Source organism: Falco cherrug, chromosome 2 (genome assembly GCF_023634085.1).
Source record: "Falco cherrug isolate bFalChe1 chromosome 2, bFalChe1.pri, whole genome shotgun sequence".
NCBI lineage: Eukaryota > Metazoa > Chordata > Aves > Falconiformes > Falconidae > Falco > Falco cherrug.
In genome coordinates this window covers 102,214,342-102,358,520 of record NC_073698.1, presented here as the reverse complement: position 1 = coordinate 102,358,520, position 144,179 = coordinate 102,214,342, and positions in this window count along the sequence as shown.

Below are 144,179 nucleotides of genomic sequence, written 5' to 3'. Positions count from 1 at the left end.
AGGGGTTCTCTGAAGGAGGAAGAAGAAGGGAAAGTAAGAAAGAGGAGTGTACTTTGAAACTATCTTTTAACACCAAAAAAAGGTTGACCAAATATTTCAGTGATAATTTTTAACTGTACTGAACTTTTGCATTAAACATCTTTAAAGCTTTTTTTATTTGTGAAGTTGAGCAAATTGCCAGAGTGCATTGACTTGAAAGAGTTTTTTCCATTGTCTTCAGGTTTCACTCTGTAGGCTCTGTATGATCTCACATCTGTTTTCATACATTGAGTTGCCATGGAGCTTTCTCGTGATGGAAAGCTCAAACAAGCTAAGACAAAAAATGTGCATGTGCTTTGGAAAAAATGACTAGATACCTTTTGACTTTGACTGGATATAACAAAATTAGAATTAAATACAGTAAAAGAATTACATGTGTGCTTGTCGTGTGCTGAAACCAAAATGAGGAAAATGGGTATTTGCTGAATAAGAATATGGTACATGAAATTATACTCTTCATCTGAAGTTTATCTGATTTATGTCAGTGGAATGCCCTAGTCCAAAAAGTACACTTATTTGTTAAAGTGATTCAGTAATAAGTGGCAGAATCTAGCACTAAAGAGCAAGTATTACACAACACAGTATCTCCTTTCTCTCAGTGTCTAATCATAGGGTAAGAGTACTAACCACAGCCAGAAAAAGACAGCTCATAGTACAAGAACAATGAAAACGTTAATTCTCAAGAAGGCCAAAGATGTTGCCTAAAATCAAAAGTAGATGTTTACATATTCAAAAATACTGAATTTTATTGTTGTAACAACAAATCAAAAGGATAGGGAACAAGGAAGGAAAGTAATTAGAATGTATTCTTAATTTCCAGAATTTTATCTTAAATCATATTTTGATATCCGTTATGAAATTCCAAAAAGAACGCAAACAAGTTCATCTTTTTCTGTGTAAGACTAACCTTTCCTCCAAACAAAGCTGGCTAGGAACATTGTATAGATATCTGGGAGAAAATGCATTTACGTCTACCAGAGAGAATCAGACCAGCATAACTTCCTCCTTTGCGCCTCCCACTAATGGCTAGGGTGTAAAGTAACAGTAAGGCCTAATACCACCTCCTAGGGTTCTGCAAATCAATCACAACTGAATGCAAAATCTAGCTAAATCTGCCTCAATTCTGGTTTAATTACAGCCCCAAATTTTGGCCTTGCTTCAAACAAACTTCCAAAAGACCTGGGGTATATTCTGAGTGTACCACCTTGCAGAGCATAGGAGAGTACTCTAATACATGTGTACAAAGGATGAAGGATTTATAGTTTTGGATCTCACCCAAGCCAAATTTGGAAGGCATCACTGAAATTTTCTTTGAACCCTTCACTTAAGGAAAACCTGGTGAAATTCCAGGTGAATCAAAACCGGTGCAAAAACCTGTTTCTGTATCCTCTTGTGAACCCACACTATTTCAGCATTCTAAATCTATAAAATAAACCTATATAAAAAAGATACACACCATCCTAGAAGGGCAGGAATCTGGCTCTATAAAGGCAGAGGCCTAACTCGGTCATTTTTGAAAGTTAAAAGTACAATGCAAGATTGGATTAGAATGAATATTAGGATAATTTAAAATATACCAAGGCACCAACAGATATCAAAGTTTTATTTCATAGGGGATGTTTTGAGAAGGCTAAGAAAACCATTTTCTCACTGGACGGTATTCAATGTCTCCTCAGTGAGAACAATGCGGAAATAAGTCCCTCAGGTACTGCAGGTACACTAATCCTATTATTACACCTTCATAGGATATTAACTTCTACATTTAGCAGGATACATTGCCAGCTCTGCTGGACACTGAAGATCCTCTCTAACATTCTCTGTCTACCCTAGCAATGTCTGATAACAAGCACTGGCCTTGGTTAGAGTGGATGTATTTAACCTCTTCACATGTGTATGTAGGAAGAACAAGTCAATGAGTCATTCAAAGAAGCATCTTTTTGAATATTATTTCATTTACAAGTAACATCACACTGAATTTGCAAATGTTAAATCAAAGGGGAAATTTCTTATTAGCTCTCAGCAGAACAAAGCTGTTCCCTGCACTAAAAGATCTGAAACACTATATAGGCCACTATACTTTCTCCTGTATTTTAAATTTAGTTATTTCTTAAAGCTCGGCAACAATGCATGATGGTGCTGGGCTGTTCTGCTGCACTGGTTAAATGTCCATGCTCTCCTGAGGGATGAATATTCTTCATTGTATTTAGGATTTCAAGATCTTTCTATCTCCTGAAACACACAAACAACAAAAAAAGTTTCCCTGTCTGCTGTGGAAAACTGAGGCAGCATTGTGCCGAGACCATGTTTAGTAATTCATTAAATCATAAAACTGCAATGCAAATTACTTCATCATGTCAAACAGCAGAATGACGTTTAACCTCTATGTCTAAGGACAAGACTGCTGCCATTTTCTTCTTTCTCTGTCAGGCTTTGGCTTTGATACAGAGTTGAAAAATTGAACAAGAGCCAATTGAAAATGAGGTGTTATGACACATAAATAATGTTGTCTTTGATGAATAAAAACTTCATCAGTTCTAAGTTTTCTTCTGAACAGTGTCAGAGTGCTATAGATATTAAATAAATAGCAAAAAAAAAAAAAGGAAAAAAAAGGAAAAGAAAGACAAATTGATGGCTGTTACGACAAAAGGAATAGAAAATATTAAGATAACCAAGGTTATCCATTGGTCCACAAACACGGACTTTTTAATGGTGCAATATTGTGTTCTATAGCTCTACTTTTTAAACATGTGACAATTTTTGAAATATGGAAAATGAATAGTTGCACATACAGATACACTATTTGAATGTCAAGTGACTCAAATAATCTCAATGAAGTACTTTTATTGCTCAGAAATTATTAAAAGTGCCCAGGTTAAAAAAAAAAATAAATGTAAAGCTGCTCAAACCACTGAAATACTGGCTTTTTTTTTTTTTTTATATACTTTGGATACCATGACAGTGCTATAGGTGGACAGTAGACCCATGAAACTCTTTACAAGTGATTGGAAACTCTCCCCAAAATCTTGATTCTTCTTTGATTTGTACTGACTGTAGATACATTTTGTGGAGTTAGTAGTTACATGGGTCTAAAAAGTGTGGAAGATTTACAGAATTTGTTAAATGCGTTTTCCAGTAGTATGGCACAAGGTGAAAACTTAAAAAAAAATAAAATTGTTACCCACTTCTTCTTTTGATGGCTGGTATTTTAGAGATACTTTTTAAAAGCCCGGACTTTACAAATTTGTGCCTCCCTGTTGTATACTCTCCAGTACAAATCTCTTTTTTCCCTGCAGTATTTCTGGGCATCCCTTTCTCTATACAAATATTTAGTCTTTTTAAATGTCATGTTGTAGTCTTTTTCACTTCCTCTTGTTTCTCTGTCTTCTCTATGAGATGAAATATCGTCATGTAAATCTTTATACTGCATTAAAATTAATTTGCGTGAGCTTTAATGAAGAAGAAACAGTGCTGAACTCATTTTGGAATAACTTCCATTAGCACTTAAAATAGTTGTCATGTACTATAGCATGGTGCTATGCAAAATATAATAAGAAAGACTAAAGTACGAATATTTTTAAGCTCTATGTTTCTTAAACTACAGTCATGCTGGCTTTAGTAGTCATTGACTTATTACGTTTGTTACCTTTATTATTACTTCAACTGTCTAAAGCTGATTTAAATTCAGCATTTTGAATTGTAGTTATATTTATTAGCATTAGAAAATATGCTAAGGTCTTCTTCTTTCCATATAACACTCTGTCATTTATTGATTTATTTTCAACATGTCTGATATTGAAAAAATAGTACACAAGTTCTCAATCCAGAAAGTGTACTTTGTGCTGTTGTCCAAAGGAGAAAAATTTGGCCTAATGCTGTTATTTTCATTAATCATTTAAAAGTTCTATTTAAAATATTTTATTGGCAATTTTCTCTTGTGCTTGCAACTCTATCACATGTGTAATCTAATACAATCACCACAATCAAATTTGCAATCTCAGAAAGCATGTTAAATCACGAGTTACTTCTTTAAGCATAGGGTAGTCTTGCTGAAGTCAATGTAAAGCTTGGCTCATGCTTAGCAACATAGCTGGATCAGATCCCAGGAGACTGTTAAGAAAGAAATTGCAGTGGAAGATATTTTAAAATTGCTTCTCAGAATAAAGATATGTAAGTGTTCACCTGCACAGTGCACACAGCTTAACACCAGGAAATGGCATCCACAGGTGGTATGTTCAAAAGTGCCCCAAAAAGAGAGACACGGATTCCCTAGGGGCATTAAATATGAGTTGGAACTTCTTTCATAAGTATTTCTGAACATTCCAGCCTAACAGATGCTACATAAAAGTTCCTTTAAAAGATGGTTAGATAAGATCTATTATGATGTTAAATATGAATACAAAAACAGGTGCCTAAGGCTACAGGAGCCGCTAATAAAAGGCAGTGTGGGAGAGGCTGAAAAAAAGTTTGTTGACTTAAAAAATAATTAAAAAAAAAAAACCAAACAATTTATTTTTATAATAAAAGTAAAGATGTATAAAAAAGAAAGAAACCAACAACTCATTGCAAAAAAATATTGCCGTCTCTGAAAGTGGAGCAGGGAGTTATAGTTTTTATAGGTACAAAGTCATTCAAGACTTTGCTAAAAAAAAAAAAAAAAAAGTTGCCCTAAAGGATAATAACTTAAATGTTCAAGATTGTCAGTTCCACTTTGTTGGTGATGTTAGTGAATATTTCTTGTTTATGGTAAGGAAAATGAACTTAGTGTGTGAATGGCTTGACAATCAAAATCGAGGTTTCCTTGTGGAAAGATTCATGCAGATGCTTAGCGCTGGTATTGGCAGTACTACTCATATAGTGAAAGTCAATGCATGCATAGAATTTTGCATAAATGAGACAATATATGCAAAGTCTCAAATTTAATTTTGGAACTTTAGTGATCATGGAAAATCCTATTCTCTCAATATTAATTTTTAAACTCTCTCAGTGTCTCAGTGAGTGATATTGACAACCTTTACTGAAAGAATAAAGGAGTATATTGTTCCTTACTAATCAGTGTTTCTGAACTTGATACTCATTTGTACTACTAAGGCGTATGTCCAAACTATATTGGATTTCTGGTAAAGCTGCTCCTTCCTATTGCAGCTCATGTAACCCAACCATGAAACCGAGATACCCACAGTCTACAACAGGACTGTACATTACAAGTAATCTTGCTAGCCTGCAAATTTCAGTTTGTGTGCAGATGTTCTTTCAGGAAATATGTTGTCAGAGCACCAATTTTAGTAGAGGTGCTGTGAACATTTCTAATCCTAAACGTACTTTCCCGTGTATTAAATCAGATTAGTTATTCTGTATTGGGTTCCACTGAGTCCAAGAAAGATTGGTCAACTTAACAATACTGTTCAAACTTTATATTATGTTTATTACTAATCTAAAAGAGAGAAAATGGTAATAAAAGTATTATAGAAATGCCTGAAATTCTCAATGGGCTATACCTTTATAAATGGCAGTGAGCACACCAACCCCATCCCAGGTGGTTTATGATGCATACTGTTTCAAGAAGAGGACTTTAGGATAAAATTTTGGGCTTGTTCAAGTCATTAAACTTCTTTCCTCCTTCTAAGACTGCACATTCTTTATGTTCTGTTCTTTATTTACTTTGTGCTTGACCTTCTAAAGAGAGACCATATAAATCTAAGCCTCTGTGCTGTTCTGCTGAAATCAGCAGAACTTGCAGTTGCCTAAAATCAAGCACATGAATTTTTGTGGGATCAGTCTCACTTGAAGAGACCTGTACCCTATACAAGGAATGTTATCTTCATATGTGATGTTTAAAGTATGCATGAAGTTGAAAACAATATTGTGGGCAAACCATATTCCCAAAGCTATGTGAGCACCTTGACCTCATTAGGAAGATCTTAAAGGTCCATTTAATCAATTAGATTTTAATGACTTTGCTTTTGTCTTCCAAGCTTCATTTTGAAGGCTAGAGGACACGTGATAAAATTCTATATCGGATCAGAGAAGAATAATTAATAAACATTATACTCATGCTAAGAATGATGAAGTATAGGCACCCTTTTGGTATTTCAGTAATAAAACTTGATATTTCAATACCAAGTTTTAATTATTTGATTTCAGGACTATGCTAGCAGTATATCCTATCCAATTTTAAAACCAGTGGTGTTAGGTATTGAAAACCAAATAAATATAATATGCAGTTTCCACAAAAGGACAATTGAGATATATTGTAATATATATACACATATATATCTGTATATATATAATATGTAATAATATATATTTTTGTAAATAAAAATCCACATTCATATTCAACGATTGTAAAAAAACCTTAATGAATACGCCTTACACTGAACTTCTCATTACAGCTATTTCTCCCACCTTTTTCCTTTCTTTTATAAACTATTGTCGTATCTGTGCCTACTAGTATCTTAAAGGTACTTGAAATGTTTTGAGTATAATTGTGATATGTAATAATATTATATTACTATTCCAATAAACAAATAAAAGTATGTTTCCTGGTAGACAGTAATACATGTCAAGATGCTCTGTGTGTATATATGCATACATTCATACATTTATATAAAAACATGTACTTTCCCTTATAGATGATTGTTTATACATATGATTATACAAAACACAGAAGATGTGTACATTTATCTTTACTTTCAGGAGATTGTTTATAGGTATAAGTAAATAATATATAATACTCATACCAATACTAAAACTAATGAATAGATTAAAACCTATCTTCATTTTTTTCCTAGTTTTTTTTGTTTGTTGGGTTGTTTTTTTTCCCCCAGCTTAAGTACAGGCCCATTTAAGTGACACTCCTGTATCAGCCTGGTCGTGAGGGCTGTCTTCAATAAGAAATCACCTGTGTAAGCCTCCGGGCTCCAGAACCAAACTCCATGAGGTACTTCCCTGCTGCATCTGACTGAAGCAGCCTCTGGAGCACCATAAACCCTACAGGTCCACATGGTATTCCCTGGCAGTTTTTCTAGCACTTGCCACACACTGAACTTGTTTGTTTTACATAGCACTATTAAGGCATGACGAGAACATACATATAGACTTGTTACCAACATTGGTCTTGTTAGACAATTAGTGTATAATAGTTGCAGGGCTTAGGAAAAAAGATATATTGAAATTCCAGTCAGGGTTACCTATGGGGAGAAGCAGAACCAGCAAGAAACTGTTCTGTCTGCTTTCCTGGTCCTGTTTATGTATTAAATGTGAAGTGTAAATAATCTCATTCCCAGTTTAGAGTGGCCTGTTGAGCCAATTCACAATTAAAATTGAATCCCAAGTTTGACTTTCAGAAGTGTCTTCTTGAGGATGTCTGTAAGGACTCCTTATTCAAATCTTCCCAACACCGTAGCAGTCCTCATAAGTACTAATAAACTTCTGGATCTTCCATTGCCACAAGAAAACTGATGGATTGGAAATGCAATGTGAAGTCAAATCAATGTATTCTCCAATGAGTTCAAAATTTTTTGAGAACACAATCTGAGGTGGGTATTTAGCAATAAACAAATACAAAAGAAGTGTTAATGTACTCTAATAGCTTACATTAGCTGTGTAAACAGAGGTTACTGAATTTCCTTTTAATCTTTTTAGGAAGTCAGAACAAAATTGCTTATTGTACTTTGGTGTTAGAAATAACATAAACTTTAATTGCTGCAACAGAGTGGCTCTATATGTTCATATTTGTTACTTTTGCTTACTTCTTTTTGTATCTCATTTGCCTCTGAAAGTGAGCCCGCAGCTGGAGCATATCTTACACTATGCTACATGCCATTGTCCCTACAGGACCTGTTCTAAATAAGTCTGTGGGAAATCCAGACAACTAACCACGATGGAGCTACAGAAAGATGACCTCCTAAAAGCAAACAACTAGTTTTGCCAAAATCGGTTCTATTAGAATTGAATGTCTACAATATCCTAGACATGTGCTTACCTTGGCTGTAGTATATGCAGCCTTCCCTATAGTTAGCATCGGAAATAGTTGCAGAAGCAATTTTAGCTGCTGTGAATGACACTTTAAATGTCTTCTATAGTCTAACTGTAAATGTCTGACATTTTATGCCAGGAATTATGTGATGATGCTTTTGAATAAGGACAGATGCATGACCCACCTTAAAACTAAAGTCAGTCTTTCCCTGCAATTATTCAGGAAGAGCTAACCAGAAAAATACAACTGTTCCCACAGAAATCAGATGAATGAAACATCAGCTCTGACTCCTTCTGTATTTCAGATGTTCAATAATGTCACTAAATACATAAACTTGTTTTATGCTAATATATATAGAATATAGTGCCCCTAATTTCCATTTTCTCTGGGCAATCTAGATATAAATTGTTGCTCAATATGCATTTTCCTTTAAATAAATTCAAAACTATGGTGGACAGAACATATTTTTCAGTTTCTTATGAAATATTCTTGGACAATGGTATCACACGTCAATATTTTTCTTTATGCAGCTGAGTGGGAAAGAAAATGTAAAGTGCAAAGTGTAAATCAAATATTTTCTATAGTTATTGAAATGATTGTTAAAAAACAGAATATGAACTAAATAAATACAATCCATATTGCAACTTGTCAAATCACTGCATTCTCAGAAGAATTAAAAAAACAGAGAACAGCTGCTATGTTTGAAGTTTTGTGGGAAAAGAGCACTTTGTGTATTTTCAATAGCTTATGTCTTTCTGAAGCCTTTTGGATGATTTATGTTAAAGACAGACTGAAGTTAGGTGGGTTCAAGTTGCTGTATGAAAGCCTGCCAAGCAAAGCACAGAGAATTCCGTAATTCCTTAATGTGTTGCATTTGCACTGAAAGATAATAGAACAAGGTTACAAGCACAGACAAACCAACCTACTACATAAATGCATACAACAAAAAAGTCTCTACTCTATTTGCTCTTCTCAGCTCTCTTCCAATGCTCCAAGATTGCTACTTGCTGTATCAAATGTCAAGTTGTAATAAAATGCACCCCAAATCCATTAGCAAATAAAGACCTTATGAGCATTGCACACGTCAAATCTTTCTCACACCAGCAGAATGTATTTCTGTTACAAACTCACATGTCCATAAAACACTGTCCTGGGATGTGACGGCTTGCTTCAGCACGTTCCATAAAGGCTTCTTGTGGAGGAACAACTGGAGGTGGATACTTCATTAAAACTGTTCTGCCAAAATGAAGTCCACCACATAGCGTTAGCCACATGGGCTGAAGATCTCTTTCCATAGTGACAAATGCACACTCATTTCTGCAGATAAATGCCTGCTCCTCAGTGCCAAATCCATGTCATCTTATACATCACTGCCCATTTGCACAACGTGCTCTTTTGGACCTGGTGGCAGTTGCACTGTGCATCAGCAGGACCACAGGAGGAGGTGATATATATAGAGAAACTGCCATATTTGGAAATCTTCAGCCTTCTCAGAACTTAGGAATGGAGCCTTCTCAATTTCCTCCTACTGTCAGCACACCTTATGGTTCCAACAAGATGCCAATATCTGAATGCTCTTTAGAAGTCAGCAGAAGATCTTTTGGGGCCCTAACCTGAAAGTTTGGAGTACTTGTGCAGCCCTCTGATCTCCTCTGTGTCTTGGTTATCCTAACTGTCACAAAAAAACCCCAGAAAACCAGCTTGCTCATATGGGATGTTGCTTCGTCAGCACTTTTCAGTGTTCCCTCAGTGGGAGGCCACTTGTCAATCAAAATGAAATTCCAAGCCACATTCTCCCAGTGACTCAAAACTAAGCACGAGAGACTCAAATAAGGTCAAACAAGATATATTCCTTATGGCTTAAATGAAAGTGTCTTTTCATGGCAAATAATTTTCCCTAATATTTATATGGCCCATATGTCCATTATTAGTTGTTTATTTACAGATATCAGAAGTGTCATAGGCAATTATGTTTAAACATCATATTAAAATATTAAATAGAAAAAAAAGTCTGCATGTGTTTTTTCCACATTTAAGGTATTTCTTAAATGCTTTTAAAGGAATTTTGCTCAACCAGGATCCAAGGAAAAGATGAGATCACTTCCAATTTGAATAAGGCAGTTCTGCAGTCTATGTATGAAAGAAGTAAGGACTAATTGACTTTTGGGCAATGTAATCAATATCCTGTCCTTAAAATATTCCTTATTGTCCTCCAATAGGGTCCAGCTGAGAGAGTTTTGCCCCTTGATCGCATACTTTTGTAAAGAACACATTGCTGGATTTTTATCTGTGAGAATTTCTCACTTAGCAATGTGGTACCGATGTGACAATTTCTAAATGTGGTACTGACATGATGCTGGGTAGATATTGCAAAACATAATTTATTAACAGTCATTTAATTGCTTTTTATGCCTTCTTTGGTATTTTTCTTTAATTTCCCAACAGTAAAGTTTATTGACAGAAAAGTTTCAAGAAGATAACTTTGATACTGAAGAGTATTTACCAATTTAGAATTTATTTTCTATGATGATAGACACGTACACTAAAACATAATTCTGTCTGTCACAAACCTGAAGAAAAAGATTCATTCCTGGTGTTCTTCTAGTCTAACAATGAGTCAAGGTGTGTGTGCTGCGTTCTGGAGAGCAAACACAACGTGTGAAAATTCGCAGGCAATTCATTGACTGAAAAAGATCTGTGCTTTGTTAAATAAATGGCTATGGCTGATCACCAACACCTACAAATAGATAAGGGGTTATTTCACAGACTGCCAAAAAATAACTCTGTGACACTACTGAATTCCCTACATAGAGAATAGACTATTTTAACTTTTCTAGCAAACCACTTACCAGATTAAGAAATATTATCTCTAATTTCTCTGATTTACTGTTTGTGTCTTCTCATATCTCATGCATACAAGTATGTATATGGGAGGGAGAGACAGTAAAATAGGAAGAGGGAGGCAGGGAGAGAAGGAAAGGGACAGGAGCAAGGAGGTAGAGGGAGAGAATGATTTTCCTATTCAATTATATACTGGTATGATTTTTAATTTTTACCTATGCAGTAACTTTGGTTTTAAAGAACAAAATTAATAATGCCTTTGATAGGGCATTAGAAAGCTGATACAAATGACTTATCACATGCTTTATAAGGCATATGTTGAATTCATCATCAGAGCAGAGCACAATTTAGAAGCCTGGCTGAATCCTGAAGTACCATGTAAAGATCTTATCTATCATTTATCCAGAGGCTTCTCCAGCAATAGTGTTTCAGAAGATAATGCAACCAGACTATCATCCTTCTTCCTTCCTCCTTTAATTCCTGATGGGAAGGAGCAATACCAAGAATGGGACTAACCACTGGAGAGATAGGGCATCTAATGGCCTGGGAAAGATATGTAAATCAAACTGAAGAAGTCCCCTGTACATCATTTCTCTGTGAAGGTACAGTAATCCAGACTAAAAAAGCCTGGTAAGTTAGTATAAAACACTAAAAATTCCCCATATACATCCATTCTTTACCTGACTAGAAAGGTATGTAAGATGGCTACACCCCTGAAATAGTTTTCAGGCTCTCCAGTAACGATCACTCCTTTCTATGTTTTAGAAATGATCAGAGCAAAGATACACAGTTGTCTTTTCCATGCCTGTGTACTGTCGGTAAATACAAGCATTGGGTACCCCATTCTGCCTGTTTGCAGTCCTCATGTTTTTACTGTCATACAAAGGTTCGACAGGAAAGGACATTATAAAGTGTTTATCTGTTATTATTAGACTCAGTGAGATTTTTCCGTTACTGAAACCAGAGAAAAATAAACCTGGATGATTAGTGCAGTTAGCTAGCAAGCTTTTGGAGATTAGATTAAAATCTTGATGAGCTACTTGTATATTGAAGTTAGTTAACATTGAGCAATGGATATTGAGGCTTATATATTTCACATTTTATTTCAAAGGAAGTTGGGGAATCAATTCAAAGTTTGCAATTGCAAAGGGCCAGATACACTATCAATCATCTTTCAGAAATGAGGTAATCTATGGCACTGAGGAATTATTTTCTTCACTGAAGGACAAGCATTAAAAAAAAATAATCAATCTTCCCTTGATCTTTGAGAAATTTAGGAAACCTCCATTAATTCAACTTGATGCATTTAAACGTAAAGGGGAAAAAAACAGGCAGCAAAATAAATAATAAAAGCCATACATATCCTGCAGACCAATTATACCAAATCATTGAGTCTGATCACACCAGCAGAATGAATATGAGAAGGAAAGATACATTCTGTGTCTTTCGGTTTATATAAATTGTTTAACACATTGTTCAGTAAATAGTTGCAAATCTATTTGGCACTTTCCTCACTGACCTTAGAATGCCTCGAGTAAGCTCTTTTACCAGTTTCATGAAACCCTATCAGAATGTTTTTCCCCAGAGACCAACTGTCATGGTGCCTTCTACCAAGATCTACTTGGACAGGCAAGACAAAATAAACTAATGAGTTGCTAGAACTATGTACCACAGACTAGAATCCTTCCCCTCTGTTCCACAAGTCCATATAATTAAATCAGAGAATATGAGACATTAAGTTAAAATATGGGAAATCCCACCCAGATTTTTTTTACCTTTTGTTTTCTCCCAGAAGTAGAAATCAGCCTCTTCTATGAATATATTACCTGCTCCAAATTTAAAGTTAATAAGTTTGTGTGTTTTCATAACTGTTTGAAAATAATGTAGGTGACAAAACAACTGGTATTTTGATGAAATATATTTCCCTCCAGACAAACCATTTTTGGGGGAGTTTAGTGATGTAGCATTAAACTATAAATGATCAGAGAATTGTTTTTCCCTGAATTCTCATGCTGTAGAACAATAAGCAAGCAAAGACTTTTGGGTTAGCATAAAAGCCTCCAGATGTGTTTGGTTAAATCTTTCTCCCAGTGTATGAACACCAATGAGTAGGTTCCACAGGTTTGTTGATGAAAACATTTCCAGACTTACAGTCCTCCACCTCACCCTGCCCTCCCCCTGCAACCCTGCCCCCTCCTCCCTCTCCTTCCACTTGCCCCATTTACCCTGTTCCCATTACTGCCTCAATGCTGGTCATCACTGGAAAGAAAAGAACTGAAAAAGTACCCTCACTACAAGATTTGTCTCTGTGTGCTGGATGTCTGAAGAAAGTTATCACGAAACATTCTATGCAACTCATTCAGTGTTGGAAAACTGTCAATAAAAAAACTCCCATAGAATATGAAGCATGTTAGGGGCTCCAATTTCCAGCTAAGACCAGTTTCTGAGATACTTTCTGAGGTCTTTCAAATCTGCTATGCTATGTTCTGTTTGATCTTTTTTAAACTGAGACACAAAGAAAGTGGATTTTCCAAACCTATTACCACTTTAAAAGATAATTAATTTACTGTAATTGGGAAAAAGCACCATTGCACTTCTGCACTATTTGTTTTGTCTTATAATCCATAGAAAAAACCTTGATGCTTAAAGGGAGTTAGAACAGAAGATGACTGCAAAACTATTAATGAAACTGCTGCAGAGGTTTTTATCTCAAAGACTTTACCCAGTGTTTGCTCATTACCATTTTGCTACATTGATGCACATCTTAAAATGAATTGCTCTCTCTTATATATACACTTGATAAAGCAAAGACTTAGTTAAGTATTTTCTTAGTATGGAACTTTGTTTGAATGGGTAACTATTTGTTTTGAAAGTTATTTAAACAGGAGGTCACTGAACATGGAAATACTACAGCAAATTAGTTAATGATGCTGGCTACTTGCCATTAAATACTACAGTAAAAAGAACAGGAAGAGGGCTGGATACTGTACAACTAGACTTCCTAGAATATTGTTTCTGAAGAATGCTAAAAGGGGCTTTTAAATAAATCTGAGGAATGGCAAGAGGTCAGCCTTCATGCTTGCAACTTGCACAACTGAAAAAGTTGGTTAGATTGTTTCAATTCAGATCCTTTTCTTAATAAAATTTTATTTTAAACAGTGAATTACTTCTCTTTTTTTTTACATTTATTTTAGTTTTCTGTTCTTAAAGAAAATATAGAAAATAAAGAAAATGAAGGGAGGAAGATATCTGTAGAACTCATTTCTGGGTACACACTTTATTATTACTTGGATCTGATGTTTTCTTCCTAGAAGAAAAAAATGCTTAAGTGAATCAGTATCTTTAGCTCTCAGCCATAGTATTATGACTAACAATTTCCCACTTAGTACAAAAACAAAACTCCCAGTTTCCTGTCCACTGCCATACCTTCTTGAGCTCTTCCTTCAAGGTAAATCTCTTCCTGCAATTCTGGCAGACCACCATCACCTGCTACATCTTCCAACCAACTTATGCTTTTACCCATGCTGCCTTTCATGGCAAGCAGGTGCTTCCAATAGAGGTCATCAGAGATGTTTCATCGGTTGTTGATATTCCTGCTTCTTGCTTTGCTCTGTATCCAAGTAGAATGTGGATAATCAAGGTTATGTTTATCATAGAATAGAATGAGCTAAGACATCTTTAGATTTCCCATTAGATCTCACTTATCATCTCCTGGAGCAGGAAGGAGAACAGTCCTGATGATACAGAAGAACAGCAAAATAGGGCACATAAAGCCTCTCTCTATGCCTATGTGGCGATGTCAAGCCAATACAGTCAACATATCTCTACAAGGAGGCTCTCACATTCCGCAGCTGAAGGTGAGATGCTCTGGGGGCTCTGTTCACAATCCAGGCTCCAAGCAGGGGAGGCCTCATGACTTTTGAGCCCAGATTTTCCTATCACGTACCTGTAAATCTAGTAAAATGTGGGAAAGTTGTGCATGAATATTGCATATGAGTAGTAGAAACTTCATGTTAAATGCTACAGAAATAATAATCTGTCTACAAGAAAATGGAAGTTATGAGCTTCTTTTGCAGAAATTGTTGGAACTTCCCCTTGGTCCTCATCTGAAAGAAGGAATGCATGGTTCTCAATTGAATCACAACTTTGTTTATGTTTAAATAAATTCTAATATGAAAAAGCAACAACAAAAATTCAGATTTACTTTTTAGAACATTTAATTCTATGTGTCTAAGAAGAATGCTTTCTTAAACTGCAGTCTTTAAAGGGGACTTTAGAGATTTAAAAAATTCTTTTGGGGAGTTTCTCCATTTGTAGAAATATTCCATGAAGTTAACAGGTCAACAAGCTCTCTTCTGTATGTACATGACCATATTCCTGCCAATTTCCAACACTTAATTTACTGTGTTCTTATATTCAAGTAACTTTTGTCCTTTTACTTTTGGGAACGCTTGAATACTTTTTTCCTTTTTTTTCCCCCTTTTAATGAGATTGCTTTGATTACAAAGGTTTGGAATGTTCCCTTTCATGGTGCCTTTGCTTTTGTTTGGACTATGAACTTCTGCAACATGTAACTCAAAAAAGATTCAGTTTCTAAGAGTAAAAAAAGAATTGATGATCTGTAGTGACAATTTCTTTATGAAGCAAAGTACATTCCAAACATTTTTCTCATGACAAAAATGTTCTATTTTTTATAAATAAGCTATGAATACACAGTGTATATATATATATATATATGTATATATATATATATATATATATACAGAATAATCTTGAATAGGTCTTTAAGGATGTAAATTTCTCTAATGACCTGATTTCTCAGGACTTTGGAGGCATCATATCATATTATTTCTGATAAGAAGTAATTATAAATATGAAATGGTCAATCATCAAGACTTAGTGAGCTCTTTACTGTTGCAATATACAAAATACATTGTGTTCTTCTGTTGCTAAAGAGTTATTTCTGAAGTAAGAGATGGGAGTAAATATTTTTTGGTTTAATCTTTTTTGATCAGTGTTTTTCTTTATTTTATTTTCTACTTCTTTTGAAACATAACATCATGATTTTATTAAATTTGGAATGAACATGGGACAGTTGAAAGCATGCCTTCAGATTGCAAAAATGGTACCCAATGCTTGCCACTTTCAGTCTTCTCCATGCAAGCTTTCTAAAACATTTGCTTTTGATTAAGCGGAAAATGAAGATTAATCCACACAGTAGGGGTGTACTATGTCTTCAACTTGAACTCTGTTTACATGTCAACTGTGTTAGATATGTAACTGGTTTTAGCAGACATTGCTGCCTGCTTGATACTGAATGAAAAGATCTGTTTTGTGTTCAACTACAGATTGAGAATATAATGCATCAATTTATTTTATAATAATGACAATTATCTTCTTCTCAGTAACCTAGAACTATAAAACAGCTTCCTCCTTTTAGTTTGTCATAAAGTCTACGTACCAGGATGGATTTCTAAAATATGCTTCATTTATGTTCTTTGACAAATGTGACTATGTGAGTATAGCTTGTAAATATAAACATGCTGGTTATGGTTGTCTAGTTAAAGTTAACAAGTTTTGCACAGACAGGGGATGAATACCTGCTATGACAAACAAGGACTACAGAATGTCTCCAGTAAGAATTTTGATCCTAATATGTTGTTTACATAAAGTAATTTTTCTAATAATTATTTTATGTGTTAAAGTATAATTTTACATATGGCATTCAAGACAGAAATGGTGATGTTTTTCCTTTAAAAATTGATAAAAATCTCTTTCAAAAAGAAAAATGTGATGTTTAAGGATGATAAAAGACAACTGTGATGAAAAAAATAGTCTCCACTTAACTTTCTTGAATTACTACATTATCTATATTGATGTTGCTACTATCTATTTTTCCCAGTGTTGCAAAAGTCACAGCCCCCTTAAATTCTGTTGCTCCCTTGTAAAAGGTCATCAGTTGTTAGGAACCTCATTCAGGGAAAGGTTAAACTTTTATTGGAGGTGGAAATCTTTGCTATCAGTCACTGTCTAGCATGGTACTTGCAAATACTTTGGACACTGAGATGGAAAACTCAGAGCTGAGGTTTATATGTTCAAGAAGAAAGAAAAAAAACAACAAAACAATCTCAAAACAAAACAAAACACAAACCAGAGCTAGTGCCAGAAACCATATACTAAGGAAAGCAAACTCTCTCCATCTTTAACTACTAGGTTCAAGGCATGAAAGACCACTTCCAGATCCCACTGAAGTTCTTGAGGATGTTTGCAATCAACATCAGACCATTATTTTTCTAGCTCTGGTTAACCACAAAATATCAGAAACTAAAATGATGGTAGACTTATTTAAGAAAAAGTGGGTAGAGGCATTTTTTTATAAAATTCTAACGGTACATTATCACCTTCCCTCTTCCTTTTGAGGCCTTTGTTGCTGGCTTTCTCATGTCAAAACTCATGTATTTCCAACCATAAAAGCAGCAATGGAAGTTGTTCTTGAAATGGCGTATAGTGATATAAAGGTGTTGCAGTAAATACAGAGCTTCTCCAATGGTGTGTTGCTAGTGATAATGGTGGACATGGGACAGTGCTGCAAAGAAGTGCAGGCTGAGGTCCAGTAGGGAAAAGCAATGGGCAAACCCAAGAAAGTTCTTTCCCTATTTCTGCCCTTAAGCTTGCCCCAGCCACCCCACCACAACTCAGTTCCCAGTGCCTCAGTATGCTGGAATAGCCTATCTGACTTCTGTGTGTGTCCATGTATATACATAAAACACTGCAGAGAAAAGGATGAAAAATTGAGCAGTGTGACATGTGGAAGAGCATATGGAGAACCAATGGCTTATGCCAGGATATATTTGATTGAAAATATCGCATATCCTTGTTTGATATAAATGACTGGTAACATGGATGTTGCAGGGAACTAGATCATGTCACATTGCAGTATTTTTGCTATACTGTACCTCCATTATGGCAGATTGTTTACACAATTTTTGTTTTCGTAGTTCTGGTTAACAATGACATAGTAAAGTAGTAGGAACCTATTAAGAAGTTAAGAATGGGCAGGACATAAAATATTTTGCCACAGGAATTCTGTATGAGTATTACTTATTTTCCTTTCCATATATGTGCAGTCAGCTCTAGTGGCTCGGTTTATGTTTTGGCTTCAAATGCCAAGTTTAGCTTGGCTCCGCAACCAAAGATTTTGGTTTACCAGAAGCTAATGGTAGCCTTTCCATTAAAGTTACCCATGTCAAGACATTTGAATGAAAAGTTTAGAATGTTTTACATAGTTTTCTGATATTTCCTCTGGTTGCAAAATTGAGAGAATATTAATGCTTAATTAAAAATAAACCTAGAATGCCTGTATGTAATAGTGAAAACAAGAATGTAAAATACCTGTCATGATCCAGGTTTTCACATAGCTTTCAGACTTAGTTGCCTTTTCTTGCATTTCTTCCACGAAGATGAATTTTTAAATCTCTAGATGAGACATCTGTAGAAGTCTGCTCACCCGGAAGGGAGTGACATTTCCTGAGCAAGGAAATATTAGAAGGTGACCTAAAAAAGCAATTTTGCAAAAAGAGCTTATCACTTCAGAGCAATCCCTAAGTACCAGTCTGGCTCACCACTGTAGATTCTCACAATTCTACATGATCTGTAAGTGCACTGCAAAATAAGAAACAAAACCCAACTGTAGAAACATTCTGTGTAAACTCTACAGACAATAGAAAGAAATCTAGAATTGAACTCTCAGGTTTCATATTCCTAAAAAGTGTTTGTGAAAAAAAATCAGAGAGATTTCTGTGCTGTTGAATTAGCAAGCTGAGGAAATCTTTCAAGAATATACAAATATTCTAAGACAAATAACTGACAAATAATTACATTGATGGTAGCGGATCCAAAACACATTTAATTTCTTTCTTAAAAAAACTATTGTAATGAAATAATTTTTTTGTATAATGGTGGATTTTCAGTTCTGATCATTTATGAAAGATGCTTTCTTATCCAATACTATTGCTTTTATCTACTACTAATGCTTACATGGAGTTGTGCTGTTTGTATTACCAAAGTATCATATAAATATAAATCTTAGCAAGGCATAAATATTTGCAGCCATTTTACCAAAAACAAAATAACTTTTGGCAAATTGTTCTTGCCTGTAACTCTCATGCACTGCGAGACAGTCCTGCAAACAATCCAGGAGGTAGGAACACACAGAATGAGGGAGAGGAACTAGAGTCATCTAGCTCTTTTCCTACAGAAACTTGCAGGTCAAGGCCTGTAGTAGCCTAAAAGGCTCAAACACCTCTGTGCTCCCTTTTCCTGCTGTTAACTTTGTGGCTGGTCCCACGTCAGTGTAAACCCAAACCAAAACAAAAAGCCACTTTCATGAATCACGCTTTTTTGATTTAATCTTTCATCTGCTGTGTATTCTGACCTTGCCTTTCCCTAATACTCACCAAAAGCATGTCACTCTATCTCTTTCCCCTATGTATGATAAAAGGCCTTACTTCTGATACCAAATCCTGATAGTGGGGCAGATCAAAAAACTTTGTCATCAAAAATGTGGACAGTCACTTCATGAAACAGTTCATATTAAGCGGTGCCAGCTGGAAGTGTATTTTACCAAGTATGAATCATTTTATGTTTCACATGACAAAATATTTTAGAAGAGGATAAATAGAAATACCATTCTAATCTCATTCCTCCACCATATATCACTGCTTTCAAATCCAGACCTCAGTGTTAGACAGTAAAAGACCAATAAAGGATAAACAGAGAAGCTTCTTCAATCTTTCTGTCAGCCACCTTTTCTGGTATGAGAAACAACAAGGCAGAGAAGCAATTCAGGCATCATGCTGTTGATAGAGCTTATGACATAGGGGAGATGAGCAAAAGGAGGATAAAGAAGTAAAATTGAATCCATACCAGAAAACAAAGTCAGCTGTGGAATAGTCGTCCATGTGAGTGAAGATAGCAAGATGTATACATTTTTGCAAGCAGAGGGAGGGAAATAGTATATATTAGCATGGATAAGTAAACAGGGGAGGAGTAACTGCAAAAGTACCTGATGCGGCTACCAGTAAGGCTATTTCTTAGGTAGACTTATGTACAGTCTCTTAAGGAAAAGTGATATGTTTTTTGACCAGTGCAGGGGTAAAGCTGACAGATATTGCAAGTTTGATATTAAAGAAGGGATGTGTGAAGGAGCAGGTATGAGACAGAGAAGATGGAGAGGTGGTAAAGGAAAACAAGAACAAAGAAAAGAAAAGGAGATATAAATTTAGGCACTGCAGAAGATGTAGAAATGGAATATTTACTTGGAAAACAAAGAGTTGTGAGAATTTTCTTCTGAAAGTGTTGTGAAATAATTTTCTTTAAACAGATCTGTGCCAATTATCCTTCAATAGAATTTTTCAGTAATGTAATCCAAAGACCAAATGTCCAAATATCAGAATATTGTCCAGACAATGTTCCTTGATGCATTAGGAATGCACCTTAGGACAATGTTCCATGATGAGTTAGGAGGACTATGGTTCATTTCGAAATCGGTTCAGTCTTGATAAATTATATATTGAAGAAAACAGAATTTCGTTACAAAGGTAGAAATAGAATCACAAAACACTTCTATAAAAATGGCTCCAGAACTACAAGGTATAGAGTAAAAGTCAACAGACAAAGTTAAAAGTGCTAGGGAAACTCATCTCTCAGTTGTGATCATTTACAGATTACCGTGTTTCTTTATCAGTGCTTCCCTGTAAATGAAAAACAATCAAGGCATAAACTTGTTAACTCGTTCTAGCTCTGGTTATCCAAAACCAAGGCTGTTCAAAACCAGTTTTGTTATATCATTTCTTCAAATATTTCCCCTTTACACAGGCCATAGAAACATGCAACAAGAAGAGTACCACACAGAAAAAAGGGAAGAAAAGATGAACATACAACAAAACCCCTAAAACATTGCCAAGGTGTGTAGATGTACACTCAACAAACACTCCAGCAGTGTGAAGTCTTCATTAGGTATGCACAAATCCAGAAGAGAAATGTTTAAGTTGGACTTCATTCGCCTTTTATTCTGGTCTTCAGTGATCCTCTTCTATTAGACATTGCATTCAGTTCTGAGATTTGTGGAAAGGTACTATGGGAAAGCCTGGCACTAGCTAGCTAAACTAGAGGAGCTGGCTTCAAGGTGAGGACCAAAAAGACACCTGTCTAATGTGAGGTTCAATACCCCTCGTCCTTACAGTGCTTGTCTTTGTTTTGTTACTTGGTGCTCGTATCCCACAACACTCCAACTTTACTGCTGTTCTCCCATACATACTAGCTAAGCAATGCTCCTGGTGGTTTTCTGTGTTGGAAGAAGTATACTATTTTTCCTTGATTGGATTTGTGACAAAAACAGTATCGTAACACACCAGTGTTTTAGGTATTTGCTGAACAATGCTTGCATAACATCAAGGTTTTCTGCTTCTCACTACCTGTACCTCAGCAAGTAGGCTGGGAGTGGGCAAGATGCTGGGAGGGGACACAGCTGGGACAGCTGACCTGAATTGACCAAAGGGACAGTCCAGATCATATGCTGTGCTCAAAAATAAAAAACTGGAGTTTCGGTCTTTCCAAAGTAGCCAGTACTTGGAGACTGTATGAACATCAGTCTGCTTATGATAGGTGATGAATGATTGCTTTGCAACTTTTTTTTTTTTTCTTCTCCCTTTTCCCTTCAGTTATTAAATTGCCTTTATCACAACAAACAAGTTTTCTTGCTTTTCCTCTTTCTATTCTCTCCTACATCCTGTTTGCGGGTATGGGGAGTTTCTAAGCGGGTGGCTGGGTGCTTAGTTGCTGGTCAGGGTCAAACTACCACAATATGAAACACAAATAAATATTGCAACCAACAGAAAAGCTCTTTGCAGGAATCTTACCTTATGTACTAGAAGCAACATAGCAGTGTGGTGCTGACAGATTCACTACTGCATGCACAGTATTGATTGTCACTTTAAAGTTTACTTCCATGCAATATTGCATATGCTTTTCAGCTAGTTAGGAAGTTCTTTAATTCCAATCCAAAGGGGAAGAATTGGAGTAAGCTTTCTTTACATAACACTAGTCAAGTGAATAACTATTTTAACATCCGATTATTGCTGAAGGAAAGACACATGTAAAGAATGTACAGTAAAGAATGTACTGTGCGAATCTTACTGTTGGCATATTGGTCGTTAAGGAGCAAATATGGACTTTTCACAATGATACAACTTTAGCCAAGGTTAGGGCCCCACATGTGAAGGTCCATCCTAAATCCTGTCCTGAAAAAAGGCTTTGATCTCAGCAGTTATCCCCTTCTATATCAAAAAGAGATCTTCAGTTTTCTCAGCTACTTCCCCTCTGTGTCTTAAAACACTAAGCTGTCCTACAAGTGAGATAAGTGAATAAATTATGAGTAAAACTGCAGGAGTGATGTACTGAGTTTACACGCTGAGCAAGAAATGAGAGATGTGGGTGATAAGCAGAAGATACTAGAAGACCAAACGGATTATTTGGTACTGAGAAAGGAGAGAAAACAGAGCCAAATCAACTGAACCCAGTGCTAAGCAGACCTGCAGGAGGGAAATTTCCATCAGAGGACTATTGTCTCACTTGTTCCTCTAAACTAGGGATGGTGACCCACTATGACCATCACGCATGTTAATAGTGGACTGACATAATTTAGGGAATACAAATCACTCAATACTGTCTAGCTCAGGAATATGGGACACTGTGGGAACTCTTTAGATGGGAAAGTGCCATAGCAAATCCAAAAGCCTTTAAAAAAAAGCTTGAAAAAAATTACACAAGTGCCTGTGTGCAAAATAAAAAGCCTGAACTAAAGTCTATTGAAAGCAACATTAATCTTCCAATTAACTTCAGTAGGCTTTTCATGGATCTTATTTGTGATCATTAAGAATGAAAAATATGAGTCTCATGATTCATCCCTAATTACCCCAAATATTCATTTAATGAAATCTTGACTCAAGTGAGGTTGATGAAGCTCTGCCATTGACTTACAAGAAGCCAGGGTCCCTGCCAGGATGACACAAAATAGAACTAGTTGAGGAAGACTCTGCTTTTACCTTAAGCACAGGTAGAAAATCTTACTTTTGACTATTATACAAGCTGAAATTGTGACTCAGGAACAAACAAATGTACTCTTATAAAAATCTAGCTATCTCACTTCCTTGATTTGAGAAAAAAAATTATATATTTAAATTTTGATAAATAGAGCTTCAATATCGCACTATGCTATTATTTGTTGTAAGATAAATATAAGGTATTATTTGTATGGCCACTTAGTCATTAAAAGTCACATTTTTTTTCAATTAAAAACAGTGCCTGGAAAAGCCATTCATATGAGAAACCTGCTTTCCTCTTTCTTAATCATCCAGAAAAATAATTAGTTGTCTGTGTTTGGATGCTAGCAAAAACCTTTGAATACATTTTGAAAAGACTGAATCTTTTTACAGTCTCTTGTACGGTTAAATTAGAAAATAAGGCTTCCCATTTGTAGAGGAGATATGTGTGTGGACACAATGTCTCTGCCAGATTAGCTAAAGAAAAACATGAGAGAACTCTGCTTCAAGTATTTCAGACAAAAATTATCTTTAATTTTGCAAATGTCCCCATAGGAAAAGCTGTTTGCATTGCTAAAAACACTTCTGATGAAAATTAAGTAAGTCACAGCAAGTGCAAAAGTTTGTATTTTTTCTGCATTTTTTTTGTTTACATTAAGTATACAAAAGGTTACATTAAGTAAGTGCAAAAAATATGAAATTCCATCACATCTGGTAAAGGGAAAGTTGCAAAATTATCATAAACTTAATAAACCAACATCTCAGGCCCTTGTCCATCTTCTTTATTGTTCCAATAATTGTACTAAGCAGTCAGAAAACCATGCCACATATTTAACAGGGATAGAAAGCAGATATAACATGCTTTTCTTGATTACTTATAGCATAACTCTCACAGCTTCAGAGCAAAGCACCCAGATAAAAAGTCAACATATTGGTGAAAACATGGTATCCCACCTAACAGCCACCCCAGCTCTGACGAGACACAACAACCCAAAGACAGCTGAAAACCATTGTAATTTTGGCCAGTGGGAATGCAAGGTTAACATGAATTTGTTTAGTTCAAAATTTTTTATAGTACTAAGCTTGCAGGAGAATAAATTTCATGCTGTTTGGCTATCCTAGCCAGTCTGTTTTACATATTTGTCATTCTTCACAAAAATTCAGGGAAACAGGCATTTAGATGATATAAGATTTCTCACCAGTACTTCACAGGTATTTGGAGTGGACGACAACTCAGAAGCACAAAAGCTATACTACACCAACTGTAAAGACATTATTATGCATGGAATGATTTTTCCTTTGTCAACTAGTCTGCAATCGATGTAATTCCATACACTTACCACAAATCCATGACAAATAAAAAGCAAGTACAATTAACACAACCTTCTTTTACTCTAGGCTAGCTAACCTCAAATTCAAGAACTTCTTTTTGTGAAGTAAAATAATTTTGTAAGGATATATACTGTGAATCAGATACGTGTGGAAAAAAATTACCCAAGGTTAATTTATATATGTGTCTGAATTCTATTGGTGAATCTGATTCATCATATAAGCTCAAAGAGTATTTTATTATGTGGTGAAATATACCTCAGAGAAAGGGAGCAAATTCAGTGAAATATTGCATGCTTTTTTCTTCTCCTGACGTTTGGAGGAAAACTCTAGTTATGCTGAAATCAGGGAAAGTTTTGTCCTTTGTTTAAAAGGCACAAAAAAATTGGTTTCTACACAAGGATCACTGACAGGTTTGCATCTCCTTGATACATGTATGCCTTTGTAAATAGGTTTACAGAACATGAATTCTTCTAGACTTCTATTCATTTATTATAATTATGTAATAATAATATCACATTGCAATGTGTTTTGTTTCTGTGTGAAAGTACAACCTATGTCTGCTTCCAGACTCAAAATTAAATTCCAAGATTCTTTGGAGTTGCTTGTCCCTCACAAGCACCTTAGATAAATGGTACCAAAAATTGGAGTATAATGGAGCTGGCACATCTCTAAAGTACCAAACACTTCAAACCATTTTTTTTTTTTCTTAACCTGCTGGTGCTGTTATTTCAACCAACTTTCAAAACAGGGCATATGATTTTCATCATATGTACTATGTAAAATCAAGAACAATATTTTGGTACTAATATTTCACAATAAGTAGTTTGTTTCATTTAGAAGTGAGTGCCCTGACATTTGAAGTGCTACCCTGATTGTCATTATCTTCATTGTACATTTCCTATTAAAAATATGGTCTAAGATGAACTGATTAAGACATAATCAGGGGACTATAGGTACATTTAAAACTGAACAGGATTTTTTTTTTTTCTGCTGAGATGCAAAAATAGCTTTGAAAACTAAAATTTATTGCAAGATGAATCTGTGTTACAGTGTGGTTAAAGGAATAAGCTGCTCTCCTTTGGAGCCAAGCTCTCTTCTATATTGTGCTCTACAGTTAATTAAATGAGAAACTACAGTTAATTTCCTTATAGTTTTCAAAAAATCATAATTTTCACTTTCAGAACAGTGAAGACCAAGAAAAAAGTAGTATATATGAGGGTTCCTCTTCGTATAGCATGCATCAAGTGTAGTAAAGCCCATGTTAATTATTTAACAGATAAGGACAAAGTTTAATCACACCTACACAAGGAAGTGTGTTAAGTGCCATGATACTTGCTTTAACACTGGCACATGTCACTAAGTAACACAAAGATATCTGCTCTGAAGGTTATCTTCACAGTGCTTAGTTGCAAGATGCTTTCAGTTTCAGAGGGGAAATTGTAAGCTAAACTTCTGGGGGTATTTTCTTCATCATACAAATTGTATCAGTAATACTTCACATTCAGCAAGGACTAAACTATGCTGATTAATATCCACATGTCATTCAACCTGCATGAGAAGCAGCAATCCTGAGTACTTCACTCCAATCCATTGCTTTTGTAACCTTGCCCTCTACTTGTGACCTTGCCACATAGCCAAAAAGAACATAAATTTCACGATCAAGGAATTTCTTACCCAATTTCATTGAGACTGTCTGTAGCCAAATCAACACTGTTTGCATACACAATTTTACTTAAATGAAAAGATTAAACACTGCATTCTTTCCAATTTTTTATGCTTCATTCCATGTCAATAAAAAGAAATGTAAGTCCAGTCAAATCCTTGATTGGAATGGATGGGATCCTGCAAAAATAGGTACAAGGCAACAATAAATAAAAGCAGGAGTGATATTGTGATAAGCAAGAGACAAGCTGATGTGTAGAATTTTGTCAGTAAAGAAGTTTAAAACAGAAAAGTCTTCAAAAGAAACCAATTTGACTTGGTTTCTTTGACATTATGAACACTGAAATATCATCAATTGGATGTAAACAACACTGTCATTTGAAAACAACACAAAGAAGCTGAGCAGAAGCAAGGTGTGAGGAGCAAAAGACTGAAGAAACATTTACAAGTTAAAGGAATCCTCTTTTTCTTGTGAGTGGAACGTGTCCAGGCAGGTTGCAAACTTCAAACAGTTAATCTGATACATAACTTGCATTAATTAGTTACTGTGCTAAATCAATCAGTATATCAATGTGTTCTCTGACTGATATGGTCTGGAATTTTACTTTTTGTTACTGTAACTGGCAAATATGATTGTTGGTGTAACAGATATTGAACCCTGAAGGTCTAGAAAGAACAGGCAAGTGCTTCCCATTACTTTCAGGCCAATGAAACAGTCACGTTGGAAGGGAGTCTCCCTTCTACGCAGTGCAGCATGCCAGGGTGGGTTGGGTTGGTTTTGCCTTTCACCACCTCCTTTCTTGGCTAAACTCCTTAGTTCTTGATGTTGCAGTAGAAAGTGTTCATTTCTTTATGATTGTTAGTTACCATTACCTACAGTCTTACCAAACCTAAATTGGAAATACCAGAATAATGAACATGGTAGCTTTAGAATCATTCACATGATAGACTGTGGTGTAAGATGGTGTGCATTCTGACTCAAGTTTTTCCAATGGCTAAAGTGTATGTAAAGTTTGTCTCGATTTTCTGGTTTTAAAAACATGTCTCTGCTCAGCTACCTGTTTCCAAGAACTGTGAGGGCTTCTATACCTGCATCAACTTTAAACCAAAGTATTCTAAAAGCTGAGGGAGAAACACTACAGACATCATGTAGGTCATACTTAGTGTGTTTCCACAGGAGAATAAACTGAAGAGGTGCATATAGCTGAGCTCCCCAAGTATGTTGTTTCTGTAACAATGGAAATGGCAAGTGATAGCGCAGTGAAAAATTTTCATAAGAGGAACTAAAAATTAAAATAATAGTAACTGCTTTGCTCATGACACAATATTTGTTGGTTAAGCCACCGAGAAAATAAAAAAGAATACATTGTAGACACTCATCACCAATTGTAAATACTTAAATGTGCATCAGATTGTATTCAACAGCATCACTTGGAGGCCTATGATATTTATATGCTTTCATAAATGGACTGTTCTGGAGATACACTTAGAACAATGGCAGGGTAGTGTAAAGTCCTCTGGCAGACAGCTTTAACCACAAAACCAACTGACAGTCAAGTAAGAGACTTTAAGATCCTCATCTTTGTTCAGCTCTTGAGGCTGTCAGGACATTATGCCAAACCTGCTAGCAATTAATGAGAAGTAGACAGTGCAATGGTATTTTCTGCTCACAGCATAAAAAAACACTACCAGCAGGAAAGATCAATCATTTTGGAAATCAGCATTTTTTTGCCAATTACTACTGAAACACTAGAAAATATGCAACTGAAGAATAATTCAGCTATGTCTTTCATGCTGCTTGCATGTTGCAAAATAATTACCAGATGCACAAATGGGAACATCAACACGGTATAAAACTGGGACAGCTTTGTGCCACCTATCCCACAGGCAAAACTCAAGGTATATGAGCTTGGTTTGAATGCTGTGGTCCTGTGGCTGATCACAAGCTTGGGGTAGCCAAACAGCAGCTTTGGCCTTTGATGTTTAAAACATACCTCTACCCCATATCTGCTTCTTGCCAGATTTGACAGCTGCAAATTTCCAGCCCAGCTTCTCCCCAAAAATGCGAATAGTCCTTTCTACAGGCGGTGTGTTTGGCCTGCCACATGCCATGAGCAGAAAAGCAAGTCAGAATAACACTGATAATTTCCAGTTGTTATACTGTACATCTTTCAAAGGTAATGCTAAAAATCAGCTATACCCAGACTCTTAAATAAGAGTGTTTTCTGGAGCACAAAGCAACAGAACAGCTCCTGTTTAGCCAATGAAAATATATTCAGGGTACAACTCAAAACTGGACACTGCTGTATTTATACACACACATATATATACACACAAATATATATCTATATATAAAAGCAGCAGTGATAATGGCTGTGCCTGTGTGAGCTAATCCCACCCCACTGGATAAAAAGGCACCTCCTGGTGTATTCAGGTTTCTGAGAGAAGAGCCATAATGTTATCCGAGGATATTTAAAGAAAAAAATAGCTGGATATGTTGGTGTAGTTATTTAAACTCAGGCATTGAAGGGTGGGGTGGCAGACAGGAACTTTACTATCAGAATAGACTACTACTCTCTTCCCAGCTGTCTCCTTACTGATAGAAGAGACCTGAGCTGGATGCTTTGCAGTATTTTTAGGTAAGCAAAACAACTGCTTTGCCTTAGGTAGTAAGTCTTAACCTTGATTCTCTCTCAGATCCCCTGATCAGCTAAAAAAAAGCTGAATTTGTTGTTCATATATATTGATTTTAAATTAAAACCCACAAGTTTAAAAAGCATTCCTCTGAAGTCCCTCATAGAAAGCAGACAGGTTATACAAAGCTCGGACTATGGAGAATGGGAGTTTGAGGGGACAAATACTGTTTGGACATTTGAGGCAAATACTTCTAAATATTTTTCCACTGCTCTAAAATGAAAAAAAAACCCTACACCACCTCTCACTTCATCTAGCCACATATTTAAGTGGAGGGAAATATTTTTGTGTCAGTTAGAAACTTCACATTAAAAAGACCTCTCATATCAATAGTGATCTAGAGGTATTACAAAGTTTTAATATCCATGATGAAAACCATCGCTTTTAATCCCAGCTGAGTTTGAATCAATCTGAAACAGCATTGTGGGTAATATTGGTTAACAAGACTGTAAATTTTTCACAGATATTTTGGCCAATTTTCTCTTACTTTTCTGAAAATGATGTCTGCAAGCCAACATCAGGGACACATTAGATTTTGGAGAATATCATAGATCTTCATATAACTCAAAAATGTTGGAGGCATGTATTTATGAAATAAACTATGCATGAACTTACACATTGACTTAAGTATTTCCATAGTAAGTCACTTTTGCCACATATTTCATTGTAACATTAAGATTGTAGTAGCTCATCTACTAATTCTTACTAAAATTTAGCAATAAATTATTAAAGTATATTAATATCTTCTCAAATATCTGAAGCAGAATTATGGATTTATCCTTACTTCTTCTTAATTTGTTTTCTAATATTTGCTTCTGCAATTGTTTTATTTCATCTGTTACACTTTTTAAATCAACAGCATATCTAGCTACTGGAATGTAAATATCCTGATGTGCCTTTTCAAACTGCGTGTTGAGAGGAAGCCCTTGTATTAAATAAAACACAGGTTTGTATTATCTTGTTTGTAAAATCTCTTTACACAGTATTCACCCAAGTAAAGCAAACACCATATTATATAAAATACTTTTATAGACAAAGTTTTTCTTGTTACACCCTGATGGGAGTTAACTGTGAAAAAATTTCCTGGAAGACAGTGCCTGTTGTTTGGGATATGCTTTCGGCAAATGAGTACTCCGGGGACATACACAGCTCATTACCTCATGCCATACTCAGCTGAATATGGAATGAACATTTTGAAATAAGTGAATATCCTATCAGTTACAGTATATTAACCTGCCCTTTGCCATGCATCTAGGCAGAAGAATATTTCCGATAATACAATCAATGCCAAAGAAGAATTTCTTGTGAGGCAAAGCAAGTTTATCCAGACCATGAGAGGGTCAGACATTTTTTCTGGCCTAGCAAGTTTCTCGTATTGTGAATTTCAGTGTAATCTATACATTCCATCACATCATTGATGGCAAGTATTTTGGGTCTACACATAGCAGAAGCACAGAAGAAGATAACTATTTCTTCATATCTGCAAATTCCTCAACCATGGCCTTGTTCCAATTTTTTGTTATCAGGAAAGAATTCTGACTTGCCTGTTTCTGTGGTGGCAAAGGTCATTGTTGTAGATCTAGCTGTTTTCCTTTTGCACAGAGACCTGCTCGGCTGAGATATCCTGCAGAGTGCTGTTTGTTAATTGATAAATATACTTCCTTTCAAATTTGTCAGTCACGGATACATAAGTCTTGTATCATCCTCAGGGTTAAAAAACCCTGAAACTAAGCAAAAATGCATTTACTCTTGTGGTATTTAGGTAAAATCAAAGTGTCTGAAGACTTTAAGAGGCTTTAGGCTGAGTACATTTGTTAAATAGACTGTGCTACTTAGAAGTTTAAGCCGTACACATACACACTAAGGTTTAGGATCATAAATTTCAGAATCACAGAGTGGTCAAGGTTGGAAAGGACCTCTAGAGATCATCTAGTCCAACCCACTGCTAAAACAAAACAGGTTTGCTTAGATCAGATTGCACAGAGTAGATAAGATAATAATTTTTAAATAGCCTTTAGGCACTTTTAAATATTTCCTGCTTTTTCTCTTAATTGATTAACCGATGAAAATCACTACTGTAAGTCCATCTCTCCATCAGTGTTCAACTTTAAGAAGTATTTATTTATGTAAAGAGTCTTCTTTATGATCCTACTGACTTCTGGATGGGCCTGCCTTCACCATTTCTCACAATGTTGAATGGAGAGGTATAGACAATTGTTACACAAATATCACTCCAGGTACATATTGCAGATCAGAAATCTCCAGAAATGAGGGCCCTTTCAGTCTGACTGACTAAATGTCAGACTGTGTGGAAATGGCATGAATAGCAGGAGACAGCGTATCCATCCATAAATTATCTGTATCTCGAGAATGGAGATGAGGGCTAGCAGTTCAGACATCAATTCCATTGTAGTAGGAGCATGATGATGTCAAAATGGAAAGAGTGAGGAAGCAAAATAAACCAAAAGAATTAAAGAGTGTGAGCAAGAGACAAACTACTGGGGTGGGGAGTTTTAGAGAGGAAAGAGAGTGTGTTCAGATCTGCCAGACGTACCTGCCTACCTAAATGCCCCTCCAATCTAGCATCCTCAAGCCTTGTAACATTTTCATCAAGCACCAAACAGTGGCCTCACCAAACCCTATCCTTCATCTCTTTCTAGAAATCTTTCCCCAGTGGCTTAGTTGGTGCAGAAAAGAAACAAAAAAAGTTTGGGTCCTGACAAGTTTTAAAGATTTTGACAGAAAAAACGTATTATTTTATCTGCAAATATTTTAAAAGCCATCATAGTTGTTTACATGCCTATTTACACACTTCCATGAACATTTTTATAATTATTTGTGCCAAGGCATTTAGTTGGAAAAGGTTCAGCTTATGTGGCCCTTGACCATTATTTAGTTCATTTTATTGTAGTCACTTCTGACTTCCCCCTAAAAGAGCTGTCTTTGTTTTCTAATGCTTCTTACTCTGTATCTGATTTTCAGGACAAACCAGAGTTAGCTTATTTCTTAAAAAAAAGTTTCTTCCTTAAAAGAATTAATTTGTTTCTTCTAAGAAAACAACATATGCAGCAAAAAGATCACAGACACTAGTGTTTCATCCGCGTCCTCGTAGGGAAGAGAAAAATTACACAGCATTTTAGAAAAAGATCTTATATTACTTTTCTGCCCCGCTGTACTATAAATTAAAAATAGGCAAACTAAATTAAATAAAAAATATGAATATGCTTCCATTTTTATTTACTGTAAGTATGGGAGTCATAACCAACAGGATAGAAAGAATTTTTGTCTAGAATAGGGCTAGAAATCCAATGTCTTTAATGCAAAAATAATTCTGCATTAATTACTCTATTCTTATACTACTGAATAGTGTAAGAACTGAACTGAATTTATTGTCTGCCCCTAAACTGTAACTGATTAACCACAGCAGTATATTAACTACAGCACCAATTTCACTACAGTAAGTGGAATTTAGAATGAAATATTTTTCCCTTTTTTAGTTCATCTGAAGCATCCAGAATTGTAGGAGAGTAGACCGAGAACAAAGAACACACTGAAGTGAATGTCTTGTTATTCAAACACCACTATCAACTAATATATTCTTGGCACATTCTCAGGTACCGTCTTCTTAAAAACACAAAAATCAAACATGCTGGTATTTGATTCAAATTATGGTTCACCACCTTGTGCTGCTTATGAGCCAGACATGATAAACCTGGTGACAACATTAAGTTTTACACCACTGAAATCAAAAGCACTTTAAGTGATACTTCAAAATCTACAACCTAGAAAAAAAAAATACCATGTGGACGTCGAAATTCACTAAGGATTGAGACTTCTCAAGTATCCATTTTCTGCGTTAGCTAACTTATGCAGCAATTATCTTGTGTTTATAGGATGAAGATGAATTATTCAGAGTAACAGTTCACTTTGCCTTATGATGATGTGGATATTCAACCCCCCCAAAATTATAGAATGTTCAACAAGGTCATGTAGATACTACAGAAGGTTTAGTTCTTTAGAGATAATTGCAAAATTGAGTTAAAAAATACTTAGTAAACTGACAGAACAACTTACCACCTGTAGAACACCAAAAAGATGGCAATACTGCAAGAAGGCCAAAAAGCATACTAACAAAAATGCAATGTGTGTTAAAGGTAATGCTTTCTGTTAGTCCTCACATAGGACAGATGTCTGGTACATTGGTATGGTACATACAAAACGGTTGCTGTTTTACAAAAGACAGGCTTTTGCCTGGAGGATTTTAATCCTGATTTATGAGGCAAGGGCCTCCAATATCCTACAAGCTAAAGGGAACAAATGTTACACAGATAAACTCATACACCATTTTCCCAGAAACAAGAACCTCTGTTTAAATGCATTTTAAAAATAGTTTTGAGTTTGCTCTCTTCCACAGGCATTAGGGAGACTTCAACTTGCATGCAAATGTCTTGTATAACTGTGTAGGAGCACTAACGCTACAAAAGTCAGTTTTAATCTGGATTGTCCTACAGAAGCACTTCTGTTCAAATGCTGACTTAGCCTTTTGGCTAGGACACATGCACATTCCTCTCCTTGACGCTCTACAGATGGAAACTGTATTCAAAGTTTTTTCGCTGAATGAGTGGGAATTATAGTGGTTAGGCAGTGAGCCTAGACTGAGCTGATACAGTTACTCAGAGATTTTTCTTTGAAATTTGTTCTTAAAACAACAAAAATGTAAATATTTGTTTCATGAAAATTTTATTGCTGTGCTGATCAGTGTTTTGGTTGCTGTTCTCCTTTTACGTCCTTTACCAATTTTCCATCATGTGACACTTGTAGAGATGTGATGAGACCATACTGCCTTTTGACTAGATGCTAATATTTTCATTACATAGTAGGGCATGATTTTGGTAGTTTTCCTAGGTTCTGTGGGTAATGCTCAAAACAGAAAAAATATCAGAGATGTGAGTGGATGAAGTAGGGAAAATAATTGTTATTTGTTTTTGTTTTTGTTTGGTTGTGTTTTTTTTAAAACCATGTGCTGCAAACTGCAACACATTTTGTAAGACTTTACAAGAGGATAAAAGTTAATGTAGACAAGAATGCATTTTTCAGAGTGAACATTTAGCCACCTAGAACAAGCATCACAATTCTATGGAGTCTCTGCTCAGTTTTTCACCATTACTAGTCTCCGATTTCTAACCAATGTCAGTTAGGGAACAGTTTTTAATTCAGTGGCATTGCTTACTTGTTATGTGTATTTAGACACAGAACAATAGATTTTTCAGAACTGATGCAACTAGATAGGTACACATTGTGCCCACACTATGACATCTGCAATGTTCTTGTGATATACTGTTCTATCATCTTTATTTACATCAAACCATGTCAGACTTTCCCATCCTGCCAGCTACCCCGTTCAGTTCAGAAGCAGAAATGCATCCAGAAGCAAGCAGAATCCAGACTGGAATAGGTCCTTTGGTCTGGGTCATCAAGGAACCAAAATTGTGGAGAGTATGGCTGAGCATCTCAAACCACAATCTGATGCTACGCTCTCAGACATCACCTGGCAAACTGAATGAGACTCAATGTATGGCTCTGTCCTGACAACCATGATGACAGGCAGTATCAAGATGCCAGTGACCAGCTGGAGTGACTGAGCCACCCTGAGCTGTGCACAGGGGAACTCACACTACTGCACAGCACTACTGAAAGTACCATGTCAGCCTTGTACCTGATGGTATGTCTATGACCTGCACAGGGATTATGGGGATTGGCAGCAACAGTTTTGGAAACACTACCAAACAATAAAGAAAAAAATTGGCAAATGTTGGACCTCAGGAAGAAGGTGCTAAGCATAGAAGTTAAAATTATTTAGGTACATCAAATGTAGGGTCTAGCAGGGACTATTTTCATTGTAATGCAAGTGCCCTAGCCCTGTCTTTTGCTCTCAGTGTGTAAGTTTCAGTAACATCCTTTGATTTTATTCGTGTACTTCTGACCTGTTTTGAGGCATATTTACATCAAGAAACGTTTAACATAAAAATGATTTAAAAAAAAAAAAAGCTGACAGTACTGGAAAGTTTCTTGAATATCACACTTATTTGTTCAATGCAACTTTTTTGTAATTGGTTTCTAAAAATTGAATTTTAAAAGAATGGCCACTTTTGTAGTTCAAAAATTCACCTTTTAAGCTTCAAATGCATTAAAATTTCTACACTTTCAGCTTCAGAAATATATTTTGATATAGTTTTATAACATAGTTTAACAACTTACATTTTGTTGTGTTAAAAAGCTGAAGGATTTAAAAAAATTATGCATAATAAGATGGAGGAAGAAGAATTCTGGAGGCCTTTTGCAAACAATATTCTTAAACTACATGAATTTGTTCATAAATTTTATCTTTTTGAGAAGTGAAAAAACCTGATGTAGTGAACTACCCATTCTTATTGCTGAAATTATGATTGAAAAATCTCTACTTAGAAAATTGTGAAATTGGCAAGATGATACCACTGCCATTTACATGCAAACACAAGTTTTCATTCCAGTTTCACTTTATACTTCACTAACAGCAAATGTAGTTTTGCTAGATTTTTTTTTTCTGTATAAAATTTTCTTTCCCTTTTTATCTTACTGTGTGATGTTCTCTTCCCCATCAATGTACTTAGTCTGCACCACACAGTACATGAGCATTATTACCCTCTTTCTCTTGAGTATGCTTTACTCTTTCCCAGTGTCAAAGTCTTTGCAGAGCACTGAACTGGGAATCTTTCAGAACTTCTGTTTAATTGTAGCAGACATGCCAATTCAGGATGCCAACAATAACATACAGTAGATGTTGTGTGTGGCTTTTTCATAGTTATTTGGATAGTGTTTCTTTGACAGACTGGATAATGAAGTAGGATGAGGTGAAGGGCAACTTCTGCTAGACATGTGTACGTGTTAGAAGCCATGTGGCTGAACGAATCAAACAGCTATTCAGTGAAAAACAACAAAAAAGTGTCCTGCTAAACTGTTTCCAGTGTCGTTTTTAATTAGAATAGCCTTTGCAATACGTAATGGTTCATCCATTTAACAAAGCACAAAAGTTTTAGCATTGAAAAACTTTGCTAAATAAGTCATTAACTTTGGGGGGCCCTCATCATGTGTAGATTCAGGGGTTATGTAGCTTCAAGATATATCAAAATTTGTGTTTTCCCCCATTTGAAGACCGTATTGCTAGAAGTGTTCGTACTTCAGACACCTGAAGCTTTGGTCCTCATAAACCTCGAGGTGAGCATAAATGTTACCAGCTCTCAAAGAACTGTAGTGCCAGCTGCCTAAGGAGGGTTGCACACTGCTAGCTTGAGGAGCAGTGAGGAATAGGTGCAGAGCTACTAATATAATTTCCTGTTCTTTCTGTTCATGTTCCATTCGATTTCTGAGTTACCCTGAAAAGGTAATATTAAATATATGTACCTATAGTGCATTAAAGACATAATAATCTGATTTAAGAATAATTTAACTGGTAAAATAAACTGTTCACAATGAGTTTTTGTTATTTTTTGGGGGGATATATGACTCTGGGGGGATAAATAGAGTACTTGATGTACGCACAGTTTATGCATTCTCAGCGGGTCTTTCATTTCACTGGTGACTCTTTATTTAGCACTTTGTGCTCCTTTCCATGGTTCCAAAGACATTGGCCTTTAACTTGCCCTCTGCTCATGCACATTGCTGAGCAAATAAACAAAGGCTCCAAAAGACAATTTCCTTAATCAAGACATATCCATCCAGCTGCACGCTGAATTTTAACAGCTCCTGAAGAAGCAAAAAAGTTACAAAGTGCATGACACGCCTTTAGCAAACAATGTCAGACCCAGTGAAGACAGACTTATGACTGATGGCTTTGATTAAATGAAATGAAAGTTTCCCTTCTATATTGACAATATTAATTAATGTGCAGCCATTAGAACAGTTACAGCTACAGCTACAGACATGGTATTACTTCACTGTGTTTGAGATAAAGATTATCTCATGATCAAGGACAGTTACAATCTATTTTGAGGGGTATATTTTAATGCATAGAACAGAATATTATCAAAATAATCTTCTGAACCTAAGCTACAAAGAGAAGTACTTTTCAAAGGCAAAAGGCTAGGGCTGCCCTCATACAAAGGAAAAAAAAAGTCTTCATAGTCTCTGCAGCCTTGCTGCACTTCACCTTCTTTTGATTGTTTGAATACTTTGAAGCATTTGAATGCTTTCTCAGATTTCATTATGACAAAGTTTACAGAAAGAATTAAATAAGAAAGGAAAGGCCTCCTGAAAACAGAAGGAAGGATGAAAAGAAGGTGTGAGCAAGGAGGAGTAAGATGCAAGGGAAGTCAGCGTTGCCTTTAAAATGAGGGATTTCCTTGTTCTGCTTTTCACTTTAGTGAAAATTTTGGGCAAATCGTTCTCCTCATGAAGAAAAAATTCAAGCTTCTGCAACAGGGAAGGAGAGTGGTTCTGCTGCAATACAGAGAGACACACACCACCAACGTGTTTCTGTTCTTGCTCTGCAGTGCTGGAGAGGAGCAAGGAGTCCAGAAACAGCTCTTTCTGCTGAAGGTTTTCTTGCCTCACCATCAAAACTCTGAATAGTAACATGCCTTGAGAGAGTACCTTGTCCAAGAGTGTCACACTTTCTCTGGACATCACTCCAGCAGGAGGAGCAATGAACTGGTGCTGTGACAGCACCAAAGACCTAACACACTCCCTACACTGTGCTGTTATGGAGAGTTAAAAATCCCCAGATAATCCAGAGGAGGAGGAAAGGCCTAAGACTAGTGCAGGAATTTCCAGGGTTCCTTCTTGCATCTCCTCTGCAATGGCTGTCTCAGAGAGGTCAGCCAGAATGCTGTTCCCAGGCACATGGAGGATCCCTTACACCATTCTAAAAGAGTTAAGAACCATCAAGAAAGCTTAAGTGCAACACATTGGGGGCCAGACTTTCCTGGAACAAGTTTGTCTTCCTTTGAGTTCAGCTTAAAGGTGCCCTGTAGCTGTCTTTGACTCAGTGGAAAGAAGAGAGATCTGTCAATTAATCAGAACATTTTTAAGTCCCTGGAAGCCTGGGCTTATGCAATTATAAATATATTAAAAAATACATGGATAAAATAAGAAAAGCACATGCTTAACTTTCCACCTACCTTGAAAATGATGAACTACACAGAGACAAATACATGTTTTTATAAGACAAGCCATTAAATGTTTTTCATTAAACTGTTTTTCATTTTTCTGTCACCTCTGAAATGCTTTTGGCATCCAAACACATGAATTCATTACTTGAAACTGCTAAAATACAAAACTCAAAAGTGTGCTCTATAACATTTTTCATCAATTCCTTTTACAACTCCTAGCTGCCTGCCAAATGTTCAGCTGAAAAAGCTTATCACTTAGCCCTCTGTTTATCTGTTTATTTTGGGTTTTTTCCCCTCCTCTGGAACCTGGGAAAAGCAACAACGTATGTCACATTTAATTCTCCAGGTCTGCTCCATCTTTTTTGCCATTCCCCAGTGGCTCAGAAAACAATGTTTCAAAATATACTTTATCCTTTATAATTAAAATAAGTATGAGTACAATTTAATACAAATATGCATGGTTTTTGTTCTGCCTTGGCATATGTCTTCAATCAAATTTTGTTAAGACTGACACACTAGCCTCTAGGTTCATGGGTAGAAACAGGCTCACTCTTTCTCAAACCATTAAACTGACTCATTTCCATGTTGATTGTGGGTGTATCAGTATTATCAGAGAAACAGTTCAGCACTTCAGTCTGGTTTTGCTGAGACGTGCTTTACAACTATCACATCAAACCTCTCTGTTCCAAGCATGCAGTATCTCTTTTCTCCCCTTGCAATAACACTGACAGCACCAATAATAATGACATTTCTCTCAGCAAAGGTATTGAAAGAGTTCAGCATTTTTAATACAAACTTGAACTGGAACAGGAATCTGCTATGTAACTGGAAAAATTATTACCTTCCCTCCAACAATTTATTGTAAAAATCTTTAGTGGAGTAACAGAGGCTGAATAATAGTATTTAATGAAGAAGGAAAGTCACCCTTTAACCAATGTGCTGACTTGTTTATTCTTTACAAGGCAAGTACCGCAGATCTAGTGACTACTCATCAATGAAGCCTATTTTTCCCTCATATCCCTTACAGTCCAGAACACCATATCCCTGTGTGGATGGATGTTACATTTTTTTCATATTCACAGCTCCTAGCTTACCCAGTTACCATTTTTTTTTCCAAACAAGGTAGGAGAGTAGCTCAGATCAGGACTGATGAAAGTTTTTTTTTTATTATTTTGATTTTTTTTTAAGATTACAAAAAACTTAGCAGAAGTACTTTCAAAGGCAATTTATTTAAAAGAAAAAAATAATACCTTATCTATACTGTGATTTTTTTCTCGAAGGCAAGAGGAGGTAAAATATTCCACGATGTTTCTAATGCTTTTTAACAGGTGAGGAATTCAGCATGTGTACATGTGTGCATGTATGCACAAGTGTATTTACATATGCAGGTGTGTGAATATGTATGTGTGCACATAGGTGTGTGGGTATGTGTGTTCCTGTGCATGTACATGCATGGGCACACTTATAACAGAGGCTTAAGAAAGCAATATAAACAGGATCAGTATAGGTTGTGCAGTATTGCAATTGCACTAATAAGACAAGAATAATTGTTGTGCGTTAGAAACAGAGAAAATGCCCATTGCCTGGTAAAGGATCTTGCTACATTTTTGTATGGGGTCCTTTACACGGTCTGATCTGACACATGCCCATCTCTTACCCTGGGGACAACCAGTGAAATCCCTACTAAGTGCTGCTGTGCAGACACATGAATGCATGAGAACTCTGAAATATTTATTGAACTTGTTTTTTAACAAAATAATCTGCTTAAGTCATCTTCATGGAAAAGGAAGGTTCAAGCAAAGTTTATGTAGTATAAATAATCATTACTCACCTCGTGAATGAAATCACAAGAAAACCAGAGCTTCTAACTTTTTCCTGTGTGCTGCTTTCATGCTCAGCCTGACTTGCTACATGTCCATCTCTATGGCTTTGGGGGTAGCAGAAGAATTTCTGGATGAGGACTGGCTTCTGTGCAGCTGCAGTGTGCTGTCTGGCCAGGGCAGTATTGCACCAGTGCAGTACCAGGCTTGGGACCTAGCATATGCCCTATTGACATTTTTTCAAGAGCAAAGTAAGACTCAGAAAGATTTCAATGAGGGTTATAAAGTTCTGGTAGGAGTGAACCTCACGGTAAGAGCCACCAGTGTGTATAATAGACATCACAAACCACTATGTCAAGACTGATTTAGTGACAAGGAAATAAATGCTGTTAAAGCATTTCCCACTGTACTATCCAGAGAGTGCTCAAGTTTTGTTAATTCAGGAAGATACTTTTAAGAAGTCTTTTTGGGGTATTAGAGGCCTCCTCCCACCGTGAGTGATACTGTAGCCTTTGCTTCAGCACCCTTCATATCATACTACCAGGACGATCTTTCCTTTTGCTTGGAGCCCTCAGCATATCCTAACTCCTCTGTTCTCCCTGCTCTCAACGCTGAAGCTCTGTACTATGTCAGAGGCTCTGAATAACCCTCCCATCTTTGAGTTTACCTTGTTTTCTCAAGTATGGTTCTATTGAATACAACAAACATGGCCAACCTGACCTTGTTGATTTGTTTTTCCAGGATCATCTTTATAACTTAATGCATGGGAAAACTTTGTTAAAGTTTTGTTTGGGTTAGGAAAGCCAAAATTTTTATAGATGTTTCTTCATAAAGCCTGTTTGGTTTTGGTTTTTTTTCATGCACACATGACAGAGGTTAACTGAAGCTGTTTTGTGTACTGGTTACATTTGTTCACTTTGTTCACATTGTATCACAGATACCTTCCTCAAAATGTGTTGCTGAGAAGAATACAGAAGTTGGAAAGAGACATGGGAAAAAGTGATTTCTAGAGACATAACAGTAGTGGTATTTGAAGGATTAATTTAATGGGAAAAGTAAGAGGGTAGTGAAGTCTGTGCCTAATACTGTCAACTTTTGACTGCTGGATGCTGCAACTTATTTACTCTTGCTTGCTTCTGGGTCATTTTGCACATAATTTAATCTTTAATCTTAAAATATATATAAATTATGATTAACAAAACAGTTGCAAAAATCACTTATTAATGAACAGTGTTTGACAAGTGTATAATATAGGAATAAAGCTTCTACCACAAAAGCTGCTACTACTGTACTATGCTTTATTAAAAAAACATACTTGTCAGACTGACCAGTTTTGTTTGTCACAGTGTGAAACCTTTGACTTTCTTAACACATTTATCTTGAATTTATTCCTGAAAAATTGGTCATCTAGTGAGGAAGATAACGATTTAAATCCTGTTGATTTGTCAAATGATATACATATTGAGTGATTAAAAATAGAAACAAAGTCACATGTATGTTAAACATGCAGAGGCCAATGAGTAAACATATATCAAATGAGCTGTATCAGTGCAAACTCTTAATGTCATGATTGTCAAAATGCAACATGGTGAACTTCAAAAATTCTGAAATCAATCAGAGCCTAAAGTGTTTAAAATGTGGTAACAATTCAGGGAAACCAAAACTTCAAGTGTACAACCAACTTGACAGAAGTTTTAAGAAAAGTCTTACCTGAGACAATAAAGTTTATACATGGTGGCTATTTGGTGTCAGAAAAACCCAAACACCATCCCCATACCACTTATGCTTGCCAAACTCTCCATGCCTTCTTTCCTAGTCCACAATAAATTTATTATTGTGCAAGCAGGAGCAAGTTATTGAATTTATTTCAGTTTAGATTCCACAGATAATATCTTCAGTGTAGCTGTCTGTGCAATGGTAAATATATTTTGAGTTTCATAAATGAAATATACTTTGAGTTTCATAAATTATTTCTTTAGCTACAGAGTAAATCCTAGCAGAGGAACAAAACTGAAGAAGGCATTTTTCCCAAAGAGCTGTTTAATGTTATTTTAATAATAATTCCCTATTACATTACTTTGAGCCTGAGGTCAACAGAGGATGTTAAGTAAATAAAACCTGGTTAACATAAAGCTTTAGTAATAATTTCTTATAAAATGGTATGCATAAATAAAGACACCATAAAATAATTTTTAAATTACCTTTTAAAGGAGAAAAAGAGCTAATGTCAAATGGCTGAGAAGACTAACAGGAAATTAAGAAATTCATTTATTCTATATGGATTATAAAAAAATATGCATTTTCATACTATGATAGAGATGTTGATGCACAAACTGTATTTCATTCTATGCATCACCCACCCCTGGATTTTCTCAATTGTTGATTAAGTTAATTGTTGATGAATCTTTCCTCTGTGGTGAGACATATAAAAGCATGAAACTAAAATATTTATTTGATAAAAAAGTGACAGATTTTCAGTCATGTTCAGGGGACTGCCAAATGTTTTAACCAAAACTATATTTTTACTATACACAATCTGCATGGAAAAATCAAGCACATCACACAGAATTGTAAGCTTTTATGTGAAAAGAAAAATATTCTACTAGAAACCTTCTTCCAGACTTCTGCTATTTATATAAAAATATTTTTTATTTTTAGACAATGTTTTTTGGTGCTTCATTGCCAGAAACTAAAAATGTGTTTGTTTTTTTTTACAGTAGAGAAAATGTCCAATGTGTTTTCTGATGAGTCTTATTGCTGAGTAGTGGACATGCTAAATTTAAACTCTACTACAAAGTACACTGAACTCATGATCCTTTTTTTATCTTGGTGCCTAGGAAAGTACTTGGGAACTTACCATTTACTTCTCTGGTGTGAACATGTAGGACAGCTGATCCAGAATATTCACACAGTGAACTCTGGTCTTGCTGGACTTGTAGCTATTTGTAACATAGAATCACAGAATATCTGAAGCTGGAAGGGACCCATAAGAATCATTGAGTCCAAATCCCTGCCTCTCGCAGGACTACCTAAAACTAAACCATATGACTAAGTGTTGTCCAGATGCTCCTTAAACTGTGACAGGGTAGGTGCTGGGACCACTTCCCTGGGGAGCCTGTTCCAGTGACTGCCCTCTCAGTGAAAAGCCTTTTCCTAATGTCCAATCTGAACCTCCCCTGATGCAGCTTCACCCCATTTCTTCATGCCCTATCACTGGTCACCAGAGAGAGGAGGCCAGCACCTTCCCCTCTGTTACCCAACTTGAAGTTGTAGACTGCGATGACATTGCCCCTCAGCCTTCTCTTCTCCAAGCTGAACAAGCCAAGTGACCTCAGACACTCCTTGTAAGAATTGCCCTCAAGAGCTTTCACCATCTTGGCTGCTTTCCTCTGGACACGCTAATAGTCTTGATGTCCTTTGTCCAGCACTGTACTGAAAAGTGTAAGAGACGGTCACCAACACTTAACTGGATGATCTGAAGTTCAGTGTAACTGGAGAAGATTTCTTGTGACAGTAAAAAACAGCTGAAGAGACCTTAAGAAGCTGCCCTTTGTGATTGCTGCTGGGCCAATGTTTTTCTTAAGCATTGAAATGGAGGAAATTATTCTCATTAAAACAACTTCCAGAATTAGTAGTTGTGAAGGGCCAGTCACTGAAGGCAGTGTATACATTTCCCCTAAACAGCTGATGCACTTAGAGATTTTTAACACTAATTACAACTCCACATTCATAAGATGTCCTTGGCTCAATATTTGATTGCAGAAGCCCTCAAATTAGATTCTCACATGTTCATCTAGAAGTTAAAAAAGTATACCCATGACTTCCTGTCATTGTCACAATGAACACAAAGGAAGGATGAATTCACTTTGGACAGGTTGGAACATAACAGGTGAAGAGAAATACCCTGTTAGGCAGTAAATTGTAAGCGTCGCATACTTGCAACAAAACCAGATCTGGTCCATTTGGTTTTGCAGTGCTTTAGTATCCATGTAAAGTGTGTGAGGTCAGAAGACCAGCATCGGATGTTTGAAACCATAATGGTATTTTAATAAAGATTTTAGTCGACAGGATTTATAAAACTGAGAATTGCAATTTACAGCAATGGTATGCATTTTAGCTTTTAAGTGTCTATTTTTCACTAAAAGAAAATCCCAGGTTCTGAAAATGTACCTAACATAACCATATTTTTAAAAAAAAAATGAAAGGTAAAAGAGAGATACATAGCTCAAATTATTTAAAGAGTTTAGGAAACTAAAAGTCATCAAATTTCATTTTCTTTTTTGCTGTGTTCCCAGATTAACAGCCTGCAAGTTTATTTCTGTAAGAAAGTAATTGTCACTATGTAACTAAACTCTAGCATTCTTGGGAAACATGACAACCAACTGGAACTTGTGGAGACATGTTTCCAAAGTTCATAAATGAGTTAAACCCTCAAAGGTTTAAATTGATTCCAATTTCCTTGAAACCAGCCCAAAGCAAATACAAAAAAGGGGCAGAGGAAGAAGAAAACTTTCCCAGCTGTTTGACACTTTCCAGCATGCTACTGTGCATTAGTTGTTTATATACAAATGCCCTGCACTTACCAAAGGTACTGAATCATAAAAATAATGAAAATATAATAAATCATTAACACTGGGTGTTATAAGCACATAAAAACTAATTACATTTCATTCTGTTTTTTAAGTTGCTACATGCTCATATTCTAGGATTTGAAACTTTGCAAATTAAGGGCCTTTATGTTTTGCTTTAATATTCTGGATACAATGGAATAATCTAGAATCAATTCTGCTAATGCATGACACAGTGACTTGTGACTGCTTATGAAGGTTGCCTCACACTTCTGTTAGAAAAGTCTATTTTCAGATGCTTAAACTTTACCAACCTGTAAGGTGTAGCCTATTTTTCATACCATTCTCAGGTTGATTTATTATTTTACATTTCAGCTGAGAAACATAAGTAATTTCTGAGAACAAAAGAAGAGAAAATGTGTTGTTTTACCACACTAATGGTAGTAATAATAGTAATGCTGATTGAAAAAAGGAAAAAAAACAAAACAAACCAGCTGAAAAAAAACTGATGGAAACCACTGTTGAAAAGCAGTTTCACAAGAATACCACTGAAGTCCAGATGTGTCTGTCTTGGTCATTCCCAGTAAGAAGCAGCCAAATTTAACCAAATATAAAGACTTACAAACACAGCTGAACATGACCAACAAACAGATTTGTGCATGTGAAAGATTTTCCCTCATGGTAAAAGAGAATCAGCACTTCAGACCCTATGAACAGCCCACTTGTACTGCCCACAAAAAGCCCAGAATTGCAGAAAACAGAAAGATCTCTGGGTTGTTGTGAACTGTAGCAGAACAAGGGTGGGACACAAATACTAAAGAAGCCTAGGAGGGAAACTAACAGTTGGAGCCAGTGGAAATGGAGAATGCACATGTGGCTGGAAGGGTGACAACATGCTGATAAGGCAGAGCAAATAATTAGATTATGAGTCAGGAAGAAATGGCATGAGCTAAGCAAACAGACTGAGACAAGAAGGAGAAAATGATGTTTGAAGGAGTGAGATGAGTGGTGAAAAAGCCACGGCAGAAGACAACTGAATCATGCAAAAAAAGAAAGATCTATTGACCAGGTATGGGACCAGTAAGTCCCACACTTCTATAACACATTTAATTCCCAGAGCTTGCAGAAGAACCTAAATTATATCAGCTCTTTGTGATTTGTCTCTGCATAACAACTGCTACTAATTCAAGTGGGAAAATACCCACCAGTAGCCCTAGTCTCTGTACAACAGGGCAGCTCACTGCTGCTGGGCTTTCTGCTCCACTTCTAGAGTGAGCAGTAGAGCTTTACACTCTGGATTTTACAGTTCCACAATGCTGATTTTCTTTCATTCCACTAAGACACCCGCAGAATAGAACCACTAGGCTGTTCCACATTGTTTCTTAAAGGCCTCGCTTGCCTTCTTTGTGGCACTTTCTCTCCCCCTCGGGCACAGACACACACATGTGCACGCACACACACACAAAGGGTAAAATTAAATCTGACAAGGCATGCAGATGAAAGCTGGGAAATACTGTAATTATTGTTTCCCATGTAATCTTATTTCAGCCTTTTGTGCACAGATTTTAGGGTACAGTTTGTAAAACTACTGTGTCATTTTGAACAAAGAATGGACCTGCTCTGGGAAAGAATGAGAAGCCTGACATGAAGACACTGTTACCTACAGAGGTGAAAAGGGGAATGAGGCAGAACATCAGGAAAACTGGTTATAAACCCCAGTTATAAATCAGTAAAGAAAAGAAATGTTCGATTTCCTTGAAACCTGATAGTTTTCTTGGTTTTCTCAAGTTTTGACTTTAAATAAATTCACAACATTCTTCATTAAAATAAAAAACACAATTGTTTTACCCTTTTTATTCAGTTAGGATTTAAAGAGGATGAAAAATATGTTGAGAAGCCCTTTACTTACAAAAATAATTAATGAAATTAAAATTGAAATGCTTAAATCCAAAGACATCAAACAATACATGTTGCTAAATGTTGAAACATTATTCTGTTTTTCCCCATGTTCCGAGCAAAGACCTTGGAGAAAAAAGATATAATCTTAAGAAGCCTTTTGATTTCAAAAGTTTCTCCAAGTTCAAGTCTCATGACTTCTGCAGCTGAATCCCGCCTTGGGGAAAGGGATGAGACAATAACATGCTCCAGACTGTCAGTGTGGTGCTGGACAACTCCCTGAAGTTGAACTCTTCCTAGGTCAGCTGCTAACAGGCTGTTCTTCATTTTCTGGTTGTCTAGATTTACATTCCTGGATGTGACCCACAAAAACCCTAGACCCTCATGATAAGAACTGAAGGTGTCAGAGACTGCACTTTGAATGTTCTGCATCTGTCATGACACTAAGTTAGCTGAAACAAATCCAGGTCCTGCTTGTCTTAAACTTGGCACCTAAAATTAATGACTGGTCAACCTTCATGTCTGTACTGTAGTTTGCAATTTTCACTGTGGGAATGACTATAACACTCTACTGTGAAAATGAAATGTTTGTGAAGTGTTTTTCTCCATTGACATATCCCATAATAAATCTCATGAGAAAATGAATAACATTGTTTTCAGACGTGGGTTTGACTAGTATGCAGTAAATGGGCCACACAATGAGTACCAAAGAAAAATTATTGAACAGTTGCTAATTAAACCAAGTAAAACTGTCCTGTCTGTGCACAGAATTATGCAGAAATCTGGTGAGGGGAAGAGAGGAAAATAGATCTCCTAGTGCACATGCAGAAGAGGTAGAAACTGGGTTTAAGTAGGAAACTTCAGTTTCTATGTTTCCTACTTTTCAGGATTTGACTTTACTTTTTGTACTTCTCCCATTATTTGTGAACAATACCATTTATAGGGGAACAAGCTACCAACTGATTATATTTAATGTCAGAGTTGCAGCATATCAGCTTCTATTGGCAGATATGATTACTTCAGCAAAGCAACATTTTTACTTTCAACAATGTTACAGAAGACTTCTGGCATGCAATCATCTGGAAATAGGATACATTAGGAGGGTCTTTAAAGGTTGTTTATTTATGTTGGAAATGCTCTTGATTTTGCTTATGTACTACATTAAATGGAGTGCAAGTTGTGCACCAAGTGCAGTGGGAGGGGGCTGGTCCTGTGACATGGTGCCTTTTCTACTCACCATAAGGACATCTGGCCTGACAGAGAATCTGCTCTGAACAACAGTTGCCATCCACTGTTCTACACAAGTGTTTCCCAACTATTCTATGGTTTATAGAGTGACCATGACTACTGATGCCCCTGAACATATATACTGGGAGACTTTCCAGAGGATTGCTCCTTAATATATCTACAACTCTTTGGCCTTCATAGCTGGTTAAAAAGAAGAACAAACAGTTGTAACCCATCCAGACATCATAAATCTGAACAAATATTGTCCTAACATAACTGCTTCTAGGCCATCTTGTTGGTTGAAGATTCATATTGCAGTATATCAATATTGTCTTTACATACCTGGCCACTGAGACAGGTCCTGTCTAGTTTCAGCTAAAAATGTAGGAACTTTGTTAGACAATGTTGTCCTAGTTAAACATCTGAGCAGAAATTATGTACATGAAGATTTCTTCCACATCTGTTTTCTGGATAGAAGAATCGATTGCAAATCAGTTGATCGATTGATCTTTTGTATGCCTGGTAATTTCATTTCTCGGTAGAACCGTTCTCTTGCTATCAGATAGCAACACATTTTCCTTCTAGATTTGGCAACTATCAGCAACCAACAATTATGCAGATTTTTCCTGGCATTTCTTTGTGTGGAAGTTGGTATGAAAACAGAAACAACTTTCATTAGCTGCAGTGACTATTAGAAACCCCATCTAATTCAAGGGCTAGACAAAAATGAGCGATGCTCAGTGACCTAAATTCCTCATATATTAACACAAAGCATATTTTTGTTAGAAGCTGATATTCTTAGAAGTTGTTTGCAAAGGCTGGAAATCCAAAGGAATAGCAAATGGGACAACCTGATGCTTTATATATAAAACCTCCCATGCCATTCCTTCCATCCCTCTCTGTTTCCATCTCTCCCTCTCTTCCCTTCCCTCATGCACAAGAACACTTTTAGGAATAATTGCCATATACTCATTACTTCGGCATCTCAGTTGCATTATAAGACACACAGTGTAACTTACAGGTCTGTATGCTCTTCACAAATCTCGTTTTCAAGGCTACTTAGTGTGTGTAGATAATGGAGCCCCGAGCAATCTCCCAGTCTGTACCAAAAAATGTACAGAAAAAAAAAATGATAAATCCTTAAACTCTTAAAAATGTCTCCAACAAATATCATACAAGGATAGACAGACTGTTTAACCAAAAATTGGTTGAAAAATATATGATTCTGAACAAAGACTTCTCAGAAACTATGTATTCATTGTTCCATCAACCACTTGAGTGAGGCCTAAAAATAGTTATGTAAAGTACAGGGTATACACACTGCACTTCCATTCACTTCAGTGCAAGGATATTAAATTCAACTGAAGATGAAAGTTGTAGAGGCAGGTTTGGCTATATCCATGTTATTGGATCCATGCTTTAGTATACATTTCACAGGTAGAGGGAAATGGAAACTAGAAACAAGAAAGGAAATTAGAGGCTCAAAATAATTTAGGAGATAGTGGGTGCATTAGTAAAGAAAAGTACAATGCTGGAACTGGTAAACTAAGTTAAAATACTTGAAAGATCAGTATTTCAAAGACAGTTTTAAAGTGGCAGCTTCCAGATATTTCATATGCTTGTACACAACTTGCTTCATACCAACCTGGAATGGAAAACCATTTGTGAAATAATACTTTACTTAGAGAAAAAACAAACCAAAACCAAAACAATCACAGTTATGAAAGAACTGTCTACAGTTGTCTAGAGTTGTGTTGCTTTGAAAATGCCAAGAAATAGGAACTAAGAAGTGGATTTCTTCAGGTTTTTATCAAGGTACACCAAATATGTTACATTAATATAAGAAAATACAAAGTGTGTTATTTAAAACCACAATGGAAAAGGGTAGAAAAATTATAGACACCTAAAGAAAGCTGTTTCTCCTACAGTTACAATAATCAAAGTCATAAAGAGTAAGATAATTCCATGGGAAGAGTACTAAACACAGAATCACAAAGAAGGGATAAGTATTTGTCAGTATCACATCTCCAGTATTCCCCAAACTTAAATGAAGTTGCTCTTACAGGTGAGAAGAAAATTCACCGTTTCTCCAGAGTACCAGAGTAGTAGCAGAAGGAGGATCTGGAACTGCAAGACCACACCAATTCCCATTACCTATTCCAACATAAAAGATTCCAACTAGCATTGGATTGTCTTATGCGCCCTCAATAATCCCATATTTTATGTCGGTGGTCTTTTTGACTACTGTCATCTATACATTTTTTTCCTCTGCATCTTTGGGGCTGTCATCAGAACAGCACACTGTGACACTAAAAGATTGCACACAAGGTCTGACTATGTGTACTCAACAACAGTCTGGCCTCACTGACCATTTTGATTTGTCCACGTCACTGATAAAAATTTTTTCTCCCTTCAAGTTAGTAGATCCTACTTTCCAAGGTCTACCAAAAGTTTCAGTAAACTTTGGTCTTCGGAACGATTATATCATGTTTGCAATGTTTCCTTGGTGGCTGACCCATTGACATCACTCAAATGTCTGAGATCAAGAATATATATTTTTAGGGTACCATAACACTAAATTATCATGGTCCCACTGGGTAGATCATCAGTTCAAAAATACTTCAATTGGAATATTTAGAAATTATTTAATAGGTTTACAGCTTTTAGAAAGGTATTCTTCCCTTAACTCATCTAAGTTTGTTTGAAAATCTGACCTGAAGAAAATATGCCCTTCTGTTTTGACAGGTTTTATTCATGACAAATTGTCTAATTTCTTGATTTTTTCTTAGACATTATATAATGCTTCTTTAAAAGAGGATAGAGCAGATCAAGTAGGATCCCTTGAAAGAAATGGGAAAAGATTGTGCCATCTCTTGGGGAAATAAGTATGCCTGAAGAAAGATGTCTTAGGGGTGGGAGGCTGAACTCAGAACTACAGAAATTTAAAGAAAACTCTCAAATTATGCAGCTCACATGTTGACTCCTGAAAGGAGGAGAGAGGACCTAGCTGTGTCTCAGAGACTGTGAGGAAGATGGTGCGAAGAAATTTCCAGGGAAGCAGAAAAGGGTATGAGCTTCCAGCAAGGTATAAGACTGAATGAAAATATAAGTCAATCCTTGGAAGCAAAGACCTATCTTCAAGGAATTTTGGCAGGAAAAGAGCCAACTATAACCTCTTTATTTTTATTGTCCCTTCCCTACTTGCATTTAGGTGTTTTGGAGATGTAGAACTTGATGGTTTTGATCTAATGCTGCGTTCTTTCACAGCCAGCCATAGTTCCTCTGAATGAGGAATTTCCCCATTACAAAAACTCGGGGGAGGAGGAAGAAATCCTAAGACTGGTAGATCTCAGCCATGCAGACCTCAGGACTTCAAACTCTTCTTAAGGTACATGATTCTTTCACTGTTTAGCTTATGAGCAGTCACATTTGTAATGTCATATATCAAACGTGCCCCTTTATATCACAGGAAAAGACTAGAAATAACTTAATATTGCATGGAAGGAAGGAAGGACCAAAATGTTTGGTCTCCTCCTTTCTTAGCTCTCTGTAATGGCTTTGCAAGCTTTAACCCAAGCAGTTCAGATATTTTCATAGGCAACGCTTTTTCAGATGCCTATCAGCTTCTGGTTATATTTCACTGCTACCATAGGTATTTCTAGAGAAAACTGATACTTCCAACTTGAGGAAAAGGAGGAAACATTCTTATGCTGCAGAGCTCTGTTCAATGAATATTTATTTTCTTTTTAAAATCACAGCTGACTGCTTATTTGGTGAGGCACTAATCCCACTTATGTCTGCAACCAAAAAGGCTCAATGAGGCCAGTGTTGTGTTTGGGTTTTTTTTTTCAGAAGGAGTACTGCCTCTTCACATTAATGTAGGTCAACTCCTATTTTTGCCATCTGTACTCCTGCTGGGACCTGCCTTTCATCCTTAGAAACTCACTGAGCCTCAAGACAGGGGAAAGTATGCCAAGATAGCATTCTCCTCCATCAGTTTTTCTCTGGAGCTAGTTTCTTGCAAGGCTCTAGGAATACTTAGAAGCTGAGGAATGTTTTGATTACAAATGTAAGGGAAGAATTTTTTTGTCCTTCATGTTGAAAGAGTACTGACGTAGCAAAGAGACAATCTAATTTAATATAGTTTGCTATTTACTACTCTGATGGCCAGGGGCTAAATGTCGACTTTTCAGAAACTCAGGAGAAATATTGGGGAAATGCCAGCTGAAAGGCAAATAAAATCATGCTATTATTGGTATCACATTAAAACAATAGGAAAAGAAGAACTGTGAATTTTAGTGAATCTACATAAGAGAAAAATTCAATCTGCAATATAGAAATAATTTCTCTTTGGATATTTTAGTTTGTTGTTTTGCTTTTCTCCCATCTTCCACATTAAAATGCCTTTGTGTAACTATATTCTAAATTATGGATATTCTGTATCACAATAAAATGAAAGAAAACTAAAAGGAAGTAAAAAAGCAATATCGTAATCTCATTATCAATGCAAAAATGAAAATATGTCTATCAAGATTCTGAAAAGGACAAGTCTGGCACTTAGGTAATGATCTGTTAACACAGCAGAAAAAGATGTCCATGGTAAACTGCATGTATCATGGATCTCTTGAATTACTACGGCTTCAGACAAACAGCTACATTCTTGTGTAAAATCTGTCCTTTCAGTTTCTGCACAGATATCTGAAATTTCTCAAAACCACAGTGCTGATAACAGACTGATGACAATAACTAATTTTATTAAGCTGATCTTGCAGTTTGGTTTAGATTACTGAAAGAACATTTTAGAAAGTCCTTCAGTGTCCTTTTTTTTTGCTAACTCAGCCTCACACAATTCCTTTGGTATTTTTTCCCCCTTTTCCCGATCTTATAATCAGATCACAAGCTTTCTTAGCACACTAAGAGAAGAACAAATGAACGAAAGAAACCCACTAAAATTTGTCTTTGCTTAGAAAGCTATCCTTTCTCATAACCCTGAAGATGAACTGTGTTTTCAGTGCATAAGCTCTATTGGACCATATTCAAATCTACACAGACAGATTTTTTGTAATTACAAAGTAAAAGATTTGTTCATTGCTCAAAAAACTACCTATTCTGCCAACTGCCACTACAAATCTGATTGTGTTTTCAGCTAGTAACAATCCACAAAAATCTTAGAGATAAAAGATGTGTAAGTAGCCACTATTAAATGAGTAGTTAGTGTATCTTAAATAGCCAGATCCAGATCCCAGACTAGTGAAGAACTCTTGTATCTTGCTAAATAGTGCTTCAAAGCAACAGATCAGGTCATCAAGAAGGGTGCAACTCCCTAACAGAAAACCCTGTGGTGACTTTTCTATGAATTTCTACCAGTGACCACTTGGGAGAAAGCACCACTTATCATAAGACTGTCACTTTGTCAAAGCAGATATCCTACTGGTAAGCAAGATAGTATATGGTGGCCGCAGAACAAAGTTGTGCAGGTCTAATCCATCAACAAAATCAATCAATCAAACAAAAAAACCCCAACCCCTCCCCACTCCCTACCCCCACCCCAAACAAACAAAAAAAGCCAACCTGCAAAACTCAATGTCTTGAAATAAGCCATGACTTTTCTAAAATTTAGAGATGCAACCAATAACAGGTTTTGTGGAGCAAATGACTTGCATCAAACTCACTGGAATACTGCCATTTCTTGCTAAGATTATTTCATTTCAGTATTTTAAACATGGTAAGAAACAAAGCCATACTCACACTTTTCTTAGGATTGTAAAGCTGTTGAATTCTACTTACTTCTTGATAAGGATTGTTTAACAAGTTCCAAATGGGCCACGTGGAAAACAGCACAAACAAACAAAAAGGGTGTGTGTGGGGGGGAACAACCCCACAAAACTCAAGTATGCAGCGAGTACTGCAAAACCCTGAGCATTCAGTTTTTTGGGTTTTTTTAATCATCGGTTTATAATCAGCATGTAACTGAAATTATTAAGACAACAATTGATTGCACAGATATGTGCAACATACACTACAGCTGTGGGCTTGGTTGACAGGTCCTTTATGAAAAGCAGAGACACTCTTATACTGTTTAGATCTGGTCATTTTTTTGAACATGATAAAGGGTATATATATTACTACTTCTATTCAGCCTGCTAACTACCATGAAGTAGCCATTGATTTATTTCCTAATTTGTGTGCTTGACTTGTATGGTCTTTGTCCTGTTTTCTTGCTGATCACTGAATCACACAGGGTTGGAAGGGACCTCTGGGGATCATATAGTCCAACTCCCAGCTAAAGCAGGTCCACGTAGAGCAGGTTGCACAGAGTCACTTCCAGGTGGGGTTTGAATGTCTCCAGAGAAGGAGACTCCACAGCCTCTCTGGACAACTTGTACAATAGCTCTGTCACCCTCAAGGTAAAGAAGTTCTTCCTCATATTCAAAAGGAACTTCTTGTGTTTCAGTTTGTGCCCAATGCCGCCTTGTCCTGTCACTGGGCACCACTGAAAAGAGCCTGGCCCCATCCTCTTGACACTTGCCCTTAAGATATTTTGTAAATATTGATAAGATCTTTTTTCAGTCTTCTCTCCCGCAGGCTAAAAGGCCCAGCTCTCTCAGCCTTTCCACATAAGGGAGATGCTCCAGGCCCCCAGACACCTTTGTAGTTCTCTGCTGGACCCTCCCTCCAGTAGTTCCCTGTCCCTTTTGAACTGGGGAGCCCAGCACTGGACACAGCACTCCAGATGTGACCTCACCAGGGCAGAGTAGAGGGGGAGGATCACCTCCCTCGACCTGCTGGCCATGGTCTTCCTAATGCACCCCAGGATCCCATTGACCTTCTTGGCCACAAAAGCACACTGCTGATGAATGGGTAATTTTATTAATTTTTTTTTCCTACTTAAGTGCATCAGACTTTCATATACTGACACAAGATGTTTTCCACAAGAGTGATGAATTTCCACTTGGGTTTCTGTCAGGCTATTTTCATGAGTTCTACTTAATTTCACATCCCAAGACTTCTGAAAGCTCAAAGTAAGTTGCAAGCTTGGTATGACAATTTTATTCTTCGCAGTACTTCTCCTGCTATTATTTCCTGTGGAGACTTAAGCTGCTGTACTTCAGAGTATAAAGAAATACAAGAACTCTAATTTAATACTTACGGGATTTATTTTCTCATTTACTTCTCACTCAGCAACATGATAGTAGACCAAAAAAGCCCGAGGATTATTTGATTCAAGTACGAAGGAAATTGTGCTCTCTTTACAGAATTATTTATGGATTATACTGATTATTGTTTAATTAACATGTAGAAACATGACAAATTTTTATTACTCTTCCAAAATAATATTACATCATGAATTTCTGATCTATAAATTCTGTAAATTTACAAAATTTTGGTTTGTCTGCATTTTGAACTTCCCCTCCTGCCTATTCCTTTACTTACCCCAGTAGCTAAGCTATATGAAGCATGTAATCCAACATAGTAAAATCCTATTTTACACTGTCAGAGACTCAGGCTGATGAAGCCATCAAATGTGTATACAAGAACTAGAAAGACATCCGTGCCATGCAAAAATGTTCATAGTCAGTTACGGTAAGAGAAATAATCTCTTTAAAAAAATAAAAAAGGGAGTAACAAGTTTGTCTTCAAAATGAAAGGCAAGATGGCTATAACTAGAATGACAGCTCTGTTGTTTTCATCCTGGTACTTAGAAAACTTGCTTATTTGGTGGTTTGTTTTTTTTTATTATTTTTTAATCAAAGCTAAAATAACTATATTAATCAAGCAGTGGACTTTTGCTTTACTCATATATTCAGCCAGCTAAGAAGGAAGGAAAGGTTTCTGAAAGAATCGTAGTGGCAAAGTACATTTGCATTTATTTGTCCTCAAAAAAAGAAAAGGGAGAAAACACAGGACATCTGCCAAAAGATCTGACTGTGTAAAAGGTGAAGAAAAGGAGCCCACTTGTAGCTTAAAGGAAATCTGCAGCAAACAATGTTCTAGGTAAGGTCCTACTGTCCTCTAGGAATCCAGATACTCCTGATGGAAGACTATTGTAAATGTCATCAACAGGTTTATTGGAAGAGAGATTTTGTTTAGTTGTTTGTTTTAAGCAGCTGAGCATCAAGTCAATTTACACCCAAATAATACAGTAATTATGTCTTCAACTCACTCGGAGTGTGTCTTTAGTATTAGGACTCACACACTAGACAGCAGAATCAGTCACGCCTAGTGACATTTCCTATTTGTGTCTTGTTTAGAGAAATTTTCTTATTTAACTGATTACATATTTTCCAAACAAATGAATTATGGGCAAAAATTATTTATGTTTCTGATATCATTCTCACTGGAGGCAATGGCACTTTTCCATCTTTAGCATGAAGTAGATTCAGACATACTACAATACATGCTGTGGTAGTGAAAACTAAATTAAATCATGCTTTTGTCTTGCATTTTCTGCTGCAAATAAACATTTATGTTTTGTGAATAATGACTGATGATAGTACATTTAATGATCAGCAAATTAACATTGCTTCAAATTTTCTAATGAAGATGGCCTTTCAGAATGTTTGTAAAGCATATCACAATCAAAGGCTACTAACTGAGCTGAAGAAAGATTTAGTTGCAAAAAAAGTTTATGGTCATCAGTTATTTGTTACAGCTACAGAAGAGAATATTTGACGTAGCAGGATTTTTAGGTTTTGTTTTAAATTAAAATATTATGAGAAGCAATCCCTTTGTTCCTCTGTAATTTTTCTTCTAATCTGTAACATGTAGGCTTTTACCTGCTCAGAAGAGATAGAAACGTATGTAAATTCAACAGGGTGGAGTTTCATCTGATTTCTGTAGAGCTGGTCTGGCCCAACTTGTCTAAATGAGATTTTCAGTAAATTTGTTTTAGTGTTAAGAAGTAAAGTGACTTGCCATTTTTGAGAAGCTTGTGTTGATTTTGCATAATACAACCAAATACCAATATAATTATTTAACATGGCAGCACAAAGAAATACTATATGACTTCTGAATTTTAGGTAAATAAAAAACATATTGAGAATTGAAGCCCCCAAGCTGCTTCACTAGGGAGCCAAAGGAACAGGAGAATGCTACTGGATTGCAAAGAAACCCAAAATACTTTTTCCTCTCTTCAAATAAAAAGGTCAGTACACCTGAAATAGTCTGCTTGCTTACATAAAATAAAGTAGATGAGAAGTGTGGTGTGTCTTGGAACACTCTTCCTCTTTCTCTAAATGAAAGTGATTTCATTTTAAAACCACTATTTATGATAAAGATTTTAGATTTTGCAGTGAAAAGTCCCTTGAAACCTAGGGAGATGTAGAAGAAAGTATTACCTTCTACAGAAAACTGTCACCTAAGAAGGTAATAAACTAAATAATATATATATATGATATATATATATGATATTTATACACACACACACACACACACACATATATATATATATGCTGCATTAAAACAAAACCTTTGCAAATGGATTAAATAATGCTGAGCTTGTAATGGTACAAAGCATGTAAAAAGAAAAAAAACGTGGTTTATATACTTCTGTCAGGCTTCATTTTTCAAAATATTTATATACTGTCTTTAACACCATTTGTGTTGGTTGATACCATTATCCCTTACTTCACTAGTTACGTTATGTTATGTTATGCTTCTATCATGTTTATATTATAAACATGGTATGATGCAATTAAGAATATTTTAAGTACTTTTGCAAATTAAGTTTTCTCTGAGAGGTCATCTTTGGTGTTTATGTTTCTTTTGATTTAAAAACTAGCAAGTATATTATGAACTTAAAAAAAATAAGGTTGGAATTTAAATAAATGAGTATTTCATTATAATTATAATAATAAAGAATATAGTTTGAAACTTTATATCTTTAATGTGCAGGCACATGGTATTTCCTACAGCTAATTTTTCTTAAGTTTGTCCTTCTACACTGTGGCACAAAAGTAAAGTTACTTAGTTTTAAAAGGGAAATGATTTAATTGGCCAAGCTGGAATACTATCAAAAGTTGAAGAGGCTGCCTATGAAGGTACAGTTAAAGTGGCAGATAGTCTGTGTTCTCCCATGCTGTCATCTATCTCATCTCATCTCACAATTTTTCCCACATCATTCTTACATATTAACAGGGAAAGAGAAAGAAAATGAGGGGCAATTTCTGGTTCCTGTCCCATCCCAGCTCTTATACAAGAATACTGCTTTCCATATAACTGGGCGGAGCGAAAGGCAGAAGCATCTTTTCTATTATTTCTGTTCCTCCTTTCCTGGTCTCTGCAGAGACAGAATTTATAACATGGTCTATTGGGATGTAAGTCCTATGCTATCTCATGCTGTTTTTCCATACTGACGAATGCTATTTGGAAGCAGAAAGACATGGAAAAGATTTATTATTCAAATGGATTACAATGGAATCCTTAGAGCTATGCATTTCACAAAATATTAAGATTTAGCCCTGGAAGACAGAAGAAAGAAATATGTCAGGGTCAGATTTAAACGCTAATCTAAGTTTTGGGATTTTTATAAAACTATAAACAACTCTTTCACAACTAATATATCTCATCTGAAAAACAAAACATCTGTATCAGAGAAAAAAAACCCCACTAATCTGGCAAGGGAAGGAAAAAGATGGCAATTGCACTTGAACAGATTTACTACTGTGAAATAAGCCACACACATTAAAAAAAACCCCATTCCTGATAAGAGTGATAGATCCACTGTACAGTAGTGTTGGCTCAGCAGCCTTGCTTAAATTGCCAAACTTCTATCCTTCATGTGATGGCAACCTAGGTGGACACTAGTTTAAATACCAGCTTTATAAAGCTAAACACTCTCGGATCAAGCTATTATTTATATAGAAATTATTATGCTGATGTGTCCAAGTTAGCAAAGCCAAGATGATGCCTGAAACATCAGTAGGGATCAAACTGAGGAGCTTAGCAGGGTAATTATGGTTTCATCTTTATTCACTTGATAGCAGGGCTGTCTTCAGCTAAGGCATACACCAAGCCCACTACACTGAGCTGCTTTGCTATGCATCTGATCACCATGAGAAACCCAGCAACCTTTTCCTGCTCCCTGAACTGATCATTCTCACCTCCTGACTTTTGGTTCTACTTTTAGGGGTCACTGTTGCACAGAGAGCTTTACAGTCTATTGAAAACAACTGGAGGAGGTAGCTTAAGGAACCACTGTGCAAGGCTCAGGATTCTTTGTTACAGGCAGGTAATGAACTCCGTAAAATCCCATTAGTCTTCAGAGTTAAAGGTTGTTCTGATTTTCTTTTACCATTAATCACAAGATCACATCATTCCATATACTGTTCTTCAACAATTTACAAGACTAAGAAAAATGTAATAATCTTCAAGTTTGCTGAGCCAAGGTTATTCAGATCCTGAAACATATTCAGTATCTGTGGTTTTCATTAAGTTATCTCTTATTGCTCTAATACCAAAGAAAAAAGAGAAACAGGAAAGGGAGGTTCCCAGTTCTGCAGCTACCATAAGGCAGCAGAAGCAGAAAAGAAAACTTCCATACTTCTTCACATAGTTTGTGATGTGCTACAGCAATTAGAGACTTTCAGTGATACATCCTTCCTTGTTTATCACAATGAGCGTGGTATGGATTGGGTAAATCTTCAGCTGATGTAATCTTTCATGAGATATTACAGTATGTATGGGTGGGTGGGTGTATGCATTTATGTGTGTGTGTATGGTACAGACTTTTCCAAATACTCGGTTTTAGAGACTGTAAATGCAAAGCGAAGGCTTGCAAGTACTGATGTAATAATGCTGGTTATGGGACAGATTATGCAGGTCCACCCTTTGGCAGACACCACTCAGAAGTGCACCTGATATTTTCAGTACTTTCTTCCTCTCCCTTTGACACATTAATCTGCTGCTGGAAAAGTCAGACATTTCCCTCCCCCTTCTTTGGCTGATGTCTTAGCTCTCTTGGCCAGTACACAATCAAACAGCCCAGCTGAGTTGCGTGAAATTATACGTAGCTGTCAACTGGATTAATGGAACGAATACCTGCCCTGGAAATTATGGTCCTCCAGTATTGTTGCACAGAAATATCCTTACCTCCAAGGTAATATGACCATACCCCCCTGCTCAAAGAAATATTTTCATATAACCTTGTACAAAAGCTGGTTATAGGCTGTTGTATGATGTGAAGTGTTTTACCCTTCAGATGATGAGGCATTTGGGCAAAGTGACATTTTATGTACTTTTGTAGTGTTCAGAAATAAATAACAATATTCCAGCAAAGCATCCTTGCTACTATTATACCTGTACCATAACAATGCCCTCAGGCAGATGTAAAAAAGGAGGTAGGACATGTCATGTTCTGGCTAGAAAAACATCTCAGGTGAAATAATGTCATAACATGTAAGTAATTGTTTTTCAACAGAAACAAGTACCATAAATACAGGCTTTCCTTTTATGAAGTGCTTTATGGAGAGGGACAGGAGCTTATATCTTTACATTAATAGTTCCATTTTCTTACTGTGATAAGTTGGTTGTTCCAACATCAGAAGTCTACAGAAAAAGTCTTTAGGAATACAAAAGATAAAATTGTCCTCCTTCACTTAAAAATAACTACCTAAATGTAATTGGAACATCTGAATAAAAATGGTCTAATTTTCCAAATTTCTCAGGGGTCTAACTCCCACAGACTTGGAGTTTCTTAATATCTAAAGCTTGACCTTTAGCTATAATTATATTTATAGACAGGAATTTTTGGTAGTAGGTGAAACTAGTTTAAGATTTCTCTCTTTCCAGTAGTCTTTGTGAAAAGATCATACGTCACAGCTGTACTTCACTATAGAGGCATCAATTTTGCTCTACGTGGCAAAATACTGCTGTAAGGACAGAGGGAAAATCAAGATCTGGGAACCAAGTTTATTCATACATCTAACCTACCATGGAAGTTCTACCTGAAGGTTTTCTGGTGAGTGGCCATACTAGACTAGAGTCCTCTCTCATCTCTGTTTTATTATTTTCTGCGTCAAAGAATGATGACAGATTGTGATCTTTCCTGCAGTACAGGCATTGTGGGAAGTCTCTCTCCCTTATCCAGCTAGTTTTCTATGAATTCTCTAGAAAGTTAATTCTTCTCTTTTATACAGCCACCAGAAAGCTCTGTTCATTTTCAACAGTAATCAACTGCTGAGTGTATCAGTGTTCTGATTACCCCCACAGTCAAGGGAGCCCCAAGATTTTGGAAGCAGCACCAGAAACACATCTTTCAATGTATTGGCAGACAAAAGGAGCATCTGGACAACTGACAAAGGAAGGGAGCACATTAAGTACTTTAATACAGCTTACTGAAAAGTAAGTCCCAAATGGCAAGTGTAGCACCTTTCTGACCACCATAAATAAACTTGACATGCTGTTTTCTATTGCCTCTAGTAGGTAGCCCTTAGGATGCTATCCTCCATCAGAGGAAATAATATCCAAATCAAATAAGCCAGTGCTAGAACAAATCAATATGGCACAGTTGGCACATGTACATATAGAAATTGGGGATGTATTACTAGGTGATGGACCAGAGAAGCCTAAACAGATAATTTCAAGACCTGGACCCAGAGAACTTGAATATCATATCCCATCTTTATTTCCTGATCATGGCACATATAATGGGAACAGCTTGGCTTTTGCTCAGAGTGAAAATAACTTATTTTTCTCTCCACATTCACATTGGCACAAAATGCTCACAAATGATTAGGCAAAACAGTGAGTGGAAGCAGCTAACTTCATATTTACAAAACATAGGCCTAGGTTAAAGATAGGATCAAGATTAGAGATTTAGCAGTCTGACAGGCAATTCTGGCATTTACTGTTCATTGTGTTTTGGTCACAATGATACATGATTAGTCCTCTTTTACAATTCAGCAATGTCTGGGATTATAAATCCCAGAGATTGTGGTTGCTGGAAAAATTCCCATGGGATGGTAGAATTTGGCTTCTCAGTCTCTTGTCTGGTCTCTGTGTTTGCACACACAGAAACCCAGACACAGCTGAGTTCTGCAGTCTAGACCAGTCCTTTGGATGTAGGTTCCTAAGGGAAAAAATACACCTCCTGCATTGTGTGCAAGGTACTATACAGTATTCTACTAAACACTGAAAATATCCAGCTGTCCTCCACTGAGTTAAGCAACACCGATACGCTGGAGTCAAGGATAAACCAGCTTTCACTGCATGAACCATGGTTTGTGAAGATGGCAACTGAATGGGTTCAGGCAAATTTTATTAGCTTTCAACAGCTCTTGGGACACCAGATTGATCCAAATTTTTCATTTTTTGAATGGAAGATTTGTATACCTGTAAAATATATTGGCTCATCACACCGGTAGATAGTCTGGTGCTATGATTCTGCCAGAGTATTTTTGATTGTTGAAAGCTTTGAGCTGAAGATAGAGGTGAAACAGAACAATGTGCTTTTTTGCAGTGGTTTGCATTTGTTTAATGAAAAGACACTGCATTGTAAGATAACTTGTGTAAATATAGCTAAATATGCAGAAAGTCAAGGATGTACTTCATATCACTGTGACATCCATTATTCTATTGCTCACATACAGCAGTTTTCTGTATACTTACGTAAACTTGGGATACATCCAGATTAAACACATTCTTGCCTGTGTTGTCTTTTTTTCCAGATAGTTCCACTGGAACTTGCCCAATCCAATTTATACTGGCTGACTTAGTAATTTCCCCTCATGATATTTCTTCTGGAAATGCAGACTTACAAAAAAGGTCATGGTTTACATGCCATTTTTTCTCCATTAACTGCTTCGCTCCCGTTATTTTCAACTGCAAGTTAATATTTTGTAAATGTATTTGGTGAGGAAAAGAATCTAACCGCAGTGTTCTCTGACTGCAGGAAGACCACATTGTAAAAATGGAAAAATCAAGAAGGAATTTGAAAACACAGTTGAAAATGGAAGGACAAATAGGGTTTTATGAAGATCACACTAATACTGTAACATCCAGACAAGGACCTTCACTATTGATTCTGAAGTTATCCACTTTCTGTAAGGAACTTGGTTGAACAGAAGATAGCTAGGAGACATAGACAAAACAGGTCTCCATCCCTTGGAAACTCTAAGGTGCTTCTTCCTGCCCAAACTAATTTCTATTTGGATGGTCCCTGCATCCTAGTTTGTGGGCAGTGTTAGGGTTATTGGATTTTGTTTTCTCCATCACTGATTATTTTGAGCTGATCACAAGGTACATCAGGCATTAGCACTTTCACCGTAACCAATTTGAGTAATTTTTTGTTTGATGCCATTGTATGAAGGAAATTAATGTCACGGGAACAAACATTCATACAAACTTCAGAAACTGCTGTATGGATATTTCCGCAGAAGACACTGTAAGTTAATTCCTGCAAAAAGTACTAGTGGCTGAGAAACAGGAGTTCTGAATGAATTATGAATAGTTAAATAAGTGCACAAATTATTTATGGATTTTCTGTACACAGTGAAAAAGTGAAGGACTAGATTTTAGCATCTTTTAGCATAGCTTAGGCCCAAAAAATTTACATGGGGATTTTTGCACCTAATGAGTAAACTGCAGGTGCCAAACAATTTACTTTGTTCATTACACCTTCCACAAAACCAATGTGGAAACAATTACTGATATTTGGATTGCCGATTCAATCAAAGAATGATACAGGGCCTTTGCATCAAAGAAGACCTCCCATATTTCCATTCTGAGAATTTAATTGAGAGGTACATTTATGCATATCCCCCAGGCAGTGCTGAATTCACAGGATAGGTGTGACTATGGCTATTCCAGTCAGTAAACAATCCACTTGAAACTCATTTACTGTCTAGTTTAGAGATAGAAGAAATGGATTTTATTTTCAGTTCACCTTTGTATTTAATTGTTTAGCATCATTGTTTCTAAATACTATACTCTTTACATAGTTCTGAAAATACTGAAAGAGACTGTTTGACTGTGCCTTCCAGAATGAGAAAAATAATAAAATCAAACGGAAGTGGAGTGTCCTGCTGTTTGATCTGACAAACACTAGGTCAAAAGTGGAACATTCTGACTTACAAATGTTTCTAACTTGTAACTGTTCCCATCAGGATCAGGGAGACAAGCTTGAAACCATGAGTCTATTAACAAAGCAAGCATCAATAGTCTTTTTCTCTACAAACACGGTATTTTTTCATCACAATGTTGTCCAGCAGCCTGAATGCTGAGAAAGGACTGATCCAAGCCTGTTTTACAGTGAAGTTAATAGGAGAAGACTGACTTATTTTTTCCATAGTTAAGGGTAAGAAATTAAAGAAATATAACTGTATCAGCACAGATATAAAACATTATTCCTATCTGCACTGAAACCTTTTAAGATGTTAGATCAAATGAAGAGAGTAAGAGTCAAGTGGAATGATTCTTAGTGCTACTCTGGAGTCAGATTAGTGAGAAGGAGGACATAACTTTGTCAACAGGATTAAGGGGAAGAGATAGTTTTACTTTTACAAGTTTTATTTATTGAGAGTTTCATAGTAACCAAGCTGATCTGAAAATACAGAGTTCACAATGCACAGGGGTGTTCATTGCATAACTGAATGCAAACCACAATTTGGTGTGTTACATCTCAAACTTTACAAATTGAGTAACAGAAGAGTTTGATATCTTATCTTACTATAGACCTATAATCAGCACAAATATTGTATTTATTAGCTTTTGCTTAAGAACTAGAAAGTTGTTGACAGGCCTAAACAGCTGCTTTTTCTATTACTAAAAATTCAGTGGGAGAAGAGCATAGCAGGTTTGAAGGTCCTCACTTTGCATTTACTTACTTTCTGTTTTTTAACACAAAAGACCTAGAAACAAATAAGCAACAAATAAATAAACTCTTATTATATATTGATATACATGGAGGAGGGGAAGGTTACGAAGCATCTCATGTAAACAATTGTATTTCTTTTGTTGCCTGTGTTAAACTAAACTGAAAGCAGTGGATCCACCTGCTTTTCTTTTACAAAAATAATATTTTGTAATAATTATTGGTAGATACAGGATTCATTAGCCCTGGTAAGCCTTTGATGCTGATCTAACCACTCTTGTGCCCAGCTTTCCCCCTCCCCACCCCTTTTTTTTAAAGAAAGGGAAGCTAATTGGAAATGATCCAGCTGAGTTATATTGGAAGTAAAAGAGTCAGTCATTGAACAACAGATTTGTAACAATATGGTTCACAGTCTGTTCTCATTTACTTTCTTCCTTGGGATTAATTCCATTGAAATCCCAGGAATTGCTTTGAGTTACACCCCTAAAATTAAAACCAGAGTAAGACCTGTGGATTTTACAGACCAAATCACATGATCATTTGCTGTTAGTGAGAAGTTTCTGTGTATAGGCACTGAAAGTCGTAATATATGACTCTTATAACAACAAGGAGTTTTGGCCAGTTTTGATCATCTTTTAATACCAGATGTTCTTGGTCCCAAATGAACGTGAACTAGCTTATGGTTTTCTACCAAGGAAACACAAAAATCTGTGGTTTTGTACAGTTTGGATGTGAATTTAGGTGATACGGGATAGACGAGGAAAATTTGTTTTGGGGCATTCAAAGGAATGAGGATTTTAAGTCTATAATTTTTCAATATTTAAAAATGCAATATTGTTTTGATTCTGAAACTTGAACCAAATCAAAGTGATTGAAGGGCTATTTATGCCGGAAGAAAATTATATGTGACAACATATCATATGGTAGAAAAACAAAATTAAAGTCCTGAATATTTGAAAACATTACCTGTTTATTCTGTAGTGCTTGATGTGCCAAAGCTTTGATTGTAACAAGTTATAGTTTGGAAGATACAGCAAATCTGTTATACCCAACTCTATGTATTTTACTTAGCTCAGTGGCATCCACTCTGGGAATTCAACTAACAAAAGGTACCCACTTTCACATTCCTTCAATGAATACCTTGATTTCTTTGGGAAGACGTGTTCAGAGACACAGGTAAGTGATCAGAAGGGCTTTAGACTGGGCAGTGATTTATGGATCACAAGACATGAAGGTTGGAATGTCCCCCAGAAAATTTTTACCCAGCTCCCTGGGATGGTGCAGCAGCTTCAGGTACACCTGCCTGCAGGAAAAGGCTTAACGCTATAAGGACTCTTGAAGCTGAAGGTCATTTAACTGAGCAAGTTAATGACGTCTCAAGTATTCCTCTTTACCTGCAGCAAGGGACATTTAATTCCTAGCCTTTTGCACAGTGTTTCAGTGTAGCAAAAAGCTTAAAACTTTCATTAGCCCCTAGAGACAAGCCCTCGTAACTGAGACTTCACCAGCATTGTTAGCATTCAAATGCACAGTAAATTGTTAATCTTGTCATTGTCCTTTCCTCTGATTCTATCGTGAGCATAACTAAAGGCAGCAAAGGGTAGGATCACTCTCTCAGTACTGAAAGTGCATAAAAAGGTTCTGAGAATTGAAATGTGTTTGGTAACAAACACATTAGAAGCCTGAAAGTCTAAGGACAAGCACAATTTCCTTAGAGATGTTTAGTAACTTACACTGCTGCAGAGCCCAGATTGCAATCATTAAGGGCAACAGTTAGAAGAAGGAATTTAGTAGCATTTTAAGCATTAAATAAAGGGAACATGACCTAAGGTGTTTCTCTTCCTGAAATGAGTGAGCAAAAATGGCTTTGGTTTAATACCCATCTGAAAGATGGGGTTATTTATGCAGCATTCAACATTGTGCACCACCATTAAATGTACAGTGAAGTTCTTCAACAGGACATTGCATACTATTCCATTGCAGTAATAAAAATCCTGTCTGTCATCTGAGTAAAATGTGGTTTTACTACTATATTTATTACCATAGTATTGACCTTTCCCAAACAGTTGCTTGACACTTTTTGACTAGTGAAGCCACTTTCAGGTTCTATTATTCTGAAGCAAAACAGAATTTTGAGAAGTAAAGCTGACTCTTTGGAGAATAATTTACTGATTTTAACTGAAACAACATTTCGGACTTTAAGACTACAAGCCTGAGTGTTAAGTGATTCGATACTTTCAATTCATCCTTGTACCATGTTTTTTTTTTCTAAACTTAATGTAAACCAATACAGGGCATAAATTTTTTTGTAGGGAACATTGTTTCATGTTCATACTGAGATACATGTTTATTTCAAATAATACCACAATCTCACTATAAACCAAACCAATTAGAACACTGTGGTATACATGCATGCATAAAATAAGACCGAGATGGACATGAAGATCCACAATCACCTACACCCATGGTGAGGTCTTCAAAGTACCTTTGATAATTTTCCATTGCAACTTCAGCTTTAGCTTTTGTTGCTTTACCTAATAGTACTTTTTAAATTTAGCCACCTGGCTTCCAAAGCAAAAAGATTTACTCCAACTCTGTGCATCTCCACATTCCTTTTTAGTTTTTTGTATGACAGCAATACTTAAGAGACCCCCAGTGATGTTAGGGCTTGAATTGTACAAACATAAGAGACAGCAATTGCAACAGATTGTTTTTAAACATGTTTTATTCCTGCGTATGAGGTGGGGTTGGTGGAATTTTATGGCTTTGCTTGCCTGTTCCTTCTGGCTACGATCATGCATTTGCAAAGTTTACCCAGAAGTGTTTAGTTTACTGTAACTTTGCTTCTAGCATCCATGATGACACTAGCAATTATTAACGTAATTTGCCAAGATTCTGGGATGCTTAAGTGTTAGAAACTACTAAAGGGAAATTACTTTTTCTGTTTATTTTCAGAATGTGTCTCCTACATGTAATAATTATTACTATTTTAAGTCTCTAAAATCTAGTCTGCTTTTCTGTTGGTCTTAATTTGAGAAAGTAGTAGCTGTGGTGCACTGTACTTCCATTGGCAAGAATTGAGAATCCTTAATATAATAAAAAAAATAGTGAGATTATGTTGAGGAAAAAAACAAGAGTTTTAATATCTGAAAGAGATATATTCAAGGTCATGATCATACCAGTCCTGAACCACCTCTTCCGAACCTGAATGCCCTCCAATCCTACTTCGTGTGTTTGCTATACTCATAAAACACAGCTGAGGGTACTAAAACCTTCCCTCCAGAAGCATAACTCAGCCTTTTTGCTTATTGCCTCTATGCCTTTTGAGCTTGTGAAGTCTAAAGCTGTAGGCACCATAGTTTGGTGGTAAGAAACAGGAAAAGTGAGATGATAGAAACGTATCACTTTTCCTACAAGAATGCCCTTCTCAATAAATGAGAGGTGTTCTCCCAAAGTACCCCTTACAAACACCTAAAAGGACCTTTGGATCCATAAAACCAGGTCTGTGCTTGTTACGTATCTGAGGATTTCACAAGACTATTTGTTAAAGTAAGAAAAAATAGGAGAAAAAATATTGGTGTTCATGTGCTTGTTGCAGTGTGGGAAATAAGAAAAACAACAGTATCTTGGTTTTCATGAAAAGGATAGTGGTCACTAATTTTTACAGACACTTTACTAGCACACACCCAGAAAAGATCAGAAGCAAAAGCTCGTGCAGTCCTGTGCTCCCAAGCTATGTCTTCAGGGAACATAGTCTGTCTTAAAAATCCAGCAACACAGATGGCCACATTTAATAGTTTCATGAATGTTGAGAAATATTATTTCATCTATATTGCCCAAACCAATAGGAAATTATTCAAAACAAGTAAGATCTTTGAAAACAGAACAAATTCCTTTGAAGTGAATAGTGATCATGCAATCTACCACAACTCCCCTCAAATGTCTCAGTCCTTTACTGTAGTGACCATATTAGAGGTGAGACAATAGTTCAGCCTACATCTACTGCTTCTGTGAAGAGGCTATAATTAAGGGCAATAATTAGTCCCCATTCCAAGTGTTGTTTTCTGAAACAGATACATCGTACAGAAAGCAGAGCAAGAGTATAACCCATGTCAAATGCACTATCATTGACTTATCAGACACTAAAACCCCTTTACAACTGACATAAGTAATACTGGAACTGAGATGTTGCTAGGCTGCATGTATCACAGATACAAACCAGAGCTCTGTAATTCCTCTCTGTACCCCTCTACTTGGTAATTAACAAAATTACAAGCTAATGCAACTTTAGAAGCCGAAAGTTTAGGATCTCTCACCAACTCACCTCCAATAGAGTTGGTCTTCTCAAGTAATCATTAATGCTATGAGATGATAAAACACCATGAAGATGAAGTGCTACGGAAATGCTGTCTTACAGTGTGAGATGTTATAAAGATTCCAGGGAGATCATCATGAACAATCCTATAAGATGACTCCTTTCTTGTAATATGGGGAGACAAATGATGTGTAATTGAGAGTTTTACATTAAAGGTACATTTCTTATTCCAGAATGATTCAGCAGATGAGGTGTAAATGTTAAACAACCACAGTGATGTCATCGCCCTACATGTAAATCTCTGGAACAAGACCCTGGCAACACAGGTAATGATGTTACTGTACTATAAGTAAGCCAAATATTGTTTAAGCAGTTGTAGCACAGATTTCCCTACTGGAAGCCAAATGGACTTGCCAAAAAGTCCTCCTAAGGCCTAATAAATAAGAAGGTAACCATGATCTATATGTCAATAAAATAGCTGAATCAGCTGTTATAACTCTAGAGAGGATGCAGCAACAAAACAAATGTTCAGATGACTTACCTAGCAACACTATAGCAATCAGTCTGTGTGTTTGCATGATTCAAGTAAAGGCTTCATCATGTTATTTTTATTCATGTGGGTATGCATGGACTGTCTGACAGGAAGAGTCTTCATCAGTCCCGTATTTCATAACAGAAAATGCAGATGTAATTTTCCTTTCTCCTAGAAGCAGTGAAGATCAACTCCCACCATCTGAGAGAGGAGATGCTTTCTGGTGAGGTATGGGCTTCCAAGGTAGAAAACTTTATGGAGCATGTCCTAACTCCAGATATTTTTTTTTTTTATTTGATTTGAAAGCTTCATTGCTGAGTTACTATTTCCTTCCTAGGTAGCTGTTGACTCTGTAGTTTTAAAAGCTGTGATACATAATTCAGAAGAGTGAGCACCACAGCTAATGCTGAGCCAAATGCTAGAACAGAATTCTCCATTGCTTTCAGTACTTTCCCTGCTGATGAAGCAAGAAATGCCTGTGCCATAGATACCCAGAACTGTACTGGAGAACACTGTTTCTTATGAGTCAAGAATAATGTCTCTAAACAGTTCTCTCATCAGCTATACTTATGTTCTTGTATTCCAAAAGCCCAAGTAAAATTTGAAACCAAATTTCATTTCCAAGTCTTTTTTTTTGCATTTTTTATTTTATATAATAATAGTCATGAAGTTGTACTACTCCATAAAGTTTAATTTAATCTCTTACTCTTTTTTAATGTGTTTTAAATGTGAAGAGAATTTTTTTAAAAATATAATTGAGACCAACTATTAAAACCCCACCCCCTCTCCCAACATCAATAATAAGAGAGAGGATAGTTAACCCAGATCTTATTTAAACTCTTGCTTATGCATATTTGAACTAGGGCTGTAAATCAGAACAGACATTTTCTTTCCAGTTACATCAGAAATGTTACAGCAGTTGAGCATATGACTATATCTCAGCAATTTAAATTTCCAGCAGAAATCAGAATGCACAGAGGTGTGTAGCCATAGCAAATAACAGGAATAAAAGATGTGTATACATGAGTGTGAATTTCCAGGGAAAATCTAAAGCAATCTCTCTTCACCCTTCCCCAAAAAACACATGTTTGGCTTTCAGTCTGTAAAGTTACAGTCTTCTAAATATTAACCTTCCTCTAATCCCATTTACTCTGGAAGTGTTAAATCCTTCTGATAAACCTTTCCATGGAACTTGATGGAGTTTCCTGGTTATCACGTGAAGAGGTAAGTCAGCACCACTTGGCATCCAAAACTTCCTTCTCTTGTAACAAAGCTTACCTGCAGAGTAACTCATACTTAAGACAATACAGTATCAAATTCATGCTTTACTTTCAAGTAGCCAAATACAAATCTTTAAAACTTCAAAGATCAGATGTAGAACCAATGTATTACTGGTAGAGAACTACTGTGTCAATGATAGAGCACTGCTTTTTCCCCGATGCGCAACCATGAACTTCTAAAAGCACATGTGTATATATTCCAGTTCCAGAACAGGATTATAAACCCAGATTAGTGTTTTATTTCTATTTTTAATGACTTTGAAGGTTTCCATTAGGCTTATCTTTAGATGATTTTAGTCTTCTAACCAATTAGCAATGTTCTCAGAGTTAGTGCAAATACTGTTATAACCAGATTTATAGCCCTGCTCCCTTCCATCCTCTGCCCTCTTTCTTACAGTCATGTTAGAGGTTTAACTTAGAGGCTTGATTTATGATTGATTGTAGGAAACTAAATTCCATTTGAAATCAGAATGATGATAGGATTGATATGATAACTGGAAGAGTTTCTTAATACTGAAAGTAATACAAAATAAACTAATAATCAGCAGTCTTTGCACACGTAACAAACATTTGCCTATTTTATGCACTAAAAATGCATATTATTTTGTCACCTGCTCAAAGTTCAGAAAATCCTAGAAAAACCAAAAGTTGTCAGAGTAGGTCTGCAGGCAAAAAATGTCACTCATACAAACAGCAGATTTTACTGCAGGTTTAAGTGGTTGGTAGCCTTAAACGAAGCTATTCCCTCCCACCACTACTACTACTTGCTTTTTTTTTCTTTTTTTTTTTTTTTTTTTTGCTTTGTTTTGTTTTAATGTAGCAATTAATATCTGCTTATATCATTCATACATGAAGGTCAACTTCAGCAAAAAAACTGCTGTACTTGTAACCTGGTAAAGGGGACCTGGTCTTGCATGTTATTTCAGTAGTGTCAGAGACATTTTTGGGTGGCTTTTTGGTGCAATGATTAATTAATAAATACCTAGTCTAAACAATTTTAGAAATAGAGTAGGCTGGTAAAATTTGACTAGTACTGATACTTTGTATTTTAATTTACTATTAAAAACACCAATTTGTTTAACTTAAAATGATTTGATAAATTACTTATTTTCCAGTTGAACATTAAATTTTTTTGAAAGTTTGAAATGTTGTTATCAGAATATATCAACTATTAAGAACAAATATTTCAGCTTTCTTATTGAAGCAGGAGTTTGTTTTTCTTGTCTTTGATCACATAAAACAAAATTATGTGTCTGACGTTCCAAGGGTTTGGTTTAAAATTTGGGTGTTCAAAATAATCCTGATGGTTTATTTTTTTTGTACAGCATTGATCTTCAGTGAAGATTCAGCCTTTTAAATATATATTTTGTTCCACCTCAAAACAAGAAGAATTTTCAAAGTATCAGAATGTCTTGCAAAATTAAAGAAAAATAGTTCTTATTCCTTAGTAGATTTGCCAGACTATAGTTGTTTAATTAAAAGCAGGATTAAATGAATTACATGTGACATGCTGCTACTATCAAGGCCAATGGTGACCTTTGTTTAAACAAAAATATTTCTCATTGTTGTCAAACTTTGTGTAGTATATTTAACTTACTCCCTGTCAGGATCTGAATGACCAACTTCCAGTGGTTTTAACTGGGCAAGGAGAAAAATGGAAAGAGATATGATTACAGCAAATGAAGTTCGGTGCAAAGAAGGTAAGAAGTACAAGGTGACAGCATGTTCCCTTAGAAGGCAGCAGTCAGGAACTAGGAAACTCCCTACTTGCAGCTGGAATCTGAACTAGAGAACAGATGGGGCTGGAGAAAAGTCACATGAAGGACAAAATATGAGGGAGAAAAAGGTGCTTGGAAGTAGTCAGCATGGGTTCACAAAGGGAAGTCATGTTTCACCAACCTGATAACCTTCTACATTGAATTGCCTGGCTTGATAAGTGAGGGGAGAGCCATGGACAGCATCTACTTTGAGCTCAATAAGGCTTTTGACACTGTCTCCTGTGAAATCCATATAGAAAAGCTGATGAAGTATGGACTAATGAGCAGACAGTGAGGTGGTGTGAAAGCTGGCTGAACAGTTGAGCTCAGTGTTGTGATCAGTGGCACAAGGTCTAGCTGGAGGCCCATAACGAGCAGTGTACCCCAGGGGTCAATATTGGGTTTAACCCTGTTCAACGTCTTCATTAATGATCTGGAGGCCAGTAACTAACATTATACTCCAGGGGTCAATATTGGGTTTAACCCTGTTCAGCACCTTCGTTAATGATCTGGATGATTGGGCAGAGCATACCCACAGCCAGTTTGCTGATAATACCAAACTGGGAGGGTTGGCTGATACACCAGAGGGTCATGCTGCCATCCAGAGGGACCTTGACAGGCTGAGGAAATGGGCTGACTGGAACTTCATGCAGTTCAACAAATGCAAGTGCAAAGTCCTGCACCTGGGAGGAATAATTCTGCAATACTGTGGAAAAAAAAAATAAAAAAGAAAGAAAAAGGAAAAAAAAAAAACCCAAAAAAACCCAAAACAAAAAAACCCACCCCCAAACCAAAACCAGAGAAGTGTGTGTGGTAAGTGCTTTATTACCAATTTGTTTTCAGTTTCTTTCACAACAATTACTATAAACAACAACCACAGTATTATTCCGTTTTCAGTTCTCTTTTTCAAAAACTTTTAGAAGGAATGTCTGAGAAATACAAGGTCAAAGTGTGATATGCACTAACAACTACCTTTTGTAGGATGTTTATCACAGGTTAGAAAGCAAAGATGAGAAGTAGGGATGGCAAAATCCCATCTGGTGGCCATACTCTGACCTTCACTTGCTTCCCAAAACTGTCTTTGAGCCTACTAAGAAGTAAAAGGGTGGGGACAGAGAAGAAATGGGAATGTATTGAAAAACACAAAAAGTGTCACTTCTCAGGATTACAGATTATTTTTAAGCTTTTCCAGCACAATTTACCAAATGTTTACCTTAACAAGTAACTTTCTCCCTACTTCCATCTAACCTTGCCTTTGATGCATTAAAGAAAATGCACAAGGAAAACCAGACAGTCGTTAGAACTCTCAACACTGTGAAGCCTGAAAATCCTGAGATGCTTAACCAAATAGTTCTGGGTTTTGTATGTACATCTTGGGACAGGCAAAGGGACATGGCTAGACTTAGTCTTTCCATCCTCTGCACCTCTATGATTTAGTATGACACTCGCCCATCTTTTAAGTGAGGTTCCTGGTGGACATGTGGCTACTTTTCTGATGCCGATCTTCAGTCATCAGGGGACAGGGCCCTGAGTGTTTAGTTTTTCTAAACTAGACTTAACACTGACTAATGTTTCTCTTCATTTCCTTGGACTCCTGTAGTCTCCAAACTACTTAATTTGGTGCATTAATCTCACTAGTTTTAGACAATCTCTCAGATGAATTATCTAGTGCATTTGTATAATGTTCAGCACTTTGATTCATGTCATAATGACACAAAGACGGGTGTCCCCAACACAGAAAGGCTTAGCAGGTGCGTGTGGCGTATTTGATATCTGTGATAAAAGTAGCTTTGTAATTGTAAACTATCAAAAGCACAACAAATGGATGATGTTGTGGAAAATACAGGTGAGGCAGGGATCGTGACAGCTGTTCTTCACATAATATCTGCTCTTCTTTCCTTATACCCCCTACAGAAAAGATGAATATTTGCCCCATCTGGCTCTGTGAATCTGTGGCCTAGAAGTGTACCATCTTACATTTGTAACACACTCATGGAGAGCGTCTGAACAGAGCAGTAGACTAGAAAGTCTATTTTTGTTGCTCAAGTGTTTCATGCACACGAGAGGGCCAAATGAAACCAACAGCTAAATTTCCCAGGCACCTTCTAGCACCACTCAGACAACACTTCCAACCCAGATACCCCGCAAAGAGCATTCAAAATACACTTCTGTCTGACAAGACCAAAATCTAACACATGTCCTAAGGTAAAGTCAAAACTCAAATCATCTTGCTAATACCTGCTTGCTAACAAAAATTCTGAAAGGAAACTTTGCTATTAGCTATGCAATATAACTAAAAATTACAGTCAGATCTGTGGTTTTGTATGGTTATCTCTGAAATACCTGAATGTCTGCTGCTATAATCCCATCTTGGCTAAACTAACCCAAGATAGGATACATTTACAGATACCAGACAGATGCTCCCTTAATATTAGTGCTAGTCTTTGTGTAATACAAGACACACATCAGTTCCCTTGGCTAAATTAACTTTTTCTGTATATGAAAAGAAAATTCCAAGTTGTCTTTCATGACATGTCTAAAATCTGAGTTGTTTTTATCAGACTGTTAAGGAGAGAGGAAGGAGAACTGTGTCTAATTTTTTTCTAAAATGATATCTGCTACTCTTTAGCACTTTGAGATTAGGGAAGAGATATAGAATCACTATAGCATACTACAGACCAACAAAAGCAACATATCCATCTTCACTGAAGGGTTGCAGGGTTGTTTTTAACCCCTCATTTTCAGAACTGGAAATCTTTCTGAAGCATAAGTTTGTGGAAGCAAACCCTCTTGACAGAGCAAATGGTGTCTCACAGTTCCTGTGGAAGATTATGTTCAACCACAAAAAGCTAACATTAAAGAGTGTGACTTTCCCTGTCTATACTAGGAAGTCAATAGCTCAGAATTCAGTCTGGGAATTTCAGGATGCTGAAAATTCTAGTTAGATGTTTATGGAGCTGTTTGCACACTTGATTTGCTTAAAAGGAAAAATACTTTAAGGCAATTCAATGAGAAATTGAGACCAATTTTTGCACAGGATTTTTATTTCATTATGCATTCTTGTAAATGTACATATATATATCAATTAAAAATCTGCAGAAACAGTCAACTTCTAGGAAGATGATTTTATATTGTCAATGATACAAGAATATTTCAAAATAATACTTTCAAAGTTTACTGGACTGAAAGATTCCCCACAAACATATGTCTAAGAAAGTGATACTTGATTTTCTTTGTAGCCTATACCCAGAGTCGAGAGATATTTTGGCTTGCAATAGATATGCAGTTTCAACATGACATCATGCATTTCTTACTGCCTTTCTCCAACCACTGACATCAACAAGCTGTTTAGCTTTATTGTCAGTGATTTTGATAGGTATGATTTCTCTTACATTTCAAGTCTAATCTTGAAATGTTCCCTTGAGGGCCTATTAAGTGAACCAAGATTTGAATTATACGGAAAAAAAATAATAAAAAGTGAGAGCTCTTGTTTTCTTCCTATGACTGTTAAACTGAGATGCCTGCTCATGTCATTGAGCTCTTGCGAGAGGCTGGACTAAGACAGTTCTCATGTACGCTATTGTAAACTTGAAGCATTCCGTTAAATCAGAAGATCTACTTTCCTTTCTTTTTGTGTTGTTTTGGGGTTTTTTTTGGGGGGTGGGGTGGTAATTTGTGGGTTTTTGCCTCTTTGTAGCTGTTACCCCACTGAAAATGTGTAAAGAAAATGGAAACTGCTTTTAGAAGTGATAAAGTGCTCTAGAAAGAATTAAACCAGAGTATCTGTATGCCAGCTATGGCTGAGGGAAGAGAGAGAGTGGAATCTTAAATAGTGATCAAGTTTATTTTTAACCTTGGATTACATCTAGCCACTGGAGCCAAACTGTAAACTACAGAATAGCCGAGACAATCAATGAGCCACTGGTCTGTGCTAATGTTCCAAATGTTCAAAAGGGATACAACCTGAGCTAAAGGGTCAGAGAATGAGGGTCAGCAGTCTTGTACTAGTTTACACTGTTACATCATATGTATTTATTCATATTAACCATGTTACAACACCCCCCTGTTTACCATGTGAAGACCACACATTTTCCAGTTCAAGCACTTTATCATGATGATTGTGAAAAGTTTTGTCCTCTGAGGTTTTACTGCAGCTTACCACTAGACACATACTTAACCAAAATGGCAATATCAAAGATTAAATGGGAATTCAGGCAAGGACATCTTTTATTTTTCTTTTGCCAAACAAATGGTCACAAATACCATACAATCGGAAGATCAGTGTTTCTAACACAGAGCCTTATTTAACTACTGGTCCATAAAATTATTCATTTATGTATTTTTTCCCCCAGTTACCACTTGGATCTCTTCAGAATTCCTTCTCCCCTCACCTCCACCCCATCTGTGTTATCCACAACCATTGAATCACAAACAGTATGAACAAATCTCGCAGCCTTTTCTCAAGAAAAAATTTCTGATAGAATTCAAAGAGATCCATCATTTTATATTCCTCCAATAAACAACAATACTGCTTTCTTTTTTCTGTAGCTGCATACCTTGATGAAGAACCACACAGAGCATGTGACAAATATAGGTTGCTTAGATGAATTATCCTTCATCTCAGACAGAGGAACACTTACTCATCCCTTCTTGGTGGCATGTTAGCCAGGCTTACCTCACCATTGGGTGAGCACCTGCAGACAGAAAGTTCTGGGGCTTCTTACACAATGCTTTTCTGGGCTATAATATGCTCAAGGGCATCTCTGTATCAAACTGTCTGAAAGAATAGGTAAAGAGTCCTTTAAAAGGTATGAATATATTCAAGCAACACCTACTGTACAGCAGTAGAGTGGTATTTCATTTAAGTAGCCATAACTTACATTTTGACAGGAAAACAATGTTTTCTGTCAAAGGAAAAAAATATTGTAGATAGCAACATAGTCTGTAAGTTTTTATAGATACCTGTGTTCAGTGTGGACATGCAACACTTCTGTACCACTCAAAACTTACTAAAACATTCACTTTTTTGGTCTAATGAACCATCTGCAAGCTCCTCCATTTACAAGCTCCTCCACTTTTTTTTTTATTATTATTTATTTATTATTTTAAGGGATGATTGGCACATTTTGCCAGAATCTGATCAGATCTAGTCAGATCATATTTCGTATACATTCCATGGCAATAAACTCATTATCAAATCTAGACACCTGATACTTTAAATGTCATCAAAATCAGCCATCACCTTCCTGACTAGTTCCTGAACCTGGCCTAGCCACTTTACTATGGTTTCAGGGAAGATTTCCTGATAGACACGTATACAAAGAGTGGTTTAATACAAGGAGCCACCCAAGATCACATACTAATGAAACACTTCACTGTATTCTCAGCCTATTCATACCAAAACATGCATTTCTATAAGTGGTAACAATGGAACAGAATTACTTGTGTGTAAGATGGGCATCACTGTCGTGAAAGGAAATGTGGTCTTAATGGAATGCCTACACAACTCATTACTCTTTGCATAAAGAAAAGTCTATCTTTGTATGCAATAGTATCTTCCAAAAATAATTAAAAAGAAAGAACAAAAAAGTTCAGGTGTCATAGTAATTTAATATGCTGCTCTTATGCTGTAAGATAACATTATAGTACTACTTCAGGATTTTCAACAGACAGAAATATGACAACAGTCATAAATATTATCATGACCAGCAGGTAATTGCAGAAGCATGGAGCTGCCAGTACTGCCAGTGAACACTTTCCAGTGCTGTACAAGAAACCTGGAACTCAGAAGGGCTGGGTCACTGTTTCACAGAAGTGCAAGAAGTGAGTTTTGTAGTAAGGCTATTGTTGTTCTTCTAAAAAACGTCATTTGTGTGGGGTTCAAACCACAAAATCTCCCTGTCTGCACTGACTGGGTGCACAGCCTAGGTTTGTGCCTGCCTTCCTTTCACCTGCTTATTGACGGGAAGTGGTGGGCACAGGACAGTATGGGATAAAGGAATACCACCTGCTAGGAGAAGATAAGCAAAGAGCACAGCCCACGATTTTCCTCTCCTTTCTGTCCTGTCCATCTACTCATTACTGAAGTGATTCATGACTTGCGCAGTTTCTTTTGCCTTAGGGTACTGGCCTTCAGCAGAGGTTTTATTTATGATATCTGGCAGTTGCCATTGCCAATGTTGGAGGAGTGCCATCCAGCACCTGGTGTTTCTTTATCGGCTACACTGAGGCAACTTTAAGGTCCTTTTACACCAACTGATCTTAACGTAACATAGAAGTTGACCTGCTTATCTTCTGAGGTTTAGGAATAATCAGGTTCTTTACTTTCTGGAAAGGGGGGTGTGGGGGGTATGTGGAGGGTGGGGGAGAGAGAAAACTGCTCTTTGATGATTAAGACCACCTTAAAATAATCAATACAGATGTTATAGCTAATCTCTATGATTTTGGTGAAAGAATGCTGCTTCTTTTGTGATATTTGAAGTTGTAAACTACTTCCACTGTTTCTATGCAGTTTAAATCAGTGTCTAGCCACCATGCTTAACCACATGCTGCTGCAGAAAGAAATTCAAGAGCACATTTACACGTCAACTATTCAGCCTCTTAAAACTAGCCCACAGTTGATGCTTTATGCCTACAGGTTACCCTGTGATGAATACGCTGAGCAGAGTTTGGTCATTTTTTATTACATCTGAAAATGGATGCACCATTCCTTTATGTTATTAATAGTGAGAATTAAAGAATAAAAGGAGCAAGAAATCTTAAGGGCTGTGGCTGACCTTGTATTGTCCTTTTTGTAGAAATTTTCATACAGTCAACACAGAAGTTAAAAAACACACCCCAAAATGAAATAATTTGGAGAAGAGTGTCTTAGCTAGAAGACAAGATGAAAATTGTCAGTGGGGAGGTGTTTCAGAAGCAGCATCCCCTACAGGAAACCTAAGTAGCAGCAGGAGAAACACTAGGGAACGAGTCCGCAGGTATCAAAAAATGTTATAGTCCCCCTGAATTTTACATATAGCTCAGCAATTATGGTTAAGCAGGGCTCCACATACTTAAGTATTTTAAATTATTTGGACACATTATCAAGGATGCCAGGTACATAGTATTTTCCATTAGGACTGGAAGGTGGTAAGGGAGAGATATCTGATGACTTCTAGAAACATCTAAACATGAAATAATGGAGGAAAATCAAGCCTGGATCAGTGATAAGAAAACCCCACTGGTGCAGGTAAACTAAAATATGAAAAGAAAAAAAAAAAAAAAAAGAGTAAATCAATTGGTATTAAATGACATATTTCAGAGAGCACTCTTTGTGTTAAAAAATCACTGTAAATGAGGAGTTATTGTAACAGTGGTAATCCAAGTAGAAGTCAGGTATTTCTTTTTCTTTGTGTGAATAACTATGCACAGTTATTGTACACATTAGACTAAATAGTTCATAAATTTTACTTAAAAGTGCTCATTGTCCTAGAAGGAACTATTCCAAGATTTACAAATGTTGAGCATGAGAACACTGTAATATTAACTTTAAGTTGTGTTCAAAGGTAGAATGTACATTACATACCTGCTGTGTTTGCATTGGTTTTCTTCCCACTTCCCTTACTTTGAATCCATGTCACTCAATACCAAAATTCATCTATGTCTTGTATCTGGAATGACGGCTACTAAACCAGCCTCTGGAATTCAAAGCTTCACTGACAAATCAACTTACAATTGCGTTAAGTGAACAACTCTTTTGTTTTTTACAAGACTGAAAATGGATGATATTTCCTCTTTTAAGTGCTAATATGCATTCCTTTAGTAATTTTTGCTTCCATTTGAACAATTTCCTCTCTACTTTTTCAAAATCAGGAAAAAAAAAAAAAAAAAAGCCCACGGGAGTGACAGGAAGACTAGCTTTCCTCTTGCCATCATTTGCTGTTGTATAACATTGACATATGGTATCATAGCCTCATTACTTCTATGGTGTCCTGCTGCTTATAGGCCACTGGGTTGTGATTCTGGTCTCTGTGCATTTGAGGGTTTTACATTATGAAAGGCTATTAAAAAGATATACTTTCAATGCCAACGTGTAAGAGGTGTCTGGCTGCCAAGCGAGGCTTCCTAAAATAAAGCACAACACTATTTTCACTAAGGATCTACAACATATATTAACACAAGCTACAAATGCTGTGACCAGATCTCGTATGTTCTTAGTGACATAATATGCCTCCTGTTTCTCTGTAGCAACTACCTGATAAAATACAGGGGTTTTTAAAATTGCAAAATATGTAGAATTTATAATTATCTCCATGTGTTGTAAAATTTAATGCACCAAGACACATCTCTACCATTTATTGCTACAGGCTTCATTCAGAGGAAAACCTAATTCCTGACTCCAAAATATTTCACTTTTCAGTGATCACTGGGAATCTCTATCTGTGCAAAGTGCCCTTTCACCATTTGATGCAAAAAGTGAAGGTGAGGAGCAAAACTGTTTCCTGCTTTTCATTCCTGTTTCATACATGGAGTTCATTACGTAGTGGAAGGCTTTGTGGTTCAGAGAGACTTAAAGTTCTCAGAACTACCGGATCAATAACAGCAATGTAACCCGCTGATAATGCTCCAGTTCAGAGCTGAGCCAAGTGGTCATCTAATGAAGTACAAAGCCTGTTTTCTTGGTGACTTCAGCAAAGGGGCAGTGATAAATGGTAAATTCCTCTCCAAAAGGAAACCAAGAAGCAGACATGCCAGATCCCACCTGAACTGCACCAACCTGGGACAGGGAATTTCAGTCTCTAAGGGTGTCAGTAAGCAACAATTTCATGTATAATAAATTCAATTTTCACACAATTAAAAAAAAAAAAGACAAATTAAGGTTTCTTTCTCTGGCAGTGCATAAGATTCACAATCCAACCATTATTATACTAGGAAAACTGTGGAAATAAAATTATCTCAATGCAGTCTTAAATACATTGGCTCTAGAACTGTATTGCATTTCATTTCAGATATTGATGTATAGATACATGCCTAAATTTAGATATGTCCTTAATTCTGACAATCTTTTGTATTATCTGGCATGTGTCTACAGCAAAAGACATATTTATGTGTTGCCTAGTATCTGGGATAAAATTAATAATTTACTAGAATGCCAAACTATTTCAACATTTAATTCCAAATCTTTGCCACAATGCTGGATAAATGTAAGCTTGTTTGTTTATTCATCTATTTGTTTCTTCAGGCAAGAAATAGCAGCATTTGAAAAGCCAACAGTATTTGGTCACATAAACTTTTTTCTTTCACTGAGATTTCTAGAGAGATAGAAGGAGAAAGCAACTAAATCTAAAGAATATTGTTATCGAATTAAGGCTGTTGGATTAGTTCAGTTATTTTATAATCTAATAAATCTAAAAATTTTGATTTGGAGTTGCAGAGAGAAATCCATTATGAAAAAATTAGTATAGAAATTACAGTTAGAAATTGTTGAGGCTGTTGTGTATTGCAGAGGGAGTGGAACAATTTTGTTTTCATACTTCATGATTCATTCTTAGTTTCAGTTTTCATTTTTTACAGTTAAGGTTAAAACAAAATATTTGTATAACACACCAAAAATGTTTCAATTGCCTGAAATAAATATACATGACAAGTGAAGCTTACGACATTTATGCTTGCAATGTACTTAAAATATATTTCACAATTAGAGTAGCAATTAAGTATCACTACATTGTTATGCATGATGTAATCTCAGATGGGAAAATGAAATCACAAAAAATGTTACTGATTTTGAAGAAAATCTGTAAGTCACCAAACTTTATATATACTACCGCAAGACATTGGAAAACATTTTTGCAGGGATACTAAGAATATTCTGCCTTTGAGTTCTCAAGACTGAAAAAATTCTGCTTACAAAAATTCATAAATAAGCTTATTATCCAACTACACTGGAATAACATTAAATTTGTTTGCCTATCTTTAGATTATTAAATGGAGAGAACCTTACAATATTGTTACGTATTGCAAGACAGCTGTATTAGCCAGTTTATTATTTTCATATCTATGAAAAAGACCTCTTATCTAGGCATTAGAAATACTAAATCGAGGTCGTATTATAACAGATCTTTCAGGGCTGCAGTGTGCAGGACTAAACCACAAGTGGTCTTCCACCATAACTACTTGAAGCTGGACCAGATTAAGAGAAACTGCAGCTATCATTGGTCTCAGGAATCCTAAAGAACTCTGTCAACTCTCTGATGAGCATGTTGGCCTCATGGAGACATATCTTTCTTCACACATGAGAGAAATAAGATAATCAGCTACTTTGAATTAATGGCACTTTTAATCTGCCTGTCAGGATAGGCCCTGGGGTTCTGACATCTAAAAAAAAAAACCCAGAAAAAAACCCAACACCCCTCAATGTCTCTAGTAGACAGACTCCCAAAGAGAGTTACGTGTCATAATATGGCAAATCAACACATGATCTGACAGAGGTTTTCCATATGTGATGATAATGTGTACCAACTTGTAAAGTTCAAGATACTGGTTCACAGCATGTTTATATAATGCATTTAGTAAGTAAATTGTAGCTAAACTGATGCCAATCAATTTGGAATGTGTAGTTTCAAAATTCATATGTTTTTAAATATATGCAAGTCATCCGAATACACAATAGTGTACCACACAAACTGGCAATCTAGACGCATGATGCAGTTGCTTTCATCAGCTTGACTCTTGCAAAAGTTGTGAACCAAAGTTTGTTTCAAAATTACTTCCAGTTCTCTACCCAAGTCTACTGCAATTCCAACCGCCTGCTTTTTTTTTTTTGCTTTTGTAGTGCTGTTTACTTTATGCGAATATGAACTACCAAGACTTGTGCAGAAAAAAATTTTATATTTAGGCCGATGATACATTTGAGTGATGCAAAATATTTAATAAATGATACGTCATATAGTGTGTAGTTGTATACTGCAGGCACTGTAAGAGCAGTTTCCTTGGACAAAAGTGAAAAAGTAGTAAAGCTTTACTGTCCATAAGTGAGCTGTCTTTCTGTAACGTCCTGACAATTCCAAAACACAGCCTCCTTCACTAGCATTGGAAGTTGCATATATAGGAATTTGCAGATGCTAATGGTCTATTTAATTCAGAGACAGCACAGGATTTCAGCTAATGTTTTGCTGCAGTAAAAAATTCTTCAGAAAGATATTTGTACTGCTTTACAACAGCTTCAAATAAAGGAATTAGTCACAATATGTATAGTTACAATAAAAAACACCTCAAAATCGTGTGCAATACAGCTGAACCCCTGCCCTTCCTACATTTAAATATAATGAAACTAAAGGTTTGTGATAGAAAGGATCCCGTTTCCTAGTGCTCACATGGCTCTAAGGCAGCCCTGCAATATGCTAACATAGAAGCAAATCTCATGTCTTTACATTCTGCCTACCAGTTTCTTAGTTACTGTATTCAGTACAAGTGGACAACTAAGAAATTTGTCCTCAGGCAGAAGCGAACAGAAGATGTGGACACCTTACTGCCTTTTGCTTGTGTTTGATTCATGATGTCACTCTTTTCTTTGAGTACTGACAGTTTGAAAAGTCTATTAAGTTGATTTATACCACTTTTTTGGCCAGTACAGCAGGAAAAAGGCAATTAAATATACTGTGCTGCCCCCATTTCTAATCTGTGAGATGAGTGCAAAATTCTGAGTCAGTAGCTTCAGCAGGAGGCACAGGAAAAACAAAATTAAAACCATTCAGTCATCTCACTGAACAAAGAACATATTTCTTGTAATGACTTAATAATCCATGACACGCCCTTTATGACCTGAAGAATCCACTTGTCTGTAGAAAGACACCTTAAAACCTATAAAGCAACTCAATTTTGGAACCAGATCCTTGCCAAATGGAATTCAATATTCAAACATACATCAATAAATGGGCCTTCTGAACAGAAAATGAATTACATCTCCTGAATCCAAGGGTGTGGGCATAATGTCCAGCTGGCTTTTTTTGTGCTCTAGGATATTTTCTTGAAATATGAAGCAGGATCTCAGGCTGCTGCAAACTTTCAGTATTCATTCAATTTCCAGAAAGAGTGGTAATCAAGAAAAACTTTCTTCTAGCACATTTCAACAAACTCAGAAAAAACAGTTTACAATTCATGCAATCTGATGATTTGCATCTATTTAAAAAATGAATGAATTTTGAAGCCACACATTCCAAATTATTTGGCATCAGCATCTACTTACCTTTTCAATCCATTATATAAGCATGCTCTGAGTCAGTACCTTGAACTTTCCAAAACCTGCCTTCAACAGCTGGAGCAGCTCCTCCAAAGCCTGCATTGCTGTTAATCTATTCAAGTATTTTTTTTTTTTCCTTTTTCTTTGCTCTTGAAGAAGACAATGAATTTCTCCAGCTGGCAGAGAGTTCTATAATCACATTACTTATGACATTCATTGATAAAGCTTCAGATTGCTGAGCTGCAGTAGGCCAGGACTGAGTAAGCTGAACAAATGTGACACAAAACCATCACATTGTGTTCAGTGGTATTTGAATTTGGGGTATTATACACTTAGAGTATTAAAAAAAAAATAATTCAGGAATGCACAGAAATAAAGTAACATTTTTGTGATTTGAGACCACTAAGCCATTATGGGTTTAAAACAGTGTTTCCTCAGTATAAAGCAAGTAATTTTTTACTTCTTGCTTCTTAGCTACAACATTCAAACATGTTAAAGAGGTATACAGTATCATCACAAATAAGCAGTTTCCTCTAGGAACAAACAGAACAAATTGGTGAGTTGTGTTTCCATATCTCCATTCTCTTCGTTCCTAATTCCTATTAATTTTGTAAGTGATGTTAATTCATTATTCATTGAAGTAGTGGTAAAGCAATATTAATAGAATAACAGAATGTGTTTTGACTGCTTCTGTTTGTCTCTGTCTAAACCAGAGAAGAACTTGGCAAGCATAAATGAAGAAGGCATAGAAAGAAAGAAAGAAAGAAAGAAAGAAAGAAAGAAAGAAAGAAAGAAAGAAAGAAAGAAAGAAAGAAAGAAAGAAAGAAAGAAAGAAAGAAAGAAAGAAAGAAAGAAAGAAAGAAAGAAAGAAAGAAAGAAAAGGTTAGTTACCTGAAAATGATCTCTCTGCAGAAATCAGTGGGCATAGACTTCTGTAGACCCTTTGTTTTTCCATTTTAGCTTAGTCACACTTATTCACTTATTTTCTGTGTTTAAGCCAGTTGTTTTTTTTTTTTTTCTTTTTTTTTTTTTTTTCTTTGTGCAGGGGAGGGGGTAGTGAGAGGGAAATAAAAAGCTCTTTACCATTTACCATTTTTGGTAGGCTCAAGATAAGTGTCAGCTGGTCAGCTTTGACAAAATTTCTGAACTAATTTAATTTCCTTTCTAAATATATAATCCTTTCCTATTAGGACCATAAGAAAACCACTTGTATTTGTTCCCGGAATCTCAAATTATAATCCTGAGCCTCAGTCATCCGATAAATATATATTACAGAGTGCACTGGGGCTTTTGAGAACTTAGCAAGCCAAGAGGTAGGACCCTGCAGATAATGCTCTGTCCCCCACATTCTTCATTTTAGTGAGAAAGGAGGAAAGACAGCTGAAGATTCACTTCAACAAGAAAATCACAGGACAACAGGAATACAAACAGAATTAACAGCTGCTGTCAGATCTATCAGAAGGAGTAGACCACTAGCAAAATCAGGTAGATAATTATGGTAAATCATACGTAACGTCATATGTAAATAATTTGATAAATGGTGTGAATTTGCATTCTCATGAAAATAGACTTGACCCTTAGGACTGACTTTTGTGCAAAAGCTTCAGGAAATTTTTAGTATCTCTCTGATTGATATGTTTCTGATCTACCAAATAGATGTTTTTTATTCTCTAAAACTATTTGAAGTCACTTATGTATGCTCCTTAGATTTACTTTACTCTGAGCAAAAAGATATTTCCATATTTTTTTTTTGTAGTTTATTTTCATGAAATTGGTTGCACCAATTAATAGGAGGAAAGCAATCCTTATGTTTAAACATAACTTGATATAGGTGAGTTTGTGTGCAACGAATGCAGTTAGATTTGCCTCATGGTTCACAGTTTTTCACCCTCCAGGGCTCAAACTTTTGCTTTTCAGTGAGTACAGATTTCAAATACATAAATGTTGGGAAGAAATTATTTGAAAAGCCCAGAAAGCACATGGTAAGGTGGACCATGACTGAAGTATATGTAGCAGGATCTGAAATACTCTCTTCTACTTCCAAAGAGGGGTGATGTTTACATGATAGTTATGGAGCAATTATTTTAAGATGTTTGTAATGCAAGTGGTAACATCACAGAATGAAATCTATCATTATGAGATTCAAAATAAGTGTCTCAAATATGAAAGTTACATTAAAACAAAACACTAATAAAATTATATTGGTCTTACTGTCATTGCCACTTAATATGTGATTAAGCCATGCTACTTAGAAAACTCCATAAAATGACAATTATTAAGAATCAGGAAGGTTCCTCTACATATAGAGACATAATCCCAAATTCAACAAGCACGTATTGCTTATATTGAAGGGTTCATAGAGTTTCACCTGGAGCTCCTCATAGGTTTTGAGGGAAAAAATCAAGTATTTTCTGAATCATATACAGGAAGAAATCTTCATGCTACTTTTACTTTTTTGAAGGAAAAGAAGCCACAGCAGTCCTTATGTGATACGCTGCTAGTCTTAGGTACCATCTGTCTAAAAGGCTGTATGACACATGTATACGCAAATACAAAATACAAGTTAAGAAATATAAAACAGAAGATCCATTCATCATGCCTGAAAATCATCTTGAGGAACTATGTCAGACTCCAAAGAAGTTTTAAACTCTAGCTGTTTTTCCCTATGTTCCCTAAACATCCCAATGGATCTCAAATGTTCAAATTATTTTTTACAGTTGTTACAGTTGTACTTCAGAGTGCAGTAGTCCAGTTCAGGAAGCACTACCGCTGCTAGGAGTAACTGTGAAATTACCTTAGCCTGTAGATACTAACCCCCCTAGACACATACCTCAACATCAAATATATCATTAATCGACTATATTCAGTTCTTGGCAAAGCTAGACTGACATTAATTTTTACTGGCCTCAATAGTAAAGCAAATTATATATTGATGATTGATGTTAGCACAAATATTTCAGTGGAAAGTATTCACATGCAAAAGCCAGTGCTCCAGAATGAGTTACCTCTAGCAATGTAGAGATGGCTAATAATCCTTAGAAGTATTTTTTTTCCTTTTACTTAGTTTTGATTCTATTTGTAGAAAATTAATTTAAATGTTGTCCCCCCCTTTCTATCATAAGTCACATTTAACAAGGAAAAAAGCTTCTGTGTAATTAAGGATTGCATCTGTAAAAACCTTGCCCAGTCTGCATTAGAGATAGCTGCATTCCTATGGACTAAAATAAAACTTGATTTCACTTCTTTTGAATGAAGAGGAAGAAAACAACCCAATAAAACAACCCACTTTTGCATTTTGTATTTCTACTGAAAACTGAAAGTAAAGAAATTAAATAGTCCAAGGGTAGTATTCTCACTACCTCCTTAGGCTTCAAAACTAGGAAACACATGGACATACCTCACACTTAACACTTGGGGAAATGTTTTAACTTTTGGAAGAATAAATATTTCATTAAATTTTGGCAATTATTAACATTACTTGAGGTTTCGGTTGTTCGGGTTTGTTTTGGGTTTTTTTTCTTTGACTGCTCAGTTGAATAGGCAGGTGTTTAAGAGAAAGACTGTGTTTGAGTTAGCTTTTGTTTAAAATGTACTGCTTCTGTGTTGCTCAACACCACATGATTTTTCGGTTCCCTGGATCATCAGCCACTTGAATGTACCTATTTCTCTAAAATAATGTCATTGGAAGAGAAGTTTTAGTACTTTAAGTGAATGAAGGAATGTGCAACCTGACCCCTAAATCTCAACCTGGAAACCCTGTGAGGTGCAGTCACAGGTAACTAAATGGGATTACAGAGTGTGGGTCCCCGCAGGTTTTACAAGAATCCAGAATGATGACTAACATATGTGCTCTGTGTTTCTTTACTAGCTAAACTGTTTGTTTGTTTATTTTGGCCACAGTGGGAATAAGATCTTTAAATGTTAATATCTGAAGTGTTTTATTTTGTCTTTAAGCGATACAGTCTCTCTGTAAAAGAAGTGCAAATAAAATATAGTATTTCTTTCACATCACGTTCCAGTCAGATTCACGTTTTTTACCCTTCTGAATTGATTTTTAAAAACTGAAGGTTAAAATTATTTTATGCTTTCACTGTGCCAACTGAAACAAAACCAAATTTGAGCCATTAGCATGTTACAAGAGACTATCCAGAGAGATTTCACAAGGCTCCTGTCTATGGAAAAATATTTTCTTTTCTATGTATTCCATGTGTGATCACCAGTCAGTGGCAGACATTCAAACCAGATGTACAAAATTAGCAGTCCCACAATTCTTGGTTGGTGTGTCTTGATGCATTTATACTGATATGTAGCTATTGCCTCAAGAGTGATTTCAGGTCAAATTTACCACTTGTATACACTTACTGAATAGTCTCAGGGCTTGCTTGGACAATCTAGCTAGTATTCCTGGGGAAAACCTATGATTCTTCCAGAACTTGAATATCTTCCTTGCCACCTAGTCCAACAGCATTCTGTTAGCCTGTTTTCCATTGCAGCTCCTATATTGGATCCATATCTAGCAGACAAAACAGCCTGGTTATTTCCTAGGAAGACCTTGACTTCATCTGTCAAGATAACGTGTGCTTTGTAGTCAGCCTGACTTTGTTTGCCTACTCAATAAAAGTAAAGAGTAAAATCTTGGGAATGCCAAGAACTTCAAGTCACTCAGGTGACATTTTTGTTTAGGAAATCTGATTCAACTACCACTTCAGAAGGATCTCAGTTAACTAGGTCAAAGGTAGTTTAAGCAGCCTGTGAACCAATATTCTTAGGGTATGCCACTAAAACGTCAGTGGAGTTGTTCAGAACCTTGAAGTAAGAATTTGATATCATGGGCCTGATTGCATCTCATGATTATTGACATAACATGTTTGAGGGGTGAGGAGTTGGGATTTTTATATGTTTTTTGATAAGACTATGAGACTATAAACACCTTGGTAGAACAGAGAAATTACTGCAATTTTCAGAAATATACCCTTGCTAACTTACCCTCCTTCTTTACACTTTTCTGCTGCTTCCATATTTTCAGTCATTACATAAAACTAAACATAAAATAGTCATTTTATATATATAAATATATAAGTATAATTGTAAGTAAATAATATAAATATACATAATAAACGCAGGGAAATTTTATTTTGAATTCTTACTCATACAGTATTGCGCCTTGAAAAAGTATGACCAGTGAATGTATATTTTAAAATAGTTCCTAACAAGTTAGTAACACACCTTTAGAAACATTACTTCATCTGTTTTATCACCCTTTATCTTATCCCTACACTGTGCTGAATTCAATTTCCCCTGCCCTCTTTTACTCTCTCCTGGTGGTGAATGGCCTCTGGAAAATATTGGGTGTGTATAGACTTCCTTGCTCACCAGGGAAGAGAGGAGTTTTCCCATCCCAAGAAATGTTGGTTGTTATTTTTCCTCACACCCTTTTGAATCACATGATGTAACTCTCTGCTTTTCAATATCAGTCTTTTCAACACAGGACAAGTGAAAAAAAGTACTTAAAATCATGCCCTCCACTAAAAGGCACAGAAAGTACTGTTTACCAGGCACATGGATAAAATTTGCCCTTGACATCTGACCATAAATCTTTGATTTCTGTGGGAAACAGACATATCATATACAGTAGATATAAAAAGCATAAATTTTGCCCTGAAGTCAGTTTATTGTGAGGTTATTGCTTCTTCATGCTTTTGATTAAGTTCTGCATGTTCATTCCCACTGTTCAGAGGGATTCGTCAGTGGTACAGGCAGATTGCATGCAAAATGAACAATACAGAGCTTTTTGCGTGATAAAATAGTTATATGCTAGCTAGCTATCATAAAACATGGGAGGGTGTATTGTGTATTTTCATGTGGACAAAGGGGACTCCACCTATTTACATTTGGGATTTATCATTAGCTTCTCTCACATTCATTCCAAAGATGGAAAATAAATTAGATCATATAAAACTCACAGGAGTTGCTGTCAAAATGGTTTGCTGATTTGTCTTCAGATTATAGAGTTGTCACAAATGTACTGTAGCTTATGCCAATACAATATTTGGTTGTCTAAAGCTAATATTTTTAAAATATAGTCAACATATTTTGATAGTGAAATTAGTTGTGATTTGAACTGTACAATGGATATTCTCTGTCAAAGTTACATACTGTATCCTCCCTATTGCTAAGAAACAAGCCTGATCCTGTCCTTCCCTTGAACAGGATTCGTCTTCCAAAAATTATGTCCTATAGATTTGACACAATAGATTAAACACAAAGTGGAAAGTGTACAGTAAGAGAAACAGAATAGTACTGATGCAATTGTTCCACCCCCTTCTCTTTCTTCTTTCTTTTTCTGGAATACCTGTAGTCTAGGAAGGGAATGGAAACACTGCAAGAATGTTTTTTGTTGCAGAATTTCTGTCAAAGAACCCTTTTCATACCTGTTCAGGAAGTGAAAGGATGACCTGAATACATTTTCTCTGAATTTCATCTCTGAGCATGCTCAAAACCTCAAAGAGTTCCTTAAAATAGGAATGTTACACATGGATAAATATTTGTCCTCAGTGTTAGAGCAGATCTCTTTCTACAATGTTTGATCTACAGCACAATCTCAATGACAGTGACAACATTACCCAAATTCAGGATTCATAACATTAAAAATATAGTAAATTCTACATTTTTAAAAAACTAAATAATACATTGAGAGATTTAAGTAAATTCTGGACAGGCACTTTCTAACATGTATATAGTTCCTTACGTCTAATTCTTTGCTTGTTCTGTACAGTCTACAGACATTATCCTGGAAAATATACCTTATTATAGTCACAGCCAAATCCTCTACAGGAAATCTAATACACTTAGTTTCTTCAATATGTGTTCTGCCCCCCCCCCAACACCTACCCCCCCCCCCCCGCCCCAGCTCTTATTATGAAAACTCAAGAGTAAATACTTTCTTGTATAAAAGTAGTTACATTTTAAAATGTAAGTGTGATAAAACCTCAAAGGTTTGACAGTAAGTTGTCATCAAGAACTGAGTAGATGGTATCCATGACTGGGATGAAAGGTACCACACTAAATACTCACACCCCAACTAATTTATTCATTTCATTGAAAGTATTTTGAATACATACCAAAAAATGTTGTTGCATATACACTGTGAGAAAACAGATTCTAAGTAACAGAGGGGAAAAAATTAATTCCACAATAAAAACAGCTGCAGAAGCCCAGGGTAAATACAAACCAAGTGTGATCTTATTCAAGCATCATAGTTTTGCTTTTCTCAGAAACCACCATTCATATCTTTGAAAAAAGCTTCTGACTTATGCTAGACTAATTCTAATATTTGGAAATACATTTTCAAGTTGTGTTTTATAAAGCTCTCCCACACAGTCAAAAGACAGCCTATCTTCCCCTCAAGTCCCCATTTAATAATTACAAATTGTCTGACTTGCTCATTTAGTTCGTATTCTCCCAATTTCCCCATTCTTCACATTAACTGAAGTTGGATTACAGAAGATAAATTCTTTCATCACTCACTCACCTAATTTGATTTACAAACAGGATTTTGTACAGCTAATATGCAAAAAATACCACTGTAAGTGAAACCCACTCTTTGAACTTTAGCACACATTGCTACTTGCTCACTTTTATTTTCCCAGGCTTCTGCAGACCTTTTTGTTATGACGAAAGCAGGAGTGAAGAACTGTGACTTCCACTTATTATTTCAGAAGGTGTGTCAGGACAAAGCCGGACATGGAAACTTCTGCTTTTTTTTGGGAGGTGGAGAGGGAAGGGGTGTTATTTTTTTCTAAGGTGAGAAGCAGGTCTCAAACAATAAGCTTTACACAGGAAAAATTACTCATCTCTGATACTATTCCAGGGAAAGGGAGTGCTAAGCCCGAACATGCTGGAGGAAATTTTACATATCTCATTGGCCTCCAACACTCTTATGAGAAAGTGTCATTCAAAAACCTTCCTTGCTGGCTCATTTACTCTTTTCTGAATGAACTTGGAAAAGGATGTACAAGCATTGTTTATTAGGAAGCATTTTATTCCAGAGTAAAAGGTAAATCAGGTTTTACCCGTTGAAATTTCCTTTGCCAAAAAGATCAAATCCTAGCTTGTCATATTGCCTCAGAGGAGACAGATTGCTCTCATTAGCCCCCAGTAAAGGACACATTAGCAATTGGCCTATTCAAGTACATGTGAATATATATGTAGTTACACGAAAATGATCTTTTATTTGACAATGTTTGTGTATTCCTAACATCTAAGCCCTTCAAAATTTTTATTTCATGCTTTATTTTGGAAGTGTTTAGAGATACAATTACAGAACAAAGGTACAAGGGTCTAAGGCCTGACTCAGATTAACATTTAGCCTTCTAATGTCCATTAAAAAAAACATGGCAACTAGGTAATAACTGCTGGTCTGAGCCTAAATAATTTACCAAAGAGTTAGAAAGGAAGCCTGTGGAAGAACAAGGAATCAGTTCCAAGTCTCCTCAAACACGTATCTTATATACATTTCTTTCAGCAGTAGTTTCAATTTAACCAGCTGCTTGGCTGAATTATTTCCTATCTCCCTCCACTGCAAACATCACCTTTTCTCTTATGCCAGTTCAAATATTAGTGTGGTGCTTGGTAAAACAGATCAGGGAACAGAGACCTGATGACATGTTCCATGTATGTTCCAGGACCAGATAAAAAATGCTGCTAAATCAAAGGCATTCTAAGAAAGACTATAACAGATAAACACTGTTTTAAAAGACAAACATGAGAGACAATTAAAATGAGAAATAAATTAATCTAAACAAATATTCTTCACCAGGTTTAGAACCACTGTCGGTAACTAAATGCTTGAAAATCCCCTCAAAAACCAAACAGTTCAATGAATAGGTTTACAAACAGTGGAGTTACAAAATCGTGATCTACTTTTAATATGGTAGGGCTACGAAAACTAATTTGAGTTCAAACCACTTATCTCAGTTTAGACTGCCCCCTTCAAAAGCTGGTATAATAATGTTTATTTTATTTCTAACTGAAGAAATAACAAGTACTATAAATTATGGATAACACTACATTTGGGCATGGTAGAATCTCTCTTTCCATTTCCATGCCCTTTTTCCAGTCTCAAGTGCTTGGTCTACTCCCTACTTTGTTTTCACCAGTTCCTGTCTTTAAATCTGTTTTCCGCCTTCCCTCAGCATTCTCTCTGTCCTCCCCAAGAGATAATTACCTTATTGGAAAGTAAACCAATAGTGTTAAAGTGAATACTTTCAAGGATTCACAGAGGTTAATACGGCCTGAAACAAGAAAAGCAATTTTGTTACTCCCAGTATTTGTAACACGCTCACACTACTGAGATACAGCTTTTTGTCAGCATTGGGAGCCTTCTATCTATCAGTTTGTACACCTGAAACTGTGTCTTAACAACATTCCCAACCTACCTGCACTTTATGCAATAGTTGAGGAAGCTCTAGACCAGGGCTCCTCAAACTTTTTAACCAGGGGGCCGGCGCGCGGATGGAGTGGCAGGCCGTCATCTGCGGCTGCTTGGTTCCCCCCCCCACCCCCCTCAACCCCCGGCGGGGGGGACAGGGGGGTCTGTAAATACCGGGGGCCGGACTGAGGACCCTGGGGGGCTGTATCCGGCCTGCAGGCCGTAGTTTGAGGACCCCTGCTCTAGACTAAGCAGGACTTTATGACATTACTAACCATGAATTTTGAAAATATATTTTAATTTTCATATCAGAATGATGTGGTAGCATTTCACACAGATGAAGGGCCCATAAAAGCACAAAATGAACAAAAATGTGTCAGTCTGCCAATCAATCTATCCCAGTCAAATGATGGTTACAATGCTACCACCGCAGCATTAATCGTACAACGATTAATCAAATCCACTGTAGACGATTTCTGAAAATGATTTAAAATTGAACCACATAGTAAAGATATTTACATTTTGGACTATATGAGGTGTAGGCTTACACCCATATACAATTGAATACCTTCTCTAAAATATAAATTTTATAATTGCTTCCTATTGCATAGTCTGGGAAACATATGTAAGAAAGGAATTGTAGATCCCACCAAATGTTTTCTAAACACAGTTGTGCAGAGTTGTGGAAGAGATTTGGCTGGCAACAGTGTCAAATGCCTACACATCTATTTGCGTGGCTTTTGGTTATTTGTCACAAGTAATTAATCTAACTATTCAGACAGCAAACATTATTTTTAATTATTTATTTTTAAACAGTAATTAATCTAACTATTCAGACACCCCAAAACAGGATTTTCTCTTTCCCTTCCTGGCCACACCATACAAGGTTCTTAAATTCAGCTCATGTGTCTGTATAACTTCCCAAGAGAAAATAAAGCTGCTGCTTTGCTATGATATTAGATAGGAAAAGATCTTCTTGTGATTTGATGGTGTGTTTTAACCCCAGCTGGCACAACAACAACAATTGTAATGAAAAGGAGAGCGAGAGGGAGAGAGGAATGAAACCCAAAAGGAAAAAAACCCACCCTAATGATACACAATACAGTTGCTCACCACCCTCTGACTGATGCCCAGCCACTCCCTGAGCAGCAACTGACTGGCCCCAGCCAAGTCCCCCAAGTTTATATACTGATCATGGTATTCTGCGGTATAGAATATCCCTTTGGCTACTTCGGGTCGGCTGCATTGGCACTACTCCCTCCTGGTTTGGAGTGCACCTGCTCATGGTCAGAACATGGGAAACTTGAAAAGTCCTGGATTTAAAGCATTACTTAGCAACTAAAACATCAATGTTATCAATATTATTCTCACACTAAATCCAAAAAAAGCACTGCACCACCTGCTAAGAAGAAAACTAACACTATCCCAGCTGAAACCAGGAAAACTAGGGTCTTTGTGCTTTTTTTCTCTCCTTGTTTTCTTTGCCATATCTGATCTTTACTGACAAATCAGTTGCTCACTTTAACCTTCTGTGTGATACACTGTAAGGTTTCCTTTACTAGCCATTTCTTGACTCAGCTTTCTGAACAGTAGATTAATTGATGTGAAGGACTGCATAATTCCCAAAAGTACTAAAAAAATAAACATTTTGGTATGATGCATTATCATAAACTGAATAGACCACAATTAAACAAAATCGCACTTCTGATGAACTGGCTATCAAATGCTGATTAGCTGTCAGTTTCGTTCTTCTAAGCCAAAACAGGACATATGGTAGCAGGCTTTAGGCCTGTATTATTTCATTGTTATAATAGCAGGGCTGAAAAGTCTAGCAGAATAAAAAGGAGAACTGTTATTAGTTTGATTTTTAATTGCTGAAAATTAGTTTCACTACTGTGAATATAATTATGATAACTTTTCTCTGGGTCAGGAAGGCTTATCAAGGAAGCAAAACTGTAAAACAGCTAACAGCCCTAACATCATTAATAAATCATCACTATTTAACTCAGTTTCTTCCATGGAAGATTATTTTCTGTCTGCTGCACATATTCTTATAGCTTTCAGTTGTAATATTCAGTCATCTCAGAAGCTGATGCATTTTCTTTCCTTCTTTGCTTTTTGCAGGATGAATATTTCATGCCTATTGAGCAAGTTTGGTAAAAACAATCAACAACCTCCCTCTACCTGCTTAGTGCAAAGGGTAGGAATCACCAGGAAACCATTCATAGATATGTGCTTATTAGCAAGAACATGCACCGTGGCATAGAATAAGGATCCTGAACATTTCTAACCTGTATCTGACAGCAAACACCCAGAAAATGCAGCAGCCAGCTGGAGGTAACAGGATGACATAGCTCTAAAAATGCCCCAATCTTTTGCCAACCCAAGCTAAAGCACAGTGTGTGAGCATATGTCAGGTATCTGGGGAATAGTCTGCTGGATAGATCTGGCTTCCTGATACCACCCCAGAGTATTTCAAACAGGCAAGAACATGAAATAATCTGGCTGACTATACATGCAGTGACTGCATCCACAGTTAAATAACAGAGGGTATTAAAATGTACCTCAGATTTTCTGCCAGCTAATAACCGGCATATTATTCCATCTTGTGTTTTCCTGAGGGCATTGGCACTTCATTTGTCAAAGGCAGCCCTGTTTTATAACCAGTATTTTGAGTGTCCAAACTTTTCCACAGACATATATCCTAGAAAAGTAAGAAGAGGCTATTTTATCTTCCCCTGTAGGTAAACTCTCCTAAAAGAATAAACTAAAGTTTGAGATAACACACAAGAGTTTGGACTTTTAGTCAGATATCAGACTATATTAGACATTAAAAGGCTTGGGAAAAGGTATGTTTTGTGTTATATGTGGTAAAAGAAGCAGAAAATAATTTCTGGCTCCAAGAAGCTCAGTCTCATTGCTCAGCACACAATAAGGAGATGAAACAAACAAAGCAGAAGAGAATTTAAAACCGTAAGGAAACATACAAGTGAAAAGATCAGAAGAAAGGAAAATCACAGGTCACATCTTGCAGAAAGGGTACCTTTTATTGTTAAACATAACAGTATAAGTGATGGTAGTGAGGAGAATTGCACTGGTTTTCCTCAAGGACAGATTTCAAAATGAGTAAAGCAGTGGCTTTACAAGCGGTGAGACCCTCAGGAAAGAGACTGGAAAGCTGTCGGGTCCTTCAGGTAAAATGGTTGTATTGAAGGATTCTGACTGATGTCTAATGGCAAAGTTCTATCTAACTGCATCAGAAAGTTGGGACATTAAAAAAAATCATATAGTCAGCTTTGAAAAATAGGAGTGCCAAAACATGCATTTTATATGTGTTTAAGAATGAAAATAAGGAAAATATTAGGGAAAATGCAGTAGTCACAGTCTGAATATTAAGTTGACAGTACTCCACCAACACTCAACAGAAACAGCCATCAAATGCTGGCTATTAATTTTTGGTTGTAAAGGTAAATATTGGAGTGGGGTATCAGCATGTCAGCTAGTCCCAGCTAAGACCTACTGGAGTCTCAGAAATTTGAGATACCCTACCTTTCCAGTGCAAGGATGTCTGTTGCAACTCAGAAAAGAGGGAAAGGGAGGAGAAAACAGCAGTACGAGATCATTTTTCCCATCCTAATACCAGAGGCAGACCATTTTGGCTTTGCATGCTAAAGGAAGCAAAGCTACATCTCAGATCTTCCTGAGCAGATGGAGAGATGTTCTTTCCCATCAGCTGAAGGTTTCCGAATGTATTTCATGGTCAGCTATGAAACACAGTCAAGGAAATAAGAGCTCTTATTTAATAGAAGAAAGCAACTATGTTAGGGTACAGAAACATAGGCATACCGCAGTGTTAAGAACAGTGAATCCAAATGCAAAGCTTGGAAGCAGTAAAACAAAGAAGGCCAGAAAGGACCAGTGGATCATGCTTGGTTAAATGAATTTGAAAGAACTGTGTGACAGCAGTGACCTGAAGGCTTAGAGCTTTATATGAGCCTTCAGTATGTGATAGAAGATCTGTGGGGCATGAACCAGCTGTGTTACGGTTTTTACATTCACATTTATTTGTCTGCTGAATAAAAAGATGTACATCTTTCCTCTTTGGCTGTTCAGTAGGTTCTTACTGCTCCTGAGCTATTGTTGCCTCTCCCAGTTGATGCTGTGTGCATCACCAAGATGTGCAACACTTTGCTGTTACTCAGGGATTAAAATATGTAAGTTCAGACATGATTCTGCTTCCTCCACAGCTGCAAGTAAGATTTTTCCATTAGCTTTTTGCTGCACGAGTGATGGTTTTAATGTTCTTACCCCACTGTAAACACCCAGCTTACAAAACAGAAGGATGACTAAAATGGTGACAGCAGCTCTTTGCAATGAGAAGTAAAGACTACATCTGGAAAAACATAATGAAAACATTCCTCATAAGGGACTCACAAACAAAGAGCATAAAAATTAACTCAGCCAGGATGAGATTTTTGCTATCAGGTGTGATTGTCCTTTTCTTTTAATGCCTTGCTTTCAAGGGGGTTTAAAAGCGATCCCTTAACATATGGATCAGTAGTTCAGTATTTCATCTCATGTTTTAAAAAGGGACTTGGCATTTATTTTAAAAATATTTTAATAAATCTAAACTTAGAACAAGGTCAAATATTGTCTTCTGTCTTGAAAATCTTTAAAACCTCAAAATTTTTTAAAAATAATTTTCTCCATGTAAATTTTAAAAGCCAGTTGGAGGACTGGTTTTCTTTCACAGCACACCGATACCAGCACTTACAAAGAACAATATACATGTGTATTAAGCAATAACTGCCTTCACACCTGTCTTACCACAAGTCAGTGTTCCTCCTATACTGACACGTTTGAAACCATGCCATGTCAATGCCTTTGAAACCAATGCCGTGTTCATCACAGACAAGCAGGACTAAATTTTGCTAGCTTGCGACTTTCATAAAAGTAGTAGTAATGTTTTGTAGATCCATACCTGAAATATGAGACATAGAAGCTTTTCATAAAAATAGAAGTTAGAGCAAAAACTTCCTTTTTGGGGTGAAAAAATCTCAGAGATAGGAAAATTATTGCATTTTGAAGAAGACTTCAACATTTCTTAGGACAAGGATCATCAAATGTTGCTTACAGAAATTTGTAGAGGAATGAAGGCAGTGGGTTGATTAGCATTGATAACATGCAGCTGTGGCCTTGCCTCAGAGGCAGTGGGTTGATTGACATGGATGATGTGCAGGTGTAGCTCGTTCCTGCTGAGTGGTTAAATAGCCCTGAGGATTGTGGGAGGGGGCTGGATGGAGGAGGAGTGGTGTGGTCTGATCTCTGGAGGAAGGAGAGACAGCACAGACAGTAGAATCTGACCAAGGGTAAAGCCTTGTTGCAGCCTACTGGTTTGTTTGTGCTGCAACAGAAATTGACACAATATTCTTGCTTGGTGTTTCAAAACAAACTCAGGATGACATTCCACAAGCTCTCTGAACCCTGACAGCCTCAGCAGCCAAGAAGCTTAGACTCATCCCGTGGCTGGAATTCTGGCACCAGACAGGCAAACTGTGGTGAGGTAGGCAAGTTTCCATGGAAACCTGTCTAGTTTCTGTCCAGAGTAACTAAGAAAAACCAGCTTGTTCCCACTTTGTTTTGATGATACTGAATTAGCATTTTTTCAAACAGTTCTATTAATAAACTACCTAGGCTTGTATCTGGGGGCTAGTTTTGAAGGACTGACTTAGTAGTATTGAGTAACACATTGTGATCTGGAGAAAAAAAAGTTGATGAGTCTGCTACTGACTTTCTTATCAGGAGTTAATCTTCCCAAGGCATCATTCTTTCCACCTGGGCAAAACCCTCACTCTCTTCTACACGTCCATATATAATGTATATGCAAGTGTGTAGGTACACACATGTGTAAAGTGGCACAAACCCACAAATCACCCCTTAAAGAGTAAGCTCTTAGTTACTTACTTTCAGCATTATGTTTACTTATGTACTACTACCAATTCAGTAACAGTAAGGAGATTTCTGAGCCTAGATAAAATAGACCTTTACAATTCTAATATTAAGTTATTTGAAGAACCTTCTTTTTTTTAGTGGAAGACCAGTCAAAGATTCTAGCACACTGTTCCATGGTAGAGGTTTTAAAGAGCATACAGACACACGGATGATAAGATAAAAAACTTAGTGATCTCTGTGTTTCAGAAAACCATTATTTAAATTCAGGATTACACATTGAGAAGGAGGGTGCACAAAGTGTGACAAGAGGCTAGTATGCTAGCACTTAAAGTTACATTACCTCAGTTACTAGTCTTCTCTGTGATGAAACACAGGGCAGCAACAGATGATAGCCCACATTTATCACTAGAAGATACCAGAACTATATTTTGCCTACTGAAGATGCAGGCTGTGTTTGTATATCCTTTAAAAAGAAAGCAAATATTTGGGGAGCATGCAATATGCCTTTCATTGTAACAGCAGTAATATGCCTTGTTCCTCAATTGCAAGTAATTTATAACCTTGAACATCACAGATGGAGACCTCAGGAAGTACAGTTTCTCTCGGAGTCAGGCCTTCCTACATTCGTCTGCTCAGCTTGCAGGAGGAGTTACAAAATTATTATACTGACATGATTTCTCACAACTCTGCAATCTACAGATCTCTGTCTTTCAGTGTATAAGTACGGATTTCTTTCCACAGTGCTTTTTGTTGGTTTATTTCTCTTTGTGGGCTGGGTGATGGAAGGTAAAATTACATTTTACCACCATGCAAATTACTCATTCTACACCTGAGAGCCTCCAGGGCATATTCTATAACATATTGCTTCCAGGGTGCTAGCTTTAGTTTAGATGAAAAAGAGGAGGCACATGTATGGCTAGCAGTCTTTGTGCACCAATAATCATGAAAGAATGTGAGCTAACTTTAAGATTACGAATTATATGTTTTACTTTTTTTCTGCTAGTAAAATTTCGTTGAGATTCTACTTACTCTTGATGAAATAGAAAGGATTTGTGTTTTTTCTGAATTGAGAACTACTAAAAAAATTACTTAGTCTTCAAGAGCAGCTTTTCTGGTAAGACCGCATTATACAGATAGATCAGAATTCTTACATGGTGCTTCTCACAGACACTTAGAAATCTGCAAAAATATAAACCTCTTTAGAACCTTAATAGCTTTCAGAAATATGGATATAGCTATATCCATGTGTTCTAGCTATACTAGAATTGTTATAGTAAACACCAGAACTAAATTTTCTTTCAAATTTAAAGCTAATTTGTCTAGTGGTGTTGCACACCTAATTACTGTAGACCTAATTAGTAGTTAATGTAACTAAAACATTAAAGACAAAAGCACTGACATTTATAGATCGATTACATACAGTAAAGGCACATATAACAGTGCAAGATAATGTAAATAAACAAGCAGGACCCTGTTGTGTTGCCAATGAACTATTGCATCATTACAAAGTAGCACGCAAACTGGAACAGAAGATAAAATTTTGCCAGTATGTACTTAAAAACTTGGCACTAGCTTAATTTCATTTAATTACTATTCTTAATCACATAAAAAACATCCAGAAGAGCAGGATATAATCTTTATCATATCTGACGTCAGTAACTTACGACAGATAATGAGATATTTCTTGGTATCTCATCCCCTTAAGGCCTTCTCAGTTCAGAGCAAAGGATTCTTTGGAATATCAAAACTAAGTAGACAGTTGAGATTTGAGTAGGTGCTGGAAATGAGGTTGTCATTTTTTAGCCAGGGAATTACAGCTTTTTCCTATATAAAACTGAGGTTTGAAGTTCAAAGAGGAAGTAACAAGATTACTTTGGCACACAGGATTACAAGCCTGTTTCTTCTCTTTCAGATTGAAGCACTACAACTTTTATTTGAGCATGTGAGTTACAGTACTCTCTAGTGACTTAACTGTACTACCACTGTTTATCATACTAGCTGCCCTCTCTAGGTAAATAGTCTATATATAGACAAATCACTCAACTGCAATACATTATGTCTTCAGGCTGACTCTAGAGGTCAGCGATTCCTATGTAACTTGTTCTACCGTGGTCTCTCTTCCAACAAGGGAAAATAAGATTTCCTTCTCTTTTTGATCTTCCCATATAACCCCCTAGTTGTTGATATTTCTAGCTGCCTCCCTGATGAGCTCTAACAATTATGCTATTATGAAGGATTTCACCTCAGAAGAACATCCCTCTTCTGCCAGTCCTTCATGCTACTAAAAGTGTAGCAAGCTCACTTTCTTAATTAATACTAAAAAAAATCAAATCAAAACAAAACAAAATCCCTTGAAAAACTATCACCTGGAAAGGCAACTAAATAGGTACAGGTTTGTCTAATTAGTGGCCTTTTAATGAGACAGATTTAGGATCATAGGGTAAATTGTGTTCAAAGGGACCTCTCAAAATCATCTAGTCCAAACTACTGTTCAATGAAAGCTCATCATGTATATGACAGTGTTAGACTAATTACAAGAATCTTTGTATCTATGGTTTCTGTACATAATAGGGCTAGATGGTACACCTGGTCTAGATTCTAAAGAAAGGGAAAAATGAAGATATTGAGTTCTTTAAATGTATGGTTGTTTACCCTGGCTATTGTTTACATGTGCACAGCATGCAAACTGTGCAAAACAGCATTTTCTTGTCATTGTTATTGAGATTTTGTGCCTGAAATGAACTATCTTTTTCTTATAACCTCTCTGCAAAGGTATTTCTATACATGGCATCTGGTTGCAATATTAAATTATTTCAATGTCAAACAAATATTCATCCTTTACTTTTCAGCAGGTGCCAAAGTAGCAGTTTCTGACAAAAGACCAAGTGGTAGCAAATGGGGGGGAGCGGGCTGTGGGGATGGGGTGTGGTCAGGGAGGGAAAGGAAGAGAGACTAATTTTTTTCAAACATCACGAAAATTAATTGCACCACTTTGTAAGTGCTACCATAAAAACTTGCTCACAGTTGCCCTTTTGGCATCCCTTGGATTAGTTACCAGTTTCTATTAGTACCAAGCTAATCAATCAGTCAAGGTATGCCTTAGTCTTTTCTGCTAAACAGAGATTGTTTTGTTTGAATATAAATGAAATATGTTATGGCCCTAAAATCCACAACTAGTGTTGTGAATGTAGTTTTACTCCCAGTTATTTTTTAAACAAGCTTACATGCCAGTTTTTAATTTACAAATATTTTAACTTGCTTATGATTAAGCTTCACTTGCCTTCCTCCTGATTGATTGGTATTGACTTAAGGACTGCAAAATACTTCAGTTTGATCTCCATTCTCAATAAAGTGCTTTGACTATTGACATATGTGATACAGAACAGTTTCACCTCCTGCTTATCTTCCAAAGTCTGTAAGACCAGATCTTGTCTGTTGTGCATTACAGACTGAGAGAGGATGTGTTGAAAAAGAACCACCAAGACTTTCTAAAGACTGGGGAGAGAGAAATTAAAAAATAGCTTCAGATAACAGCATGCATCAACTCTTAGGACTTAGTCACAGTCTAGCTGTGATTTACAAGCACTACAAGGTATTTGATTAACTTAAGTATGTATGAAAAAGTGAAAGGGCCTAAATAGTTAGTTGCACACCACAGAAGGACAGGACAACCTAGCAGTTCAATAGTTTCAATGTGTAGTTTTGGAATGTAAGGCTCAAACTATAGTCACTTTACATTGATTCCATCTTTCTTTTTTAAATGTAAATGTCTCCATTTATGTCTAGCATAAAGCATGAAGACTCATATACACAGAATTTTGTCACATAATGTGTGTGTGATTACATTTTAATACCTCTCAGGTTACTTCTGAAATTCTTTTTTCACCTAATTCCCCCAAACTTTGCATTAACTCAATACTTTAGAATGGTAATAACAAATTAATTTACTGAAAAAATGCACTATTAATTACTTTCATAGGTCCACTTGATAATTTTATGAAACAGAGATGATCTTTTGTTCTCTGTCCTGGGCATGTCTGAACAATGTTAATCAAGCAGTTGAGATTAGAAGGGTATAGGGAGAAAATATACAATCTTGCCATCTATAAATCTAAAGTATGGCAAAGCTCAAAAAATATCTCTTTGGAAAACAGTTTTATGATTCACCTCAGCAAGATGCAGAAGTTAAAGAAGAGGTGTACTGTTTCAGTTGTGTATATTTCCACACTTTTCCATGACATGTAGAAAGATGGGGTAGCAGAAATGCTGGAGAGATCAGCATTTCAAGAAGAGAGATACAAACATGTACCTGTTACCTACTATGAAAAATTACATATTTACATATCAAACTGTGTGTATTTGCTATGTATGTTATAGACAGGTGTTTATAAAAACCGAAGAGGAACAAAAAGAATATCTTAATGTTCAAAGACATCTTTCTGTAGTACATACACTGGTGTTTTTTAAACCCCAAGCCAAACTTTTCAAACCCAGAAACGAAACTGGATTAATTAGTAGTCAAAGTGGGAAATAATTTTCAACTCATAATTGAAAATCTGTGTCTCACAATTACAAGCTCCTGTTCTACCCCTGGGCAGAGAGCTATTATAGAATGCGTTAATCTCAGAACTAGTTTTCTGAAATCTAACTGAAAATCTGCTTTAGATGTAATGGTAATTACCGGCAACTACAGTGCTGGTAAGGGTAGTGTTTGCCACAAATACAGAAATTATATTTTTTATTACATTTCCATATACTTTGCCAGAAAATTAAGAATTAATAGTTTATGTGTTTAGTTTACACAAGCAAGAAAACTGAGGGAAGAATGCTTATTTGTTAGATAAAGGTCACAGAAATGTTGTAGAATCTCTTCAGACCATGTGAGACTACACTTTTTGTCTCATCTGTTAAATTACACTTAAGCTGAAAAAGATATTAAGTTATATATGTATATGTAATTATAACAGCAAACTATTATTTTTTTACTGACACCTCTAAAGGAACCACTCAGGTTACAATGCACTAACAATATACAAGCCTTCAGGCTGGTTAGATATACAGTCACAGACAAGTCCCTGTCAGGCTGAAATTCAGTTACATGATAAGCTCTGAACTGTCACTAATATTACTACTATAATAAAAATTTCTCATTAAGCTTAAGGTTTTTGTAGATAAGAGAAAGTCAGCTACAACATAATATTCAATTTAGTATTATGTTTTCATCCAGAAAATTTTAGCCAAAGAAGAATGTTTTCAAAAAGAAGGAAAAAAAAAAAAAAGAAAAAAAGAAGCAGCCAGTAGGCAGGATCAGAAGAGTCTATTTAATTAATCAGTAATGTATTTAATTAATCTGTAACTTACACAAAAGATACCTTACTTTGGAATCTCTTTTATCTATTTTTATTACTCTACTGATAGAAATTCTGACTTTTCCATTCTCTTCCTCTCCCAACTCCAGGCTCTCTTTCACCTTGTTCCCCGTGATTGGAATATCCTTGATAACATCACTAAAACCAAAGAGAATAGAATTGAATGCCGTGAAGGTTAATTTTCAGTCTGCAAGCGAGTGCCTGGGCTTAAGTATCTGAGTAGTTATTGATTTCAATGGGTCTTCATGTACATTTAAATACTTTGTTCAGACTGATATTCTGCACTATTTTACACAAGACAAGAACAAAATTATTCATAAAGGATCAAAAAAGAAATGATGGAATTTCTGTACAATGAGTGGACAAAATACATAGCCACATATTAAATATTGGCATCAATCTCATACTTTCTAAAATGAAATTAACATGGCAAATAATTATCAAGAAGATTTCATCCAGGATCTGAAACTGAAGTGACATTACCGATTGACTTCTAAGACACTGAAATGTGTTAGTGTTTCTACACTAGAATTGAATACAGACATGCTGTGAAGGCGATAAACCTTCCTTCTCTAATCTGTGTGTGTTGTCGTATTACGTTTAGTTGGTAACCCACCTGAGTGGAGGTTATTCAGGATATTAATATTATCTATACTAATATTTAATTTTAGTGATTTCATCTATAGGAAATGCAATTAAATAAGTCACCTTTGTATCTTATAGTTGCTCCCTTCCTCCTTTTTTCAGTGTTTAACTAGATGTTTGAATAAGCCAGCAAGTGCTCTGAAGTGCACACAAAGTAGGCTCATCTAAACAGAGATGGAATCCTTAGACTGAGCTCACCACCATTTACTGTCCTCCACGCTAGCAGAAACAGTCAGGCTGTAACCTACTAAAATCCAGCTAACATCACCTAATGCATGAAATACATTTACTAAAAAGATGGGGAATGGGAGGAAAACCAGAGTCTTCTACAAAAGTTCCTTTTGTGTGCAGCCTTTTCTGTAGCATCACTTCTGAAAACAAATAAAAAAAAAAAAAAAAAAAGAAATTCAAATGCTCTTTATTCCTCTTGGAAGATGGCTGTATTTCCTTCTAAATTGCCAGCTAAAAAACAGTCCTGGCACCTGTGCATTGTTTCCTCACACAGTGACAGCAGCTGCTCTATCAGATCCCCAGAGAACTAGAACCTCTTTAACTAGGCCTTTAACTGAAAAAAACCAACCCACCAAACCAACAAAAACACCTTACCATGGGTTAATGGAAAAAGAACACATGTACCTGTGAAACAGGAAAGATTATTTTCTCATGCTCTGCCCCCCATCGCCTCTCTCCCCTACCCTCCCCACTCACTTCCCTGCCACCATTTCCCCCTAAATATTCAAAAGTTTGGAAATCAATAATAAATGGATAATAAAAAATGAGAGGATTTTTTTTTTGCTGTTTATGAGTGATCATCAAATTATGTTGATTTTTTATTTGCAACCCTATGAAAATATGTACTATTAAAAAAAGATAGACTTCCTAGGCAATGAGGTGATGCAATGATGCAATGATGGCAAGGAACAATTCCCCAGATACTTAACCATGATGAAAACAATCATATTAAGTATCTGTTATCGTGTTTTATTTAGTCCTCTCTGTTCACATTTTGAGTATATTCATAGTGTTGTAATATATTATTGTATTTTCATATTGCACTTGGAAAAGGGGGTAGATGCTGATCAGTTAGGATCATAGAATCACAGAATATCTCAAATTGGAAGAGACCCATAGGGATCATTGAGTCCAACTCCCTGCTCCTTACAGGACTACCTGAAACTGAATCATATGACTAGAAAGTGTTGTCCAGTTGCTCCTTTAAACTTATATATAGGTTATATGTGAATTATATCTATATACAAAAATATATATGACCCAGTTCTTATATTTGTAGGCTGAAACCTCACAAAACACTAAAGGAAAAATTCTGAAGTTAACAAATTGAGGATTAGGTTTTCTGAGCTAATGATCTTTCTTCAGGGTGGAAGCAGGGGTTTCAAATATCTTCACTATTAAAAATATAGAAAACTAAACGCTGAACTTTTCATCTCAGGAAACAAGCTGATCTGTTTCCCTTCAGTTTTTTTTTAAGTTTGGAAAGAAATTTCTCCAGATCTAACCTTTTTGAACTCAAAAGCAGACAGTTGTCACCTGGATTAATGGGTATTCTTCAACATAGTTACGTTGCAACAGGAGTGCAGTCTGTCATCCAAAACTCCAGCTACTTGAATTCACTAAAACATTGGTATGACCTTCATAAAGCCCATTTGGATAACTTTCCCAGTACATAAATAGTAACCCAGAGTACACTGAAATGTGAAGAATGGGGGTTTCCTGTATACACTAGCTTCCTAAACCAGCTCTACATTCCTAAATTGCACAGATTCATCTTCCCTTCCCCCTCAACCCTTCCTCTCACTGCTCACAATGCCAGTAAATTTAGAGGTGTCTGGCAATCTGCCTGGGAACTGGAACATGACTGCAGTGTATGCTTGTATGCTGATAAAAATCAATTGCTTTCTGTGCCAAGTTTGATAGTTGAAAGGTGGCAAGGACCATTCCCACCCAGCAGTCTTGATAAGGAGAACACTTTGCTAGCAGAAATATGGGTTGTTTTTATCCAGCTGCAATGTGGGTTTTTTGCCTCAGCCTTTTGAGTGGTACCATTAAACCCATGCTGCAGTCTTCTCTGCTGCTTCTGAAGCAGAGAATCTTGAAAGGATGTTTCCCCAGAAACGTGATCTCTCCCCAGACTGAGCATGAAAGGCAGGTAGTGCTTCCTAGAAGCAGGTTTTTGCTAGGCAGTTACACAGCTGGCTGACAATTCTCTCCCTTCTGATGATAGCATAGTTGCAATGAATTCTCCATTTAGGCTGAGGCTGATCATGTTTCCAGTGCCAGAACACAGATTGTCTCCTGTTGTGTTGGCCCTTCAGCCCTTGGTTGAAGATGCTTTGGCAACTGGAATATCAATGCTGGAGTACACAAATATCTGAGAAATAGCATATCTCAGCTCAGAAACTAGAGAGTAATAAAATACAATCACTTCTTTTAAAGAGGAATTACAAAAATCTACATTTTGGATGTTTGAGTTATGTTACACAAGTACTACTTTATATATCTTCAGTGGAATCAAATTTAACTTTTAGGTGGAGAGTTTTAACCAGCTTTACCAGCTTTTAGGTTTACAAATCTTACCAGAATAGCTTTGACTTGGTTTCCTTGTCTGATTTTTTTTTTTAATTTTGCTAGGAAGAGACAGATTGTCTTTCTAATTTTAAACCTGAATGTTACTGGCTTAGGAGTGACTCATACAAGATTTACAGGGAAAAACAGGAAAAGAAAAATCCTCAAAAAATAATAGCAGGTGTATTTCTCTCACAGCTGTTCTGAAGAGTTTATAGTTGTACAGTCCAGTTAGATATTTAAGTCACTCAAGCATTGTTTCCTTAGTGACAGATTGTAATGAAATAAAACATGAAAAATAAGCTATAGAAACATTTGCTAAAATAAATAGGATTAATAGACATTTGTATAATAAAACACAATAACTTATAAATCCTTAGAAATTATAGAATATTTATAGTATTTAATATCTCTGTACTGAGTCACAAAAGCAACTGAAAAATAATTCCTGGGTGTTGAAATCAGAAGCTATCACAGCCCCAGTTCTTCTGATCACTGAATGAGTGCTAATGCCAAATAAAATCAGTGGCTGATTAATTAAAAAAAAACCCAAGCAACAAAAGCAAAAAAAGAAAAAATCCAAGAGGACTAATGATTAAGAGCCTTGCAGTGTGCTGAAATCACAAAGACCAGAGCTTCTATGCTCAGTTTTCACAAAGAGAAGGCTGTTGCCAGCATGGTTCTACCATGCAGGTGTAACTGTGGAGAAACACCTAGCTGCATGTATTTTAAGCCAGCAAAATATCTGATTATTGCCATCTTAATTAGTCATCTCATCCATAAAATTACCATTTTAAGTATCACCAATAATAAACTAAATTAAAAGTTTATATGTATCTGGGTCCAGATTTTTAGAATATCTCAAAACACTGTGTGGCAGCTAGGGCGCAGACTATGAAGGCAGGTGCACAGGCACATGCTGGATGCCTAAACATCTTTGAGACCCATAGTATTAAGTTTGGAGGTAACACTTTAAGTTATGTGCAAAATGCAAGCTCTTTGGGGAAATACCATTTAACCTTTAAAAAAAGAGCTCATGGCACATTTTCTCACCTGACATGAGCTTCTTTGACAGCTGTTTCAAAGCACCCCATCAAATGGAGCCCAGAGAAGTGTGGAGTTAGGCGCAGGCTACAGTTCAGTGAGAATTCACTGAGAGCGCATGGGAGGAACGTGCAGAGTTCAAGGGAAACCCTTCACACACACACAAGAGCCACCATGGCGGGGCTTTCTGCAAGCTTCTGGCTGCCCTTGGGGCAGGCCTTCCCCTCAGAGCAGCCCCGCCAGGGCCAGGCTCAGCCAATTTGTCTTGTGCTGGCACTGTGGCCCCTGATCCAGATGGTCAAACACCTCCAATAGCCTTTGACTCGCTGACACAGGGTGCCGCCAGGCTCCCTCCCACAGCACCGACAACATTGAGGGAAGGCTTCTTGAGGAGCCCAAAGAGTGGTGGTAAATGGAGTTACATCCAGCTGGCAGATGGACACAGGTGGTGTTCCCTAGGGCTCAGCACTGGGGCCAGTACTGTTTAGTTATCTTTATCGACGATCTAAACAAAGGGATCGGGTGCACCCTCACTAAGTTTGCAGGTGACACCAAGTTGGTAGAAGCGTTGACCTCCTTGAGGGCAGAAAGGCTCTGCAGGGGGATCTGGACAGGCTGGATCAATGGACTGGGGCCAATTGTACAAGGTTCAACAAGGCTCAGTGCCGGGTCCTGCCCCTGGGTCACAGCAGCCCCAAGCAATGCTGCTACAGGCCTGGGGCAGAGTGGCTGGGAAGCTGCCCAGTGGAAAAGGCCCTGGGGGTGCTGGTTGACAGCCAGCTGGACATAAGCCAGCAGTGTGCCCCGGTGGCCCAGAAGGCCAGCAGCATCCTGGCTTGTATCAGAAGCAGTATGGCCAGCAGGACTAGGGGAGTAATCAGCACTGGTGAGGCTGCACTCTGAATACTGTGTTAAGTTTTGGGCCCCTCACTACAGGAAAGACATTGAGGTGCTGGAGTATATCCAGATAAAGGCAACACAACTGGTGAAGTGTCTGGAGCACAAGTCTTATGAGGGAACTGGAGTGGTTTATCTTAGAGAGGAGGACACTCGGGGGGACCTTATCGCTCTCTGCAGCTACCTGAAAAGAGCCTGTAGGCAGGTGGGGGTAGGTCTCTTCTCCCAGATAACAAGTGACAGGGCAAAAGGAAACAGCCCCAAGTGGCACCAGGGGAGGTTTAGTTTAGGTATTAGGAAAAAATTCTTCACTGAAAGGGTGGTCAAGCATTGGAACAGGCTGTACAGGGAGGTGGTAGAATCAATAACCCTGAAAGTGTTTAAAAAAACGTGTAGATGCAGTGCTTAGGGACATAGTTTAGTGATGGATTTGGCAGTCCTGGTTTAACAGCTGAACTTGATCTTAAAGTTCTTTTTCAGCCTATATGATTCTGTGACTCTATGAAACAACTGATGGGAGAGGTGGGTCTCAGCTGCAGTGCCCACCCAGGTCAATTTGGTATATGCGTATACCCAGGTCAATTTGGAGCTGCACTGCTCGAGTGCAAGAGACCACAGCACAATGGTGCACACTGGAGCACACATGTGCCACTGGCTGGAGCCACAGGAAGACCTCAGGATCCTGTAACCAGGCTCATAAATCACAGTGCACGGGCACTAGCAGGTGCTGGGTTGTGAGTGTACAGGTGTTAAAGCACAGGCAGATGTTTATAACGTCAAGTTTGCCTGAAAGCATCAGCACAAAAAGCTCACCTTTCATTAACAGCTCATCAGTGCCAAACAACTATGCAAAATGATGAATGCTCATGAAACCCCAAATCGTGGGAAATTGCATCTGACTATAATTGCAATCTGTATTTCACACACAGTCAGAATGTGAATTCTGGCTGCCTAGAGAAAAAGAGCAGGAAAACATTGCTCAGTTGTTGAAAACACTTCTGTGGTTGTGCTACATTGCCCTCTGCCCTCCAGACAGAGCTGTCTTTCAGAGGAGAGACCAGGGCATTCAGCCAGATCCAGTCCTTTGGACTGTTTAAGTTCCCAGTGCATAATACATGCAGAGAGGGAGACAAGCAATTTGAGAGGCTGTGGAATACTCTGAAAGATAAATGTAGGCAGTGGATTTATTAACCAACTTTCCCCTCTGAAAACTTGGCCTTTCATGATACGTGAAAATATGAACCCTGACAGCTAATGGTCTACTACAGGGAAATTTTTAACATGCTGGCATTTATTCTAAATGGAGCAATACCTTACAAATTCCTAGCCTCCTGAATTTTCACTTCTAAGGAGAATATTGTATAGTGCTTGCCTTCTCACTGTACTATGTTCCTAATTCATACTGCCCCATCAAATAAGTCAGCTAGCACACCAGAATACTAACCAGGTACTCAAAGAACATAGGTATGTTGAGATTTCAACTACAAAAGAACCTTACCTCATTTTCTACCTCCCCTGCAGAAAGAAACTCTGCTTTTTCTAACAGTCCCAAGTCCAGTCTCTGTTTTGGAGTACAACAGTATCACACTGAGCCAAGTTATTTCTTTATCATTTGGGCTTATTGTCAGATTTAACTGAAGAACTCTGTAAACACAAAGTGAAGGTGGGAGATCTGAAAGCTGTATGACCCATTTTTTGTCATCTTACAAAGAAATTGAGAAAGCTTTATAAACATGCCTAACCCACACATCTGAGAACTAATAAAACCTAATACATTGTTATGATATATTTAAATAGACACAAAATGCGGAAGTTTCTCAACTTTTCTGGTCTATAATCCTGTAGTTTGTATTTTAAACATAAAGATTTGACCCTGTGGAATTGAAACTCTAAATACAGTGGTAATCAAGTGGAATGAGGGAGAAGCAATAACGGTTTGTATATGAGAGCTTTTCCTAAGCTTGCCTTGTGAAGGAAGTCATATTGTGGAACTATCATAATAATTACTAAATAATTGTATGACTGGCTTTTAATTTGAATGGAAACCCCAGGGATTCAGAGGAGTTACATTTATACCTTGATTACATGTTTTGTCATGCACTAAACCCAAAAGTTTGTTGTTGGAATTTTGTTGCTCATTTTCACAGCCCAGTGGCAACTAGAGGCAAATGGGCACAAAAGAGGTGCTAATGTGATCCAAGAGCAGGGGTCTGTCCTTGGTAATGAAGCTTAATTCATCTGTGGTAATCTTATGCACAGGTCTGTTCCATTTGCATTCACAAAGGCCACTGCTCCCTTAACAAAGGGTGTTACTGGGACAAATAGCAGGAACTTTGGAGTTTATCCGTTTCTCTTCATAGAGCACTTGATTTTCCTAATGTGAATGATAGTGCAATTCCAACTGAACCATAACGAAGTTTTGAAAAGAGGTCAAAAACTCTTGAAAACATTTTTTTCAGAGACTTGTTCCTGGCATCCTGGATACAGAACTGGATATAATTAGACTAGGAAGTGAGGAAATCATGGAAATTGCAAGTATTTTTCATGCTCACATGAGAAGAGGTTACAAAAGGGAGCATCATCGAGTAAAAAGTGATTAATTATTGACACTATAGTTCCCCCAAAGCAATACTGAAACTCATGGAGTTCCCTGGTGAGCTAGTAAAACTAATGCAGATGTGAAAATCCTACAAGAATTTACATGGTGCTGCTCTGTGTAGCAGGGATGAAATTGATGGGGCCAACTCATAAAAAAATTTAATACAGCCTAGGGAGTGAGTAAATATAGATGAAGTGTTGAAGGAGCTTGATATCAAATTATGGGGTTTTTAAATTTCAAAATAAAATGTATTTTAAAACTGTGAATAAATAATTACCTTTTACAAATATTTTGTTAAGGAAACAAGGAAACCCTTCAGAACATTTTTTTTTTTAGTATTAAAATTAATATGATCACTTAATCTACTGTTGCCCTTAGATTTGCATGAGCATAATCCAAACATAACAGCAAACTTTAAATTTTTCTGACTGCCATCTACTCTAAATCTTTATGGATTTATATATAATTATGTATGGAATGGAAACCAATTTTTCTACTACACTATATGGGAATTTTTTTTATTAAAACTATTTCATTGTAAACATTATTTTCCAGGCAAATATATCTCAATGTTGCTGATTTTTGTTGATAGGGGGGCAATGGAATAGTAATAATCAGCTTGCAGGCAGCTTTCAGTGACTTCCTGTATTACATTTCAAATGGACAAAGTAATCATCAGTCACAATGTCACCATTTGTCCCCATTCAGGCTCTTGACCTTTAGATTGCCCATTAAAGAGAGGAAGACCAGTTCCTATCCATCTCTTGGCAATAGAAGAACTTTTCCTGCTGTAGATGGACATTTGTTCAACAGAAGTTGCAGCCCAATTGACGTCCATCTGATTTGGAAGTTTCCTTCCTCTTTACTGGAATAGGAAGCACATGCAATTATGGGCTAGTTCATTAATTATTTTTAAGGGGAAAGATTATGAGAGAGGAAAACATTGCCTACATAGATAGAAATGCTGAAGTTTAGATAACCACTAAAAGGAGAGAAAATGTTGTGTTGCATCTTTATGGCTTTTGAGTGGATACATTTGTTGCTGAAATGAATCCAAATCCACTGATGGAAGGAACATAATATAGCTCTTGTGGCACTGTCCCTCTACTTATAATGCAAGTTGCATGCTGGGGTGGGAAGGGAAGATAACTGGGTGGGATGAGAATAATAAAATAATTCAAATTCTGTGTAACTTCAAAAATATCCATGATGGGCTGGTCTTACTGCTTACTTCATAGGATCAGTTGTCAACACAGCCAAATTTGCAACTTTTTTTTCCTCCACAGGTATCAGAGATACTGTAGAGATTATAATATATTATACAACGGAAGGAAGAGAAGAGCGTACGTCACTCGCCTTTAAACAAAGATAAAGTCAAGAGTAAGCCATACTCTCCAATACAAATTCTCACATAACAGTGGAAGACAGTTCTTCCCACATTCTCATTCAGTGAAATAAACAACATTTTATATAATTTCTGAACAGAATTTTACAGTATAGTATTTGCATTACATTTCCAGTAAGGGAGAGCTCACCACCTTCAATAAAATAGTGAAGTCTGTCTCAGATTACAGAGCTCTTGATTGCCAAGAAAATTAAATGCCAATTGTTTAGTTGGGGTTTCCCAAGAGTAACTGCATGTGCAAGACTCCAAAAGGGGAGTATATTTGGCAGTGAAGCTCAAATCCTGTGCAGCCAAGGCATGCCAAAGAGAAATGCTGTAGTATATGCTGTCTAGAGATTTCTGGAAAAACTGGTACTCAGAGCAAAAAGGAAGTGAGCTTCAGAAAGACATCTCTCTTTTCTTTGACAGCTGGCCCATAGGTACACAGTGGACATTGATCTACAGTTTTGGTATTTTGCAGAAGGCCCTGTCTTCAGGAAACTGCAGGATCAAAAGAACTAAACATAAGCCTCAGTTGACTCTGAGGATGCTTGTGTATATCCAAAGCAGGACTTCAGTGGCATGCTATTTGAATACTTCATTGTCCCTGTGTGTGAGTTTTGAGGAAAAGCCTGGAGATGAATAACGTTACATATCTCTCTCTCCTAGGATTGGGAGGTACTTTTCAGTTCTTTGTCAAGCAGAGTTCTTCACTGCAGGGAGTAAGTGACACAAAGTTTGTGTCCCTGTAATTGGGTGTGAGCCAATAGAAACTACACGTCTCTCAGCTTCCTGTCCCATCCCCCCTGTCCCATTTCCCCCTTTACAAGTGGATCCCACTTCAGAAAGCTATGCAATTCAGTACCAGAAGTTAAATTCTATACATTCTAAATACATATATATACATATTTTATAAACTATGCTGGTGGCCCTCTTGGTTTTGGTTACATTTTGAACTGATAGTAAACCAAGAAAAGTTCTTTTAAAGCACAATTAAGTATAAAAGAAATATACAAAGGGGGCAAGAGGGTGGTTGTGGCTCTATTAAACACATGTGGAAGTGAAAGGACTGCCCTAGTCTAAAGAAGTGTTGAATAAACAAAAGCGGTAGAATCTATGGTGGAGGCCAGGCCGCATCAGGAGTGGTTTTGCTTTAGGGAGGAAAAATACTTTAGACTAGAGAGTGATTATAAGTTATACGAATGAGTGGAGGAAAGACCTGTGTACACAGTGTTTTCAATCAGTTTTATCCTTTCAGTGTTAAACTCTTGCCTTTTGAGAACCTAGAAGATTTTTAAGTGTTCTGGCTCTATCTCTGGAAATAGTATCAATATTTAGGAACTCACACTTTTAAACGAATAGGAACACTAGCTTCACAGTGTGCACTTCAGCACCTGACCCACGAACCTCTCTCTCTGGCCTTTTGAAAGGGAGCAACTTCTCAGAGCAGTGGCAGAACTAATGCAGACCTTTCCTTTTTTTAACTTTGAACATTATGTGAAGACCATGTTCTTCTGATTCTTAAAGAACAGACCACTCTGCTATACACACATTTACGTAAATGCTTGTAATTAAATCTGATGAGCACATCTCTTACAGAAGGAGAGTATTTTGCACATTATTATGTTTTACTGCTTTCCTCCTGGCTACCAAATATATGAAGGAGTATATATTGGTGTAGGCCGATCTGTAAAGAAGTTGTAGGCAAGCAATGGAATATAAATTATGCTTTTCATCATTACTGTTGATAGCAGCATGGAAACATTTGTATATTTCTGTGCAAAGACAAGTACAGAATTAAAAGTACAATGACATGTGGAGAGCAAGAAGAACAAAGTGCATAAAAAAATACTGCAGTGATGAGGAGAGTCATCACAACTGGTTTTGAAATATTTAAAAGGACACTGCAACAAGAAAGAGAATAAGGTGTCCTCCATGTCTAAAGAAAATACAATAGACATAAATTGTAACAAGAGATATTCAATATAGACCTAAGGGGGGAAAATCATAAAATGACAGCATTTTCAAAGTATTATGAAGCAATTGAACAGATTCCTTGGAGAGGTTGTAAAATTTGTGTTATAGAATATATTTAAATACAATCTAAATACCTCTTAACCCCAGCTGTAGGCAAGGCAATGCAATGGACCAGAAGATACCTTGACATCTTTTTTCACACTGCAATTCAATGATTTTCAGAACACTGATAATTCTCTTGCTTTTTAGAAGTGGAAAAAGCATATCCTTCACATAGACTCTTGTTTCACTTCAGTTCTTCACTAATTAAACATCTCCCAGTAGATGTTGCCAATTGATACACCTAAGACTGAATGATAACCTAAATCCTACACTTTGACATACTTGGGCCTGCCTTTGTGTCCTTCACACAACTGAATTTCTGAATTGCATGTGACTTTTTCTGTCACACATTATATGTGTAACCATAGGTTGTATCTTTGGAAATGCAAAACAAAATTTAAGTGACAGATAAAAATGTAGAAACCACCTACTTGAGTAAATAGTTTTCATAAGGAAATAATCTTAATATACTACTGTCCTTTAAGATTTTTGTACGTGCTTTACAGTATTAAGTTAAAACACTTCTCAGTCACCATTAAGAAAATACTTGTATTTATATATTAATAACAAAGAGAAATGAAATTTAAAAAGAACAAAAAGCCAGATATTCTTAGGTAAGATGTAGGTTTCAGGATCTAAAGTCAGTTGCAAATTTTGTGGCCAACTCATGAATTTTTATTAATAGAAGCAAAATCATACATCAGGCCATGCTGAAATTTTGAATCGGCCATAGGTTATCCTATTTCAAGATCAAGGTTTGACAGCTCCTGACAAAATGAAGACTTAGTAACCAGGTTATGAAACAATTGAAAGAAGACTCCATTCCATCCTAAAAAGTTGTCATTTAAGGCATCTATAACTCTTGGATATTGTATTGCCATATTACCATTTAAAAATTTAAGTACAAATGTGTAGGTTTTGCCTTTAGTGAATTCTCTTGCTGGTTTTAAGCAGTAGCATCTGAGTAAAAGTTGTTTTACAACTTTTAGTCTCTGACCTCTGGAAAGCATTTATGCAGTTTATCATTGAAAAACAGATAAAGCCCCTCTCCTTTCCCCCGCCTCCCCACCCAGCACAATTTCCTGAGGTTTAGAAGTAGTATAGTCACACATCTCAGTGCAGAAACAGCATAGAAGTTTTTCCTTCTGGTCTGTTCACAATTTTCTTATTTGTACACTGATCCACTCGAGGAAATTGTGTCCTACATGTGACCTCAATGTTTAAACAAATTATTTGCTTCTCTTTCTATCAAAGGCTAAAACATCCATACAAATATGAGCATCTAGAAGACAGATGAGAGATATACTTTATGTGTCTACAGCTTGTAGGTTTCAATTTTCAGCTGTAACTGATAGAATGATTGCAGTCTATTGGATTTTGGATCAAAATCTGATCTCATTCCAGAATCAAGTTATGCTTGTATAAGTGAAATCAGATTTGAGACTTATATGACATTATATAATACGTAAAGAAACAGTTATTTGCCTTACAGTGACCATCATTCTGAGATGCATTGTGCACTCTTGGAGTGTGTGGATATCACGAGCTTAAAAATACCACACTGAAAATATTCTGGCCAGCCTTTTTTCAGGCCATAACTGTTAGGTAGTGCACTACCACCCTGTCCCAAACATGCACTGAGGTGATCAAAACACCTCTTTACATTCCTTGCCAAAGCACAGGCCAAACACATACTTCATTTAGAAGTGGGAAATGACAGTGGGCTCTGGGGTACAGCAATGAGTTTGAGCTTTATATTGACTTCTTGTTCTTATAACTGTACCTACCCTGAGCTATTGTAAAAGAAAAGGCTGTGTAGAATTAAATAATAAATGGTAATTTTTACACTGGTGAACACTATTGCTTGGTATCTCAAGTGACTACCAAGTAGCTGCCCTCCACAGTCAAGGAAAGAAGAAGAGAGTTGCTCACTCCAAAACAAAGGCTGCAAAGCAAAGGTGGGAGAACCACTAACCTGACATGACTCTCATTTAACAAATAGTGCAATTGTCAATTAACAAATAGTGCAAAATGTTTTGACATCTGGTTGCACAAGTCTGGGGGACACTTGAAATGCTTGTCTCTTCTAGTATCTACAAAGGTAATATTTACCCTTTAAGAGACTTAATTACCTTAGTTCTATTTAAGTTAGAAGTATTCCACTTAGGATTTAAAAATGATGAAGCTGAAAATCTGGGTTTAGGAGAAAATGTGGTTAATGCATTATGTAGTTTGGGCAAAATCCCTAAGGAATTTGGGGAAAACTTTGCATGTAGCCTGAGCAGTTTGTCTTTAGGGAAGCTGGAGCATGATACACCTACCATAAGCTCCCATAATTTTGCTGTCCTGTAGGCTAAAATGGGTGGAAAACAAGATTTTTTTCTTGGGCACATTATGGAAGTATTGATTAATCCGAGCAAAGTATTATTAAGAATCCAGAATGGGCAATGGAGGGAAATGCTCCTGCTGTGAAAACACCTACAGAATTTAGAGGGATGCAGTTGTTTAACAATGTGAATATAAAGCATGGTACTATGAAGGTGGCTCTGTTGCTATTACAGATGTCAGGTGAACACTAATCTAGCCAAGGTTCATGTTCACGGTTATGTCTGCAGTCACATCATCTCTGCAATACAGTCTGAGCAATAATGAGGCTTTTTATAGATCATGACAACGCTGAATTATACAGATTAATTATACTGCTATCCTCCCATCCAACTCTGAAGTAACTGCTCTACCTATGGAAGAGCAAAGGTATTGTGAAAAAGCTCAGGGAACAGTCAGGTTTCACACACTGCATGAACTCTCTCACACAGGGTAAATTAAAATGAGATCATAAAAAAAGAAGGGGAAACTATGAGCGCATAATGGTTATAGTGCCTTGTAGGATGCCCTGTGGAATTTAATTGGGGACTACTGAAAAAAGTGTAGAAAAAAATCTTTGGCACTTCCATTAAGGGTATGTTATTCTTTTAGAAACTTTGAAAGATCTTAGAAAGAGAACTCATTGTAATTTGCAAGACATCTCTTGTGTCTTCAGAAAATCAGATACCTCTGTCAGGGAGGAAGTGAAAGGCCTAATAAGCTTACTTCTTAAATACAATCCTAATAAACCACTTAATTTTTACACTGCCAGGTAAGTGATAATGCAAATTAAATGTTACATCAGATATATTTTGTCTAAAGGGAGGAGGACATAGCAAGTTTACTTTGGACATAATGATCAACTTTGGTCACTAGGTAGGTCACCTAAACAATTTGCAATAACATTATTATCAGCTGAATACGCCACTTGAGAGCTTGATTGAATTTTCCCTTTCTTGTCAAATACTGATGAAAACATTCTTTTATGAGTACTGTTAACCATTTTCTACTGGAGCTGCACTACATTAAAAGAATTTAAATATTACACCTTTGAAGTACATTTTATTAAGCTTTGGACGTGTGTGTAGCACTAAAAAAATCTAAGAACTCTGAAGATATTAAAAATCTAGTCTTCACAATTTATATTGAGTCAGGTTATCTCAAATTCCAGTTTTCAAATTCCATCAACCATCCAAATTCTGGTTTATATTGGAATTAGTGTTACTATAGAATAGGTCAGCTATAATGTCTACCTTTACAAACATCTTAGAGATTAATTCCAAGAAAAATTATTGCAGTGTCAACAGATGCCTTCTATTGCTGATAGAATAGTTACCAGAGACAAATTTGATATAGCATTTATTAATATTAAAAAACTAACAGATTTTTAACTCTTCCCTTTCTCAGGTGCAATGACCAAACTTGTATCTAAACTTTACGAATTTACTTTGGGGTTGAAAAAAACATAAAAATGATACTGTTATCACTGGAAACCTCAGAAACACAAAATCACAACCCCAAGTTTCCCAGTTCTATGCAAAGTAGTTGAGAAACTGCAGGAGTAAAAATCAACATTAGTATTATCTATAAGGACTTCAGCTGCTAGAATAGTCAAATGATACTATTAACTATTTCTGGTGGAACTAAGCTGAATATTCTTGAGTCACAATCACATTGTATTTCTTTACATTAGGTACAGGCCACAGATGCAGCAAGAACTATCAGTCTGCAGTAACGAAAGAGAGAAAGAGAGAAAGAGAGAAAGAAAGAAAGAAAGGAAAGAAAGGAAAGAAAGAAAGAGAAAGAAAGAAGGAAAGAGAGAAAGAAAGAAAGAATGAAAGAAAGAAAGAGATTCTATAACAAAAGTAATTTTTTAGGTAGAACCTTTCTTTGATCCAGAATATGACAGCTGAGCTGTCCTTTGTATATCTTTAAACTATTTTGTTACATTTTTTTCTTTGTGGAATATTTTGTGTCTAAAGCAAAGTCATTGAAAATAAACTGAGCAAGTTCTTCCCTTTTCCAGAGTGTGGTCCTAATTGATCTCTCTGTGTTATGTCATTATGGGCTTTTTAACCTCTAAAAAAAAATGAATAGTTCTAAAAAAGTGTTGTGTGATATGCAGTGCATGCTCTGAGATGGAGGAAGTAGGAGGAATAATCTGAACACATGCTTTAACGCTTTTCTAAACGCTACTTACCACGTCACAACACGTTTCATGAATATACAATACTAACAATCATAGTCTCTGAGGAAGGTTGGATTTTATAGTTCAAAATACAAAATATAATCAAAGCTTTTGTCATAGCATTTGCGTCATTTTTCAATTTTAGGTAAATCTGGAAACTACTTTTCTGAAACAGCAAATAATTTCTCATTTTTTCTTAAAGGAAAATCCCAAAGGTAACATAACGAGATTTAACGCACAAAGGTCATTAAAAGAGGCATCAAAATATCACTTTATATCTCAAAATTTTACCAAGATGCCTTGGCACAGGCATTGTGGGAAACTGAGAAAAACTATTACCAGTACTAGTACCTACACAGAGAACAAAAGATGGCATAAACAGCTGGATTTCAATCATTCTGCCACTGGAGGTAATGAGCTTTCCACTTTGGCTTTAATACACAAAATTTGGCCTCAAGATTTCCATACATATTACTAATTCTTGCTACTTTCAAAAATTGATGACATTCTGGAGTTATAAAGCTATAGCTATTTAGTTTAATATTTATTTGAAAATGTGAATACCTAGTTTGTTAATACTGTCATATTTCACCTTCAGTTCAAAGAGTTAGAATCCCTCTTGCTCTGTTTATTACCTATGCAAGTAGTGAGTTAAACCTTCTTAAAGTAATAGATCTGACTAACTTCCATAGGGAGCATTTTTATTGCCAGTGCAATTAAGTAGTCCAAAATAATCTAAAGATTACAGAGAACTCTTAAGTAGTAATGATTATGACTGCTCAAAGTAGCCTGTGGCCCTGTCTACCAAAGCTGTCTTATATTCAGTATGTTTAGACATGGAAATTTACAAATCATGATCAGCATAACAGAAAAGATCCCTGACTTCATTGGGACCATTGCCTTCTTTTTGAACATATGCCAATCTTTTTTCTTAGAAAAGAGGAAGACTGTGCTTTTTAAAATGTTACTTTAAGAGTAAATGTTGTACAATATTAGCAGTATCCTCTTTATTACCTGTGACTCAATAAGCTCCAGTGAGTCACAGTCTTAAGAACACGTCTGTTGAAACTTTAAGCCTGACTAGAAAACAACATTCTATAAATAATCAAGTCACAAGTACTCAAATGCATTTTTCCAGATGGAAGCACATTCAGGGACTTAGCTGAGTCTGGGACTTAACATGTATGCCTTTGAAGGGATTAGCCAGTTGGGTTTAGTAAATTTCATGCACTGTTGTAATAAAAATGAAAGTACATATTTGTCTCATGAAATTTGGAAAATGACAACAAAGAATTGCTGTTTTAAATATGATGAGAGACATTTAAGAAATTCTTCAGTGTTTACATCTTGGAGAGTAAATAAACATTTGTGGTAACGTACAAGCAATGTCAAGGTACTGTTATAAATTACTAATTTATGCACAAAAATATATAGTAGATATACTGTGAAGTCACTCCTTCCCTTTTCAAGGAGAGTTTGTGTGCTATATACCACGGTTCAGAAAGACTCCAAGTCTTTCAAGCTTTCCAACTTTCCAAAAGAAAGTTCTTTTCAAGATTTCAGTCTTTCCAATATATTAGCACCTCTTTTATTTCCTGTTTACATTGTGTTTTAAAATCTCCTTTTTCTCCTGAGAAGCTTATTTGGACTCTTTACTGGAAGTTTTTTATTGAGACTGTTAAGAATAGTAACTAGAATTATAAACTTGAGGGAAGCTTAAGGATCAGTTATATAATATACATTATATAATACTAAAAGTGACTGACATTTCAAACTGAAATAATTTTCAAAGTAGCCAGAAGTTTTAGTCAAAACCATAGCAGTGTATGAACTTTTAAAAATCTCTTAAGTGCAAAGAAAATTTCCTTTTTTTAAGTGAATTACTTTTCTTGTTTATTTTCTTTTATTTCTGTGCTTTTGTGAATTATGACCATAGTTCATATATTCAGAACACTAAGATTAAAAATGTGAACCTTCAAAACCACATGTGTTTCTTTTAATATTTTTAAAATGTATATAAATCTTCTGCACAAAAATCAGGTTATTTCCATATTTATATTGTGATTATAAGAATCACTTTTCTTGGCAAGGAATTGGTTCCCATGTGTAACAAGTAAGGAAAAAACTAGACTTTCTTGTTATTTTTAAGCTTCATTCCAGTCAACAACATTTAAGTCCACATGTATTCATCTGTGATGAAAACTAGGACAATATTAATATAAGCCCTGAAAAAAGAAAAGGACAGCAATAAAAGTATCAGGTGGGTCTTTACAACATGGAGAGAAAAATTCAAACAAAAACTGTAACTGTTAAAAAAAATGGAATCTTTATGTGGAAAAAAGGGATACATTAAATTCTAGTAATATACCAAGGTTTCCAGGTTGCTCCCTTTGTTCACCTAGATAGCAACAAACTAGATAAATATTAAAGACTGATAAACCTCTGTTTTATTTATGTAATCTCTTGAGGTAATTTTTAGTGCAGTCATTATATTTGGTGGACTAGTTTTCTAGAAAATTCACATTATAGGTTTATACAGCAAAATCTATCAGAATTTAATAAGCCAAGAAGAAATGGTTTCAGTCTTTTATCAGATGCTGAATGAATGAACGATGGAAATAATTCCTGCTGGCATAAACAATAACATTTACTCTGGATTCCCCCAAAATACTCTGCATTCCCTTTAAAACACCTCATGGACAGTTTTCCAGTTATATAATCTAGCATTCTTGTAAATTCAAGACAATAGTTGAAAAGTAAAGGCAGATGTATCTGCTGGTCCCCTAAGAGGAGTATCAGGAAAGTACTCCAAAGCACCTGTGAAGAAAACATAGATATTTTTCATAGACATTTTCGTAGACAATATAGAGCATTTTGTCCTCATAAAATGAGAATTGAATCAAATCATAAAACTCAGTCATGAGAAATCACAGCTGCATTTGAGCTTAAAAGTAGAATGAAAGACACATTATTTGTTTGAAAATGAGTTTGAAATCACTATTTTTTTTCGAGGGAGCTAGCTTAGCCCACTTCTCTGTCTCTGCATATGTTTAGAAAATGGAACTTGCTGCCCTTTACATTTCTTCCGGAAGAATAGACTTCTGCCAACCTTGGCTTTCTTCCCTTTAGTCAAATATCGTTATGCTCTCACAATTTAAGTCCCAACATTTACTCCAGAGTCCAAATAAATTCCCTGATGCCCACAAACTTCAAGAAGAATGGCTTTTGGAAAGGCTGAGCTCCATATGATTCCCTCCTGATACTCCCCAAAGGCTGGTATCTTTCTTTGCCATGACAACAGAAAGTGAGCTGGCACAGGGCTGCAGGTAACTTGAGAAAAGTTACGTACTTCTCTTTTAATGTCACAGTTAACTAGCAGGAGGTAAGAAAAAACCTGTATCTTGATAAGTAATAGTTTGGTTATGATAAACTTTCCTGTCTTTCTCTTTGTTTTTGTGGTGTGCTATAGTTATCCAGATATTTTATCTATTACCATAGTTGATTTCAAGTATCCTGTATTTGCTTTGAAGGCACATAAATTTTCTAGTGCTCTTTGTCTTCAAAGCAGATGAAAGCAGGAACAAAAATGAAATTTTACTTAGGTAAAGACTGTACCTTTAGCCTGGATACAGTAGGAAGAAAAAGCTGAAAAGAATAAAAATACCTTTAGTAGTACATTGGCATATGTATTGCACGATGTTACACATTTTATTGCCTTTTTAAAAATGCATGAGCTGGCTCTTCAAGTCAATACAAAAGCTATTTAGTACACTGCATTGCTCAAAAATATGTGTGGCATTGACCTACGTTCTAAATTTCCTTCCAAGCTGAGTGTTCAAGTCTTTTTTTTTTGTTGGCTTCTTTCAATATGTCCCTCCATTATGACTGAGAAATGAAACAGTCTTCTCTGACTAAGAGGTAAACTATTTTACCTTGTTGAGGAATGCACCTTCATTTCTGTTTAAATGACTAGAAGTATAAAAAACCTTTACGCTAAAATCTGTGTCTTAATTCTTTTTTTTTTCCAGTGTGATGTCACATCTCACCAGAACAGACTTTTACAAAATTTCAAGTGCAAGTGCTTCCTGTCAGCAGCTGAATTTGGATGAAGTATTCAGTCTTCATTTCCACACCAGTCCTGAGGCAAATGCGAAGAAAAAACAGAAAGAAAGTGAGTGTGCTTTTTCAAATTGAAAGGAAAAAAAATCATAAATTCAATTTCATTTGAACTTTTAAAGAAAGGAATTGGTTTTCATGATGCATTAATTGAATAATGAATTATAATATATTTATAATGTGCCCTTGCTCTTCACTGGAATTTGTAGCATAGGCATTTTTGTTCTATTTACAGTGGAAAGTCTTTAAAAGTTATAAAAGTGAATGTTGCTTGGGTTATTATTTGGCAGGGAGATAAACAAGGATTTTGAGCTGTATCAAAAGTAGTTAAACTACTGAGAATATGAGATGCTTGATGTTTTATGAAAAGTGTTATTAGTTATATTGTAATAGTTCTTAGGAGTCCCAAGAATGAGTCATTACCCAACAGTGATGGGTCTATACAAAAGAGAATATGAATGCCCCTCTCTAATGAGTTTTCAGACAATGTGACTGCAGTGTAATGTCTTCATCAGTGAACCTGGGCTTAAACCACCTGATAAAGTACTGAGAGTGACGTAGCCACAACAAAACTCAAATTGTTTCCTGTTCAGTGGCTTCACATCTGTGGTAGGCTGGCCCAATCTAAAAGTCCATATCCTTCCTCAAAACTAGACTCCAGTATTTGAACTGCAACAATGCATCCTAAAAAAAATTTTGGATGCGTATGCCATCACAATCCAATTGTATCAAATTAGGGGGGGAAATCTACATTTTTAAGAAATATTTTTAAAATTAGAAGATGAACATATCAGTAGCTGTTTTTCATCAAACTATGAAAGATATCAGGGTTCGATATGCTCTACTTTGACAATTGTAAGAAGACCATCAGGGACTTTTGCTTGAGGTTCTTGCTATCATAAGATCTGGCCGTACTGTTCAGTGAAACAGGATTAAGTTGAAAAATGCTGACTTCTTGTCTGAAGTGCAAACATTACATAAATGAGAGGAAGGGTGTGAAGCTTTGTATACATTTGTGGAAAGCTGCTGGTGTTCCTCATGCATCACTATCAGCACTTGTGGAATATGCAATTCTGGAGTGGTTCCCTGGTATTTCCATGGCCTACAGCTTCACAGCAACCCAGTTGCCCCAAAAGCACCTATTTTCACTGCCAGAGAGCTGTGGGATGCCCAGCTCTCCCTGCTGCAGAGCTCTGACACGGTGTTTGGGAAGCAGGCTGGTAACCGCAGCATTTCCAGACACTTGGTTAACTAGCCAGCACTGTGGGATTTCCCTCGAGCACATTCAGTCTGGAACCAAATTTTAAATGTTTCCAGTTAATGAGGTGGGTTTTTTTCTGTCAGCTCTTTCAGCTATTGGTTTCACTCTCAGATTTGCCACTAAATTCAGTGGGACCACCATTTTACTCTAAGGGTCTGAAGAGATTAATTATTATGAGATGAATGAAGCTTAACTTGGCCTAAATGAAATCAAAATCCCTTACCAGAATTGATAAATACCAATTGGTCAAGGTATGTCTGAATGGTACAGAAGTTCACCATATCAAGAAGCTGAAACCACAAACTGTCTTGTGCTTCCAAGTAGAAGCAAATGCACCACCAAAAGGATATCTAAACACTGAGACTGAAGTTTATTAGACAGGAGAGATGAATGGCACAAACACAGGAAGTTACTGAAGCCAATAAAAAAAAACCCATGAGGTTTAAACCTACATTGAACCTATGTGGTCGATTAATCATAATATGAACTGTTCATCACTGAAAACAAATGCATACACAAATAGTTCAAAATAATGACCCTGACGGGGAGAAAATCTGATTTCCTGGATGTAATAACTGTATTTTGTTTTTTCTCTCTGAGTAATGCAGATTTGTTGTATTTGGATCCCAAACTCAGTGTGACTTCCATCTTTTCAGAATAAGAAACAAAACAAAGCAAAATATTACATATTACTTCAACATAGTACTGGGAAAATTTAAGTTTTCTAAAGTTTCCTTGCTGAAAGACACTGTCCAGTAAGTAATGCTGGCAGTATTTCTCATAAATGCCAAAAAATAATTATATTAAAAACTGCAAATATTACCTCAGAACTCAGCAAGGTTTAGAAACTTTTCCAAATGAACTCCTCTCAGCTGCTGCTGAAAGGAAGCATGGTTTTTTAATTTGTGGCCACCGTCACTAGTAAAAGAAAAGGAAGTGTTTTGGTTTGGGTTTCTGTTGTTTTTTGGGTTGTTGGGGTTTTTTTAACAGATGTGCTGATTTTAACAGAAAGTAGGTGGATTTTTCTGGGAAACAGAATCCTTTGGTCATCTTCAATTCAGGTATCCCCATATATATTCTTTTCACTTACATAAATATTTCATGGAAGGAAAAATCAGTATAAATTCTGTTTGAATAAAAGTTAATTTCTCATTCTTGTTCTGTCTAAGCTTCAGCTGTGGTGGAAAGATGCAGAGATACTTTTTTCTCAGTTTTACCTTTCTAAGTGAATGTCAGTCTTTAATATTCTTTAATATTCTTTGCTTAACTCTTTCATGGAATTGGTAGTATTTAGGGACTCAGATGTCATTTTGCTCACAGTGCTGCAAAGACCTCAGACTGGTCTTTGTTACACTTCTGTAAAATTTCAACTCTGGTTCAGTGTCCTGGTCTTTACTTCCAAGGCCTTCAAAGTCTCAAGCCCACACTATTAATCTGTTGTTACTCTGATGCATCAGGAATGTACAGCAAAGCTCAAAATCAATCGTGTAGAAGTAAAGATTTTTTTTGGAAGCAAATTATGGAATCATGAACGAAGGTCATAAGAACCACCTCAAACCTGAACACTTTCTGCCCTGAATTCAAAGGGACAGCCTGCTGTCTACAATTTGCAGCTTGTAGAATCATAGAATAATAGAATATTTAGGTTGGAAAGGATCTTTAAGATCATCAAGTCCAACCATTAACCTAGCACCGTCAAGTCCACCACTTAGCCACGTCCCTAAGCACCACATCTACATGTCTTTTAAATACCTCCATGGGTGGTTACTCAACCATTTCCCTGGGAAGCCTGTTCCAGTGCTTGACAATGCTTTTCGTGAAGCATTTTTTCCTAATACCCAATCTAAGCTTCACAGTTTCCAACGCAAAACAGCAAGGGTTATTGGACAATTCAGCACTGACAGGGCCTAAATTTATGCACAAAGTGACAGTGTCATATTGCATGCTGTGTTTATTAAAGCACTTCATGTCAAAGAATGATCAGAACCTTATTACATGTTCTTCATTTTAAAAGAACAGCAACTTATGATACAACAGTAAAAGGATCAGAACACAGTACTGCTATTATTTAGAATAACGTAGAAATCATCTGCTAAAAATGAGTAAATGTATGCAAGATCACTTATAAGCAAATCAAAACATTGTACAGAATACAAATTTATTCTGAAGGGGTTTTTTTACTGCTGTATTGTGCCAGTATTGATACTGTGTTTCATTACAAACTCGTAGAAATCTAGTGATGTGCAATGTATTTAAACTGATGAGTATTTCTTCCAGCAGACATTTCATAGAAAAAATTCTTTAGAAAGGCAAATATAAGTATAAATTCTGAAAAAAAGATGCAGACTGCAGTACAATTTATTTTTTCAGTCATTCTAGCTATATAATTTATAATATACACAATTATTATACAGAAAAACTAATTTGCCTCTGATTTATAAGGGACACTTCAAAGAAAAACCAAAACAATCTCTTCTTTTTCCCATTTTAATATTTGGCACTGTAGTCAAATTGGAAGCATCAAGAGCCTCTGATCTTGTCACAGGAAAGGATTATTAGTTGAGATTCAAAAGCTGCAGAGTAATGTTGTGAACATCTGATTGGGCTGTCTGCATGCTGCAGCCCTTGTGTCCTCATCTTGCGTGGTTTTGCATTGTGTCGGTTACTCCTATTTCAACTCAAGTATATTTTGTAAGTTATTCCTTCTTTAAAGATATCAAATCACAGGTCACTTACCATGTCTGTTGTTAGGCTTTCTAATGGCTAAGTACTGTCACTGGTAGCTGCGACTATGTGGTCTCCTAGTCCTTTCCCCTTCCATTCCCTCAACCCTGTCAGCCTCTCTTGCTGATCTTCAGTTTGGGTGGAAATATTCTGGTCTAATTTTGCCAGCTGAAGGCTGGACAATTTACCTCAGCTAGTTGTCTGTCTTCCACTGTAGTCAAAGGAAGAAAAGAAAGATAGCCGAGAGCATAATTTTTCAAACTTCTGTTACGTATCTATGACCGATAAGAAGAATGGACTTTCAACATGCCTGTCTCTCACTACAGACTACAAGAGGAGATGGGACAGCTGTATGATAGACCTATGCTTACACACTCAAAGTCAGATGAAATTAAATTCATCCTATTAAGAAAAATTCAGAAGGGGAATATAAAAATAAATCACATTGTCCACAAAATGAAACCCAGCTAAAGAAGGAGCTAAGGGAAAACACATGGGCTCCTCTTCACGCTCAGTCCAACATGCCTTCCATTCAGGCCAAAAGGGAATTATTGGTGTTTTAGTTCTCTGAGTCTATAAGTCTGTAGTGCAGTAAGCTTATTGGAACTAGGACAAGGTGAGCTTGTTGGGAGCTATCAGAAAATGTAGCTAGAAGCCTTGCTGAAACTTTACTGAGCATGTTAAAATAACAATTTTCAAAGTTTTGAAGCTTGGCTGAACATGAGTAGATTCTCACTGAGATGACAAAGAGCCAGTTGGTCCTATAACACATGAAAGTACTACAGCTCTCCAAAGAAATAAATTTTAATATTGGGAAATCAACCTATTTTTCTCTAATCTCCCTTTTGGAAATGGCAGGGTGGTTTTCACTGAAACTCCCCTAAAAATTCCATTTGAAGTGAGAAGCAAGTGTGGAAAATTCAGCCCATCCAGTGAAATCTGGCAAAATAAAAAGGAACAAAGTTTATAATGAAAGTGTAAATAACCTTAATTGCAGACATGTCTACCAAGTTCTAACTGCTGCTGTGGGTGATGCTTTTTTTATAGCTTTTTGTTTTGTTTTGCTTTGTTCCCTCAGTTTGGGAACAAGCTTAAGTCTAGGAAAAAATGCTTGCATTGGTATTCAGTATTGGTTACAAAATGTTTGGGGAACAATGATCTGCAAACAGCAGTGGCTAGCTGAGCTTTGTTCTTTTGCAGAAGTCAGAATCTGAGGCTCAGCTACTGCATGGAAAGAAGGCTCTAGTTGGGCTACGATTCTTAGAAAAATAGGATGCCCTTAATGCCTCTTTAATAATTTCATGGTAGCATTGCCATGTGAGCACATAAACAAAGATGTATTTAAAAAGTACCTGTACGCTCCATTCATTATTTTTGTGAGCTAGGAAGACAAATTGCAAGTTCAAGAGAATTGTCAAGCAAAGTGTTTCTGCTTCGAAGAGAAGTAATACTACTATCCACACAAGTTGTATGTGGTGGATTTAACTAGAAGCAAGGCTAGACTGTTAACATTTGAATAAGGTCCATATTACTTGCATACATCTGTTGTGAAAGACTTTTGAATTTGTGTGTTTACATTTTTATATAGGGGTGTTTTTGTGTCTAAACATACTCTTCAGCCAGACATTTTTACTCAAGTGCACATAACATGGATAAAAATGGTTGTAATCCAAGATTGTCCTGTGACTTTGTGATGCTTGACGCAAGTTCCATCTTCTTCCTGCCTAAGAGTGTCAGAAGGGAAAAAGCTACCAAGGATCGACGTTTCCTCTAGGTAAGATGCAGAGAAACCCTGGAGGCTGCCTGGGGAAGGTTCACAGTAATGCTCTACCAGTAACCAACATTTTTTAAAAATCTCTGAAAAGTTATTAAGCTACAATCACAGGTATTGCCTGGAACTAAGTTCTTGAGAAATTGTAACTTCTTCTTCAAAAGCATGTGTTGAAAGTTGCAAATTTCAAATATGTTTATTTTACTTTCAAATGAATGTGAATATTTCACATTTATGTGTGAATTATACAGAACAAAGCCCAATAAACACCTCTGTCCAGCTGTCATCTCTCCTATGCCAAAAAGTTTTGATAATAACTTAGTCTGTTTCTTATAGTTTTCTACATAATTAACTATAAAATTTACTTTAAGTTCTTACTTATCGTTTCTAAATTGTCCAGTGGAAGCTCTCTAAAAGTTTTAGGTGTGAAGTCCAAGCACACAGCTCAGTTCTAAGCCTGCTCACTTGCACCTTGAACTTGGAATAGACCTGGATGCATAGGCTTTGATGACACTGTTTTGAGTTTTCACCCTGCAGCCATGCTCTTTATTTATATACCTGTGAGCATACATTATTATTCTAGCAAGGGCTTCAGCCCCCATCTGAGCAGTCTGGTGCTTTTGGAAAGGTATTTTATGATGCTGAGCTGGATGAGGGCAACCAATAAAATAAGACCTTTGTATTAGCATAGTTATAAGCCCTGTGGGCCCTGTGAAAATAAGAGCTGAATGCTTATCAAGAAGAGGAGGAAATCACGGTGATCCTTCTAAATGCTTATGTTAGTTTTTTAGCTGCTTCATGCTGTCCACGCTCCAGTTCTACTGAGGGGGCATATGGGAGACATCTGAGTACAGAAAGGCATTGCATAGAGGGGGATATTTCTGACTGCCTTCACACTTCCTGGTGAGATAAATTGCATGGTGACATACATTCAGCCAGTGCTGTTTCTTTTTTTTCTTATACACTGGAAGAAGAGCCAGCTCATATAAGATAACAGCAGAGCATTTCTGAAAGCACAATAAATAACATAGGTGTGATAATATCCTGGAGAATCATCATGGCCATAATTTTTGCAAAGGAGCCACAATGCAAAACTAAGATATTTTTGGATATGTACCAAATGAACACTATTACTTTAAATTTGTCAGTTGTTAAACTTTCCAAAGAAGTGAACCTTAATTGAATCAAACAGTAGTGGAAATGATTTCATGGGACCCCGCTGAAGTCCAAAGAAAACAATTATTTAAAATTTCAAAAAAATATATGTCCTTTGAGCATTTGAAATCAAAACTATGAAACATTAAAAACTCAAACCTGAGACAGGCCATGAATAAGAAATACTGTGATGGAACATGTACAAAAAGGAAACAGTGAATAATGTCAAATAGACCCAGTTTTCATTGTTTCCTCACCACATACTCAGCCTGATAAGCAAAGCTGTTCACAACCCAGAAATTAAGCATTCATTGCGTTCCTTTCTCTATTTTCTTCCATACTGATGGTAGAATATGGTTGGCTATAGATGACTAATATATTTAACAGAGCAGCTGACCCACTTTATGTGAAACCTGACTCAGTAAGGACCAGAGGCCTTATGTTAGTAACCTTCGTGTCCTATGAATAACCCTCCCACTTAAATCTGGAGAATTCTCTGCCTTTAAGTGTCAGCTCTGAGGGGAACAATCTACACACACCAGAGTATCCCCAGCTATGTGCATAATTCCTCATCAAGCAACCAAACAGATCAAGTTATTCTTTCCATCAATTAAGAAAACTCAGTAAAAAGTTTCCATATTTTGAAGGTATTATTTTTTTTTGAGGTTGATTCTTCTACTTACCAGTGCTGTATCTGATTCACTTAATTCAAATTCACAATGGTTTTGATGCGATTAGGATACAAATTTGCAGCTCTTCTTAAAAGCAAGTTGTGTGTCCAAGATCTCTGCTTTACTGAAGTTAGTAACTGTTGCAGCAGTATTTACAACTTTATGCAGCTCTAAGCTATGTAATTAAACTTGTACATTCATTCCAAAGACAGATGGCCATATGATTAATTCCAATGCCAGATTGTCTCAACGTGTAAGAAACATTCCACTGTCTTCTCTCCATCATTCCAATAAGTGTTTTGCAGACATTAACTTCTCTTAAAGTACAGACCTGACTCTGCAAAGATGTTTATAGTTTCAGATCTCTGTTGTAGTAAAGAACCTCTGTGAAAGTGTGAGGACTCCCTTGCATGCGCTCCCTGGAAGTAAGTGGCTTATGTTTTAAGTACTGACATGGAAACGGAAAGAAGAAATACTTACAACTTCTCTTTCTCTTTTGGCCACAAAATAAATTAAAAAAAAAGAAAGAAAAAAAAAAAAAAAGGAAAGAAAAAACCAAACCAACCAAAAAACCCCAAACAAAACAGAAGACAGAAATACTGTGCTTGTGGTTTTTTTTCTCAGTGTTCTTCAAATTGGACAGATTGGACAGCATCCTGAAATCACGTGCTTTAGTTTCAAAACATAAATGAAAAAAAATTCCAAGACTGATGTTTAACTAATCAGCCACCGGAAACTTACACACACTTATCTGTGGAGAGGGATGATAAATATCTTTGAGACACCACTACTTGAATGGAAAGCAGCAGTAGGTAGTAGTTATAGGCTGAAGAATAGGAAATGCAAAGGGAGCAACCAGGTGCAAGCAAACGGTGTTGATAATAGAATGAATCAGAGGTCATATATAAAATAGTGTTATTCTAGGGGTTATTGCATGATTCTGTTCTCCCAGACCTCCATATTCCCCAATTTAACCTCAAAGTATTTTTCAGTCCTCCTGGAATTTAATTATTTATTATTGCATACATAGTCATTCTCACAACAGAAGCATTAAGTAGCAGGGAAAACAAACAAACAAAAAAAAATCATAAAAATGAGGAACCACTGCCAACAGAAAATGATGCAGTTACACAGCAGCACTATTTCCAGTACCCACACTTTATACTTTTAATAAACTATGTAACACAGAGTCATTTAACTAAACAGGCAATAGTCCACACTGCCAGGTCTCTGTTATCCCTGCTAGCTGTATCATGCAGGTTAGAAGTTGAACTGAAAAGATACTTTTAATGCACTCAGACTAGCTTTGGTTTTCTACTTGAACACTTAGACATGCTCACACTGCTTGATGTGCATTTGTACATCTTGATGTATTTTGTGAAGACTAGAATCATCCCTAGCATAAATAACAACATCCCAAAGTCCCTCAGAGGAGAACCTGGCACACTGTTGAACTACAGAGTGTGGAGAAAATTAACTGCAGGCACACACCCTTTCTGAAGGACATGTCATCCTTCGTCACATATGTCTTTTCATAAGGGGAATTCCAAAACCAACAAACTTTTTGCTGCTTTTGTTCTCCTGTCACAGCAGTACATGGTAAACAGAATGCCAGAACGAGATTCAGTGAAGCCCAAGATGTTTGTGAACCCAGAGATTAAATCAGATTCCCTACTGCTATCAGCAAGGCTAAGACGTCACTTTGCATCTGCTACAGTTCATAGTGTTGCTGACCAGTGTTCTCTGATGAACACCAGCTCTCTTGGAACACTAACCAAAGAGAGCTGTCTAGTCTGACACATGGAGCCGTACTAGGCAGAGAGGAAAACAGCATTGGGTTTAGCCCAAGGACCCAGATGTACTGGAAATGAACCTTTCTCCTTCTGACAGGCACTCGCATGACATTTCAACACTTTTGCTTCCACTCTGGATCCAAACCATGAAATACAGATGTGAGCAAACAGGGTTTGGGTGGGTTTTTTTGGTTTGTTTATTTGGGTTTTTTTCAGTTAAGACAGTGATTTGTTTATTTTTCTCATTTTTGCTGTTGCGTTAGAATATTCTAAACAGAACATTCAGCAAAAGTTTATGCTGGGCCTTCTTTGCACCATGGGGGTGCATTTGTACCATCACATCCAACTACCATATGTTCTGATATGTAAGACAGAATGAATCTTGTTTTATAGACTAAAATACCATGACTATTACAGTATATTTATTCCATAGCTTGCTCTATGAATACTCATATGGTCATAAGGATTCTAAACAGGTAAACCAACATATGTAAAATAACATTTTATCCATGTTTCCATGCCTCCTCATTTTATTCATATCAGCAGTGCTGGCACAGACTTGACACATAATAAATATATTTAGAGAAAAACGAACTATGATGGCAGCTAAGGATTGCATCACAGTAATTTCATATTTTTCTTTTACATTAGTTACTATTTATGCAACCACAATTTTATTTTTACCAGGATTTCCTTAACTTTTGTTACTCCATTTTCTCCTCAGCTCTGCCACTTTCAGCTTTTGCACATGCTGTTTTTCCTACTCATGGAAAAGCTTCTACAAGGTAGTAGGAATCTTTTCTGATTCAGGAGCAAGAACAGCTGAATGCATCACTATTTACAGATGTAACATATCACTTTACTATTCCTACCTTTAAAACAGGACTTTGCGTGTGTATATATGCAAACAGATAAATTATCATAGAAGGGATTATTTATTGGTGGAAGTCTCTCTTGCAGATCATAGTATCTCTAAGGCTGAAAACATCCTTTTAATTTTTTTTTTTTTTCTGGAGGGGTAGGGTGGGAGGTGGGTAAGGAGGCCAGCAAAGGTGTGTTGTTGCAGTTAACATTAAGCCACTTTTTCCTAGCTGAAGCAAAGCAAGGCGGAGGTAGATGAGTACACTAAAACTATGGGATACACAGTTATTGAACCAAGAATGTGGTAAACATGATGAAACTCATCATCGATAATTAGAGCAAAACTTGTTTAAAATCTTACCCATAACATCTACAGTCACACATTTTTAATTTACTTTGGCTTTGATATTGACTATAAGCCACAGATGTTATGTTGTTAATGAATGCCTGGATCTGTTACGGTCCCTGAGAACTATGCTTTTTAACACTGTGGTGCTAGGATACTCCCCTCAACATACAATGATACATATGGCGTCAACTTTATTCCATCTCACAGCTCATTACCATCATGCTAATGCTATTATACTAAAGAAATCTCTTTCAGATTAAATGCATTTCTTACATATGACAGATGCTTCCCTAATCAATATACTCAAAAGTGCTCTAACAAAAACAATAGGACAAATCATCCCTCCTTCTGTCTTTGAGGGAGACTATCCTGGGAATGAGGGATGGGAGAGAGGCAGAAACCAGTTCAAAGATGAATGGGTCTTAATGGAAAGGTGCATCTAATGAATTAATGACAGACTTGCAGCAAATGAATCAAAACTGAATGCTAATATACATGTATACACACACAGAGTTAAATCTTACTTCTTCAGGATTTGTACTTTGTTTGTAAAAATAATTATATACAGATTTGCTCAACCGCTTTCTTATTTGCTGTTTTAACTCACTAATCTATTTCAGTACAAGCTTTAAGATTTCATTTGGGGTTTTGGTCTTTTCAGAGCTGGGGAATCTCTTAACTGCTTGTTTAGTCAGTAGCAGAGTATCATGACATACCAGAAGCAGTGTGCAATTATGACAAGCAGGCCTGTAAAACAGCCAATACAGAATATCAAAAGGTAGAATTACCACAATTATAAACTAACAGAAAACATGAAACAAGTTTCACAGTGTTGTTATTGCTCAAGTCAGACATTTTACCTGGGGTAATCCTAGTGATGGATAGTTTCTTTAATTTTTCCTGTCATTTTACAGCCGATCAGAGAATTTGGATGACACAGAAAGGCAATAAAAGAGTAGGATTAACCTTCAAAATCATGAGCAGCATCTTTTCCCTGCCCACACCTAATGGTGTGGTGTAAAGTATCAGGGACTAGGTAGGAGAGGAGAGTGGGTAGACCATCTAAACGAGAGGAGTTTTACCTCCTGGGACGCATAGTTCTAGTGTGGATTTCATAAAGCCCTTTCAGGCACCTTAATGTTTTAGAAGGAGTGAGTGAGGAGAATTAGGTGCTATGAAATGGTCTCCACAGTTACGAAAGGGCACCTAAGTAGACCAATAAACAATACCGAAGAGAAAATGGGTTTAAATTTCTCTCTATCCACCAGGCACAGAATTAAGGAATCTCATTGCTTTTTGCTTCCCATTAAAGTTTTGAAGCTAACAATACTGTTAGGTCTGCTACAGATCCCCTCTGCTCTCCTAGCAGGTGGCAGCTGTTTCATCATGTCCAAAAGTGCAAAATTAGCTCAAATAGTTAGAATATCCAAACAAAAATGTAGTAACTCTGCATATAGCTGGGAATCCAGTGGGCAAGCTGCTTTTGTTGGCTTGAAGGCAGAGAGATGTGCTTTGCAGAGCAGTTTCACAAAGGAATTCATGATGATCTTCCCTGCAGGATGCAGTGAAAGAAAACAAGTCTTAGCCAAAAGGGATGTAAATGGTGGCATGAATACATGTTCCTCCAGAAGAATATAGAGTGTTAACAGCTGTCGAAGAATCTGTAGGAAAATAACAAGAGGGTAGCTTTTGGCAAAGAAAAGACTGTGTTTCAGATAGATTGGTTTGATACATTTGTTTAAAAGGGTAATAGCAATAAAATAGCCTGAAATAATCACTGCTGAACAATGATGTGGAAGAGAAATGAGATGGTAAATAACCCTTTTTAATATCCATTTAAATTATAAAGACCATTAGTGGACAAAAATGCATTTTATTTAAAACTTTCTTGAAAATGCTCTGAGTTGAAGCTTGAAGGATGAGATTACTGCGGGTATTAACGTAATCTTTTCCCTATTTAAGAACCTTACATAAAGTGATCTCAAGGTATAAAGATTTACAAGTGTACAAGAATGATAATTTGTAAATGCTAAGACAAAGCATGGAATTTTATAGACCTTGTTATTTTTTACATCACACCACCCATCTGAAGTGCTGTGGTATGCCTGTCCATGTGCTCCAGTAGCTCTTGATTACCCCAGTTTAAATAAAGCATCTGTCAATATTCCCATTAAAGTCTCCATCAGCCTTGAGCAAAACCACAGATCCAGCTGGAGTTCAGCATGGCTGCCTTCAGTTAGGAACCTCACACCCCACTCCATCCCACCCCACCCCCAACCCAGTGCTAACACATTACATATGGCCCAATTTAAAAGTCATGTGGGGTTTCTGTGGGAACTGCCTCCACACTGGCTGGGTCCCACTGCAGCTGCCTAGTAACAATCATTAATGGGACACAGAGGGAAACAATACAACTTCCAGATTTAATTTCCATAGTGGTGTCCAAGTCCAGCACAGAGCAACACCTCTTTCCTTCCCACCCTGGCTCTGGTTTGCAACCTCCATGGGACTCTGCCCTTGACACTCTAGAGGCAGGCAGGGAAGGCAGGGTCTCTCAGCAGCAGCCTGCCTGCCCCACCAGCTCCAGTTGCAGCATACCAGGGCTGTCTTTAAAGGCTAATGTGAGGTCAATTCATTTTGTCACACCAAGGGTTCTTCTGGCGCTTAGGTGCCAACTATCCAAACACAGCCTTGCCTTACACCCAAACATTGTCGTATGTTAAGGTGGTGTAATCAGCCACCCCTATACACCTGCCAGATTTAGGAGTGTGCATTTATCACCACCTACCACCACCTCCTAGCCAAGGTTTGGGAAACCAAGAAAGCACAACTGGTGCAAGGGACAGACTCCCTAAGTTCCTAAGAGTGTTAAGATTGTGACTGTCACTTTATCTTTGTATGGATTATACCCAACACAAAAAAGACAGCCTGGAGCTGCCAAGGCAGGATGTGGAGCACAAATATCCTTTCATGCAATAAAATAGCAAAGCCTATACAAAGCATCAAAGCTGTGGCAGGAGAGGGTGAGAATGTCTTTGTAAAGAATTGTGCACAAAGCCATGTGCAGCAGCGCAGTTGTTACAAAGGAATCCCAGTCAGATAACTTCGTTCTTCAGTTTTCTCTCTCCTGCTTGTGCGTGTGTGAGTGTGTGTGTGCATGTGCGTGGTCTTGTCTCACTGACTTACACCTTCCTAGTTTAGTTTTCACAGCAGGAATCACTACTGTTTGTTTGTTTGTTCTGCATATAAAACACCGCATGTTTTCTTCACTTATGTCATTAGCAAATACGCACGCTACAGGCAGGCAATTACAGAAGGCAGCAGTTTAATAGGGGAAATGCAGTGAGCCTGTGTCTGTGAATGCCTGCTGGGCAAGACCCCCAACAATGGGTTTATGGGGCTTGTATGGTCACACGAAGTACAGAAGCCACTTGATGCTTTTATGGAAAATTCTGTAATTGCCACATGCTCACAATGTATATTAGCACCATTAAAATCCTTACTGGTTTTGGGTGAAATTTGTCCATGTAAAGTGGAAGCACAGACAAACTGTGTCATGTTTAAGCACAGAGCAGATTAGGCTGCACATACTATTACACTGTCCTTGTATGGGAAATTTAATGACAGGATTCAAGAACAGTATCTTCTAGGAAAGTCAAGCAGTAGAGCAGAAAAGTCATCAGTTACCCAGGGCATCAAAATTAATTTGATCAAAAGTGCTGCAGAACTACAGCATATTTAAAACACAAATCAACAACTTTAAAAGGTGTTCCTGTAGGGGAAAAGTGCTTTTTTTGAACCAGTAACTTTTCAGCAAATTTCAACTCAGAGTTACAATTCTTACATCTGCTTTTGAAAGCTCCTGTAAATAAGAGGTTATAATGGAAACAATGGCACAGATTTAAATTATACTGTGATGCAATCATATATTATTATAGGAATAAACAAATGCTCATTCCTGGAAGCGTGCACATGGTTTGAGGATGAAGACTGAAGGAGATCCATAGTAATTTTTTTCTGGAAGCTGTTCCTTTCAGGTTAAAGCAGAAACAGGCAAACACTTAGTTTGCAATAGTGATTTTGTTTCTGGCCATCTGGGGTTTGGGGCATGAAACTCCAGTTTCCTGTCAGTTGTGCAGTTTTGTTTCTCATTCTTTCTTTCTGCATAAATAACAGTTTGGTATGAAAGCTGGTACTTTATTTAAAGTCCTTATATCATGTATTGTCATAATCCTGATTGGCAAACAGCTCAAAACAATACCCTTCACATTGAAGTCAGTTGAATCTTCGTCTGTATGAAGTCAAACTGCTTGTGGGTTCAAAACCTCAAATTCTTTTCCACAGAGAGCAGACTCTCTCACAATCTGCGTATATTAAATTCAGACATCAGAAATGGACTTTTATTTGGCCCCTATTATAAGTATCAAATATATTCTTGTTCAGAAATCTATTTTCTTCAAAAAAAATTTAACATAAAAAAATCATCTCAAAAATGTGTAAATAAAAATTAAACCAATAGAGAGCTGTAAGAACCACTTGCTGGATCTGAGAGAATTTCCTCAAATCCACATCAATATCTGACTGAGAATTTGCTAAAAAATAATCTAGAACTGCAGAGCATCATTATCAGAAATCACAATTCAGATAATATTCTGAACTTACAGGTTCTATGCTGTGAATTACTACATTTACTCTGTGTGTTGCCAAGCTGGAACATTCATACCCTCAGATATTCAACTTATTTCAGTAAGAGGAACAAAAATTTCAAATATGCTACTTCCTTTGAGTGCCCTTGTTTCAAATCTGCAATGGAGACAAGTAATAAATACCCGTTTTTTTTAAATGCTGAGAAACTTTCATAGTACGGTCCTCCTTACTCTCTGCAGCTAGACAATCTTTGGAGTATAAACTTCTTCCACTATCTGTTGTCTAAAATCCTGGCCAACAGCTGAGCTCTAAACTCTCCTTTAACAATACCGTTTCTTATTTAAATAATTTCATTTCAGAAGATCATTAATAGAATAACATATTCTGGTACAGATTTGTTTATAGCAACAAAAGCAGTAACTGTCTCATTCTCTGTTACAGTGAGGCTAAACTCGGCTGGTGTATCCAGCATGTGAGGACTTCTCCAGCACAACAGACCATCACTGAGAACCAGCACACACCTCCGACATCGCTAATTGACTGCTGTTGTCAAAGGAGGCATAGCATCTAGGGAATACTGTGAACACACTGGCTTCTGAAGCATCTTCTCAGAGATTTACACAGTTGGGTTGACATCAATTGTTCTGCTGGTGGATATTTAAACCAATTAACCCATCTACTTTCTCTTTCCATACTGGTGAATACAGAGCAGTAGGACCACCTTCCCAAGTTAAGTGTTTATATGGTGTGCTACCACTTCAAAACTAGAGCCACTGTACAGCCTCTGTGCAGGATGCCAGCAGCACAGGCATGTGGTAAACGTGTTATGAACAACAAATGAAAGTATAAAAGTAGTATTGGTACTATGTGTTTAGAAAAGTTATACATATTTACTGGAGTCCAGATCACACATTTTGTTTATATACATAGCAGACTTTAAAAAATAATATTCATCCATCATGGAGGCTGGTTGCCAGAACAATACCTCATACAAAGTCACATGTGTTAAAAAAAATCTACTTCTTTAGTTCCATTCTTGATATACTGTCAGAACTGGTGAAAGAATGATTACTTCACTTTTAATGTGCTCTGTCCTCATAATTATGCACAAATGAAATTGGATTCCTATTCCCTAGCAAAGTATATGTCACTGCTTGGACTAGATAAGGTCTGCATTGCTGTTCCTGCCAGATCAGGGGAGAGAATGGAACATTCAGATCCTCACTAGTGCTACCATGGGACAAACTTTGCAGCATTAAATAGTAGACACTCAGTCACATAGTGAATGGTATTCAACTTGCTCTGGCTCCAGAGAGGACACAGCAACGCTGCATCTGACCCAAAATGAAAACTTGGATGATGTCATGATTATAGGTAGCCTGCAACGAGTTTCGCACTCGTACTGTGTCCAAGCTAAATACAGATGAATTCTGTACAAATGGACCAGGTCACAGATCCCAGAATGAGTGGATATAAACAGTTCCAAATAGTTGTATGTAAAGTAAAATTCTTCTTACATACTAACACATGTTGGATTTTGCTTTCATTTTGATACAGATGGATAAATCCAGAATGAATAAATAAATGTACCCTTTGATACAGGAGTGCTCCTGTAGTACCTACAATCATGTAAGAGCTTCCTGTTATTCATCATTTAAAATCTACAAGTAGGAAAAATGGGAAGAAAACAGAAGTTACAGTATTACCCATCAGTTCCAGCAGTTGCATGATCACTGATACACACTAGCATGAATCTCTTTCTACATGGTCCCGTGATGTAGCTCAGAATCTGAATTTGACTGGATGTTGCAACCCCTCGACAAGTTTATCTCAAGGGCTTTAGGTGAAACACAGCATACAGGACTGTCTAAGGGAACGATTATTTGAAATGAAAGCATTTCCTGTGTTTTCCCTGAGTGACCAAAGGCAAGGGAACCAACAAAATCACTCTTACTCTTTCCTCCCTAGGGTCTGTTTAGGAAAGAGGAAGCCTACAGCAATTTTACCCCTGATTTTGAGCGACAGCATAGTCACAGTAAAAAGAGTCCTACTCTCCCACTCCGCTGGAGATGATGTTTGTCTCCTTGTCTAAAAGAACAAAACCAAAATAATGTAGATAATGGTTTTCAAGTCTAGCTATTTCTGCTATCTCTTTTCCAGCGACTACTCAGAATGGTTGGGATCATGCAGCCGTACAGACACTACAGGCTCGTTCAGTTAATGACCTTTTGACTGCACTAGCCAATGAGTAAATAGAAAAAAATTGCTCTGCTGTTAGATTTAGCCCAGAAACTTAAATTCAAGGCAGGATAAGTTCTACTCCATCCTCCAACCAGTATGTATCCCCTATATTTAAAATATTGCTCTGCTGTTAGATTTAGCCCAGAAACTTAAATTCAAGGCAGGATAAGTTCTACTCCATCCTCCAACCAGTATGTATCCCCTATATTTAAAATATTGTAAACACTGTACTGCAAGCATTGCTTTTCACAAAACACCAGTAATAGGCCAAGGTGTCCTAAAGGTAAGTGTGATAGTTTCTGTATGAATCTGCCACCATTTGGTTATCTTTGAACTTTTATGGCAATTCTTACAACACATACTATTCTAGAATACTTTGAACACTTTACATTCTATACTTTCTGAACATGACAGAAAAAAGTGACAATTTAGAGCTTTAGTATCAGTTAACCTTGTTATGGGTAATACTTGAAAAATTGTTTCAGCTTTTGGTTGGTATACTTAAAATCCTGTTTACCTTGGTTATTCCTTTCAGTCCCTTAATAAATATTATTTTTAAGCTATGGGTTATATTTACCACAGCATCTGATACCAACTGCAATCACATAAATATTTTATAAAAGAAAATTTATGTTAAGCCTGAAACAGAACACCAGGTATGAAAATGCTTAAAAATTTCTCTGGCTCCCGTTCCAGTTATTACATGCTATACTTATATTTTGCTGAAGTACAGATTCATCTCAGTAAAAAAGGAAAAAAGAGCAGCATATGTTCTTGCAAGACTTTCCATATTCAGTTGCAGCTGCTGCCAGAACCTTCTGATGCAACAACTGATGCTACAGTCTCCATAGAGAAAGATCTGCGGTCATATAGACTGTATCTGAAATAGCATGCAGAAGGATATAACAGCTTGGCCATAAGCTTTTACTCAGTTTGGCAACTTACCCATTTGCAGTAAGGTTACATACTAGAAAAACTGATGCACTGAGTGGGATGGGCCAGGGATCCACACCCTGATGTGGAGTCAGGGTGTAGCCAGCAGCATCATAAATTCCCTCAGCGTTACTACTAAAAGTCAAAGCAAGTTGTAGAATTAACACTCTGGCATTGAATTTACTTGGTAGAAGTTTTGCTCTAGTGCCAAAGAGTCAAAAGGTTTTTCTAGGAAACTGCAGAGACCACACAGTATTCCTAGGATAAGACTTCTCAGGAGGTAATTGCTCGATGACCCCTGCAGAAACAGCCAACTCAGTCCCTTGCATAAGGAGTTCATGGCACCTGGCACTCCATCACACACAAACTTCAAACTTTTTGCTCATCGTAGGTCCTCAAACTGGCACAAATTCCATAAAGGTATTCAGAGGTTGCCATTGATCTTTTAAGGGAGCTGTCCTGTAGCACTGGGTCTAAACCTGAGTGTTCTTGCAGACATTTCTGACGTGCTTCAAGTTTCTGAGTGTCAACATGCAGCGACTGGCCGTTAATGCTCTTAATTGCTGGATGCTTTTTGTGGTTTACTTGTTTTTAAGTTAAGACCATTCTAATGAACATTTGCATAACAGTCTTATCAGCATGAGATGAGGAACACATGGAATTAAGACCAAATCCTCACTGTTATGGTTCAGTACAGCTACTGTAAATTGCCCCAAGTTTCAAGGGTACTATTCTGTGTCCTACCAGGATACCTAATCATAAATTTATGAGGCTGTGTCTAATTAAAGGTAAAGGCCAAGCTTTCTAATAGTTCTTTCCTTTCCACTTTGACAGCAATCTCAGTCCAGCTACAACATTCACCGCCTGAATTGGGAAAAACTGGTTACTAAACAGGGGTTTAAAAACAAAAC